This window comes from Lutra lutra, chromosome 15 (genome assembly GCF_902655055.1).
Source record: "Lutra lutra chromosome 15, mLutLut1.2, whole genome shotgun sequence".
Classification (NCBI taxonomy): Eukaryota; Metazoa; Chordata; class Mammalia; order Carnivora; family Mustelidae; genus Lutra; species Lutra lutra.
The window spans coordinates 36941853-37086031 of record NC_062292.1 but is presented as its reverse complement, the minus strand read 5'-3'; the positions used below and the strand labels follow the sequence as shown (position 1 = coordinate 37086031).

Genomic DNA, 144179 nt, shown 5'->3' with positions numbered 1-144179 from the left:
TTCATCTGGTTTTAGAATCAAGGTAGTGCTAACCTCATAGAAGGAGTTTGGAAGTTTTCCTTCTATTTCTATTTTTTGGAATAGTTTGAGAAGAATAGGTATTAACTCTTCTTTAAAAGTTTGGTAGAGGGGCGCCTGGGTGGCTCAGTGGGTTAAAGCCTCTGCTTTCAGCTCAGGTCATGATCTCAGGGTCCTGGGATTGAGCCCCGCATCAGGCTCTCTGCTCAGCAGGGAGCCTGCTTCCCTCTCTCTCTCTCTGCCTATCTCTCTGCCTACTTGTGATCTCTGTCTATCAAATAAATAAATAAAATATTTTAAAAAAATAAAATAAAATAAAATAAAAGTTTGGTAGAATTCCCCTGGGAAACCATCCAGCCCTGGACTGGTTACTGATTCAGTTTCTTTGCTAGGTTATCAGTTTGCTTAAGTTTTTTTTTTCCTTCCTGCTTCAGTTTTGCTAGTTTATATGTTCCTAGAAATTTATCCATTCTTCCAAATTGCCTAATTTGTTGGCATACCATTTTTCTCAGTAACTAATTGTTTGTACTTCTTTGGTGGTGGTTGTAATCTCTACTCTTTCATTCATGATTTTATTTATTTGGGTCTTTTTTCTTTTGAATAAGTCTGGCTAGGGATTTATAAATTTTATTAATTCTTTAAAAAAAAATAACAGCTCCTGGTTTTGCCGATCTGTTCTAGTGTTTTTTTGTTTGTTTGCCTCTCCATCATTCATTTCTGCTCTATTCTTTATTATTTCCCTTCTTCTGCTGGCTTTAGGCTTCATTTCTTGTTCTTTTTCTAGATCCTTTGGGTGTAAGGTTAGGTTGCATATTTGAGACTTTTCTTGCTTTTTGAGATAGGCCTGTATTGCTATGTATTTCCCTCTTATGATGACTTTTGCTTCCTTCCAAATATTTCAGACTATCGTGTTTTCATTTTCATTTGCTTCCATGTATTTTTTCTTCTTTCTTTAATTTCCTGGTTAACTCATTCATTCTTTAGTAGGATGTTTTTAACCGTCACGTATTTGTGGTCTGTCCAAATTTTTTCTTGTGGTTGACTTCAAGTTTCATAGTGTGTGGTTGGAAAATATGCATGGTATGATCTCAATCTTCTTGAATTTGTTGGGGCCTGATTTATGACCCAGTACATGATCTATTCTGGAAAATGTGCACTCGAAAAGAATGTGTATTTTGCTTTAGCATGAAATGTTCTGAATAGATCTTTTAAGTCCCATCTGTTTCAGGGTGTCATTCAAAGCCGTTGTTTCCTTGCTGATTTTCTACTTAGATGATCTGACCATTGCTGTGAGTAGGGTGTTAAAGTCCTCTAGTATTATTGTGCTATTATCAATGCGTTCCTTTATGTTTGTTATTAATTGTTTTATATATTTGGGTGCTCCCAACTTGGGGACATATTTACAAATGTTAGATCTTCTTGCAGGATATACCCCTTTATTATGTATAGTGTCCTTCTTCAGCTCTTGTTACAGTCTTTGGTTTAAAATCCAGTGTGTCTGATATAAGTATGGCTGGCCCAGCTTTTTTTTGACATCTGTTAGCATGACAAATCGTTCTCATTCTCTCACTTTCAATCTGCAGGTGTCTTTAGATCTAAAATGAGTCTCCTATGGGAAGCATATAGATGGGTCTTATTTTTTTATCCATTCTGATGCCCTATGTCTTTTGATTGGAGCATTTAGTCCATTTGGATTCAGAGTAATTATTGATAATATGAATTTAGTGCCATGTTATTACTTGTTTTGTCATTGTTTCTGGAGATTTTCTTTGTTTCTTACTAGTCATTGTTGCTTTTCATCTTTCTTTCCTAAATATTGCTTCCACTTCATTTTTTTGTAATAGTTTGAGAAGTGTAAGTACTACTCCTAATTAGATATTTAGTATAATTCACCTATGAAGCCATTTGGTCCTGAAATTTTGTTTGTGGGTAATTTTTTTATTTCTGGTTGAATTTCATTAATAGTAATCAGTCTGTTCAGATTTTCTCTCTTTTAAAGATTTTATTAATTTAGTTGACACACAGAGAGAGGGAGAGCATGCACACACAAGCAGGGTTATCAGCAGGCAGGGTCTCAGCTGAGGAGGGAGCCCAATGTGGGGCTCCATCCCAGGACCCTGGGATCATGACCTGAGCCAAAGGCAGCCACTTAACTGAATAAGTGGTGCCCAGGTGCCCCCCTGTTCAGATTTTCTTTTTCTTTCTCCACTTTGGAAGATTGTATGTTTCTAGGAATTATCTATTTTTTCTAGGCTGTTCCATTTGTTGACATATAATTATAATCTCTTTGTATATCTGTGGTATTGTTGTAACTTCTTTTCTTTCATTTCTGATTTTGTTTGGGCATGCTTTCTTTTTTTCTTGATAAGTCTTGCTAGAGGTTTCTCAATTTTGTTTTCTTTTCGAAGAACTAGCTCTTAGTTCCATTGATTTTTGTTGTCTGAGTGTGTGTGTTTTAAGTCTTCATTTCATTTATTTCTGCTCTGATCTTTCATATCTCCTTCCTTCTACTAACTTTGGATTTTGTTGTTCTTTTTCTAGCTCCCTTAGGGGTAAGTTTACATTGTGTGTTTGAGATTTTTGTTTCCTGAAGTAGGTCTAGATTGCTATAAATTCCCCTCTTAGCACTGGTTTTGCTACATCCCATAGATTTTGGAACATAGTATTCTCATTTTCATTTGTCTCTAAGATATTTTTTTATTTCCCCTTTGATTTCTTTGTTGACTTACTGGTCATTTACCAATATATTGCTTAGCCTTCATGTGTTCGTGGGTTTATTTTCAATTTTTTTCTTTAAAAAAAGGGTTTTGTTTTTGTTTTTAGTACGATTTTATTTATTGGGGCACCTGGGTGGCTCAGTGGTTCAGCGTCTGCCTTTGGCTCAGTCATGATCACAGGGTCCTGGGATGGAGCCCCACATTGGGCTCCCTGCTCAGAGGAAACCTGCTTCTCCCTCTCCCACCACCCCCTGCTTGTGTTCCTTCTCTCGATATCTCTCTCTCTCTGTCAAATAAAGAAATAAAATCTTCAAAAATAAATAATTAAGATTTTATTTCTTTATTTGAGAGGGAGAGAGCACAGAGAGAGTGAGAGGGAGAGGCAGGTTCCCTGCTGAGCAGAGAGCCTAATGTGGGGCTCAGTCCCAGGACCCTGAGATCATGACCTGAGCCAAAGGCACACGCTTAACCGACTGAACCACTCAGGTGCCCCTTCAAGTTTTTTTCTTGTAATTGATTTCTAGTTTCATACTTTGGGTTGGAAAAGATGCTTGGCATGATTTCAGTCTTCTTAGACTTATTCAGTCTTGATTTGTGAGTTAATACGGGATCCATCCTGGAGAATGTTGCATATGCACTTGAGAAGAATGTGTATTCTGCCGCTGTTGGATGGAATATTCTTTATATGTCTGTTAATTTCATCTGGTCTACTATAGAATTTAAGTTTAATGTTTCCCTGATGAACACAGATATAAAAATTCTCAACAACATATTGAAAAACCAAATTCAATAATACATTGAGAGGGTCATACATCATGATCAAGTGGGATGTATTCCAGGAATTCCAAGGTCATTGAACATCTGCAAATCAGTAAATGTGATACACCATATTAACAAAAGGTTAAAATCATATGATTACCTAATAAATGAAGAAAAGTGCTTGACAAAATTTGATATCTGTTCCTGAAAACCTCTCAACAAACTGGCTATATAGGGAATGTACCTCAACAGAAAAAGGCAACCCCACATCTAACATAACAAGCCCACAGCTAACATAGTTAATGTAGAAAACTGAAGATTTTCCTTTCAGACTAGGAATAAAACAAAGATGTTCCACTCTTGCCACTTTTTTTTTTTAATGTATTTGACAGGTAGAGATCACAAGTAGGCAGAGAGAGAGAGGTAGAAGCAGGCTCCCTGCTGAGCAGAGAACCCGATGCGGGGCTCGATCCCCGACCCTGGGATCATGACCTGAGCTGAAAGCAGAGGCTTTAACCCACTGAGCCACCCAGGTGCCCCCTCTTGCCACTTTTTTATTGGAAAATTCGGCCAGAGTAATGAAGCAAGTAAAAGAACTAAATGCATCCAAATCAGAAAGAAAGAAGCAAAATTGTCTTTATTTGCAGATGATATGATACTATATAGAGAAAATCTTAGAGCTTCCACCAAAAAGCTATTATTAGAACTGATAAACTAATTCAGTAATTGTAGGAGACAAAATCAACACCAAAAATCAGTTGCTCTTCTATACACCAACAACACATTACCCAAAGGAAGAAGAAATTATAGGGGTTCCTGGGAGGCTCAATTGGTTAGACATCTGCCTTTGACTCAGGACATGATCTCGGGGTCCTGGGATTGATCCCATGTTGGGTTCCCTGCTCAGCCGGCAGCCTGGTTCTCCCGCTCCCTCTGCCCCTCCCCCCAACTCATGCTCTTTCTCTCTCTCTCAAATAAATAAGTAAAGCCTTTTAAAAAAAAAAGAAGAAGAAATCATAAAAACACTTTGATTTATAATAGCATCAAAAGAATAAAAAACTTAAACATAAATTTAGCCAAGGAGGTGAAAGATCTGTGCATGGCACATTGTAAGACTTTGATGAAAAAAGTAAAGCATACACAAATGGAAAGATATTCTGTATCTTAATTAATATTAATTAAAATTAATATTGTTGAAGTGTTCATACTGTTCAAAGCAGTCTACAGATTCAGTGCATCCTATCAGCATTCCAAAAGCATTTTCCACAGAAATTTTTTTTTAAGTCGTAAAATTTGTATGGAGCCACAAGTAGCCAAAGCAATCTTGAGAAGACACAGAGCTGGAGGCATCACGCTTACTGATTTCAAGCTATGTTACAAAGCTATACCTATCAAAACAGTAGAGTATTGCATAAAAACAGCCACATGAATAAATGGAGCAGAAAAAGGAACGCAGAAATAAACCCATGTATATATAGTCAGTATTTTTTTTTTAACAAAGGAGCCAAGAATATACAATGGGGAAGGAATTGTCCCTTTGATAATGGTTTTGGGAAAACTGGACAACCACATGAAAAGAATGAAACTGGACGCTGATTTTTACACAACACACAAAAAAATCAATTCAAAATGGATTAAGGACTTGAATAGTAAGACCTGAAGCCATAAAATTTCTAGAAGAAAATATAGAAGGTAATCTTTTTGATGTTAGTCATAGTAATGATTTTTTGCATCAGACAATGAAAACCAAAATTAACAGGTGGGACTATATCAAACTGAAAAGCTCCTATACAGCAAATGAAACATTCAGCAAAATGAGAAGGCAACCTTCAGAGGGAGAAGTATTCACAAACCACATAACCAATAAGGGGTCAATATCTAAAATATTCAAGGAACTAATACAACTCCCTAGCAAAAAACCAACCCAATTTAAAAATGGACAAAGGGCCTAAATAGACATACAAATGGCCAGTGAGTACAAGAAAAGGTGCTCAACACCACTAACCCTCAGAGAAATGAAAATCAAAATCATGAGATACTGCCCATACCTGTTAGGATGTTTATTATCAAAAAGACAAGAGATAAATGCTGCTAAGAATGTGGAGAAAAGAAACACTTGCAAAGTGGTGGTGAAAATGTAAACAGGTATATCCACTGCAGTATGGAGGTTCCTTAAGAAATTCACAAAAGAACTACCATATAATCAAGCAGCCTCAATTCTGGGAATATAGCCAAAGGAAATACAACCATTGTCTTGAAGAAACATATGCGCTCCCACGTTTATTATAGCATTATTCACAATAGCCAAGGTTTGAAAACAACTTGAAGCATGTAGACAAAAGAATGGATAAAGAATATTATATATATATGTATTATATTATATATATGTGAATATAATTCACCCTAAAAAATAGGAAGTCCTGCCCTTTGCAACAACATGGAGGGCATTATGCTAAATGAAATAAGCCAAAAAAAGAAATACTGAATGCTGTCACCCACATGTGATATCTAAAACAAAGAAATAAAAGAACAAAACCCTTGAGGTTATAGAAACAGAGAGTAGAAACTTGGTTGGCAGGGGCTCAAAAGTTAGGGGAAATAGGGAGAGATTAGTAAAGGGTACAGATTTTCAGTTATTAGATGAATATGGTCTGAGAATTGGATGTATAGCATGGTGACTAAATTGGTAAGACTGTATCGAATAATTGAAATTCGCTAAAAGGGTAGGACTTAAATATCCTCACATAAAAAAAGGAAATACATGAGGTGATGGATGTGTCCATTAACTCGATGGTTGGAATCCTTCCCCAATGTACATGTATATCAAATCATCATGTTGTACACTTTCTTTATTTTTAAAGATTTCACTTATTTATTTGAGACAGAGAAAGGGAGAGACAGAGGGAGGGGTAGAGGGAGAAGGAGAAGCAGAAACCCACTGACCAGGGGGCCCAGTATGGGGCTTGATCCCAGGACCCTGGGGTCATGAGCTGAGCCAAAAGGCAGATGCTTAACCAACTGAGCCACCCAGGTACCCCTATGTTGTACACTTTAAATCTTATAATTTATCAATTATACCTCAATAAATTTGGAAGCAAAATTTTCCCCGTTATTTAGCAGAGAACTCCCTAAGACTATGTGAAGTTTTTAGAGTCATGATGTTTTCATGATAGGATGGGGGAAAACCCCCAAAACCTTTCTTATTCCTTGCCCAACATATGTGACAAAGCTCTGACTTTGGAGTCTGAAGTCTGTATGAGACCACAAGTACTATGACATTATCTGACACTTATTCTTTATGGTATATATTTTTTTAATTATAAAAACACATGTTTTTGGGGCACCTGGGTGGCTCAGTAGGTTAAGCCGCTGCCTTCGGCTCAGGTCATGATCTCAGAGTCCTGGGATCGAGTCCCGCATCGGGCTCTCTGCTCAGCAGGGAGCCTGCTTCCTCCTGTCTCTCTGCCTGCCTCTCTGCCTGCTTGTGATCTCTCTCTGTCAAATAAATAAATAAAATCTTTAAAAAAAAAACAACACATGTTTTCCATAGAAGAGTTGAAACGGTTTTTTGTTTTTGTTTTTTTAATTAAAGAATAGAAAATCTGAGACACCTGGGTGGCTTAGTCAGTTAAGTATCCAATTTTGATATGGGCACAGGTCATGATCTCAGGGTCATGGAGCCTAGCCCGTGGTCAGTCTCCAAGATCCGTGGAGAGTCGCTTGAAATTCTCTCCCTCTCCTTCTGCTCCTCCGCCCACTCTTTCTCTCTCTCTCTCAAATAAATAAATAAATCTTAAGAGAGAGGAAGGAAGGAAAGGAGGGAGGGAGGGAGGGAAGGTCAATCTTACATCACCCCACCACTCAGAGAAGATTTCTATTCATATTTTGATGCAAATGTCTTCCAGTCTTCATTCAGTATAATTCTTTTCTAAACATGTGACCATACCATACAAACAAAAAGTACTCTTTTTTACACATAAAATTGATTACATACTATTACAATTACAAAAACAAATATACCATTTTTATTGAGGTATAATTTGTATACCATATGGTTTATCATTTTAAAGTGTACATTCAATAAATCTCAGGATATTTGCAAAGTTGTACAACTGTTACCACAATCTAGTTTTAGAAGAGTTTCATGACCCCAAAAAGAAACCTGTACCCGTTAACAGTTATTCTCCATTGCCCCCTTCCTAGCCTTTAACAACTACTAATCTTTGTCTTTGTGAACTGCCCTGTATATTTCATATAAATAGAACCATAGAATCATGTAAACAGAATCACTTCTTTCATGTAGCATAATTTTTCAAAGTTCATCCATCTTATAGGATAGATCAATAGTTTATTTCTTTTTATGACAGAATAATATTTAATGTAAAACTATACCACATTGTGTTTATCCATTTTTGAGCTAATAGACATTGGGTTTTTACCACTTTGGGGTCACTATAAATAATGTAGCTATGAATATTCATGCACAAGTTTTTGTGTGAACATGAGTTTTCAGTTTTCCTATGAGTGGAACTGCTGAGTCATATGTTAACTTTATGTTTAACATTTTGAGGAACTGACATTTGAGAATGTTTTCCAAAGTGGGTGCCCCATTGTATGTTTCCATCAGCAATGTATGAGTGTTCCAACTTCACATCCTTGCCAATGCCTGTTGTTATCAGTCTTTTTAATTAAGGGCATCTAGTGGGTGTGAAGTGGTAAGTACCTAATTGTAATTTTGATTTACATTTCCATAAAGGCTATGATGTTGATCATCTTTTCATATATTTCTTGGCTTTTACCTTCTTTACAGAAGTGTCTATTCAAATCCAATGCTCATTTTTAAAGCTGCATTACTGTACTTTGTTTTTGATTTATAAGTTTTACAAAATATATTCTTTATACCAGATCCTTAAATATACAAATATTTTCTCCTATTCTGGGTTCCTCTTTTAACTTTCTTGATAGTGTCTTTTCTTTTTGGTACTTTTACAAGATGGAGGTCTTGAATGTCACTTTCCAACTATGTTTTTCTTGTTTCCTCTAAATCTTCACTATTATTCTCTACTGATTGAGACTAAAGGGAGCCAGCCTGCAAAGCTGAGTTCTAGCCCCACATCACAATGCAGAGTATTGAAGGGTGGACTTGAAGTCAATAAACAACAGCTTAATAAGTGGCACACGGAAAGTAATTCTTCTAATGGGTTTGTCAATTATATGTGGTTTTGGTTTTTTACCAGAAGAAAATTTTTTTTTCATTGAGCTTGTCTGTTAAATGGTTGTTTTCCATTTTATTGATATCAGTTCTTTGTTATTTCCAGCCTTGTAATCTCTCTGAAATTTTTTTTTTTGGTAATTTCTTGAAATGTATAGATCAATATTTTCAGGTTTTTTTCATCTCTAGTATATGCATTTAAATTTAATATTGCAAAAGAAAGTTAAAATTGCCCTCTAAATATGATTTTAGCTGTATCTCACTTGTTTTGATTTTTTTTTTAAAGATTTTATTTATTTATTTGAGAGAGGGAGAGAGATCACAAGTAGGCAGAGAGGCAGGCAGAGAGAGGGGGAAGCAGGCTCCCTGGTGAGCAGAGAGCCTGATGCAGGGCTTGATCCCAGAACCCTGAGATCATGACCTGAGCCAAAGGCAGAGGCTTAACCCACTGAGCCAGCCAAGTGCCCCTTGATACGTATTTTAAACTGATAAGAGCAGATACTACACTTGATCTTAGCCAAAAGGCCAAGAGGTGATTGATACATATTTTTAAATTATTATTCAGTTCAAAATATTTCCCAATTTTCATTGTGATTATTTTCTTTTATCTATGAGCTATTTCCTCATGGGCTATGCATGTATTAATGCATTTCCAAATATTTGGGGTTTTTAAGTTACATTTTGCCATTAATAAGTATATAATGATGTTATATATAATAATTAATGTACAAAATATTATAGTATTCTTATCTTTTTATATCAGGATGTAAAATATTAATTATATATATATACACACACACATATGGATAGATAAATAGAAATGTATAAATATATGAAATATATAGATAATTTCATATGGGCATACGTATTTGAAATTGCTGTATTTTCTTCATAGATTACAAATTGTATTATTATGAAATGTCCTATCACAAGTAACTCATCTTCTGTTAAATTTTACTTTGTCTGATATTAAAATAGGTACATCAGTCTATCTTGGTTAGTACTTATATAGTGCATCATTTTCCAAATATTTACTTTTAACTTTTCTTTAAATTTATATATGTTTGTCTATAGTAATCATCATGTAGCAAATGTTGGTGTTTATTAATCCAGTCTGTCAATTATTGTCTTTTTTTTTTTTTAAGATTTTATTTATTTATTTGACACACAAGGGATCACAAGTAGGCAGAGAGACAGGCAGAGAGAGGGAGGGGAAAGCAGGCTCCCCGCTGAGCAGAGAGCCGATACAGGCCTTGATCCCAGGACCCTGAGATCATGACCTGAGCCGAAGGCAGAAGCTTAACCCATTGAGCCACCCAGGTGCCCCAATTATTGTCTTTTTAAATGAATAATTTGGTCAATTTACATTTAAATAGTTATCATATTTGGTTTTAAATCTACCATCTTACTATATTTCTCTATTTTTTCACCTGCTTTGCTTATTTTTCTCTCTTTCCTTCTTCTGGATTCTTTTTTCAATGTTCAATTTCCCTCCTCTATTAGCTTTTAATAGTGATTTTAGTAGTTACCCAGAGATCATAACATCTTTGAGTTATGTAAGTTATATATGAATTAGAACTTTTTAGCATATGCTGGACAGCACAGGATTTGAGAATCTCTTAATTCCATTCAGTATATCTTGCCTTTTATGTTATTATTTTGTTAATCCCAAATTATTATTATTACTGTTTTCAGAGTCAATATTTATTTACATGTACTCATGTTGTTCTTTATTCTTTTTTTTATTACTTTAGTTCCTCTATGATCATTTTTTTTCTTTGCCTCAAAGTCTCCATTCAGTATCTCTGTAACTATGAGTCTGTAGCTAATGAATTCTCTCAAGATTGGTTTACTCCAAACAGTTTTTATTTCCCTTCTTATGTGAAGGGTTTGTTCACGAGGTATATAATTCTAGCTTGCCAATTATTTTATTTTAGCATCATTAATATATGAAGCTGTCTTTTGGATTCTAAGTTTGCCATTGAGAAGTCAGCTTTTGGTCTAATTTTGCTCTGATAATGCCAATACCTTTTTTGTAGTTGTTGTTCTGGATTCTTTTGAGATTTCTCTTTTTCCTTATCTGATTTTCAGCACTTTCAATATGACATGTCCAATTTTCTTTTTTCTTTTTTTCTTTTTTACTTATCCTGCATGAGTTCCTAGTGTTTCTTGAATGTCTCACTTGATCTTTTTCATTAGTGGGAATTTCTCACCCACTATCTTTTAAAATATTGACTCCTCGGGGCACCTGGGTGGCTCAGTGGGTTAAAGCCTCTGCCTTCTGCTCAGGTCATGATCCCAGGGTCCTGGAATGGAGCCCTGCATTAGGCTTTCTGCTCAGCAGGGACCCTGCTTCCCTTCCTCTCTCTCTGGCTGCCTCTCTGCCTACCTGTGATCTCTGTCTGTCAAATAAATAAATAAGATCTCTTTAAAAAAAAAATATTGACTCCTCTTCATTCTCATTTTCCTCTCATTCTGTGGTTCTGTTAAGATTTACGTTAGGTCTATTCATGTTTCACTTTTATGTTCTCTTTTCTGTATTATCCATTCTTGGTCTCTGTGTTTTATTTTGGAGATTTCTTCTGATTTATCTTTAGCTCAATGGTTTCTCTTTAGCTCTTTTTACTCTCAAGTTAAATTCATTAATTGTTTTTAATTTCATCATTTGTCTTTTCCTATTCTAGAATTTCTATTTAATTTCCATTTCTTAGTTGGAATCTTCAATATTGTCTGTCAATTTCTTGAACATATTATTCACAGTTTCTTTGTTGTTGTTGTCTTGGTCCAATAAGTTCATTTTCTTGATTTCCTGTGGAACTGTCTTGTCTACTTGTCTGTTTTGTCCCTTCCTTTCTTGGAAATATCCTTTTCTGTCTATGTGTTTGATTTGATGCTGGATATTGTATATTAAAAATTAACAAGTTAAGAGTGTAGAAGATGTCATTTTAATTGAAATAGGATTTAGTTTTGCTTCTGGTCAACAGCTAAGCTGAGAGAAGAAACAATTCCAGATTGCTTTTCTCAAATAAGGAACAAAAATATTAAGGACTTTAGTCTTGTGATTTTGACTATTTCAGGTACATTTTTTACTCACGGGTCAGGTTTTTTAGGGTTCCAGCTGAAAACAAGAGATGTTTATTAAGGTCCTTCATTTTTTTGTGATCCTTAAATTTCAGTTTTTATCTCCTTGCTTCATGAGTCAAACTTCTCTCATCTTATCAGCTTTTCGGTTGTTTTTCAATAAGTGACTGATTTGAGGGAGAAGTTCCCCCATGTGACAGGATCTAGAGATGATCTAGGCTTCTTTTTCTTGCTGATCATGACGTCATAGTTCCCTACACACAACGTCAGTAGCTATCCCATGCATTCAAAACAGAAACTTTGGTTAAAACAGCATTTTGAGCCAAACTGTGGAAGGAGCTGAGATGCCCTTCAACAGATGAATGGATAAAGAAGATGTGGTCCATATATACAATTGAATATTACTCAGCCATCAGAAAGGATAGATACCCACTGTTTGCATCAACATGGATGCAACTGGATTGAACTGGAGGGGATTATGCTAAGTGAAGTAAGTCAAACAGAGAAAGACAATTATCATATGGTTTCATTCATATGTGGAACATAAGCAATAGCACGAGTACCAAAGGAGAAGAGAGGGAAAACTGAAGGGGGAGAAACTGGAGAGGGAGAGGAACCATAAGAGACTACGGATGCCAGGAAACAAACTGAGGATTTCAGAGGAGAGGGGGAAGAAAGGAGAGGGTAACAAGGTGATGGGTATTAAGGAGGTCACGTTGTGATGAGCCCTGAGTGTTTCACGTAAGTAATGAATCACTGAACACTACATTAAAAACTAATGCTGTATTATGCAGCAGTTAACCAAACATAATTAAAAAAAAGAAAGAAAGAAAACCCCCAACATTTTGACCTAGCAGTTCACAGCAGGAGAACTGGTTTGAGCTACTTAATATATCATTACTAATACTAGAACAACTCCTGCAAATTTTAAGTTTATGTGGCTAATTTAATAATTTTATCCCTTAATTGCTTCTGAATTCTGATTCATGTTTAGAGTGACCCTTCCCATTTTGCATTTATTAGAAGTTTGTGTTTTGTTATAGTACTTTTACGGTTTCAGTCTTCACCTTGAAAATTTTGATCTATTTGGAATTTATTTCGATCTGCTGATCAAAATATATGTACAACTTTTATTTTTGATGCCCACCTCTTTATCTATTCTCATTTACTTGACAGTCTATCTTTTTTCATAGACTTGAAATTGTACTTTTTTATGTACTAAATTCATCTGTGAATCTGAACCTGTGGGCTTTCTGTTTTTCTATTGCTTATTTGTATATCTCTATTCATGTGTCTGACATTCCTTGTTTTTTGAATAACTTTATTTATGATTAATTATCATGCAATACTCTGCATGCCTGTAAAGTGTATATTTTGGTCTGTATAACACTAGTGAAACCATCACTACAATCAAAATAATGAACAAAATTTTTCTTTTTGTCCTATTTTAATCTAGCACAAACTGACCCCATTTGCTGTAACCAAGCAACAAAGTGATTGGCTTTCTGTCTTTATAATTTACAGTTCCTAGAATTTTGAAAAATGGAATTCTACAGACTGTATTCATTTTGTCTTTTATTCAGTGTAGTTATTTTCAGACTCATCTATGTTAACTTTATCATAAGTTTGTTCTTTTTTATTATAAAGTAATAGTATTCTATATTTTGAATATTCAACTTGTTTATGAAGTCACCTATTGTTGGACATTTGGGTTAATTCCAGTTTTTGTTAAATTTTGATTCCACTGAATGTTGACATACAGTGTTATATTAGTTTCAGGTGTACAATACAGTGATTCAATAATTATATATATTTCTCAGTGCTCATCATGGTAAGTGTACTATTAATCCCCTTCATGTAATTCACCCATCCTTTCACTCACCTCCGTTCTGGTAACCATCAGTTTATTCTTTGTAGTTAAGCGTCTGTCTCTTTTTTCTTTGTACATTTTTTTTGTTTCTTAAATTCCACATAAGTGAAATCATACTACATTTGTCTTTTTTCTGACTGACTGACTTCACTTAGCATTATACTCTCTAGATCCATTCATGTTGTTGCAGATAGCAAGATCTCCTTCTTTTTTATGACTGAGTGAAGTTCCATTGTATTTACATACTACTACTTTATCCATTCATCAGTGGACACTTGGGCTGTTTTCATAATTTGGCAATTGTAAATAATGCTGTAACAAATATAGGTGTGCATATACATTTTTGAATTAATGTTTCAATTTTCTTGGGGTAAACAATCTGTAGTAAATTTTACTGGATCATATGGTAGTTCTATTTTTAATTTTTTGAGGAACCTCCATACTGTGTTCCACAGTGGCTGCAGCAGTTTGAATTCTACCAACAGTGCATGAGGGTTCTTTTTTTTTCCACATCCTCACCAACACTTCCTTTTTCTTGTGTTTTTGAAATTAGCCATTCTGACAGGCAGGTGTGAGGTGATATTTCATTGTGGTTTTGATTTGTATTTCCTTGAGGATGACTGATGTTGAACATTTTTTCATGTGTCTATTGACCTTCTGGATGGCTTTGAAGAAATGTTTAGTCATGCCGTCAGCCCACTTTTTAATTGGATTATTTATTTGTTGTCTTTTTTTTTTTTTTGGTGTTCAGTTATATAACTTCTTTATATATTTTGCATACTAACCCTTTATCATATATGTTGTTTGCAAATATCTTCTCCCGTTCAGTAGATTCTCTTTTAGTTTTGTATTGTTTCTTTTGTTGTACAGAAGCTTTTTATTTTGATGTAGTCTCAATATTTTACTTTTGCTTCTGTTTCCCTTGCTCAGGAGACATCTCTAGAAAAATGTTTCTGTGGCAGTGTCAGAGACCTTACTGCCTGTGCTCTCTATTAGGAGTTTCATGGTTTCAGGTCTCAGTTTTAGGTCTTTAATCCATTTTGAGTTTAATTTTGTGTATGATATAATAAAGAGGTCCAGTTTCATTCTTTTGCGTGTAGCTATCCAGTTTTTCCAGCACCATTTGTTTGAAGAGATTGTCTTTTTCCCATTGTATATTCTTGTGTCCTTTGTTAAAGAATTATTGACCATAAAAGTGAGGGTTTATTTCTGGGAGCTCTTTTCTGTTTTATTGATATATTTGTCTATTTTTGTGCCAGTATCAGACTGTTTTGATTACTACAACTTTGTAGTATGTCTTGATATCTGGGATTGTGACACCTCTTGTTTTGTTCTTTCTCAAGATTACTTTGGCTCTTTTAGGTCTTTTTGGTACCACACAAATTTTAGGATTATTTGTTTTGATTCTGTGAAAATTGCTGTTTGTGTGTTTTTTAAAAGATTTTATTTATTCATTTGAGAGAGAGAGAGAGAGAGAGAGAGACAGAGCACAAGCAAGGGGAGACGCAGAGGCAGAGGGAAAAGCAGACTCCACACTGAGCTGGGAGCCTGACATGGGACTCAATCCCAGGACCTGGAGATCATGACCTGAGGGGAAGGCAGAGCTTGACTATCTGAGCCACCCAGATGCCCCTTGTTGTTGGTATTTTGATAGAGATTGCATTAAGTCTGTAGATGGTTTTGGTTAGTATGCACATACTAACAATATTTGTTCTTTCAATTGATGAGCATGGAGTGGCTTTCTTTTTCTTTGTGTTTTCTTCATTTTCTTTCATCAATGTTTTTTTATAGTTTTCAGAGTACAAATCTTTTACCTCTTTGGTTAACTTTATTCCTACATATTTCATTATTTTTGATATAATTGTAATTGAGATTATTTTCTTAATTTCTCATTCTGCTACCTCATTATTTATGTATAGAAATGTAACAGATTTCTGTGTATTGATTTTGTATCCTGTGACCTTACTGAATTTGTTTATCAATGCTAGTAGTTCTCTGGTAGAAACTTTAGGGTTTTCTGTGTAGTATCATGTCAACTGCAAATAGTGAAGAGTTTACTTCTTCCTTACCATTTGGATGCCTTTAGTTCTTTTTCTTGTCTGATTGCTATGGCCAGGACTTAAAGTACTATGTTGAAGAAAAGTGGGGAAACTGGATATCCTTGTCTTATGATCTTTGGGGGAAAACTCTCAATTTTTCACCATTGAGGACAATGTTAACTGTGGGTTTTTGTTATATAGCCTTGATTATGTTAAGATATGTGTCCTCTAAACTTACTTTGTTAAGAGTTTTTAATCATGAATGGACATTATACTGTGTCCATTGCTTTTTCTGCATCTATTGAAATGATCACATGGGATTTATGCTTTTCCTTTTTGATGTGATATATCTCATTGATTGATTTGCAAATATTGAACCCACCCTTGCATCTTGGGACTAAATCCCTCTTGATTGGGGTCAATGTGTTTTTTTAATGCATTGTTGTATAATTCCCATTTTTCACTACTACAACTAGAGTTGCTATGAACTTTTATATATAAGACTTTATAGATAGAATGCTTTTGTTTTTCTCAGATAAAGATGGAATAGCCAGCTTGTGTGGTTTGTGTAGGTTTAACATTGCTCAACTATTTCCAAAGAAAATGTTTTTATTTTCTTTAAATCTTACATTCCAATGAGAAGCGTATGGGATTTCTGGTTGATCCACATCATTACCAACACTTGGTACCATCAGTCTTTACAAGGTTAGTTATTCTAATGGATATATAGTGGTATCTCACTGTGATTTTAATTAGCATCCTCTCTAAGATGCAGTGTAAAGATAAAAATAATCTTTCATGTGCTTATCTTCTTTCATGAAGTGTTTGTTCAAAGATTTTGTTCATTTGCTCATTTTATGTGTATTTCCCCTTCTCATTAGTTGCAAACGTTTTTTTTTTTTTAAATTTTGGATATAAGTCCTTAATCAGGTATGTTTTTTAATATCTTCTAATTTGTGAATTGCCTTTTTATTTCCTTGTCTTTTGGGGGGAAAAAGCATTTAATATTGATGAAATCCAATTTAATGATGTCTTTAAATCTACACACAAATTTGTGGACAATTGACATCTTCACAATATTTATTCTTCCAATCTATGAATATGGCCTCTTTCTTCAATTATTAGGTTTTCTTTAATTTTTCTGAGGTATGTTTTAGGGGAAGGCTCAGAAAACAATGGCCAATAGGTCAAATTCAGCTCATGGCTTGTTTCTGTATGGTCCATGAGATAAGATTAAATTTTACATTTTAAAGAGTTGTCAAGAAAATAAGGAATAAAATGGGATAGAGATTATCTGTAGCTTATAAGCCTAAGATATTTAATACATGGCCCTATACAGAAGAAAATTTGTCAGCCATGTTGTAGAGAATTGTGTATAATGGTCTTGAACATAACTCACTAGATTAATTCCCAGGTATTTTATATTTTTAATGCTGTTGAAAAACATCTTTTTATCATTAAGTTTCCTTAAAATGTTACATTCTTGGTACACATTAGTCCAATGGCTATTCAATGAATAAATGAACAAAAACATTTTCACTTTCTCACATAAACTTGTGAAACAGTCTGTTAAAGGATATTGATTTAAGACTATGACAGATGAGCAAAAGGAAAATACAGGAAGAGATTCTGGAGGGTGTAGGTTTCATTTCTTTTGTGGTTTTCTACTTTTGCTCTTTCCTCATGGGCTCTTTTCCCAAAATCTACTTCCTCTGAACTTCTGACACCTTGGAGAAATGGCAGTTGGTGCTATATATTTGAGGAAATTTAAAAGGCATTATTTTTAAATTTTTTATTTCTTTATTATTCACTGCTGGTATATTGGTCAGGGTTCTCCAGAGAAATAGAAGCAATAAGATAAATGTTTTAAGAAATTGGCTTATGGAAACAAAACAGAGGATTATAGGGGAAGAGAGGGAAAAATAAAATAAGATGAAATCAGAAAGGGAGAAAAACCATAAGAGACTCTTAATCATAGGAAACAATGTGGAGGGAGGCAGGACATTAATTAATGATGGACATTAAAAGGGCATGTGATAAAATGAGTACTGGGTATTATGTAACACTGATGAATCACTGACCTCTACCTCTCAAACCAGTAATATATATTAATTAATTGAATTTAAATTTAAAAACAAAGTAATTGGCTTCATGTTTGATTGTGGGTTTTGTTAAGTTTGAAACCCACAGGGCAGGCCTGTGGACTAGGAGTTCAGGTAAGAGTTGATGTTCCACTTGAGTCCAAATACCTCAGGGCAATAGGCTGGAAAGTTGAGCAGAGTTTCTACATTGAAATCTCAGGGAAAATTGCTTCCTTTGGGAAAGCTCAGTCTTTGCTCACAAAGCCTTCAACTGATTAGATCAGGTCTAACAAAGATTCTTTCTTTGACCGGACTTTAATGAGGCTCCTCTAAGCTGTCCCTCAACCAGGACCTAACTTTTGAGCTTCTGAGTTGATTTCCTCATTGTTCAATTTAAGCAAGAACCCACTAACTCAGCTTAGCCAAAATCCCTCACTTTTACTGTCCACTATCTTTCTCATCCTCCATCACATCCCAAGTGATGACTGAACATGATGGCTTGCATTCAGCAAGATCCTGTCAGGTCTGTTTAGCCAAAATCCCCCCCACTTAACTCTGAGGTTTCCTCCTAATAATTTTCCATCCACTGACATGCCATCTCCCTTAGCCTATACATTCCCGCTATTCTTTGTATGTGAAATTAAGGCCAATATCTGTTTCCCACCACAAAGCCCCATGGAGGTAGACCTCCTAAATAAAGTCTGCATTACTGTTCTTTAACAAGTATCAGTAATAATATCTCTTTAACAGGCTCATCCACGTTATGGAGGATATTTACTTTAAGTCTACTGAAATGAACATTAGTAACGTTTAAAAAATACCTGCACAACATCTAGAGGAGTATTTGACCAATTGGACTACACTGACAGATACGATCATCTCATATAGTATAATCTCTATACTCATCTCATACTCATATAGTATAATACTATTTTATTTTCATATTAACTTTTGTTGTATAATTTTTTGTATTAATTAATAATGTATCCATAGTTTTTTCCCTAAATGTTTAATCATGTCTTCAGTAAATAATAATTTTATTTTTCCATTCCAAGCCTTATATCTTTTATTTCTTATCCATGGTTATTTCTTCTGAGTAAAATCTCCATTAACATGTCAGATTAGGGACACCAGGGTGGCTCAGTCATTAAGCATCTGCCTTCAGCTCAGGTCACGATTTTAGGGTCCTGAGATTGAGCCCCGCATAGAGCTCCCTGCTAAGCCGGAGGCCTGTTTCTCCGTCTCCCACTCTGTCGCTGTGTCTCTGTCAAATAAATAAATAAAATCTTTTTTTTTTTTAAGGTCAAAGTGAAGACAAAAGGCAATCTTCGTGCATTCTCAATCTCTGTGAAAATCTTGACTTTTTTCTTTTGGTCAAGGGTATTTGCTGACTTTCCACTTATCGTACTGAGAAGATATTTTTATTCTGAGATTTTTTTTTAAGTCAGGACTACATGTTTAATTTATTAAATATTTTTCTGCATCTGTTGAGTTGGTTTTTCTTTTATTCAGTTTATAAGAATTACATTAGTTCATTTCCAAATTTAAACAATTCGTGCATTCCTGTATTAAATCCATTTTTAAAAAAAGATTTTATTTATTTACTTGACAGACAGATCACAAGCAGGCAGAGTGGCAGGCAGAGAGAGGGAGGGGGAAGCAGCACTGAGCAGAGAGCCCGATGTGGGTCTTGATCCCAAGACCCTGAGATCATGACCTGAGCTGAAGGTAGAGGCTCAACCCACTGAGCCACCCAGGTGCCCCCTAAATCCAATTTACTTGCATTGTAACCCTTTTTCCCTCCCTCTCACTCCCACTCCCCATACATATACACACAACACACATATAGAACACTTGGATTTGATTTTGTTTAAGATTTTGACCCTAAATTTTGAGTGAGTTTCACTTGTAATTTTTACTTCCTGCAATGTCCTTCTCAGATTTTGATATTATGATTATGCTGGCCTCATAATGTAAGGTATATATTGCTCCCTTCCTCTTTTTAAACACATTTTTTGGAAGAGTTGTATAAAATTGGTAATATTTCTTCTGTAAGTGATAGAATTTATTTTATTTATTTATTTATTTATTTTTAAAGATTTTATTTAGTTATTTGACAGACAGAGATCACAAGTAGGCAGAGAGGCAGGCAAAGAGAGAGAGGAGGAAGCAGGCTCTCTGCTGAGCAGAGAGTCCGATGCGGGGCTCGATCCCAGGACCCTGAGGATCATGACCTGAGCCGAAGGCAGAGGCTTAACCCACTCAGCCACCCAGGCGCCCCATTGTGATAGAATTTATTATCTGGAGGACTTTTTATAATGAATTTACTAAAAAATAAGACAGTTAAACTTTTATTTGATTCAATTTTGATAACTTGTTTTCCTAGAAATTTGTCTATTTTATATAAATTTTGAAATTTGTTGTTGTAATTTGCTTATAGTACCTTCTTGTTATGTTTTTAATGTGACTAGAATCTGTAATAATACCCTTTTTTATACCTCATGTTGTTTGTTCCTTCTTTTGGTGTTGACTATTCTTTCTGGTAAATATATATCAATTATATAAAGTTGAGTTTTAGTTTCTGAATAATTTGTCCATTTTATATTATTGAATTTATTGGAATAACATGCTTATTAACTTTTAATAATTATAGGATGTATAATGTCTTCCTCCTTTCTTTTTCTGGGGGAGGGGCATAGGGAGAGGGAGACAAACAGTATCCTAGCTGTGCAGGAAGGCTGATGCAGGGCTTGATCCCAAGACCCTGAGATCATGACCTGAGCCGAAATCAAGAGTCCAGTGCTCAGCTGACTGAGCCACCCAGGTGTCCCTCTCCTCCTCCTTTCTGATAAAGGTATACGTGTATACACACACATACACACACACACACATGCATGCGGTCTGTTTATAGATTTTTTTTTCCTGAAAGAACTAACATTTGGCTTTGCTGATCTGTAATAATGCTTCCTTTCTTTTTCATTAATTCCTGTCTTATCCTTTTTCTTGCTTTTCTTTGAAATATGTTGATAATTCCTTTATGGCTTAATACCTGATTTTTTTTTTTACCTGATTGGTTTATATAAGTGCTCCATATGTATACTGTAACTGTTAGATGCACTATTTCATGTGGGTCATTTAGGTCAATTTTGTTAATAATTTTTAAAAAATGGTATAGCTCTTAGTAATTTTTATCTTCTGATCTAATTAGTTACTCTAAGTTAGTATATTAATCTAGATTTGCCTTTCTCATTTCAGTTCTGTCCATTTTTAAAGTATAGGTTGATATTTTGTTAGAGGATTACATCCATCATTTTAATTACTATTGCATTCAGTTATATTCTCTTTACGTTTCTAGGATTTGTCGATCCATCAAATAGATTTACAGCTCATTCAGTTAAGCATGCAGGGAATAACAGGTTAAAGACTAGCAAATTACATCAGAACAGCTAAACTCTTTTACATATTTAGACATTATTAATAATGGAATGTTTGAAATTTTTAAGGTAAATTCTAAAGAACTCATCTAAATGTCACTTTGTTAACAGTGATGGTATGTGCATTCCACACAATTTACAAAACTATTAAAGAAAATAAACTCTTGGGTTTATATTTGTATTTTCTCTTTCTTTAATAACCATATCTTCCCAGAAATGTCTCAACTTTTCAAGTATTCTAATAGTCAGATTTTTGTTCTGTTGCTTCTCTTTCTTACATTTCAGTAAGGTTTTCTTTTTTCATTTCTTTGGCTATATTCATTTTCTACTTTGTTTTAACCTTTCTTCTGTTTTAATGTAAGAATTCATAATTATACATTTCTATCTATGTTCTAAGTACTAGTATAATGATAGCTTTCATATCTAAGTTATTTTCTTAATCTGCTTGGTTATTTTTAATAATTTTTTGTTCATTTTCCTTTCACTTTTTTTTATTTTTAAAAATATTTTAAATACACTTATTTTGTTTTCTGTTTTTGAAAAATACAGTATCTTCAGGCTTTGTATATCCGAAACCTGTGGACATTGTTTTTATAGTTCTTTTACTCTCTTATTTTTTATTTACTCACTTACTCTCATTTTAGACGGCTGGTTTTTGTGGGAATGAGTCACCCAGGTGATAGGCTTCCGTGTCTGGAATTCGTGAGTGCTTTTGCTAGGAATTTTCATTAAAAGTTTTAACTATTTTCAAATCAAAGAAAATTTGAGTCAGTCAAGTTTCCTCAAGTTTCCGTTTTCGTAGGAGAAATTTTCCACCCCCACAAGGGGTGGGGTGGCTCTCTTCCACTGAGAGCGGTGGCCCTTCTAGATTCCCAGTTATACCTGTCGGGGAGAGGGGTGATGGCTGGAGTGGGTAACCAGTTTGGTTACCTATTCTATCTGGCCTCAGTCTCTTAATTGTCTTGCATCTGTAAAGTCACCTGATCCAGGACCTTGCTACTAAAAATGTGGTGCTTAGAGCAGCAATTATGTTAGAAATGCAAAATCTTAGGTACCGGCTTCAAAAGTTGTTCTTGTGGATTTTTCTTTCTTTTTGTTTTGGCTGCCCTTCCTGTCCTAACACGTACATTTTCCAATGTCTTCTGTGTACATTAAGAAGTTAAAAAATAATTTTAGGAGCAACCGCGTTAGCCATTTAACGTAGAAAAAAAAAAAAAACAACGAAAGGACATCGACATCTGTTCTTTACACGCAGTGTGTTTGCTAAGACGGGCTTATGTCCGTTGGTGCGTGATCGATCACATGCTATTAAATAGATCAGCGAGGATGAAATCCATTCGTGCTTTCGTGCCTCTGCCAGGTTCTACTAAACTCATAGGTCTCCCCACCCTATCCCCCGCCATTCCCCGGCGAGGTTTCCTGCAAAGGTTCCTCTAGTTCAATCACAGTAGGCCACCAAACCACCGCGAAAACCCGGAGTAACGGATTTGGGGCGTAGCTAGGATCCCCTAGGGAGCAAGGAGAACTTACAGAGCATGCGCAAAGACGGATGCGCACACATGCGCAGTGGTCCGCGTAGGGCCGCGCGCCGGTCTCTCCGGGAGGCTTGGAGCCTGCGCGCGGTTGACGTGTTCCGTGGCTGTGGAGGCGGCGAGGCTCTGGGAGGGGAAGGAGCAGAGGGAGGGAGGGTGAGGTGGAGGGCTGAACCCGGAAGTGGGTAGGCGCTGGAGCGAGCGCGCCGAGAGTGGAGCTCAGCGGCTGGGAGCCAGCGGGGGAGCCCTGGGTTCCCGGTAATGGATCTGTGGGGCGTTTGCCCAGGGAAACTGGGGTGGGAAGGGTAGCGGGTTCGCGTCGGCGAGTGCAGTCTTCGCTTGGGCAGGGCCCGGGAAGGCTCTTCTGCTTGCTTTCGTCGTCCCTGTGGTTGACCCTACTCCTCCTGCTCAGCGCCCCTCCTGGGGCCGTCTCCTGCGGGGTGGTTTTGGCCGTGGGACGCTCTCGGTCCCTGAGGAGGTGTGCCTTGCCCGCCCTGGGAAAAGGCATGTTAATGGAGAGACGTGGATTTCGCGGCCGCGACGGCCTTATTGTCACCAACCCAGCGCCCCTGAAATGAATGTAGCGCGCCTCAACCTGCACCCTCAGCGATCTTGGAGGGGGTCCTTCCCTTTTTTGCCCTCCTTTTCCCCACCCCGTTCGTGAATCAGGCCTGAAAGGTGTGCCCCGGCTTCCTTTAAAATTATTCTTTTGTTGGCTGTCTTTTATAACCCGGCCCTCCTTGTTCTCCACCCTAAAATCTTAGCCACGAATGAGTAGAACGTGTGACTTTATCCTAATTTAGTTCTAATTTAGAAAGGGTTAGACGAATGCCGCGAATAATTTAGGATTTCTTTGCCATGGAGGTTTTTTTTACGTGGTTGTTACTCTTTTGCAGACCATGAAATCCTCGGGCACGCCCCTCCAGAAGCTGTTAACCAAGACAATCTAGTTTTTTTTTTTTTTTTTTTTAATAAATCCTTTAAGACACTTATGAAGTTTCTTGTTCTGAAATTGTTGTACTGCAATGAAGAAAAGGAGAAAGGTTACTTCAAATCTTGACGAGAAGATCCATCTAGGCTATCGCAAAGATTCTTCAGAAGGCAATGTTGCAGTGGAGTGTGACGAAGTAACCTATACTCATTCCACAGAGAGACCAACTCCTGAAGCTCTTCACTGTTACCAGGAACTTCCTCCCTCTCCAGATCAGAGAAAACTTTTGAGTTCTTTGCAGTATAACAAGAATTTGCTGAAGTATTTAAATGATGACAGGCAGAAGCAACCATCTTTCTGTGACTTACTTATCATAGTAGAAGGAAAGGAATTCAGTGCCCATAAAGTTGTTGTTGCTGTTGGCAGTAGTTATTTCCATGCCTGTTTGAGCAAAAATCCAAGCACTGATGTCGTCACCCTGGATCACGTAACACACTCAGTTTTTCAGCATTTGCTTGAATTTCTTTACACATCAGAATTTTTTGTGTACAAATATGAAATACCCCTTGTTTTAGAGGCAGCAAAATTTCTGGACATTATAGATGCAGTTAAGTTGCTAAATAATGAAAATGTTGCCACTTTTCAGTCTGAGCTGGCTGAAAAGTCATCACCAGAAGAAACACTAAGTGAATTAGCTGGAAGACTATCAAATAATCATCAGTGTAAATTCTGTAGTAGACATTTTTGTTATAAAAAGTCTTTAGAGAATCATTTAGCTAAAACTCATAGGTCCCTTTTATTAGGGAAAAAACATGGGTTAAAAATGCTGGAGAGAAGTTTTTCCACAAGAAGATCGAAAAGGAATCGCAAGTGTCCTATTAAGTTTGATGACACCAGTGATGATGAACAAGAAAGTGGTGATGGGTCAGACAATTTGAATCAAGAAAATTTTGATAAGGAAAAGTCAGACAGAAATGATTCCGAGGACCCTGGAAGTGAATATAATGCTGAAGAAGATGAACTAGAGGAGGAAATGTCAGATGAATACTCTGACATTGAAGAACAAAGTGAAAAAGATCATAATGATGCAGAAGAAGAACCTGAAGCTGGTGATTCTGTAGGAAATATTCATGAGGGGTTAACTCCTGTAGTCATTCAGAACAGTAACAAAAAGATATTGCAATGTCCTAAATGTGATAAAACATTTGACCGCATAGGTAAGAAAAGAAAGCTTGTTTTCTGTCTCTGATATCTTTTCCTGATAGTTTAAAGGTGATAATGAAAAACTAAACTTTGAGGGTAACTTTTGAAAGGAATGCTTAACTAGGGTAGGTATTTGATAGTCAATACATATTATATCCTGTTCTTTTAAAATTGTTTCGATTCAGGAATTTATTTTTTATTAGCTTTTATTTTCTCTACCCCATGTCCCATTAAAAGGTGACAGATCATTAGTTCAGGTATTTGGTATGAAAAAACTCCAGACTTAATAATTATGAATGTAATGTTTTGATTTATATGTTGATTTAATTTCATAGATAAGTGCTATTTTTGAGTGATAGAAAATTGAATTCGATTATATTACTCAGTTTAATAATTTGTGTACTATTTCCCCTTGAACCTGGCTATATTTGAATTAGAAACACAGTCACTTCTCTACAATCTAGTACTATATAGAATTGGAATGTTTCAGTTTAGCCTTGTAGTTAAGAATAAAACTGAATTGAATATAATTCTGTAGGTAGAGACTAGGAAATGTCTTGACTAGTAGTCATTGGTTATTATAATAACTAATAAATCGACTTTTCCTTTATTAGAAAAGTATATGCAGGCAATGTGGTCTATAACCTTAAGTTAAAAATATGTCAGTGAACATAGAATTTCAAGAGGTCTAATATTTGCTAGTAAAATAATTTTTAGAGCTGTTTTATATGAGGAGTTCTAATGTGAACTTTTAAATTGTAGCAATTAAGCTGTTTCTATATAAATCAAAGTTATGAAATTATGAAATATATTTCACCACATATAATGTTAAAAGGAACATTTAACCGCAGTTTGACCTTGTAACATTATTATGCAGTTTAATATATCCCCGTGTATTTTGCAATGTTGAATTACTTATGTTACTTGGTTTAGGTAGAAATTGATTTAATAAGATACTGGTAATCATTTGCTCTCAAAATATAGGACAGTACACACTACAGCATAAGTGATAACCACTTTTTGCTTTTTATTATGCCTTGGAATCTCCAAATTAGAATTTTTGACAGTCCAATTTAATAATTACTTATCACTGTTTTTACTGTGTTTGAGACTCAAACATGAATCAAATAACTTTTTATGAGTAATTCAATTGGAAGAGCATAGGAATACAAGGAACTTGCTAAACTCAGACTGGATAAATACTTTATCTCTCATAGAGCTGAAACAAGTACTGTGAGAAGAGAATATTTTTGGATTCAGATACCTGAGAGCACATTATCTTTTCAATAGGTTCTGCTTCTTCGACTTTATATTCCTAGTACATGCCTCCTCTGTTCTGCCTTAACTTGGCCTAATTTGACTTGAGATGAATGAATGGGTCAGGGCACAAATGGCATTGTAGCCCCAATACTTAGATTTCTGAACTGTCCTGTTGAACACTAGGGCTGTGAGATACTTTAAGAGAGGATTTCTTGTTCAAGTAAGATTGGAAAAAATTGTATACTACAATTCATAGTCTGTAATAACTGTCAAATTCTCTAGTAAAGAAACTTGGTAATTTCATTTAGTCTGGCATTTCCTCAAATAATTTTATCATAAGACCCTTCTGTGGTACTTCTTTAATGTCCAAAAAACCACTACAGTTCTTTGCACACAATTTAGAAAAACACTGCGCAAGATTAAGTTCCTGATATACTAAGAGGAAGGTGTTTTGCAGTATCTTTAACCAAGATTGTGAGAATCAATAGGTCACATTGTAGACTTACCTGCAGCCTACCTTTCTGAATGCATTGGACGTTATACCCCTCTTTTATCCACCCCCTCTTTTGCTTCAGTCTCACACAGGGCTGCTTGCATTTCAAAACCCAGGACTGAAGAGAAAGTGAGGGGAAGATTGAAAGTGAGATTATATCATACTGGCTAAAAAAACATGAGCTATAGTGATTTCAGACCATCTGCATTTTTTAATCCAGGTTTTGGGCAGGTTACTTAAACTGTCTGTATTTTTGTTTTCCTCATAGGTAGAGTGGGATGATGCTAATGTAATGCTAATAGTACCATCTCATGGAGGTTGTTATGAGAATTAAATGGGATAGTCTTGTGAATCACTCAAAATACTGTGTGAAATTTAGGTGTTAAAGGAATATTAGCTGCTCTTATTGTTAATTAATTGAATATAGTTATTGAGTTGCTCTAATACCAATAAATAGATGGGAAGTTATATTTTCTGTGTTCTCAAGAATGTTCAAGTTAAATGAGTACATGCAAAAACACAATCATATTGCAGTGAAGGTAATCTTACCAGGAAAAGTACAAAGGACTAAAGGAATCAGTAAAGATTTCATAGAGCAGGTAGCATTAGAGCTTAGAAATAAAGAATAGGGAAGAATTTATATGGCAAAAGGACCAACATGTGCAAAGACATCATCAAGGTATGTTGTGTTCTGGAAATTGCTGAGGGGTGATTTCAAGATGCATAAGGAGGTAAAATGAAAATGATAGATGAAGATTGGCACCTAAGCAGAGGTCAAATTTTGCATGTTTTTTATGCTGTATAGAATGTTTAGATTCTATCCAGTGAGTGATAGAAAAAACTTGGACAAAGGAAATGGCAGCCTATTGAAGTTTTAAGAAGGTCATGCTGGCTTCAGCACAGAGAATGAAATTGCAAAGGACCAGAAGGATATTGTAGGCTTGGACTAGTTAGATGAGTAGCGCTGAGAATGGGCTGTGGGACGAGGGTAGATCAGAGAGTTGCACTGAATATAGACTAAGTGGACTGGGTGATGGATAGAATGTAAATGTGGAAGGAGAAGATCTGTGTTTCTTAAATGTCCTCCTTTCTCATCTCCATCAGAAGTCCGTTTATTCTTTAAAAAACAAACAAAAAACCAAAAAACAGTTCAAGGACCATTTTCCAGTAAGCCTTATAGCATCCATATTCCTGTCATATGATTTAAAAATGCCTACCTAGATTTTTGGTTATTTATTTCTCATTAGATTTTAAGCCTGAAAATTTTGTGTCTTCTGGTTACTGTCCTTTGTTGATACTCCAGGTCATTTCACATAGTAAGTTTTCATTCAGCAAGCTCCTGTTCAAGTGAACAAAATTGAAAGGTTGGTATCTGATTTAACTTTGGACTTTTAAGAAGCCAGTTGGGCTTCTTTATGAGCTTCTAACTTTGGTATCTTGGAGTAGGTTATGAGAATTAATGAATAAGCTGTGAGAGTTGCTGGAACCATTAGCTCCACAATTTGTAGTCGACTAATTTGATTCCGTTACTTTGGATCTTTTATCCTTTCTGATGTTTTTAATAGTTGCTTGGAGTGGGACTCCAGATCTAGTTATATTTTTCCTGAGGCTACCAGCTGTCTTCCTCTCTGTGTATTCTCATGCAAAAAAAGTCCTTTGACCTTTCCCCTTAAGGTTAAAGTGGGTGAAAAAACCTAGTGGGTGAAAAGGCAAAATTAGGGAAAAGATGACAGATGGGGTGAGAGAGAAAATTTGGATAATTTATCTTTTTTATTGTTCCTGCTGGGAACTAAAATCTTTCCTTGGAGTAAATTTATAATCTCTTCTAGAGGTAGAAAATGCTTTATAGCTTTTTTAAAATTGTGACTCTCTAGACCAACCTGACAGAGATTCCACTTTGTTCTTAATAGAGAAGAGTTATAGCAGTGACACAATTCTTTAAGGTTAAGTATTTTAGTTAAGTATTCTTTAGAGTATGCCATATGAATAAATTCAAGGAATAATAGAAGATTTAGCAATATCAAATAAATAACAAGCTAATTTGACAATGTTTCTCTTTGTAAAAACTGCTCATGAAATCTGACAATGGTAATTTTGCATAACCCACAGTGGGAGGCGGATAATAAATTTTTAAGCACAAGGTCAAGTGTTTTCATGTGAAAATTTCTTTATTTTGGGATGCAATTCATATTGGGATTCATCTCAGAAAAATTCTGTGGATGAAATTTGTTAGTATTATGCATTTTCTTTTGGTGATCAAGAATGGTTGGATATAGTATATTCTCTGAAGGAATACTATTTTTTATTGAAAGTTTATTTGAAAATGCACATTTTGCCTTATTGTTGAATCCACCTGCACCCCATAAAAAAAAGAAGAAACAGATTTAGATGTTGACTGTATTTATGCTGAGTACCTCCCACACTGCTACCAATTTTTTTAAACATGAAATTTCTTTAGAGATTACAATTCTTCCCCACTGGCCCCAGGAGATCTACCTGACTCTTACGGGTTCAGTGTTTCCACAGAAGTTGTGTCTCTTCTGTTGTTAAGAAAATCAAATCCATATAGATAACTGGCCTTGCAATGCTTATGTGCATAAAACTGAATTAATAAAAGAGTTTTTTCACCTTAGAGATTTTTTTTTTTTTTAAAGATTTTATTTATTTGTCAGAGAGAGAGGGAGAGAGAGCAAGCACAGGCAGACAGAATGGCAGGCAGAGGCAGAGGGAGAAGCAGGCTCCTGCTGAGCAAGGAGCCCGATGCGGGACTCGATCCCGGGACGCTGGAATCATGACCTGAGCCAAAGGCAGCTGCTTAACCAACTGAGCCACCCAGGCGTCCCTCACCTTAGAGATTCTTAATGTCATAATCAGTCATTCAGTTTTATGTTATTTTCATTCATCTGTTTGGACTCTGCTGAATTTATTGAATTTTTAAAAAATTTTGTCTCCTGATTAAAATTGTTTTTCTTGGTTGAATCTTAAGTCTGTTTGTCTGTAGGAGAATAGAAGTTGAATAATTAAAATTGCTTTTGACTTTTAATTTAACTGTCATTTTGATGGTTTTACTATTCAGCTACATGTATCTTAATTTGTATTTGCAACCAAGAAAGAATTTATTTAATTAAAGGGAAAATGTTACTAATGCTTAACATCTTTTCAGCAAAGACATTTTCATAAAAATTACAAAATTTGGTGAAATATTTTTCTTATTTTTCTTATACTTTAAGATTTTATTAGGCTGCTATTTTTGTTCACTTGGGTATAAAAATGAGATTTAAGCATTAGATGGTTGGTTTTCTTTTAACTAAACGTGCACAGTTAATGCCCAGTTAAGAGTGGGCCTAGTCTAAAAAAAAAAACTTCAAGTTAATCACTTAAAATCACACTATATATATATATATATATATACATATATATATATATACTCTTGATTTGTTTATACTTTTTTTAACCACAAATATGTGTCACTTGCATAATTGGAAATTTAATAAAAATGAAATGTGAAAACTTTCACAATCAAGGAAAACTTTTTAATTGCATGCAAAGACCTCAATCTTTTTGAAATTAAAATTGGGATTTTAATACATATTGATAATGTTTAAATTCTATACTTTGTATTTAATTGATTTGTAATAAAGGTTAAGGAATCTAACATATACATACCATATTATAATAATAGAAAATGAATAAAGTCAACTCCCAAAGAAATATTTTCCCAAAGAAAATATTTTCACTTGAGAAAGATTATTATAACAATAATGGTCTGGTTATACCCTGCAAAAAGTAATATAAATCAGTGTTTTGGATAGTTCAAGGTCAGAGATGCATATTTTATTATGTAACATACATATTTACACATGTGCTCATACATAAATTGAAGCAAAAAACTGCACAAAATTAATGTGAATACAGGCTCCCTGCTGAGCAGAGAGCCCGATGCGGGACTCCATCTCAGGACCCTGAGATCATGACCTGAGCAGAAGGCAGAGGCTTAACCCACTGAGCCACCCAGGAGCCCCGAAAAGTGAAGTTCTTACAGCGTTCTCAGAGAGCTGAAATTCCACTTTGATCTATTACAACGTATATTCATTAATCAATTTTATCCATGTTTATATTTGAAGTATACCTACATGTCTGCACTGTGACTAGTAACCACATAATAATAGTACTAAATGACTAATATTTCTTAGCACTTACTACGTGCTGGAGTGTCTTAAGCATTGTATGTATAATAACTCATGTACTTCTCACAACCCCATGCAGTATTACTAAATTCAGAGAAGTTAAATTGTTAGCTTAATTAAGATCACACAGCTAATTTAACAAGTGACCAAACATTGAGTTTTTTGACTATATGTATGTAAATAATGCATCAACCATCATCTCTGTGGTCTATACATAAATACCTAATGGATTTTTCATCATACTTCTGTTTTTCTTTGCCTATAATTGTCAGCCTTCCCCCCTCCCTTGAGGAAAATACTTTGTTTCCCTTTCTTGCCTATTCTTTATGTAAGTGTAGTGGAATTAATTTTTAGGTAATATACTATGTGTTTATTAAATTTAATCATACATAGATATATGTAATAGATTGGTGAACTCATTTATTTTACTAAGTAGAAAAATAATTGTGATTATCTTTTTTTCTTCAGTGGTCTGGAATATTTTGTTTTTTTCCTAATTTCCATGCTATATATAGAATTTTTTCTAAGTGTATGAAATGCTGCTACACTTTTTACATTAGCTTTGGCCTGAAGAAAAACTTATACATTTATTTTGCAGAGCATAGCTAAGCTTTTAATTGAAAACTACTGTTCTTACCGATAATATTTTTTTCTTATTTTTATTGCTTTTCGCTCAGAAGAATCCTTCATTGAAATTTCTACTTTAAACTGCTAGATGTGCACATTCACAGCTTTGAATACAGAGTAATAATAGCAAACATTAAGTGATAGTTTATAATGTGTCAGACACTGTTAGAAGTGTTTTTGGTTTTTTTTTTAGAAGTGTTTTAATGTGTATTGATTCATTTATTCCTATGACAGTCCTATGAAGTACATATTTTCATTTCATATTTTCACTTGAGATAAAGATTTTAGGCTACGGAAAGGTTATTTTCCCAGGGTCCCACAGCCTGTTATTTTAAGTGCTAATATTTATATCTAGGTGCATGGACCCAGGGTCTGTGCCCTTACTTATTCCCATTCTAAATAATGATGTGAAAAAATTTTAGTCTAAATAAGAAAATAAATAAAAATTAAGTCAATTTTTACTTAATTTTTTATTGTAACATTTTTCGCTGGAAAGTCCATGTTAAAATTTCTTTATTTTTTTTCCCCCTTGCTGGAGAAACCTGTAACATTTGTATAGGATTTAGATATGTATTCAGATTATAATACAAATATCACATTAATATAACTCTGGGTGTCTATGCATTATACCACTTCATCTTTTCCTTTTCCTGCTTTCTTCGATACTGCCCTTATATGTTGGATTTAGCAGTGTAATGTTAAGCATGCACCAAGTACAGGTGACTTACTTGTTTCCTAATATCTTATAAGTTGGAGAGATTTTATTTTATTTTATTTTTTTTTAAAGATTTTATTTATTTATTTGACAGAGAGAGATCACAAGTAGACGGAGAGGAAGGCAGAGAGAGAGAGAGAGAGGGAAGCAGGCTTCTTGCTGAGCAGAGAGCCCGATGTGGGACTCGATCCCAGGACCCTGAGATCATGACCTGAGCCGAAGGCAGCGGCCTAACCCACTGAGCCACCCAGGCGCCCCAGTTGGAGAGATTTTATATGAATATGCTGTAGTGAAGTATAGGTTTTGTTGAGTATTCTAGATGTGTGGTACCATTTCCAGATTACTTTCTTTGGGAAGATAGATAAAACATACATATAATATACATAAGTATATTATTTTGCCTTCTTAAGGTATTTTTGGAAGGACTGTCAAATCTGAAAATTTCTTTCAATTCATGCATATACATAGTAAAAGTGAAGTATAAAAATAGTAAGTCTTAAGTGATGAGTAGAACTTTTAGTGAAGGTTAATTTTAAATTAAAAAGTATATATATTTTAAAGTTCTATTTACATTTGGAGAATTTGCCGACAGAATTTTAAGCAAATTTATCCAAAGTCTTGATTTTTAAAATGTGTAAACATGAATAATTGGATTTTTTTAATGCCCCAAGTTTTCAAGGAAAGCAGTGAGATCAAAATAATAAGTCTTGAGGTTTATCAGAGATATATATTTAGATAAACTTTTTTCTACTTTTGTGTGTAGGTGGGTGTGTGTATTAAATATGTTATTAATCATGAGATTTTATTCCACTGTCAAATTTCAGTCACTGTGTACTAAATGTACTGAATTTAATTTTATCTCTTTTTATAGGGAAATATGAGAGCCACACACGTGTTCACACAGGTGAGAAGCCCTTTGAGTGTGATATTTGTCACCAGCGCTATTCGACAAAGTCTAACCTAACTGTTCACAGAAAGAAGCACAGTAATGAAACAGAATTTCATAAGAAGGAGCACAAATGCCCTTACTGTAATAAACTTCATGCAAGCAAGAAGACTTTAGCCAAGCATGTTAAGAGGCAAGTATTATCTTGCTTCCATAATATACTTTATTGTGCCTTCCAATTTAAATATGGAGTAAGCTAAAAACATCTAAGGAGTGCTTGTCTCCAGTTCTTTCTTTGCTTAATATTTTGCAAACAATTTTGATTGCAAATATATTTCATCAAGAATTTATTAAGAACAGCAAATGTTATTTTTTTTTAATGCTATTGAGATGGAGGATTTTTTATGCTGAAATGAGAATTATAGAAGTTTAAGGCAGCATTTTGGTTATCCTTTTTTATTTGGGGTTTTGATAAGTATATTTTCAGAGTACATGGTTTTAGAATCCTAGGACCCTTATTCCTCATGCTCAACTTTGTCTTTAGTGTATAAAAATTTGTGAAAGAAAGCATGTTTAGTACAGTATTGCATGTTTAATTTTAAGAAAGGAAGTTTTTTGAAATGTGGGCCAAAAAAAAAAAAATCAAGTGATTATCTGTGAATAGCTAGGTTCCTGAATGTATGACTGAATTCCTGAATTTCTTTGACTATTTCTGCGTAAATTTAGACATAAACATTTTTAAGTGTTAACAATACCTGTATTCTTAAGGTATTTACATGTGCCTGTCTCTTTATGAAAGAAATCAGCACCTGATTCTTATAAGGTTGACAGATCGTATGGAATATGGACTTAACTAATACATTCTTTTCCTAATATTCTTTTTTTTTTCTTGTAGATTTCATCCTGAAAATGCTCAAGAATTTATTTCCATTAAGAAGACCAAGAGTGAAAGTTGGAAATGTGATGTAAGAGCTTTTGATTTGTAGTAGAAAACCAAAATAAATGTAATGTTACCTTTGGGGAAGGTAATTAGATTTTAGAGTAATACAAAACCTAGCTTATCTCACTTTTTTAGAATCTTTCTTTTATACAAGGTTATCCTAATTTTTGTAAATTAAGCCCCATAGAGGTTAGTTTTCAGATGGTGGACCTGATGGAAATCTCAATTTTTATTTTTAATATAAGTACCCTACTATGTGCTTATAGTTATATATATATAAACTGACATTACCGTATAAGTAGGAGTTAAAATTTATGTTAGCACACCCGCGCCCCCCCCCCCCCCCTGCTTCTGGTTATCTATCTCAAAACTTAGTGGTCTTTAACAACCATTTTATTATATCCCACCATTTTATGGGTCAGTAATCTAAATTTGGAGCACAGCTTTGCTGGGTAATTCTGTTCCACATGGTGTCAGCTGAAATCACTCCGTTGTTTTCAGCTGATACAGGTGGTTTGGTTTGGTGTGGAGCCACCTCCAAGTGGCTCATTCACATGGCTGGAACTTGGCGTTGGCTGACAACAAGGAGCTCGGCAAGGACAGTTGGCTAGGGACCTTGATTCTTCTCTACAAGTAGTCTACTCAAGAGGCTACTTAATCTTCTTTCTGTAGGGGCGCCTGGGTGGCTCAGTGGGTTAAGCCGCTGCCTTCGGCTCGGGTCATGGTCTCAGGGTCCTGGGATCGAGCCCCGAATCGGGCTCTCTGCTCAGCAGGGAGCCTGCTTCCTCCTCTCTCTCTGCCTGCCTCTCTGCCTGCTGTGATCTCTCTCTGTCAAATAAATAAATAAAATCTTTAAAAAAAAAAAAAAAATCTTTCTGTCATGGTAGTTAAGCTCCAAGAAGCATAAGTAAAAACTATCAGACTTAAAAAAAAAAAAAGATTTATTTATTTTTAGAATGAGAACACATGCCAGTAGAGGGGGAAAGAGCAGAGGGGGGAGGGAGAGAATCTCAAGCAGTCTCCCCACCAAGCATGGAGCCTGATGTGGGGCTCAGTCCCACGACACAATAACCTGAGCCGAAATCAAGAGTCAGATGCTTAACCGGTTGAGGCACCGAAGCACCCCAAAACTATCAGATTTTTTTATGGCCTAGCTTCACTTTCAGCCCATTCTGTTGTTCAGACAAGTCACTATAGCCAGGTCAGATTTAAGGGGATGGGGATTAGTTTCTGTTTTTCCAGTAGTAGCAAAGAATTTTTAGATAATCTACCACACCCCCTAAAGTACTTTTTATAGGTACTAGTGTTTGAATATAGGTAAATATATAGGTATATAGGTAAATACTGTTTGAGGGAGTCACAAGCTCTCACTTGTCTTCCTTATTTTCAGGCTTCAGTTTATATATACAGCAAAATTACCACCATTTCTCTGATTCAGCTTCTAGGGATTAAAGTTGATTATTAACTATTTGGATCTACATAAGTTGCTTTCTTCTCCTTGCTAAGCTTCCTCATCCTCAGCTGTAAAATGATGATAATAATTATATCTACCTCATAGGATTATTGTGAGAATTAAGTAAAATAAACCATGAATTATTTAGCATGGAGCCTGGTGTATAGTACATGCTCTATTACTGTTTTGTTGTTGCTGTCATTGTCATCCTAGCAGCCCCCTCTCCTCTCCCCCTTTTAATAAAAAAAAAATTAAGACTTTATTTTTTTAGAATATTAAGAGTTTTATAGCATATTTTTTGAGGAAAGTATAATGATTTTCCATATGCCCCTTGCCTCCACAAATGCATAGCCGCCACCCCCATTATCAGCATTCTCCCATCAGTATATCTGTTACAATGATGAACCTGCATTGACCTCCTCCTTTTTAAATCTCATGTCTGCCAGATTTCTTTAAAAAGCTGTATCTCTTACTTTTGACTACTTTAAGAGATAAATTCTAAAATTATTTTTATGTGGTTTCTTATTCCTATTGCGAATTAAATATATGGCAACAATAAAATAAATCATTTTATTCATGACATATAAGTGATTTAAAATATAAATTTAATGGATTTTAAGAAACATTGACTAGAATTAAGATACTGAGATTACTGTGTAATCCTAGAAATTAGCCTGTTAGAAATGTAAGGAGTTGAAATTCAGCTTCCTTTAGTACAAATTTAAAATAACCCCATACTATAATTCCTCCAAGGCAATTTTTTCTGCACAATGAGAATTTGCTTATACATTTGGTAACTTTTCTGTTGGAAGCAATTTCTCTTTAATACTTGAATTTATATGTTTATTTTATATCATGAGTGTGGTATTTTAATTTTTAATCCATGTTCCCTTACATTTTGTGTACATTTTATTTTAGATTTGTAAGAAATCTTTTACTCGAAGACCACACTTGGAGGAACATATGATTCTACATTCTCAAGATAAGCCTTTTAAGTGTACCTATTGCGAAGAACATTTCAAATCACGATTTGCAAGGTTAAAGCATCAAGAAAAGTTCCATCTGGGTAATATGCAAATTACTTTTCCTAAGAACAGTCATGGCAATTATTTTTTTTAATTTTAAGATTTTATTTATTTTGGGGGAGGGAGAGGCAGAGGGCGAAGCTGGACAATCTCAAGCAGACTCTGCACTGAGGGCAGAGCCTGACATGCGGCTCGATTTCATAAACCTGAGATCATGACCTGAGCCGAAATCAAGAGTCAAGATCAAGATCAACCGACTAAGCCACCCAGGCACCCCAGTCATAGTAATTATTGATTATCACATAATGCTAGAGGAGCCTGCTGCTGTTGAACCACTTAGGAAAAGGAAGTCAGATAAATTAGGAGGAACACTGGTCTTATTGCTGTTCCTGCAGACAACTAAATATGTTTAATTTCTGTTTTGGTGGCAGATGTGCCTGTGGTCATAAACTATTTTTATTCACAGTTGATTGTTGGGTAGGTCTGTGAGTGCTTGAATAAGGCATTTTTGTTTTGGAAAAAATTCATTTCTCAGGGAATAAAATGAACCTAGTATATGCGGAATTCCGTATTGTGTTTGATGAAACCTCTGTCTAATGCTTATGGCCACAGTGGAAACTTGTGTGCTAGATGGTAGTACAGTTAGGTACATTTATGACAGTTAAGACTGATAAGGAATTACTCTAGTCCGAAGTAGAGGCTGTTTGCTCCGCAGCATTTGGTGGTATAGGGGTAAGCATAGCTGCCTTCCAAGCAGAAGGCAGCCTTTTGCCTGTCCTAGTCAATGTTCTTTATTGACAACTTAGATAAAAATATATACTTTGTGCTTATGAAAAATTTGTGGATGACATAAAGCTGGCAGGGGTAGTTGATATGGCAGGAAATAAAAATGTAAAAAAAAAATCTTTGTGCTATAGAAAAGGTTAAAATAAATTAAGTTAAAATTAATTAAGAGTAAATACAAAGTCATAAACATGGGAATTATCTGACTTTTAGTCATTGAGGTTTGCAGAACTATAAAATGGTACAGAAGTTGAACTCCTGTATTTATAGATGGGCTTAAAAGCAGAAGCTTTTTAGGCACAATCTGAACCGAGAAAATTGCTGACAAAAACCACTATAGTTTTAAACTATATTAATAAAAATCTGTTGTTCAAAATCAGGGAGGTAATTATCTCACTGATTTTAATTTCATCTGGAATATTGCATTCATTTCTGAATACCACATTCAAGATTGATATTGAGAAGTACATTCTCAAGAGGTGGGTAATTATGGTGACGTAGGGTCTTAAACTTATTTGAAAGAACCTTGCAATAATTTATCTGGGAAAGGAAGAACAATTGTGCTATAAGGAACCTTTAGTCTTTGCAATTTTATTATATAAGACATGTATGCTGGAAGATTATTTTCTTAGTACTTTTTGAATGGCCTTTAGTAAGTTGTTCTATCAGAGTATTTCATCTTAGCATTTCTAAGAAGCCATCATATGAAGCAGTTTTTATACTAACTAGAACTGTACTTAGCGACATATTCATGATTGCATGTTCCATGTGAGAAATTTCTTTATACATTAGTACAAGGAAAAAGAATTTCTTTTGGGTAATTGGGGGCTTCTTCCTTTTTGAGATGAAACCATAGGTAATCTTTTTGTCTCTTGTTATAGAAACATGCAAAATATAGTAATTTTTATGGTTAACATAGTTGCTTCCACTTCCTTTTTCTGTTCCTGATTTTCTACTTCAACATTTGTTAAATGTCTCATTTAGTAAATACATAGACATTATAAGACTATCAAGTGAATATCCTAAGGTATAAGTTTAGTTTCAATTTAAGAAATTTTATAAAGTATTGGAACTTATAAATTGAAGTAACTTGTCTTGCACAATAGTTATTTTCCTATCAGTAAAATTATACAAGCAGATCCTTGAACTGATAACAGTTAGAATTACTGAAGAAAGCATTCCTGAAAAGGTGGTTGAACTAGAACTATGTGCATATGTTTTATATATGTATGCTATTTGTACATATATATATAAAATATGTAGTATATACATTTTATGTATACATACATCACACCTCTATGCTTCTGTTTACTTGAATCACTGTATATTAGGTGAGTGGTTCAAGTCTGAGGGGGCCCAAGAATCTGCATTTCTAACACATTTGCAAGTGATGCTGATGCTGATGGTCGTGTATATTACTGTGTATTACAGACAGTGTAATTACTGCTGTGTGTATTACTGCTTTAGGTTATTCAAGGACATACATTCGGATTATATATTCTATAAATCAGAGGGAGAGATTTCTAAGAAATACAGTCTGAACAGTTAGGGTAGAAGAATATTTAATATATTTCTGTGTATAAGTATAAAAATCATAGTTGGCTTTAAAGTCAAATCTTCTAATTTTATCCTATTTAGAGGACATGAAAACTGTTTTAGTAATTTCTGAGCATAGCTTCATAAATACAAGTTCAAGGAGGTTTAACTGCATGCAAAACTGGGTATTTAATATAGGGGAAAGAACATCGGTATTTCCTTTGATGAACTGGTAGATAACTGAACATGAAAGAGAATGCTCCTTTCTTTCTTCACCCAGCTGGAGCCTTCAGGAATACATATAATTATTTCACTGTTTGCCTAACATACACTTGCCATAATATGCTCATCTCACTTTTATTTGCTTAATCTATTTATCTTTTAACTGTGCAAATACAGAATCTCTTTTTTTCCACCTTCTTGGAATTTTTTCTGGGGTGGGAGAGGGATGGAAGAGGAGGTAGAAGGATTATCCGTAGCACTCACTACTTTACTTAACCCAGTGCTAGATATGAATTAAGAATCAATAAATACTTGTTGAATTAGTTAATAATGAATAAAAGGCTCAGACTTCATGGAAGATGAAATATTAGAGATTTTAAATGAGAATATGTTAAAGATACTTAATATATTTTGAGGTCATCTCTCAAAAATAACGTTGAAACTCCCCTAAAACTACTGCGGCTACTGAACAATTCTGCTTATAGACATGCTTCTGAATTTCAGTGTCCAAATGCCATTTTCTTCCCGTTTTTCTGTTATGATTAATTTCTCATTAAAGTTCACAGTAGAGTCTACAATATTTTCAGTCTAGGCAACATCATTAAAAATTTGTGTTTTTGAGGAACAGCAGTTCATTTCCAGTTTATGAGCTCTCTAAAGTCCTTTGTTTATTCTTCCAAAGTTTCTCAGTACCTTCTTTTCCCAGAAAACTGGTATGTAACGTTTTTTACTTTGTTCCAGTCTGATTTCAAACTGGGAATTGGCCATTTCAGGTTATTGACCGATTAGATTATACAGCATTTATTATTTTAGATGCCACACCCTAAACTCAGCTCTAGGCATACAGGGATGATTGTAACTTGGCTTCTAGGAATAAACAATCTAGAAGAGAAGAGAAAACTGTTAAGTGAATAACTGCATGTGTTATAATAGATGCATTTACAGTGGTAGATAAACATTCATAATATACCTATTAAATTTAATTTAGTACCTATTCTTTAAACTTTAAATATACATGCTTCTTTCCTTTTTAGGTCCTTTTCCATGTGATATATGTGGTCGCCAGTTTAATGACACTGGAAATTTGAAACGCCATATAGAATGTACCCACGGTGGAAAGAGAAAATGGACTTGCTTTATCTGTGGAAAATCAGTACGAGAAAGGTGAGGAATTATCTACACACCCAGAAAAATCCTGGCACCCGTTATATAGAAATAATTAATATAGTTTATAAGATTAGGGTAATGCCAAATATACTTAAATTATACTTTAATTTGGAATTTAAGGACACAAGAAGAAATAACATAAAATGCTATAGAAGTTGGTATGAAAGGATATGCAGGTTTAGATGGTAAATTTTTTCTTTTTTTAAAGATTTTATTAATTTATTTGACAGAGCGAGATCACAGTTAGGCAGAGAGGCAGGCAGAGACAGGGAAGCAGGTTCCTTGCTGAGCAGAGAGCCCGATGCAGGGCTCAATTCCAGGACCCTGAGATCATGACCTGAGTCAAAGGCAGAGGCTTAACCAACTGAGCCACCTAGGTGCCCCTAGGTGATAGATTTCACATAGATACCACTTTGTCTCTTTCTGAAACCCCACTAAAACTATGTTAAAGGTTATTGACTGGTAGACTCACTTAAAAGACAGTAAGCTATGAAGACAGGGAGAACAGAAGTGTGACAAGAGTAACACAGATTGGAAGCTAGAAAGCAGATTGATAAGTGGAAACTGACTTAGCAGATCTAAGAAAATAAATCCTAAGGTGGCAATGGAGAAATCAAGAACATGGTTTACATCATAGAATCCACAAAAGGTAGAGGAGTGGGCAATATCAGGTACATCTGGAACTAGGGCAAAGGAGAGGCAGAATACGGAACACTAGAGTCAAAACTTCTTAGAAGTTAGATTATTTGGATTTTCTTCTGCTACCCATACAGGTCATTGCTGCTGGGCACCTACCCCTATCCCAACTTAAAAGATACCTGGACTGAAGTATACAGTGTTGTTATATGATGAATGTATTCTGAATGCTGAAAGCAGTGAGTCCCAGGCCTTATCCCTGCTGAGATTTTGGATTTTAGATTTTAGCCCCCAGGCAGTAGATTAGAGAACAATTCCCTGAAAATCTGAAAAACCAAGGGGCAAATATATTCCCTAACAAATAGTATACTCAGGTCACCTACTTTGAAGCCTAGTCATTAGGGCCTACTCCTGCATGCTCTTTGATTGTGCCATCTGCATTTTAGTCTATCACACATAGACAGAAGAATAAAACACAGAAGGAAAACATTTAACATGGAAGCTAGGTTCTAACATAGTCAGGAAGAAGAAGAAAAAAAAAACCTTGAAGGAAACAGATTATTCAGAAAGAAGAAAACTTGCAAGAAAATAAGTAAACAACTGGGCGCTTCATGAGAAAAATATTCATATTATGAATAGCCTCAGTGAAGATCTAGAATCCGTTCGACAAGAACAGGATGCTGTAACAGATCAGAGCTCTCAGAAATTCAAGGCATAATAGACAAAGTGAAGACCTTAATGGATTGAAGAACAAAGGATTAAAGAACAAAGTTGAGGGAATCTCCCAAAAGATAAAGAGCAAAAAGTTACACAAGTGTAAAATAAGGATTAGAACATTAGAGAACAGTCAAGAGGTCCAGAAAGAAAGAACAAACAATGAAAATAGCAAGGGAAAAATCATCACTGAATAATTCAAGATAATTTCCCAAAACTGAAGGACATGTGTTGCCAGACTAAAATTATCCATCAAATGCTTAGGACATCAGATGAAAATAAACCTACTCCCAGATACATCACTGTGATATTTCAGAACTCTGGGGAAAAAGTGAAGCTTCTATATGCTTCTAATTGTTCAGGGAAAAAAGTTACATACACCGAGTTATGAATTAGAATTACTTGGACATCTCTCCGAACAGCAACACTAGAGATAAGATGATACAGTGGTACTTTGAAGATTTTTTTTTTTAAAGATTTTATTTATTTATTTGACAGAGAGAGATCACAGTAGACAGAGGCAGGCAGAGAGAGAGAGAGGGAAGCAGGCTCCCCAAGGAGCAGAGAGCCCGATGCGGGACTCGATCCCAGGACCCTGAGATCATGACCCGAGCCAAAGGCAGTGGCTTAACCCACTGAGCCACCCAGGTGCCCCTGAAGATTTTTTTTTTTTTTTTAAGATTTTATTTATTTATTTGTCAGAGAGAGATCACAAGCAGGCAGAGAGGCAGGTAGAGAGAGAGGAGGAAGCAGGCTCCCTGCTGAGCAGAGAGCCCGAAGCCGGGCTCGATCCCAGGACCCTGAGATCATGACCTGAGCCGAAGGCAGCAGCTTAACCCACTGAGCCACCCAGGTGCCCCAAGATTTTTTTTTTTAAGATTTTATTTATTTATTTGGTAGAGAGAGATCACAGGTAGGCAGAGAGGCAGGCAGAGAGAGAAGGGGAAGCAGGCTTCCCACTGAGCAGAGATTTGGATGCGGGGCCTGATCCCAGGATCCTGGGATCATGACCTGAGCCAAAGGCAGAGGCTTTAACCCACTGAACCACCCAGGCGCCCCAACTTTGAAGATTCTTTTTTTTTTTTTTTAAGATTTTATTTATTTATTTGACAGAGAGATGACAAGTAGGCAGAGAGGCAGACAGAGAAAGAGGGGGAAGCAGGCTCCCAGCTGAGCAGAGAGCCTAGTGTGGGGCTCGATCCCAGGACCTTGGGATCATGACATGAGCTGAAGGCAGAGGCTTTAACCCGCTGAGCCACTCAGGCGCCCCGACTTTGAAGATTCTTTTTTTTTTTTTTTTTTAAGATTTTATTTATTTATTTAACAGAGATCACAAGTAGGCAGAGAGGCAGGGGGAGAGAGGGTAGGGGGTAGGGAGCAGGCTCCATGCTGAGCAGAGAGCCCGATGCGATGCGGGACTCGATCCCAGGACCCTGAGATCCTGACCTGAGCTGAAGGCAGAGGCTTTAACCCATGAGCCACCGAGGCACCCCCCGAATTTGAAGATTCTTAAAGAAGCTTATTTCCCGCTAGAATTCTGTTCTTAGTCAAACTGACAGTCAGGTCTGAGGATGATTAAGACATTTTTTGTGACATCAAAAAGTGGCCTTTGATGTATTCTTTCTCATGAAGCAGCTGAATTCTCATTCACCAGAATGAGAACATAAACCAATGAAGAGGAAGACAAGGGCTACAGGAGATAGAAATTCTAATCCTGGAAAGAGGCAAAGGGAATTCCTAGGAGGATGGTGCATGAAGTTTCCAAGTTGTCAGATGTGCAACATGTGTAACAGTGGGTGTCACTACTACTAGTAGTAGTCACTACTACTAGTCCACACTAGTAGTAGTAATGCTATGGGACAGATTGAAGTTGTCATTGCTAAGATCCCTGCTGGCATGTTTCCTCTTTTAAATAGGGGACAAAATGCAAGAGTAAGTCTGATCCCAAAATTTATTTTTTATTTTCTGTGGTAAGAACATTTGACATGAGATCTACCCTCTTAACAAATGTTTAAGTGTACAATACAGTATTGTTATTAAGTTATAATATAGTATTAAGTTACTAATACAGTATTATTATTGTGTTATGGCACAATGTTGTACAGCAGGCTTCTAGAATTTACCCATCTTGCACAACTGAAAATACCCAATGAATAGCAGTTCCCCATTTCCTTCTCCCTGATTCAAATGTTATCTGTACTCTGCCACTGTATAGTACGTGCATGCTAGTGAGGTTCCTACTATTGTATTTATTCCTTGCTACTTGATTTAACCATACTTGTTTCATTTCACAGAAATGTTCTTTTTCGATCTGTCTCTGAAAATTAGAGGTAGTTCATAGTAAGCTTAGAAGCAAAATATATACAGCAGCCTATTTACGTTGGCTGTATTTCTGTCAGACTTCTAGTACCTGATCCACTCTAGATTGTCAGATGCTCTAATTGTGATGTACCCTCTTTTCCAGTATTCATGTTTGACCTTACCTGCTGACATGTTGGAAAGGGCTCTTGCCAATGCTCAGGCAAGCTACAGCCAGACTTTGATACAGAGACACTGTTCATACTATTTTTGTAGGCTCTTTACCTAATAGTAGCAATATTGTTAGATTTGTGCTTGCTATTGTTTTTCAAAAATACGTAGTATATATATACTGCTAAGTAGTAAAACAAAGAAGAAAGGGAATGTTTAACATAAATGGTTATCCTAAGAAATCAAGGAGGAACATGTAGAGGCATTCTAAGGTATAACAATGTTCTAGGTCTCATCCTGCATTGAAGTGTAATAATAGAATTCTTTTAAAAATATGTATACATTTTATAGCCTTCATTATATAAAAGTTCCATAATTTTAAAACATTAGAAGTGCCACGATCTTAAAATATCAAATTGATATGATGGTAAAATAGGAAAATCAGTATGCTATATTTACATGAAAACTTACAGATGGATATAGTTCATTTTATGCATTATACATTCTTTTTTCTTAAAAGTTTTTCTATAAAAACAAAAAGCAAACCAAAAACTAAAACAATCTATCTTTTCACTTTTAATTACCTAATAGGTAGGGGTCTGGAATAGTTCTAGGGATAATTTCTACGAAGCAGAGTATACCTGCGGATGCACCTGTCAAGTGTTGATGGGCCTTGTAGAAGAGCACCATCTACTGGCATAGATCTGCCTTCATTTCAGGTTCAGCCTTAATACTCACTAGATGTGGGATTAAAATAAATACAAGTAGTAGAAACAGTAAAAAGCCTGCCAAAGTCAGACACATTGCCTTTTACTGTCTTTCCTCCCAAAATAACTTTGCTGTCCTTACTCAGCACTTTACATATGTAGGAAATTTCTGAGTGTTAGAACTATAGGAAATGCTAGCTGTGTGTTTGGAGCAGCAATGGTTGTACAATACCCTGTTCAGAAGTAACAGAAGTAAAACCAATGCATCACCAAAGTAGTAATTAGAAAAGCTTATTGTGCATCTATAAAAAGAGAGTTTGCAAACCAGGAACACTCAAACCAAAACACAGAATGAGACTCAGGTATGTTGTTATATGCAGCTTATACAATGAGAAAGCAGTGACTGATTATTCTTTACAGTGGTTGGTTGTGACATTACGATTTTCTTAAGTGATAGGGAATTGGTTAATGGTTACCTCACATCAACCTTGGGAAAGGGTTTAGGTTTTGCCTATGGTTTTCAGAGGCATAAACAAATGACCCAGCACAAGTTATCCTTGCAAAATAAGCTACGTTAGGCTTTGTTTGTGGGACTTGTCTGCTCGGGGAATTTTTAAGGCTAATCTCTGTTTTTTATTTTAACAAGTCCATCCCAGGTTAGTAGGGCTGGAGGATTTAGGAATGACGGTAATTGTATTCTTTATATGGTTTTCCTTTTTCACATTGGCATCTGGAAGTTACAAAGACCTGTAAAGCTTTCTTTGCCCTAAAACATTCTTCTCACAGATTACTGAGCACATATTTGAAAGGAATGGTACTGATAAATTGGATTGTTTATATATTATTAAATTCTCTCTGCTAAAATTCACATCATCTTTACCTAATGCAGTAGTACAATTGAGCATTTTTTATTGTACTTTTTTTTTAATGATTTTATTCATTTATTTGACAGAGAGATCACAAGCAGGCAGAGAGGCAGGCAGAGAGAGAGGGGGAATCAGGCTCCCCGCAGAGCAGAGAGCCCGATGCGGGGCTCGATGCCAGGACCCTGGGATCACGACCTGAGCCGAAGACAGAGGCTTAACCCACCGAGCCACCTAGGCGCCCCTTTTGTTGTACTTCTTGATAGCTGTTTAAGTTGGTGGCAAAGGGAGCCAAAGTTAATTTTGTGTATGTGTATGTGTTTTTAAAAGAGAGAGACAAAACAGGCATGATTATGCACTGGTGAGACTAACCCAATAAAAAGCGAAAATACTGTAGGAGAAAGGGAAAATTGTCGTAAGATCTGTTAGCTTGAATACCTTTCTAGTAAGCTTTCTGAAAATCGTGCCCGAGAGAGAGAGAATGCAAGCAGGGGTAGGGGCAGAGAAAGGAGGAGAGAGAGAGAATCTTTTTTTTTTTTTTTTTTAAAGATTTTATTTTATTTATTTATTTGAGAGAGAGACAGTGAGAGAGTGCATGAGTGAGGAGAAGGTCAGAGGGAGAAGCAGACTCCCCATGGAGCTGGGAGCCCGATGTGGGACTCGATCCTGGAACCCCAGGATCATGACCTGAGCCGAAGACAGTCGTCCAACCAACTGAGCCACCCAGGTGTCCCGAGAAAGAGAATCTTTTTTTTTTTTTTTAAAGATTTTATTTATTTATTTGACAGAGAGATCATAAGTAGGCAGAGAGACAGGCAGAGAGAGAGAGGAGGAAGCAGGCTGCTTGCCAAGCAGAGAGCCCGATGTGGGGCTTGATCCCCGGATCCTGAGATCACGACCCGATCCGAAGGCAGCGGCTTAACCCACTGAGCCACCCAGGTGCCCCCGAGAGAGAGAATCTTAAGGAAGCTCCACACTCAGCATGGAGCCAATGTAGGACTTGATCTCACAACCCTGAGATCATGACTTGAGCTGAAATCAGGAGTCCGATGCTTAACTGACTGAGCCACCCAGGCACCCCTGAAAACCTCCTTAATATAAATATTGACAATAGAAGTCTTTAGATAAATGTATATTTTTTTTAACACAGGACTACTTTGAAAGAACATTTGAGAATCCACAGTGGAGAAAAACCTCATCTTTGTAGTATCTGTGGGCAAAGTTTCCGTCATGGAAGTTCATATAGGTAAGTCAAGCCATTTTCCCCCTATATTAGGTAAGATAAATTATTTTAATTCCATTTTATCATTGCATTAGTTGTTTGTTGAATTGAAACATTTCTTAGCACTTAAATAAAGTTATGCAAAAAAACTTTACTTACAGACTTTCCCCAACGTTACAACTTTTAATAGTCTTTATTCTATAGTGCAAAATATTAAATATTTCATCACCAAGTTTGCTAAATGCTTTACTGTCCAAGTAACTGTCATTTAAATGTTTATTGCATTACTTTTCTTTGAATCAAAGCTCATTAAAACTCTGATATTCTAACCTTAGTATATTTCATTATTCTTGATCATCTGAAAATATTTCAGTATGAAATATGGCAAAATTGAAAACTCTAGGACTCTAAATGTTGGAAAGTCTTCTGTGTATTAGTTGTAACCTAACTGTTTTTAATAGCTGAATACCAGACCACATTTCCAGTCTATGAAAAGTTGGCTTTTTCCTGAATAAATAATAAGTGACTACCTTCTGTGAAATGTGTACATTTTACATGTTTACTAATGCTCTTGGGGCTTTTAATCTTAAGGCTTTAATGTTTGCACTTTCACTTATTATTTACCTCTTTTTAAAAAAAATTTTAAACTGAATGTCACCTTTTTAGATGTAGTTCAGTCATTTACTGGCTTTTGTTGTGGAATCAATATCTGTTTTGGCAACTTGAATGGGAAAGCTATTCATTTCACTGGGATATATATAGGTGGAGGATTATGGTGCTAAAAATAACTCAAGTTAATTGAATTTTAATAATTTAAACCTTTTATAATCTGTCTTTGGGTGACTATAAAATGAACTACACATTGGTTAGTGTGAAAAAAGTAACAAAATGTAATTGTCAGAAAGTTGATTATTTATAAAATTTACTAAATTCTCATGTGTTGATTTGTAAGTGGTATCAGTTGTACAGAGAAGGGTTAATTCTTAATTATTTGCTATATCATGAGTGTAAGTCACTTACCCCATTTGTCTGATTCTGTTTCCTCCTGGCTCATTCCTACTTTTGCTATCTCTGAAACTCCACCAGTCAGATAGTGTCCCTAGACATTTAGTATGTTCAGTGAAGTAGATTTAGGATCTAGGTCAGGAAGGAAGGTCTTGGAGACATAGTGTATGTGCAAATGTTGAGGTGTTTCTTTTTTTGAAAGAGATGAGTAGGAACCCCGGAGTTAGGTAGTAAGAGAGTGGGGAAAGATGAAAGTTATAGAAGTGGAGCAAATAACGTATGAAGGTGGGTGAGTAAACAACCCAGTTTCCCTTACTTAGAGTTAATCAAGATTTTTCCTTTGGTGTCACCAGTTTTTATGGTCTTCAACTTTTTTTCTTTATAGACTTCACTTACGAGTACATCACGATGATAAAAGATACGAATGTGATGAATGTGGGAAAACGTTTATTCGTCATGACCATCTTACAAAGCACAAAAAAATACATTCAGGTACTTTGTAATGATGTTTACAAAATCCTTGAAAAAGCACCTACTAGAGGACATACTACATCATGTTTATGTTGGCTATAATTTTAATAATTTGGCATTGATAATGCTGATTCTGAAAACTTTTTTTAAATATCTGAAAGGAACATAATTTTGTGACATGTTTTTGTTCACTGTAATTTTAATCATTTGGTTACCTGTTATGACTACAGACTATATTTTGATGTTTATTTTAATCAAATTCTCAAAATTTGCATTTTACATATTATGTGATGTCTGCAATAATTGGTTAGCAAAACGTATTTGAAGAGAAATGATTATGATTGGGTTTTAAAGTTTATGTAATAGGAATTTTTAAAACCCTGTTTTTGAAGAAGAGTACCTTAATAGTCCTGATCAGTTTCAGATCTTTATACCATATTTACAATTTTTATATTCTGGGCTTTCTTTCAATATTTTCCTCTTGGATTGATGTTCAGGAAGTGCTTAGAGAGTCAACTATATGAGCACAATAATGGGAAGGAGCCATCTATGAGCACAGTAGAACAGGTGATTATTATTATTGTAAACATAAATATAAATATAAAGTATGCAAATTATATATATAAAGTATGCAAATTATTTTTATTATTTATTATTATTATTTTAATTATTTTCTTAAATGATCTCAGTGAGGTTGCAGGGTGCAGTTGTTATCAATACTTTTAAGAGATGCTAACAGTCTGGTGACATTTTCACTGAAATTACACATTTTCATTCTCAGGAGGAGAATTCTAAATTCCTAATTCTAGAGATCACATACTTTAATTGCATACTGGATTAAGTTGAGACAGTGGTTTTTAAAGGCAAGCCTTTGTAACTGGATATAAGAATAGAGATGAGAAATGGGACTCATCTAGAATTTTACATCGTATTTGTATTTTGGCTCATTACAAATAAATGTGTGACATCTCCACAGATGAAAAATACTTTAAAAATAAAGTACAAAGAGGGGTGCCAGAGTGGCTCAGTTGGTTAAGTGTCTACGTTCAGCTTAGGTCGTGATCCCGGGGTCCTGGGATCGAGCCCCTCGTCAGTCTCCCTGTTCAATGGGGAGTCTGCTTCTCTCTCTCCTCCTACTCAGTACTCCATCCTGCTTGTGCCCTCTTGTTCACTGTCTCTCTCAAATAAATAAATGAAATCCTTAAAAATACAGCAAAGATCTGAAAATGTTCAGGTCCTTTTTATCAACAGTAAAACAGCCTCTTCTTGATTCACTATATTTTCATTTGAAGTGTTTGACATCTAGATCTACTCTACTCCCCGAAAGTTACTGAGGTTTGAAGTAATTTCATTTATTTTGCTGTGTTATGTTGAAAGGTAAGATTTGAAATCTACAGCAAGAATCCAAGTGGTTTCTTTTCCAAGTGAGGGAAAAGGGCTCACATCCATGAAAATAACCATAGATTCACTGAAGAAAGATACTTGATTAAGGAATATAAAGCAAATAGCCCAGAATAAAGGGTGGCTTTACTTTTCTGGTATATTTCCCACTATGTTATCTTACTGTTTGATAATATTTCTGGAGGTAAAAGTGAAGTGCATATTATAATCAAAATATTTGGGTCTTTAAGGTGAGAAGGCTCATCAGTGTGAAGAATGTGGAAAATGTTTTGGTCGTAGGGATCATCTCACTGTTCATTACAAAAGTGTACACCTGGGAGAGAAGGTGTGGCAAAAGTAAGTGAAAAAGCAGTTTGATTACTACATTGGATAAGTGTAAGTTAGAGGAAAGTTATAACTTGCCTCATAGTTTATTTTGTTTAGCTGGGGATAAGTTAACTAGCTCTGTTTTTCTGGCTTCTGTTCCTTCTCTGCTGACCTAAAGGAACTGAATGAAACATTTTTGTTTTACTTGTTTTCATTTGACTTAAGGCTAAAGGTGGTAGACGTTGAAGTTAATGATTAATATAAAATCTTGAAATTCTTTGGGCATTTCATTTATCTTTGGTTGCTGTGGCTCTTACCTAAAATATAAGTGTGCTGACTATATATTGTATTTAATAAGAGCAATTATTGGGACACTTTCTAGTCAGAATTTAATTTCTTTTTAAGCACACTGATAATTTAAAATGGTATTTTATTTGAAGGAGGCATGTGCTGTCCTAAACACCAACTTTTTTTGTAATTCCAATATACTTAACATACAATATTATATTAGTTTCAGATATACAATCTAGTGATTCAACAATTCTATACATTATTCAGTGATCATCATGATAAATGTACTTCTAAGTCCTCAGCCTATTTCATTTATTCCCTCTGCCCATCTCTCTCTGATAACTACCAGTTTATTCTCTAAAAGTCTGTTTTTTTGGTCTCTCTTTTTATTTTGAACACCAAATTTTTAATAAAGTTTAGTTGAAGTTTAACTGAGATGAGTTGTTGAGTGTACAATGTACAGAGAATCCATGTTCTTGGACTAGATGTTGGAACAAACGCTAAGTAATAGACATGGTCCAGGGTGCCAAGAAGCTTAGGTTAATATGCTGAGCATGATCAATGAACTATACATAATATCTTTAAATGTAATGTGTGATAGACCATTTTGAAGGAGAGTAGGAAAGTGCTGATTTGTATCTGTTTTTTATATTTCCATATACTGGTTTATACTTTCTTTCACTGATTTTTATTCAGTGATTCACTCATTGAATCAGTGTATTCATTGTAGTCTTGAATTCTTGTATTCATGCGATAATAGGAATCCTACTAAGTGCTAGGATAGAAAGATACATATGATGCTGTATCGAAAAGGAAATAAGGGGGCACCTGGGTGGCTCAGTCAGTTAAGCATCCAACTCTTGATTTTGGCTCAGGTCGTGATCTCGGGGTCATGGGATCAAGCCCAACGTCAGGTCCCTTGCTCAGTGCAGTCTGCTTGTTCCTCTTCCTCTGTTTCTCCTGTGGATCGGGTGCACTCTCTCAAATAAATAAATAAATAAATAAATAAAATCTTTGTTTTTTTTTTTTAAAGGAAATAAGAAATTCTACATATTGTATGAATGGGTGGAAAATAGACTGAACTGCAGACTCACTTGCTCCTGAGATTCTGTAACTTTTTCTCAACCCCTTTATACTTTTAAAAATTGTTCAGTATCTCAGGATCTCTTATTATATAAATTACAATATGAAAATTACATCATTTAAGTTATGTAAATGTATTAGAAATTCAGTTGAGAAAAAATTAAGTACTTATTTATTAATTCACTTAAAAATAGTAATATGCCCATATGTAATATGCCATATAGTAATATGCCCATATGTAAATCTGTCTAATGGCTTAATAGAAGACAGTTGGATTACTATATTTACTGCCATGCATTATTTTATTTGAAGTAAATGAAGAAAATCCAGCCTCTCTCTATACATAGTTGGTAAAAGGTAGAGTATTATGATAGCAGTCTTAGATAATTGTGGCTAATAGTCTTTGCTACTACACCAAAACTGTTTAAGTGCTAGTTTCTTCAAGGTAGTTGCAAGGTGCAAACTGAAACAAGATTAATGATATTGCATACTCTGTTACAGTGTATTGGTCTTTTACTTGAATGAATTTTTTAACCTATGCATAAGTTGTAATATGCATTTGTCATTTGGAAAATATGTGTTCAGTAAGTTATGCCAGATGTCTAAATGTTAGTACATTTCCCAGTAGCAGATCAACAAATCACGTTTGTTAATGTCGCCTCCAGTCTCTCAGAAAGGTGTATTGGGAAGCTGTCAATGTGACAAGGGTAGCCACAAGTTCTCCAAAATCTTTATACTAGCTCGAAAGCTCAAACTTTATCATTGATGACAATATTGAAGTAACAGGTTTACTTCTTTTAATTTTCAAGGAAGTGTCTGCCAAATACTCAAGTCTGTAACCATGGCTTGTCTTTTATTCTTTCAAGCAAAATGGTATTTCATAAAGAAAGTGGTTCCTTCAGCTCATCCCTCAGACGCATGTACTTCAGTGTGTAGAAGGGCTTCTTGTGTCCTTGCACCTTCATGACTGAGAACAGTACAAAGGCCACAGTCTGAAAGGTTGAAACTTAGTAAAATTAGTAATTTAACTCCTTTACCACATTTTTCTTTTCTTTTTGTGAGTGCCTGACAGTGAGGAGCATAATGATCATTACTACATTTTGGTTCTACTGCCTTGTTTAGAGCTCAGATGCCAGCACCTTTACCTGCCATGTTTTTTTTGTATATGTCATTAGTGTAAATGCCAACACAATGAGAAAGGCAAATAATGTTACAGTATTATTTTGAAAAAAACTTTGATCTGGAAACCTTATGAAAGAATTTTGGAATTCCCTCACTGCTACAGGAGCCTGTGGGTCTATCTCCTGGCCTAGATAATTTTGGAACCAGAACCTGTAGGTTCCACTTCCTACAAGGGCTGGCTAATGGTGGATCTAAAATGTGAAGCCTTGCATATCATTTTATGGAACCAATACTTATTCCTGTGTGATACAAAGCCATTGAAGATTTTAAACAAGAGGGTGACACAGTTGGATTTCTTTTGGGGTAGATCACTCTTATTGGTGTAGGGAGGCTGGGTTTGTGGTAGATAAATTGAGGGAAATAAATCAACCAGTTAGAAAGTTGTTAGAATTTTGGAAAAAGGTAGTGGGCGCCTAACTAGGGAGTAGCATTAGTAATAAATAGTAGAAGGTGCTTATTTGAAAAATACTTAATTTTTTGAGAGAATGGGAGTAGTCATGGATAATTCCTGTTCTCAAGGAATTCCTCTTTTCATATGGATGGTTGATAAATGAGCCACTGAGACAGAGAATACAGAAGATGGACTAAGTTTACAGAGGGAGATGATGAATTATTTGGTGTGTATTGACTTTGAGATGCTTAATAGAAACTCAAACATAAAATGTGATAGGTAAATCTAAGTCTGAATCTCAGGAGTGAAGTCTGACCTGTGGATAAAGATTTATACATGAATACATAAAAGCCCATTTTCCAGGAAAAGAATGTGGAGTGATGAAGGTTAGCACCCCTCCTCCTACCCATTATTTTCTACATTTCTTCTTCCCTTTTAAACATTTAAAAATGGTGTCTCTATTTCAGTATCCATATCTACTTCTCCACTTTCCATTCAGTGTAACAAGCTGTTGTGATGTGATCTCTGACTTTACTATACCTCTTAAATTGCTGCCAGCATAAGTTCCTTATTTCTAACTCAATAGACATTTTTTAAAAATAATTTTATTTATTTGAGAAAGAGGGAGAGAGCACAGGTTAGGTAGGGGAGGGCACAGGGAGAAGGAGAAGCAGGCTCCCCTTGAGCAGGGAGCCCAATGCAGGGCTCGATCCCAGGACCCAGAGATCATGACTTGAGCCGAAGGCAGACACTTCACCAACTGAGCCACCCATTTTTAAGTCCTTTTCACAATGGGCATCTCAACTTCATTTGGAACTTTTTATCACTCCTGTCCTGAAAATGTATACTCTAGCATCCATATGAGAAAGAAGAGTCCCAGGTACATGCATAGGGCCTGACCCATTGAGGTCTTTGTAGATTTTATCTTTATCCTATGTTCACTGTGAGGCACTTAAAGTGTTTTGAGCTTATGTATGTTTAAAACGTCACTCCGTTCATAGTATAGACCAAGATTTCTTAGTTACAGCAAAGACATTTTGGGCCAGCTAATTCTTTGTTGGGGAGTTGGCCAGTGCACTTTAGGTTTATTTATTGGTATTCCTGACTTCTGTCCACCAGATGGCAGTAGCACCTACCTAGCCCCAGTTATGAAAACCAAAAATGTCTTCAGGCATTGCTAAATGTCCTATGCAGGGCAAAAAAGACCCCTGTGTCTTTCTATGTGTGCCCCTGTTTGCATCTCTATTTGTACTTACTGTGGATGAACAGAATAAGACAAAACAAATATACTAGTTACAAGTCTTCTGCTAAGTTCATCATGACACTCCCAAGTCACTAAATCTAGATTATCTTTTTAAATGTTTCCTCAAGTAGAAGTAAGTTTCTGAAAGACAGGACCTTGCATGGAGTTTTTGTAGCCGCTTTGTAAATGTTGAGTTGAATGGCTTGAAAAGTACGAGTGGCATTTGAAACCTTAGGCGTACTATTGCTGTTGAATATTGGTAACGATATGCTAAACATTCCAGTAAGACTCAGTAGATAGGTTAAAAGCAAACTGTCTTACAGAACATTATAGTAACCTGTGTTTGAGTTAGTTTGGCATGTGCTCATCAGATATGAATTACTTCCAAGGTGAGATGATAGGTTTCCTAATAACCACCACTTAAATGCTAATCATTTTACAATGTCTTAATCCTCACAATGAAATTGGAGTCTAGGATTGTTAAAATCACAAACACATATTCTTAGGTACTGCACTTTACTGCCTGTTAAGGTAGATTTGAGTACCTTGTAGCTTCTTATGTCTATTAATCTGTGATAAAAATAAAGGTCTGGTATTGTGTTCTTTTAAAATTTAAGTATAAAATTTAACTTCAAGTTTGTAATATTTATTGTTTGTGTTATTAAGAGAACCAGTTGGAGCAGCGTCACCTTTTTAATGAAGGCACTTTTTTTTTTTTTAATTTGATAGACAGAGGTCACAAGTAGTCAGAGAGGCAGACAGGAGGGAGAAGAGGAAGCAGGTTCCCCGCTAAGCAGAGAGCCCGATACAGAGAAATTCCTTGTTTGTAGTGTATAGTTCTGCAGGTTTTGACAGATGCATGTAGTCATAGAACCATTACCATAGTCAAGATACAGAATAGTCCATCACCCCTAAATTTCCACCAGACCTCTTTGTTCAACTCCTTTTTTCTTCCTTGAACCCATAATTGGTTTGTTTCTGTCCCTATAATTTTCCCTTTGATATTTTTAATAGCAAATAATAATACAGGAGTCCAGTGATTTAAATCTTAAAATTAAGTGGTTTAAAGTCTAAGGCGTCTTTTTATAGATTTGCTTATTAAATGTAACTGGAGGAGGAAAAGCCAGAGGTAAGTTTGGTACTTTAAAATATTTCTACATTCCTTTGGAGTTCTGTGCTGTATTAATGTGAGAATTATATGTAAACTTTTTAAGTGTTATAACCTATTTTCATTGTATTATCAAAGTTATATTGAAAACTCAACCCTTTTTATGTTTCTTAGATACAAAGCAACCTTTCATCAATGCGATGTTTGTAAGAAAATTTTTAAAGGCAAATCAAGTCTGGAAATGCATTTTCGGACGCATTCAGGTAAAAGTTAATGGGTATTTTATTTATATCTTTGTGTAATTATTCAGGAGTAAAATATGGACTTTTAAACTTGGTTGTTTTTTGTTTAATTTTTTTGTCTTTTCCCCATATGATTTTTACCTACTTTATTAAAATTGAGGTCATGGATGAGTAATATTCTGCCCTTCAGTTCTCTATAAGCTCCAATATTTTTGAATATTATTTTGTAAAATTCGGGCAAATTTTTCTCCATGGGGAATTTACTCACCTTTTAGCTCTAATACTCTCCCTTTTCTGGATGTTTATGTTTGTGCTATATCTGTGTAACTCTCTGAAGACATTCCTTTTTTTCCCTCTTTTGAAAGAATAAATCAGATAGGATTTGATTCTTACCAGGTTACTCTTTTTTTTTTAATTATTTTTATTAACATATAGTATATTATTTGCCTCTGGGGTACAGGTCTGTGAATCATCAGGCTTACACATTTCACAGCACTCACCATAGCACATACCCTCCCCAATGTCCATAACCCAACCACCCTCTCCACCTCCCCTCCCCCCAGCAATCCTCAGTCTGTTTTGTGAGATTAGGAGTCTCTTATGGTTTGTCTCCCTCCTGATCCCATCTTGTTTCATTTTTCCCTTCCCTACCCCCCAAGCCCCAACTCTGCCTCTCAATTTCTCATTATCAGTGAGATCATATGATAATCGTCTTTTACTGATCAACTTATTTCGCTAAGCATGATACCCTCTAGTTCCATCCATGTCGTTGCAAATGGCAAGATTTCATCTCTTTTGATGGCTGCATAGTATTCCATTGTATATATATACAACATCTTCTTTATCCATTCATCTGTTGATGGACATCTAGGTACTTCCCATAGTTTGGCTGCTGTGGACATTGCTGCTATAAATATTTGGGTGCATGTGCCCCTTTGAATCACTGCATTTGTATCTTTAGGGTAAATACCCAGTAGTTTGATTGCTAGGTCATAGGGTAGCTCTATTTTCAACTTTTTGAGGAGCCTCCATGCTGTTTTCCAGAGTGGCTGCACCATCTTGCATTCCTGCCAACACTGTAGGAGGGTTCCCCTTTCTTCACATTCTCTCCAACATCTTTCGTTTCCTGACTTATTAATTTTAGCCATTCTGACTAGAGTGAGGTGGTATCTCAGTGTGGTTTTGATTTTTATTTCCCTTACCAGGTTACTTTTGTATACTTTCCTTTTCACATAGTGAGTTGTGATTTGTAGGTAGTTTATAATAGAATGATGTGTTTCAGCTGCTTTCCAGAAGATACCATTTTCTAAACCCTTCTTTGTTCCCCCTTGGTAATGCTACCATATTTTGAAATACACACTGTGTTGGATTCTTTCTTAGATGTTGTCATAGTCCTTGTTTGACTTCCCATAGAAATTAAGAATTCTTTTTTTTCTCTTCGTTTTTTTTAATTAATTTCTTTTCAGCATAATAGAATTCATTGTTTATGCACCACACCCAGTGCTCCATGCCATATGTGCCCTCCATAATACTCACTACCTGGCTCCCCCCTCCTCTAACCCTCCGCCCCTTCAAAACCCTCAGATTATTTTTCAGAATCTATAGTCTCTCACGGTTCATCTCCCCTTCCAATTTCCCTCATCTCCCTTCTTTTTTTTTTTTAATTTTTAAATTTATTTATTTATTTATTTATTTTAAGATTTTATTTATTTATTTGACAGACAGAGATTACAAGTAGGCAGAGAGGCAGGCAGAGAGAGAGGAGGAAGCAGGCTCCCTGCTGAGCAGAGAGCACGATGTGGGGCTCAATCCAAGGACTCTGAGATCATGACCTGAGCCGAAGGCAGAGGTTTTAACCCACTAAGCCACCCAGGTGCCCCATTCCCTCAACTTCCTTCTTAAATCTAACCTACCTTTCTTTAAAAAAAAAATTATTTGTGCATTTATGGCTGTTTTGTTTTATATTTACTTGGACTTTCTCAAGCCACTGTTCTAGAAGAGAAAAATAATTTCATAAATATCATGGATTTGGGCAATTTCATTTATTACTTGTACAGTGCTGCTATTAAAAATAAAATACATCCCCCCCAAGGAAAAACTCATAATTTGGGGGTACATATAGGAATATAAAATGAGGAAACCATATTAATGCTATCTTCCATATTATTTATGAATAATAAGCTTAATAAACTTATGGTTTGAAAGAGATGAACTTACAGGAAGTTAATTCAAGACCATTAATGATTTAAGAATTGTAAAACTGCAGGAATTATTTAAGAGGAGAAACTTAATAAGGGCTGGCTTCATGATTATATTAAGTTTTTGAAAACATTGACTTATAGCAATTAGTCAGTGACCAGTGACAATGGAATTTCCATCTCTGAATGTCTAAATTGGTATTAGGGACAAGTCACTCTGCCCATTGAAAACTGCAGAAATGAACGCAGTTATGGAATAAGATAAAGTTTATGGCAGTTAAGAAACGAGAGGGAGAAATCACCTAAAGCAGAGGTCAGTGAACTTTTTTGGTAAAGAACTAGATAATAAATGTTTAAGACTGTGGGGCACCTGGGTGGCTCAGTGGGTTAAAGCCTCTGCCTTCGGCTTGGGTCATGATCTCAGGGTCCTGGGATGAGCCCCGCATCGGGCTCTCTGCTCAGCAGGGAGCCTGCTTCCCCCCCCGCCAACCCCGCCCCCGTACTCTCTGCCTGCCTTTCTGCCTACTTGTGATCTCTGTCTATCAAATAAAATCTTTAAAAAAAAATTTTTTTTTTAATTTAAAAAATGTTTAAGACTTTGTGGCCCAGACAGTCTCTATCACTCAACTGTGCTTCTGTAGCATGAAAGCAACTGTGGATAATGTGTAATCAAATAAACATGGCTGTATTCGAATAAAACTTCATTTAGAGAAACAGGCAAGAGGCTGTATTTGGCTTTCAGGCTATAGTTTGCCAACTCCTAATCTTAATTTAATCATCAGGCTACCCAGACAGTGTGGCCCTTCCAAAAACTGATTGCCATATTCCCAAGTCCATTCCTGAGATTTAACTCACTTTTATATCTGTACACTGAGAGTTACAAATACTCTTAGGAGTCTTCATAATAACCACTGGAAATAGATTCACGAGAATGTCAGCTTATTATTCACTTTCTAGAGAATGAATAGTGTACTAGCCAAGGTATCCTTTTTCTCGAATCAAGGAAGCAGAGTTGCTAAATTTATTAACTAGAAAAATTGCTAAATATAGTTATAGAGTAAAATTAAGTAGTAATTTTATGGAATAGTTTATCAAGGAAATGGTAAAGGATACTGAATCATCTTTAGTTTTGTAAAGCTAAACTTAGTACCTCTCTTGTGACCAGAATAATTTTGGTCCCCAGATTCCTTTTGCCTAGCCAGGATACCCTTAGCACATTATCTGTACTGCTTTTTTTCAAGAAACAGATTCAGGTTTTTTTGGAATCCCCTTAACTAGATTCCATACAGACCTTTTCTTTTCTGTTAATGTATTCTTTCTCTAGGCGAGCTGTAACTAATGGGTTGGTTTCAGTTTTGGCCAGGTCAGTGTACTTAATGGTTCAGATGAGTAGATATGATCAGTGCCTAACCCAGGACTTGCAAATAGTAGGTGCTTAATAGTATTTGTTGAATGAATGAATTTATCATATTTACCTATCACTAACCTCTAATCTATCTGATGTTTTCAAACCGCACAGTTAGGGAAATAAGTTGGAATACAGATGACTTACTCTCATCTGTTACGCGTTTTGCTTGTTGTAGTTCTCAGAATAGTGATTAGACCTATTCTCAGCAGTAGTTTTGTTGAAATGTAGTGCATTTATTTAAAACAGGCATTAAAGCTGATAAATTGAGGGCCTGACTTTAGACTTGGTAGAATTTTTTAAGCTGTATGTAAAGTACCTAAATCTTAATGAACAGTTCAATGAATTTTTATAAATGAATACATCTACGTAAATACCACTTAGATTAATATAAAGTATTAATATATTACTAGTACCAGAATTGCAGAAGGTATCCTCTCTGGTCCCTCCCAGTTAATAACCTCCTTGCAAAATAATCATTATTATGACTTCTATCACCACTAATTAGTTTTGCCTGTTTGAACTTCATATAAACGGAATCATACAGTATGTACTTTTTTTTTTTTTTTTTTGGTCTGGTTTACTTCACTCAGTATGATGTCTGTGATATTCATCCATGGAAATGGTTTATTTCTTTTAATTTTCCTAATAATATACCACAGTTTATTTATCCATTGTACTTTGATGGACACTTGGTTTGTAATTACCTGGATGTATTATGAATAAAGCTGCTCTGAAAATTCTTGTTCATGATTTTTCATTATGCATACACATTTATTTCTTTTGTGTATATGCCTTGCCAGGATTATTGGCTAATAAGATATGCATATATGTTCTACTTTAGTAGACATGACTGGACAGTTTTCTAAGGTAATTATGCCAGTTTGTGTTTTTACCAGTGAGTATATGGTTTATGAGAATTCCAGTTGCTCCCTATTTTCACCAACAGTTGATATTACCTTTTTTCTACGCTATTCTGATGGATATGTAGCACTGTCTCAAAGTGGCTTTAATTTGCATCTCTGTGAAAGTAATGATACTGAGCACCTTCCTATATACTCATTTGAATATCCTCTTTCTTGGAATACCTGATTCATTCTTCTGTTGATTTTCTTAAACTGGATTGTTTGTCTTTTTCTAATTGACCTCTAGGAGTTAGGTCTGTATTCTGGATGAGTCCATTGTTGGATATCTAAATTGCAGATTCATTCTACTCTGTGGCTTCCCTCTTCACTCTAGTAATGGTATCTTTCAGTGAATGAAGTTTTAGAATTTTATAGAAATCATGTATCAGGGTTTTTTTGCTAGTTAGTTTTTTACTGTATCCTCTTTAAGAAATTTTTGCCTATTCCAAGGTTGTTAATATATTTTTCTGTTACCTTCTAGAAGATCTGTTTTAACTTACATATTTAGATTATGAACCTTCTGTAATTTACTTTTGTGTTCATTATTAGATAAAGATCAAATTTCCTTTTTTACTTCTTTCTTTTTGCATGTAGCTCTCTAGTTACCCTAGCACCATTTATCAGAAAGACCATCCTTTCCTTACAGCATTTCATTGGCATATTTGTTTTAAATTAAGTGATGATATATGTGTGGTTTCTTTTTGGGCTTTGCTCAGTTCTTTTGTATTATTTGTATATCCTTGCACCATTGCTATATATGTAAATTACTATGACTTGATATCTGGTACTATAAATTATCCAACTTTTTTTTTGGTGTCTTTATTATTCTTGTTCCTTTATGTTTTTAGACAAATTTTGAAATATCTTATTAATTTCCAAACACAGACACCTGCTGGAATTTTATTAGAATGTCCTTGAATATTATATTATAATATTACATTATAATTATACTGTAATATAGGTAATATAATATATAATAATTATATAACAATTATATATAATCATATAAATAAATATATAATAATATATTGTTATATATTTTATAATATATTTAATATATACTGATTATATAACATTATATCAATATTCTATTCAATTTTCAATTATATAGTCAATTTTCCCTTAATTGATTATCTTTATAATATTGAATCATCCAATCCATGAACAGTCTGTACATTAACTTAAGTTCTTTTAAATGTTTTGGGGAGTACCTGGTTCATTTGGTGGAGCATGTGACTCTCAGGGTCATGAGTTCAAGTTTGCCCTTGGACATGGAGCCTACTTAAAAAAGAAGTTACAACTTTTTAGTGCAGATATCTCGCACATTTTCATTAGATTTATGCCTAGATATTTGATGTTTTTATACAAAATTGAAAACTGTGTTTTTATTTGTATTTGTTTCTGATGTATAAAAATGCAGTTGAGTTTGTATATTGACTTTCTATTCAATGACTTTCTATAAGTTATTTTTATAGTTTAGCTCTTTTTTGGATTTTTTAGGCATACAAACTGGCCATCTGTGAATAGTGACAATTTAATTTATCCCTTTCTAAATCCTTTTCTCTCCCTCTTGGCCTTACTACTTTGGTTGACATCACTAGTGGTATATGATTAGAAATACTGAGTAGTGGACATCCTTGTCTTATTCTGAATCTTCAGGGAATAGCTTTCAGTATTTCATAATTAAGTAAGATGTGTTCTGGGGCTCTTGGGTGGCTCAGTCAGTTAAGCTCCTGCCTTTGACTCAGGTCATAATCCTGGGTCCTGGGATTCAGCCCTTCCATCAGGCTCTCTGCTCAGCGGGGAGTCTGCTTATCCCTCTGCCCTTCTCCCCTGCTCATGCTCTCTTTCTTCTCTCAAATAAATAAAATCTTAAAAAAGTGTGATGTTTTCTATATACTGTTTATCAGATAAATTACCATCCATTCCTCATTTAGAGTGTTATGAATAGGTGTTGAATTTTATCAGATTTTTTCCCTGCATTTATTGAGGTGATCATATCTTTTTCCCTTATTAATAAGATAAATGACATTGATTTTTTAACGTGAGATCTTGCATTCCTGATTGGTCTTTTTTTTTGGCTTATGTTGATTAGACATTCTCCTTTTTTTCCCCTCTTGTAATGTCCCTGACAGGTTTTGTTACTATGACTCTGCTGGCCTCAAAAATTATTTGGGAAATAATACATCTTTTTAAAAGAAATGGAGGAGTTTATGTAAAGTTGGCATTATTTCCTTATTAATATTTGGAGGAATGCACTGATAAATCCTTCTGAACTTATTTTCTTTAGAGAAAGACTTCAGTGAAATATTATTTAATATAGAGCTGTCAGATTTTTTATTTTTAAAGGACTCCATGAAATCTGTTCAGAATTAAAGTTACCATATTATGTATCTTTTCAGTGACTGTAGGAATTTGTTGATTTTTCCCTTCTTTATGCATGTTTTTTTATTTCATTTCTGCTTTTTCTTCTTTTAATTTTGCTTGGGTTTAATTTTTGTTTTTCCCTAGCTTTTTATATCCATGCCTAATTTACTGAATTTTAGCATTTCTTTTTATTTTTTTCTTGTATGTATTTTAAAGTTATAAGTTGCCCTCTAAACACTGCTTTAGTGAGATTCCACCCTTTGTTTTATGGTTCCTGTTTTCATCATAGTTCAGTTACAGTATTTTCTAATGTCTGTTCTGATTTATTCTCTTAACGGTTTATTTTTAATTGTAATGCTTAATTCCTAAATATTTGGGGCGTTTTCTAAGTATTTTTATGTTACTGATATCAGTGGTATATTTTTTCTGTCTTTACTTTCAGTTCTTCTGTGGGCCTCTATTTAAGATGTCTTTGGAGCATCGTTTTATTATCCATTATAATCTCTCTTAATTGGGATGTGTTTAGTCATTAAAATTTTACATGATATTTATTTGGGTTTAAATCTGTCATCATACTCTTGGTCCCACGTGTTCCTTGATGCTTTCTCTCTCTTGTCCTCACTTCCCTATAATCATGAAAAATTTTTATTACACATTTTCCCTTCAGTTAGCTTGTCAGTTGAATGTTCTTGCATTGTTCTTTAGTACTCACCCTAAAGATTGCTATCTTGTTAGATAGCACCCTAAAGAGTCTATCTTGTTAGTTCTTTACCAGTTCCTAGACAATGCAAAGACCTTATAATACCTTTATCCTGACCTTTTATGCAGAATGTATTTTCATTCTACATATACTTTAAAACACAAAGACATTATTTTTTGGTTTAAGTAACCTATATTATTTATTTTTAACCATATATTTGCCCTTTACTGTTTATTATTTCCTGCATTTGCATTCTTCCACCTGGGATTTTTTCCTTTTGCATGAAGAACTCCTTTGGTGAATATCTGCAGGATAGGCACCAATTTCTCTTAGGTTTTGATTAGCTGAAAATGTTGTTGTTTTTTTTTTTTTTAATGGAGAATATTTTTCCTGACTATAGAATTTACATTAGAATTTTTTTTTTTAATTTTTATTTTTTCAGCATAACAATATTCATTATTTTTGCACCACACCCAGTGCTCTATGCAATCCATGCCCTCTACAATACCCACCACCTGGTGCCCCCAACCTCCCACCCCCCACCCCTTCAAAATTCTTTTACATTAGAATTTAATTTTCTTTCAACATTGTAAATATGTCATTTTTTTCCTCATTGAACTTACTTTGTTTTTGTTGAAAAGTATACTGTTGTTATTGTTGCTCATTTAAAGGAAATGTCTCTTTTTAATCGGTTGCTCTTTAAGATTTTTCTAGCTTTGATTTTTAGTAGTTTTATTATAGTGTGCTCAGATGTACTTTTTGGCTTTAGGGTTGTTGTTTTTGTTTTGTTTTGTTTTTTTTAATTTTGTGAGGTTTGTAGAACTTACTGCATCTGTGACTTGAGATGTCTTTCTATTGTTTAGTAAGATTCTCAGCCATTTTTTCTTTCAAATATTGCCTTTCCTCTGTACTCTCTCCTTTTTCTGGGATTCCAATTTATGTATGTTAGATCTTTTACTTTGTTTTTTATAGCTATGTCTCATGCTCTTTCTGTTTTTTTTGTTTTGTTTACAGAGAGAGAAAGAACGTATGTGCTGGTTGGGAGGGGCAGAGGGAGATGGAAAGAGAGAATCTCAGGCAGGCTCCATGCCCAGCCCTGAGCCCAGCACAGGGCTTGATCTCACAACCCTGAGATCATGACTTGAGTTGAAATCAAGAATAAAATGCTTAACCAACTGAGTCACCCAGGCATATTTCTGTATTTTCTATCCTATTTTTCTGTGTGCTTCCATATGGATAATTCCTATTGATCCATTTTTCAGTATACTGATTATTCTTCTGTAGTGTCTAATTTGCTACCACATCTATCTACTGAATTGCTCAGTTTTTTTTTACCTGTTCCAGAATTTCCTTTTTTCCCATAGATTCCAATTCTTGAACATGTTACTCATATTCATTTTAATATTCTAGTCTTAATATAGTTTTTCTTCACCTTTAGGTATATCTGTCATCTTTTTTTACCCTCCCTCTTTTGGCATTTGGTCATTTGATTCTGTTCTTGATAGGTCTGACAGCTTTGAATTGAACTTTAGATTTTGTGAATGAAAAATTATAGAAGCTCTTGAAGTTGTATTTTTTCCCAGATATATTTAATTTTCTCACAAGCAGATAGACTGAGATGGCATTGCTCTCTTCTGGTCTGTTTCTACTCTACTTTTCTTCTAGTTCATCATCATTCTGGGGTCTCAACTGAAGTATGATGTTTATACCAAGTCTCCCCACTTTGATGAGACTTAAACTCTCATCTTTGTCTCCCTAGTACCCTTGGAATTGCTGCAGTATCTGTTCAAACATTCAGTATCCCAGCTTCTGGTTTTTAGCTATCTCATCCAGCAAATGGTCATCTTGGGAGTTGGAAAATACAGGTATTTTGTTCATTTCTTTGTTCTTTTTTCTAGGCTCTTGACCCCTTAAATCCTTGCTAGTTCCAAACTCCAGCTTTTACCTTCCAGCTGCCACTTGCCCTCTGTTTCCCCATACATTAAATCCGAAAGTGCGCTGAGGAAAGAAGACACCTCCATATCTTCTTGTGTCTCCAGAATCTTGGCTTCTCACGTCCTGTGTGCCTTGTTTGTACTTCAGTCCCTTAAAGAGTAGATTGAGTTTTTTAAAATTTTGTGTCTTTTCCCCTTCAGCAGCAAGAGACATAGTGTGACATGAATTACTCCATTAAGTCTGAATGGAAGTTCTAAGTTATATTTTCATATACTAATTTCTTTTAATTTATTTATTTGATAGGGAGAGATCACAAGTAGACACAGAGGCAGGCAGGGCGAGAAGGGGAAGCAGGCTCCCTGCTGAGCAGAGAGCCCAGTGCAGGGCTCGATCCCAGGACCCTGAGATCATGACCTGAGCCAAAGGCAGAGGCTTAAGCCACTGGGCCACTCAGGTGTCCCTCATATACTAATTTTTAATATCAAATATAAGAGATCCACTGGAAGACTGTTTTTAGTTCTAAAGATTTTATTTTTTTTATTTAGAGAGAGCATGAGTGGGGGAGGGGCAAAGGGTGAGAGGAAGAGAGCATCTCAAGCAGACTCTGTGCTGAGCATGGAGCCTGATATGGGGCTTGATTTCATGACTAAGATAATGACCTAAGCCGAAATCAAGAATCTTAACTGACTGAGTTACCTAGGTGCCCCAACAGTTTTTAATTCTAAAAACTCATAAATTTCTGTGGTTTTAGCTGAGAAATAGATTAGATTTCTTTGAGCGTTATTTTATCTACTTCTACTCTTAAAAAATAAACTTCTTTCTATATATCTTGTAAGACACCTTTCCTTTGTTTCCTTAGGTCTCTGATTTATGATCTTGAGATGCATCCAACTTGAATTAATTATTGTCAAATAGGTAATTTTGCTACAGAAAGACTTGCTGTAGAAAGTATGTTTCTTTGATATGTATTCTTCTTTTCATTAAATTCATAATTGTTGACCCTTTTCACTATGTTTCTTTAAGCACTCTAGATTTGCTTTTTAAGTATGATAATATCAACATTTCCTTTGTGGATCTTTATCTTTTTACAAACCTAAATTGATTTTTCTGTTGGAAAATGATATTTGTTTAAAATGATCGTAAAAACTTCTCAAAGAACTTCTCAATATGCCTGTTTGGGTCCCAGTTTCTTAAAAGTATTTGTGGGACACTGGAACTGATTGACTATGACTTTATTAAATCCTTTAAGAAGGCTTTTTAAGGAATGTGCTTAAGAAACTATCATGGCTAGTGCTGTGCCAAAGGAGAACACTTAAAACCAATACTTTTATCTTTAAAAATAAATTCTATGCATGGTGGTGGTGTTAATAATGCTGTGCTAGGGTTTTTATTTTTTAAAAAGCTCATAAAAGCTCCTGGTGTGACTGGTTTTGATGCCAGGAATTACAGAAAGAACTTTGTAGTTCTTCTTGCATTTTGGAAGTATAATTTTGTTTTTCAGAACACTCTTTTATAACCTTTTTCAAATTGTCCCCGATTCTGGGTATTGCAGGCAAGATCACACGTTGGATACAGTGTTTTCTATACACAGTTGCAAATAGTATCTCTTTAGGAATTTTAACCCTTTGTATAATGTGTTACTTTAGGTCTTATTTCTTCTTTAGTGACATCAGTAATGATACCAGTCCAGAAATGAGTAGGAATCTAACAGTCTGTATAAATTTTCTTCCCTGGGATTTGAAAGTTCTAATGGTCTACAAATTAACAATTAAGCAATAATATTTAACAAATAATTGTTCGATATTAGTGGCTCAACTTGAAGATGCAGTTCTCTTAATTTTCTTAGAATTGGCCTTGTTTTAATGGAAGGATGAAGAAAATGGTGCTATCAATAAACCCATCTAACAATATAAAATCTTTTCATTTAGCTTTAAAAATATGTGCCTTTATGTCTGTTGTACAGTTGTATGTCTGGATTTATTTGTTTTGTATTGCTGCTGTAACAAACTACTACAACCTTAGTGGCTTAAACAATACAATGTGTATGATCTTACAGATCTTTTGGTAAGAAATCTGACAGAGGCTGAAATCTGTATTTGGGTAGGGCTTCATTTCTTTGTGGCAGCTCTAGGGAAGAATCGGGTTCCTTCTCAATTGTCTTATTGGTAGAACTGATTCTTTGAGCTGTAGGACCAAGACCCAGGTTCTAGTTTTATTACTTACTATAAACTGAGAGTTTTTCCTAGCTTCTGAAGGCCACCACATTTCTTGGTTCCTGGACCCTTTTTCCCTGTTCAAAGCCAGCGATGCAGGGGTTGAATTCTTTTTTTTTTTTTTTTTTTTTAAGATTTTATTTATTTATTTGACAGACAGAGATCACAAGCAGAGAGACAGGCAGAGAGAGAGGAGGAAGCAGGCTCCCTGCTGAGCAGAGAGCCTGATGTGGGGCTCGATCCCAGGACCCTGAGATCATGACCTGAGCCGAAGGCAGCGGCTTAACCCACTGAGCCACCCAGGCGCCCCAAGGGTTGAATTCTTCTTACTGCATCTCTCTGACCCATTCTTCATCGTTTGCCACTTTTGAAGACTTGTATGTTTAAACTGGGCCCACCTGGATAATCCAGTTAATCTCCCCATTTCAAGATCTTTACTCTTAATCAGATCTGCACAGTCCCTATTGCCAATGGAAATCGCATATTTATAGCTCCCTAGAACGTGTATGTCTTTGAGAGGCTGTTATTCTTGCCTACACTTGGCTAACCTAGAATTTATAAATGTTTCATATTAAAAAAACAAACAAACCTAAAACTACAACGTGGAAACCTGACTCAGGGAGAAGTGAAAACCACTCCAGCTTCATGTTCTTTACCCTGATCAACTCTCCTTCTGTTGACCGCAGGCTGGACATCAATATCACTACTTCTTAGTATGATTCTAAGAACCTGGTTAATTGGAGTTGCTGTTTTACTTTCTACCTTTCTTGTGTGGGAGAAAATCAGATGTTTTGGTTTTACAACTCTTTTAGGGGTTGTAGTAGGAATAAAAGAAAGCAGTATAATAGTCTGAGTCCATTAAGTACTTATGCCAGGTACAGATCTAAGCACTACTCATTTTCTTATTCATTCCATTTACCAATTCTGAGGTAGGCACAATCATTATTCCATATTACTGGCAAAGAAGCAATGCTTAGAAACTATTTTGCGGGGCTCCTGGGTGGCTAAAGCCTCTGCCTTTGGCTCAGGTCATTATCCCAGGGTCTTGGGATGGATCCCTGCATTGGGCTCTCTGCTCAGCGGGTAGCCTGCTTCCTCCTCTCTCTGCCTGCCTCTCTGCCTACTTGTGATCTCTGTCTGTTAAATAAATAAAATCTTAAAAAAAAAAAAAAAAACTATCTTGCTCCAGGTTTGGCTGGTAAGTGGTACAGATAGAATTCAAGCCTGGATCTTTTTAATGTTTGAACCTGTTTTCTTTATTGTGATAACATATAATATCACTGCTTTTATTAAGTTCTTATGAGTATTCATGCAGATAATTTATTACTTTAAATCATTGTCTTACCGAGCGAGTGCATTTTACACTTAATTTCATTTTTGTTCATACAGGTGAAAAACCATACAAGTGTCAAATTTGCAATCAATCTTTCAGAATTAAGAAAACTTTAACAAAACACTTGGTTATTCATTCTGATGCCCGGCCTTTCAACTGTCAGCACTGTAATGCAACATTTAAGCGGAAAGACAAGCTGAAATACCACATTGACCATGTTCATGGCATAAAATCTCCTGACGATCCTCTCAATACTTCTGAGGAAAAACTTGTATCTTTGCCAGTAGAATACTCATCTGATGATAAAATCTTTCAAACAGAAACAAAACAATATATGGACCAGCCCAAAGTTTATCAGTCAGAAGCCAAGACTATGTTACAGAATGTGTCTGCTGAAGTGTGTGTTCCAGTAACACTGGTTCCAGTTCAGATGCCTGACACTCAGAGTGATCTGGTGCGTCATACAACCACACTCCCACCATCTTCTCATGAGATCTTATCGCCACAGCCACAAGCAACTGATTATCCCCGAGCAGCTGATTTAGCTTTTCTGGAAAAGTATACTCTCACTCCTCAACCTGCAAATATAGTTCATCCAGTACGACCTGAACAAATGCTAGATCCTAGAGAACAGTCTTATCTTGGAACATTGCTAGGCCTTGATAATGCTACTGCTGTACAAAGTATTTCTAATAATGAGCATCATTCATGAGTAAATCTAAACATTCCACAGACTTTTTTGATGGTTTTGTGCTAATGGTAGCCTAGACTGATGGCTTTTAAGTTAGTAAGGCTGCTATTTTTCATTTTCTCTAGTTTTTCTCCAGTCCTCAGAACCATTTCAAATCAAGAAAAATATATGTATCTCTGTTTACTGAACATAATATTGGGACACATTTTGAGGTATAATATTTGAAATGAACATTTTTATGATTTTTAAAGATAACTTAGTGCTAACTTTTAATGGTTTCTCAAACTTTTCAAAATTATTAGCTGTTGACTTTGTGGTTTTGTTTTTGGGTTTGTTCTTAATTATCCATGGAAATTTTCATTCTTTAGTTTTAGTCTGTTTTTCTCCCTTGACCGTCTTCTAAACAAGATTAAGGACTGACCATGTAGCCTTTAAAAAAGAATATAAGAGTACACTGATAATTGCAACTCTTCCTTATTAAGATTCATTATTATTATTCATTATTATCATCATTATTATTTCTTCCACATTTTAAAAAGCTGAAGTTAGGAATTTAAATTTATAGGGAACTCTTGGCTATTTCCGTGGTTGGTTTTTTGTTTTTGTTTTTTTTTTTAATGTGGCCCTAATTTCAGGTTATTATTAATCCTTTGGTCTTTTCACAAAGTCAAAGCGAGGAAGCTAACTTAATGTAAGAATAGTTTGTTAAATGAAACCTAGAAATGAAATAATTATCCAAATAATTGGTTTTTGCCTATGCTTCAATTATTATGAATAAGAAATGCAAATTTTTAATGTATAGGCATTAAATTATACAAGTTGAAAATGTATTAAAGGCAAATTATGACAGTTTTAACTAGACAGCTTTAAAGGTGAGTTCATCTTTTAAATTTTATCATTTAAGAGACATCAGCAATACATCATAGCATGTATCTTCATCTCACTAAAAGAGGGGCAATTATAACTAATCAATGAAATTTAATTAACAAGCTACTTTTGGTCTCATTTACTTTGGCTAATAAAATTGTGGGAAATAGAACCTAGATATTTCATATATAATCATAAGGGAAGGTGCCAAAGTATAAAATTCATGTCTAACTAAACTTAATGTTTACTTTAATTAAGGGAACCACTACTTGTATACAGATTTACATGTAATCTAGACTTTTGTTTTGCTTTTCACGTAAGCCCAATATCTGTAATTATCCTTGATTTTTTATTTTTGTAGGAGATAAAAGTTGAGGACTTGGTGAAAAGAAATAGCAGTTAGAGCAAAAACCACACTGATAAAAATTAGTCGAGGAAAAAAGTCAGTTAAAATTATAAAATACCTTTAAAGATGTGCACTTTCCATATTTTCAAGTCAATTTAAACTTAAACTAGGATAATGTTTCCTAGTAGAGCTGCTTGAAGGATTAGAATAGGCAGGGTTGATTTATTATTAGCATGTCATTTGTATGTAAACTACTGGAAAAGAGCAATTTTAAGAGTTTTCTAGTTCAGTTTTGTTTACACTCCTAATTGCTTTAAGCACTTTTTTTTGTGTAAACTGTAAAGTCTGGCCCAGCCCTTGTGAAAAAAATCACAAATAAAATAATGAAGTTTTAATGAATAAAATTTAACCACTTAATAATGGGGAAACTTGTTTGCTGAAGCACTTAAGAAATGAAGGTACTTGACAGGAACATTCACCATACTAGTGGAAATAAAAGAAAAAAAAATGTTGAGATTGAGGCAGTTAACCAAAGTAGCTCATATAAGTAACAAAACCAACCTGAGTTTTGCCTCAGTTATCAAGGTTTGGTTGTAATTAATCTAGGACCAGTAGATATAATTAATGTATTCTTCTTTTTAAAAGGTTCTTACTTTTGTGTGGAAATGTTATATCTGGGGTACTTACATGATTGAACTTGACTATATGAGGTACTATTAGTCTGTTAGTCTTTCAAATTGACTTTTAAAAATGCAGATCTTTATGATTTTTATCATAAAGACCAGCAAGACTTTTAATTTAAAAACTTACTATAATGAGATGTAATAATACCTAAAAGTATACCCTGCCTTACATATAAACCATCGTAGAAAAGTTTGGACTTACAAAAAGGCAGATGGTATGTATGTGTCTGTGTATGGTATATTATATGCTTGGTAGCAAGAAAGAAAGAGGGTGTTGCATTTTCACATTGAAAAGAATACTTTGCTTTTTGAAGGTATTTACTTTAGGATTCTTTTAATAATAATTTCCTAATGCTTTAAATATGTAATTTGATTGTAGGAATTGGTTTACAGTATAAAACTTTTCTGGAACACATTTCTTATATAAAGTGAAATAGAATGATATTTAGTTATTGTTGTAGATAAACTTGAATACTGGTTTAGTCTTTCATAAAATGCTTTCAGTTATCTCGTTTAACCTCATAACCAGTTCTAAAAGAGAAAGGACATGTTATATTCCCATTTTAGAGATGAAGAATCTGAGGTTAAGATTAAGGACTCAGTTAAGCTCACATCATTAATAAATGTCAGAGCTACTAATGGAGAAAGAAAGCTAGCATTAATAAATGCTTACTGTGTGCCAGGCACTACATTTTCTCATGTGATCGTAAACAGTCCGGGAATTAGATAGTATAATTCTTATGAAGAAATTACTCAGCGGGTGGACAAACACACACAAATCTGCTGCCTCTAATTTCCAAAATTAGAATATAGGAAATTTTTAAATTGTGAAAACCTCATGGATTTGGGCAAACTGAATGTATATAAGTTGTTGAAGTTGGCACAAAAAATATGTAATGAGGCCTACTCTTTTCAGTTAACCTTTTATAATATTTAATTTGGAGTATTTGGACAAATGTTCCATTAACTCTAAAATCCATTAATTTTGTAACTATACTTAAAATGTTGAATCTTGCAACTAAGTTTAGCCTCATTCAGAATTTTTATTTTATGAACATAATTTATTGTTTTAAATTAATTTTTTAGCTGATAGCAGTTAGCACTTAATATGTAAATTGAATAATTTATCAAGTGTAGAAATTTGTTAACCTAATCAGTTTTTACTTAAATGCACCAAAGATTTTTAGTAGGTACTAAAATAGCTTAAGAGAATTAAAATTCTTTGTTGTTTGAATAAATATTTGTCCAAAGAAGCACAGTTGAAGTCCTAGGATTATGGATTTAAAAAAAAAAATCATTAGTTTGAATACTAATATTAAGTGTTTGTGTTTATATGTATAAAAATAAAAACAGAAGAAAATACTCTGGGAATAGTCATACTGACAAACCAGTTACAAGTAAGAATACTCAGTTTTCCTCAGTTTAATTAATTGAATGTTATCTTTAAGTGGACACTATTAAATGCTAAATAATAAGCTTATTTTTTACACTACACTATTAAAATAATTTTGCCTTAGAATTTTTTTTTAAGACAAGTCAAAGTTATTTTTATAAGAAACCCCACCTATTTTTTGCAGCCTGTAATACCATTTAAGATTAGCATTTGTTCTTCATGCCAGCAAGATTTAACCAACAACTGTAAAGGTAATTATCTTTGCATACTTTTAAGTAATTTAGTCATTTATTGCTGGAGAAAAGGAGTAGAATAAATAGGGTTTTAAACTGGTGCTTTATTAAGTGACTTCCTTTTAAGTGATTGTAGGTCATGAAATAGGTACACTAATAATATTCTGTCAACTTTAAAAGTGTCAAGACATCTTTGCAGAGTGACTATAAACTGTTAAGGGCTAATAAGTAATTAAATATCATTCATTGCTTTTCACTCTTTAATTGCAAACAAAAACATAATTAAACTGGTATATTTGTAAGTTTGAGTTCTCTTCCTGCCAGATCATTTTAACATATCATTGATGAAAAGTCAGATTTAGAGCATTAGCTCTTTGACAGTGTCCTTTTTATACCCACTCTTTTCTGAATTGAATGCTTTGTGCCTTTTCACTGTGTTGTAGTTGCTTCAAATTGATTCTGCTGGCTAGATTGTACTGGTTAATAAATGATTTTGATTTTGTTGTTGTTGTTATGGGTTTTATGTTTGTGCTACCTGCTGGTCAGGCAGCACTTTTTTTAGATTACTTTATGATTATTTAGGAAAATGGCACTAAGTACTAGTGTGAACATTTGTTTTTTTTTTTTTTTAATCTCTTTTGTGGCCTTTATAGTTACTGTGAAGCCACTCCAGGGCCTGTCTCTAGATGCTTACTAGAGGAATCTGACAAATAAAATAAAATGAGTAGTGTGTCTGCCTCTCTGTCTTCTCCTCCCACTCACCCTCCTATTCCTTTTTAAAAATAATCAGTTCCCATAACTACACAGCTCTACATCGAATGGCTTCTCATTTCAGTTTGCCTAAAGCTGAACTAGAGGTGATGGCTTGAGATGAGTTTCTCATTAGGAGCAGCAACATCCCAACCAACATGCAATTTGAGTTGATGAACTCAGGAAAAATCAGGACTTTTAAAGTCCTATTTGGATTATTCTAAGATTCAGTGCCAAATTTGAAGCGACTAAAAATGTATTCTTTAATAAGGAACAAGTAGCATTTCTAAGACTTTAAATAGTATTATGATAAATGTTACTTGTGATTGGGGTAAATAATGGATAATGTGAGAATAATTTTCTAAATGATTTCTAGGAACTATAGGCAATTCTTCCTTAGAGCCTCCCCCTTTCTTTTGCACATTCCTCTCTTGGTAAAGTCTGTAGTGTTCTTTTGGGGGACTTACCCCCTTGTTTCCTCTAATGTTATTTCAACTTAAAGATACTTTTATCCTAGAATATTAGCATGCTTTCTGCCCTTCTCTTTGGAAGTAGCATTAATAAGATAGAAGTAATAGGATTAGCTTGTGTGGAAGATGAGAGAAAGAAGGTCTTGGTAGAGAGAGTGACTATGTTTTGTTTACTCCTCATGTTTCATTCAACTTGCTATGTATTGATCTTAAATCTATGACTATTGAAGAATCCCAAGACAATTTAAATTTAGCCTCTGCAGCCATTTATACAAAGAGAAAATAAGAATTATATTCAGAGAATAGAGGTTATACAAAGATGGATGTATCTTTTATTAAAGCTTAAGTAAAAAAGTAATTTCAGTGCTTGCATTATTGTTGGAGGTTCTAAAACATTTCTTGAATGAAGAGCATGTATACTTCTCATTGTTACTTTGCCTCTTTGCTTGGTATTCCTGCTTGTGTTAAAGTTGGACAGTGTACTGTGATGTAATTACAAAATTTTTATTCCAACAATTGGACTTTTCTTATCCCTATAGATACAACTGTATTACAATAGATTGAGTGTGGCTGCCAAAAAGAATGAGTACAGAGGTGGGCATTCGCTGCTCCATGTTGTGTAGTTAAGTGTTATAATTTAGGGGATTTATGATGTACATTAAAGTGGAAAATGCTTTTGAACTTAGCCTTCAGTCTCAAATCATAAGTTTTTAATCATTAAAAGACACTTAAAAGCAGTTACAAAGAAAAATCTAAAATATCAAAATTCATTATTTTGTCAACTGTGTGTGAAGTATCTTGTGAGTTACATAGATATTTTAGCTGTCTCATGTTTCATAAGTACAAATGTCTTTATAGAAAAATTCAGTTCTCTGTGAAGACTAGGAAGTGTATTGTATATTGAACTAGTTCTTTGTGTTATTTTGATATTTAAAATAAATATAAAATTCTTTGGTCCTAATAAAGTATTAGGTTTTATTGAACACCTTTTAACTGCATGGGAATGCAGAACATGCTCTGCATGTCTCCTTAAAAATTGAATGCAAAGACCATAAGCAAATGTAAAATCTGGTTTTCCGTACAGTTCCATCCATAAACCAGGCTTTTCCTTCCTTTACGAAATGGTCAAAAGGAAATACCCAATTTTCCAGAGGTGTAGATTGAAAGAGAGGCTGCAAAATACAGTTGACTCTTGAATAATGTGGGTGTTGGGGGAACTGACCCCTGATGTAGTTGAAAATCTGTGGATAACTTTTGACTCCTCAAAAAGTTAACTACTAATAGCTTATTATTGACCAAAAGTCTTACCTATGACATAACACATTTTGCATGTTATATGTGCTATATACTATATTCCTAACAATATAGTAAGCTAGAGAAAATAAAATGTTATTAAGGAAATCATAAGAAAAACATTGACAGTACTGTAAAAAGTCATGTAGATGGGCCAGTGCAGTTCAAAGCCATGTTTTTCTAAGGTCAACTGCATTTGCAAAGATGTGACTGGGATGTAGGGAAACAAGCAATAATGCAATACCCTGGAACTATTAACAACTATGTTATTCCCTCCCTCATATCCAAAGGGTTGAGGGGAAAGACCCATGTGGAGAGGGCACCTGTTCAGCTGTGTGTCGCTTTTAATGTTGAGATGTAGTCAGCCCAAGGTGGTAGAGGGGAGGAAGTAAGGTACCCTCACCTCCCTCTTCTCCCTCAGTGACCTCCTTCTTTGAAGCAAAACAGAAGCCACAGAGTAAAACTATTAATGTAACATATACAGAATACAGATCAGAATCCCACAGCAAAGAACAGTCTGGAAAATAGCGGGGAGTGGAAGTGGAGGTGCAAATAAAATCTATCCAGCACAGTTCATTGTGCTTCTTAAACAAAAAACAAAAAAAAAAAATTGAGTTAATAGCATTTCTTAATGAAAAACTATGAAGGGAAACAAGCAAAATGTGCTATCACCATGTTAAAAGAGTTGAACTAAAGTATTTCAGTGACTTAAGCTTTAAGAGGGTTTATATTTGCAATGTTAACTTGAGGAATAACATTAACAATATGAAATAAATGTACCTGAAAGTCATAATAATTCATATTAACATTTTTTGCTTAAAAAAAAAAAAACGGTAGTGTTCTTATTTTGCATCAATCCTAAAGGCTTCCCCTGCCCCAGAAAACAAACAAAACCTAAATAAACAGTTTTGTTTAAAAATTGTTAAGAGATTCAACTTCAGGTTATGTTGGGTGTCCGTGATTATAATTTAATATCTCCCCTTTCTCATTCTTCTACTCAGACTTTGCTTTCCATATAGTTGTTGTACCCGTACACACATCCATACATTGTATTTTAGTTTCTTAACTACCTTTAGAGGCAGTATAGTATAGTAACAGCAAGACTACAAACTGCCTGGGTACCTATCCTAGCTTTGCAACTTGCTGTCTGGTATGCCCTGTATTGTTCATCTGTAAAATGCAAATAATAGTAGTTATTTCACAGAGTTCAAGTGAAAGTTGAGGTAAATGTATAAAGGACTTTAAACAATCCCTGGAATATAGTAATATGCAAGCCATAATCGTTATTATTAGACACTACAGTTAAAAACCAAGAAGTTGTCGAGGGCACTGGCTGTCAAAACCATTACTTACGAATTCATGGGAATCTCGGTTTTCTCCGTCTACTTTTTCTCCCAGAATCCCAAGGTAAGAACCCGCACGTAAAATTACTGAGCACTTGCAGGGTCAGTCACTGAAATAAGCACGTTCACACAACTAGGAATTTAATTTTCTTCATTGTTTTCTCCCAACTCTCCACAGGAAACCGCAAAAGGAGAGAGAATTAATATAATTCTGGGTGGGGTATATTAGTTTTGCCTACCTAACGGTTTTACCTAGGGTTGTCTCGGGCACCCGCAATGATTGCTACATTTACTGTGGCAATGCTGTTACTCTCGCCCCTTTAAGCCAACCTGTTTACACATAAAAAAGCTAATTGCGAATCTAAACCACGGGTTTCGGGGTGTCGCCAAGATTCCCCCAAGGTTTTCGCCCCCTTCACGCAGCGAGCGGCGGCCCACGGAGTCGTTTAAATAAGGCGCTGTCGTCTCATTGGCCGGAGGCTGCTGCGCGCTGATTGGCCTTCTGAGGAAGCGGCGGCGCCCCGGCGCGCCCATTGGTGGAGGCGAGAAGTTTAAACCGAGGTTAGGGCCACACTTGTTTTGCTCCCTTTTGGAGTTTGCGAATCTGTGGCGTTTGTTTCTTTTTTTCTGGCGTGTCGGCGACTGGAAACGGACGGGGGGCGAATTCGCTGTCCGACCTCCACGGCCGCCTCCCAGGGGCCGCGGCCGGGGTCCCCGCTCCGCGGCAACCTTGTGGAAGTTGAGCCAGAACCTCCGGGCGGCGTCTCGAAGCTGCCATGGCGACCCGGCGTGTGGGGCGAAGCTGGGAGGTGAGCCCCACCGAGCGGAGGCCGCCAGCCGGGCTCCGGGGCCCCGGGGCAGAGGATGCGGCAGCTTCCCCGCCGGTCCTGTCTCTCAGCCACTTCTGCAGGTCGCCTTTCCTCTGCTTCGGAGATGTGCGCTTGGGAGCCTCGCGGACGCTGCCTCTGGTCCTGGACAACCCTAACGAAGAGGTCACCGAAGTGAAGATCTCCCACCTCCCGGCCGCCGAGCAGGGCTTTAGCGTCTCTCAACGCTGGTTCCAGCTGCAGGTAGGTGGTGGGCGGGGCGTGCCCGCGCCCCCGCCCGGGTTCCAGGCTCTCCTGTGCCCCCTGTGGTGGGGGCTTGCGGGTAGGACGACTTGGAAAAGAAACCCACAAACGAAGGGCCCCTTAGCTCCTCCTCACTGACTCTGGGCTAGTCCTTGTCCCACATGCTCTGTAGATGGGTAGGTAGGCGCTGATTTGGGCGGTGACAGCAATCACCGCGCGTGCACCGTGCATCTTTAGAAGAATTTCAATATATCTATCTATTTATTTATTTTGAGGATTGCTAGGAGTAACCTCGAGCAGCGTTTAAAAGATCATTGCTTTCTATCAGTCATCTTAATATGCATTTTAGTTTCCATATGTATCGGGGAACCTGACTCCACGTAGAGTCAGGTAACTACTTTTGCGGGTGAAATAGTGAGCTTTGTTTTGGCTGAATATGTCTACAGCAAAAAAACAAAAACAAAAACAAACAACCAAGCATGGGCGGTGCATATGCTTTAATATCTTAATCTCCTCCCCCCCTTTGCTACAGTGTAGTTTTAATGGTGAATCAAATTTAATTTTACAACTGTTGCTTCAAGAACAACCTGGCTAGCTTTTCTGCGTTGCATTGGCCATAGTAATGTTCCCATCCCTCTTACCAAAAGCTAGAGAATTTCTGTTCTTATTTTGACTGCTGTGGCCTTCCCATTGAGAACTCTGACAGTATGAAAATAATCCATTAGCTGAAAGAGTCTAATTGTCTGTACAACTGCTTCATAAGGTAGTGAGAAGAGGCTCTAATCTGAGGTCCACGTAGCTTGTGTGCCAGCTGTGGTCCAGTTACGCTTAAGAAGCGGTCTCTCCCCTCTTCTTCATGAATGCCTGCTTTTCCTTCTATGAGAAGATAGAATTTTTTCCATCTGTGTAATACTTTTTATTTTTGTTATGTGGCCTAGAGTTGTTTTATGGTTTTTCAATTTATTTTGTTAGAATTTACTGTTTTATAGAGTAAAAGTTCACTTTTTAAAAATGTTATCTTTTAAAAGCTAGCCGTTTATGATGTTTTAGGGGTTCTACTTTAAAACAAAACTTGTCTTTTTTCCCCTGAAAAACAGTGGATACAGAGTTTGTTTTGTCATTGTCAGGGTTTTGTATTTGACAAATTCCTGCCAGGCTGTGGGGTGTAGATGCAATTAAGAGTTCATTATAATTTTGGGGCACCTGGGTGGCTCAGTGGGTTAAAGCCTCTGCCTTCGGCTCGGGTCATGATCCCAGGGTTCTGGGATGGAGCCCCGTGTCGGGCTCTCTGCTTGGTGGGGAGCCTGCTTCCTCCTCTCTCTCTGCCTGCTTCTCTGCCTACTTGTGATTTCTCCCTGTCAAATAAGTAAATAAAATCTTTAAAAAAAAAAAAAAGAGTTCATTATAATTTTTATTTTCTTGTTGAACCTTATTATTAGTGGTTTTTTTCCTTATAATGAAATTAGATAGGGTAGGAAAATATATTCGACTTGTTAAATGTTAATTAGGGTGTAGAGCGTTGGTGACTAATAATTAGTAATCATCTACTGTATTCTAAACTGTATATTATGTTTTGATTATTATGCATCACTACTTTTATATTCATTCAAAATGTGTGCTTTGATTATAGCCTAAAGAAAAAATTGTTATTTCTGTTAACTGGACACCATTAAAAGAAGGCCGAGTAAGAGAGATTGTGATATTTCTTGTAAATGATGTTCTGAAACACCAAGCTATATTACTAGGAAATGCAGAAGAGCAGAAAAAGAAAAAGGTAATAAGTTTTAATCATTCTGTGATTTACTCTAAGACAGTAAGAACGTGTAAAAATTTTGAGAAGTCTTTTTTGTTTTATTTTTTTGTTTCAGATTTTTATTTGAATTCTAGTTAGTTAACATATAGTGTAATATTGGCTTCAGGAGTAGAATTTAATGATTCATCATTTACATATAATACCCAGTGCTCATCACAAGTACCCTCCGTAATACCCATCACCCATTTCGCCCATCCCTTACCCACCTTCTCTTCAGCAACCCTCAATTTGTTCTGTTTAGTTAAGAGTCTCTTAAGGTTTGTCTCCCTCTTTTTTCCCCCTTCCCCTATGTTCATCTGTTTGTTTTTTAAATTCCACATATGAGTGATACCATAATTTTTATCTTTTTGTCACTGACTTATTTCCCTTAGCATAATACCCTCTAGCTCCATCCACCTCATTGCAAATGGCAAGATATTCTTTTTGATGATGGAGTAATAGTCCATTGTGTACATATGCCCATCTTCTTTATCCCTTCATCGGTCTAAGGACATTTGAGCTCTTCCCATAATTTGGCTATTGTTGATAACGCTGCTGTAAGCTTTGAGGTGCATGTGCCCCTTTGAATCAGTATTTTTGTATCCTTTGGGTAAATACCCAGTGGTACAATTGCTGGGTCAGAGGGAAGTTCTATTTTTAACTTTTTGGGTAACTTCTATACTGTTTTCCAGAGTGTTTGTACCAGTTTGCATTCCTACCAACAGTGTAACAAAGTTCCCCTTTGTCTGCACCCTTGCCATCATCTGTTGTTTCCTGTGCTAATTTTATCCATTCTGACAGGTGTGAGGTGCTGTCTCCTTGTGGTTTGGACTTGTATTTCCCTGGTTATGAGTGATGTTGGGCATCTTTTCATGTGTCTGTTAGTCATCTAGATGTCTTCTTTGGAGAAATATCTGTTACGTCCGTTCTTGTCTTCTGCCCATCTCCTGGTTTGTTATTTGTTCTTTGGGTGTTGAGTTTGATAACCTTTTTATAGATTTTGGATACTAACCCTCTGTCAGATAAGTTATTTGCAAATATCTTCTTACATTCCTTAGGTTACCTTTTTACTTTTGTTGATTGTTTCCTTCACTGTGCAGAAGACTTTTATCTTGATGAAGTCCCAGTAGTTCCTTTTTGCTTTTTTTTCTCTTGCCTTCAGAGACCTGTCTACTTAGAAGTTGCTACAGCTGGGGCGCCTGGGTGGCTCAATGGATTAAGCCTCTGCCTTTGGCTCAGGTCATGATCTCAGGGTCCTGGGATCAAGCCCCACATCAGGCTCTCTGCTCAGCCGGGAGCCTGCATCTCCCTCTCTGCCTGCCTCTCTGCTTACTTGTGATTTCTCTCTCTGTCAAATAAATAAAATAAGATCTTAAAAAAAAAAAAAAAAAAAAAAAAGAAGTTTCTACAGCTGATGCCAAAGAGGTTTTTGCCTTTTTTAGGATTTTGATGGTTTCCTGTCTCACATTTCGATCTTTCATCCATTTTGAGTTCATTTTTGTGTATGGTATAAGAGAGTGCTCTAGTTTCCTTTTTCTGCACGTTCCTGTCCAATTTTCCCAATACCATTTGTTGAAGAGACTTTTTTCCATTGGATATTCTTTCCTTCTTTGTTGAAGATTTGTTGACCATATAGTTGTGAGTCCATTTCTAGGTTTTCTGTTCTGTTCTACTGATCTATGTGTCTGTTTTTGTGCCAGTACCATGCTATCTTGATGGCTGCAGCTTTGTAATATAACTTAAAATCTGGAATTGTGATGCTTCCAGCTTTGCTTTTCTTTTTCAAGATTGCTTTGGCTATTCAGGTTTTTTTGAGGTTCCATACAAATATTAGGATTGTTTGTTTTAGCTCTGAAAAATGCTGGTGGTATTTTGATAAGGATTGCTTTAAATGTGTAGATTGCTTTGGGTAGTATAGCCATTTTAACAAAATTTGTTCTCCTAACCCGTGAGCATGGACTATTTTTCCATTTTTTGGTGTCCTCTTCAATTTCTTTCCTAAGTGTTCTGTAGTTTTCAGAGTACAGATCTTTTACCTCTTTGATTAGGTTTATTTCTAGATATCTTATGGGTTTGGGTGCAATTGTAAATGGGATCGATTCCTTAATTTCTCCTTCAGCTCTTTCTTTATCAGTATATAGAAATGCAATCGATTTCTGTACATTGACTTTATATCCTGCACCTTTACTGAATCTATGGTTCTAGCAACTTTTTGGTGAAGTCTTTCAGGTTTTCTACGTAGAGTATCATAGCATCTGCGCATAGTGAAAGACTTCTTCCTTGCTGGCTTGAATGCCTTTTATTTCTCTTTGTCATCTGACTGCTGAGGCTAGGATTTCTAGTACTATGTTAAATAACAATGATGAGAGTGGATATCCCTGTCTTGGGTCGGCAGAGGAAAAGCTCTCAGTTTTTCTCCTTTGAGGATGATATTAGATGTGGGTCTTTTGTATATGGCCTTTATGATATTTAGATGTGTTCTTTCTATACCTACTTTGTTGAGGGTTTTATCAGAAATGGATGCTGTACTTTGTCAGATGCTTTCCCTGAATCTATGGAGAGGATCATATCATTCTGATCCTTTTATTAATGTGGTATATTACATTGATTGATTTGTGAATACTGAACCACCACCTGCTCCCCTCCACAGCACTTGTGATTGTTTTCTCCCCCAAATCACATGTCCGCACCTCCTACCTTCCACTGTGTGACCTCTTTTATCCCTCCAGTTGTGCATTTTGTTTCTCAGTCTTCAGATCAGTTTCTAGGGTGTTCAGAATGATTGTTTATCTAGCTGTGCTTGAGGGACAAGGCAAGCATAGGTTCCCCCTACTTCTCCATCATCTTAACTCCTCTGCAAGATTATTTTGGTAAGTCTTAAGGTAACATACATAATGTTGCTAATTTAAAGGTAATATTCAGTAGTTATCAACTTAACCTGTATGTTTTGCTTATTTTTTGCAGAGGAGTCTTTGGGATACAATCAATAAGAAGAAAATGTCAGCCTCTTCAAGTAATAAGAGGATTTCCTGTATTCAAAATGTTAACAAAACATTTTGTGTTTCACAAAAAGCTGACAGAGTTAGAAACCCACTACAAGCTTGTGAAAATTTGGCTATGAATGAAGGCCATTCCCCAACAGAAAACAATTCTTTAATCCTTGAAGAAAATAAAATACCGATATCACCTATTAGTCCCATTTTCAACGAATGCCATGGTGAGACTTCCTTGCCTCTTTCTGTACGTCGATCTACAACATACACATCTCTTCATGCATGTGAAAATGGGGAACTGTTGAAAGCAGAAGGTGCCAGCATTTTGGAAGATTTTAATTTTAGTGAGAAAGTTGCAAATGAAACTTCCTTTAACTCCACAAATAATATTAATGGCCAAACTGAAGAGAATAGTAAACTTACTCTTACCCCAACTTGTTCTTCCACTTTGAACATTACACAAAGCCAAGGAAATTTTCTAAGTCCAGATTCCTTTGTAAATAACAGCCGTGCAGCTAATAATGAACTAGAGGTAATGACATGTCTTTCATCAGATATGTTTATGAAAGATAATTCAAGGCCTGTGTATTTGGAATCAAAAACTGTACATGAAAATTGCCGGACAATCTTAAGTCCTGATTCTTTCATAAATGATAATTATGGACTAAATCAGGATCTAGAATCAGAGTCAATTAATCCAATTCTATCCCCAAATCAATTTGTAAAAGATAATATGGCATATATATGTATATCTCAGCAAACATGTAAATTATCACCATCATCAAATAAAAATTCTCAATTCTCACAGTCTCCTCAAGATCAGAGAACAAATGGAGTTTTACCTCTTATTCCTGAAGGTCAGGGTTCACAATCTCCCAAAGCTATTTTTGAAGAACCCAAAGCTTTAGAAATGAAGTCAAATCGTTACAATTCTACAAAAGATCGACCTAACAATTCTACAAAAGATCGACCTAAATTTTCTACAAGTCAGGATGTTTCTAGTTACAGCCATGATAAGCTTATAAGACGTCCAATACTTTCTGCTACTGTTACTAAACAGAAACCCAATTATACCAGAGAGAACCAAAAGGAGACTAATAAACCAAAGGCAAAAAGATGTCTCAACAGTGTAGCAGGTGACTTTGAAAAAGTAACAGATAATCAAAAAGAGAAAGATGATTTTCAGTCTTGTCTTCCAGTTATAGATCCAGTATTCAATAAATCTAAGAGTTATAAAAATGTCATAACTCCTCCCTCAAAGACCACTTTTGTTGCCCGTAAAAGAAAGAGTGAGGGAGATAGGGATGATGCAAATGTTAGAATTACAGAACATACAGAGGTACAAGAAATCAAAAGAATCCATATTTCTCCTGTGGAATCTAAAACATCAACTGTTAAAAAATCGAAAAAAGTGATAATACCCATCTCAAAACATATGAACAGAGAGAAATTAAACCTGAAGAAGAAAACAGGTGAGTCTTGTTTATAAAATCTTTAATGAAAGTATATCTACAGGGTGTGTACTTGCCATTTTTTTAGGTTTAGTAAATTTCCTATTGATAAGCTTGAATTAAGTTGCACTTTTCATTTGCCAGTTTGCTTAGTAGATGGGGCCAAATTCTAAACTAGTTTTGATTTGTTCTTATTGCAACTTTGACATTTTGTTCATTATCTTTTTGCACTAATTTCAATTTAAAAAACTGCATTAAAATATTTATCTTGATTAGAGAGTTATTTGGCACATCCTCAAGTTTTATTTCTAGGGAAAGTACTTTACTTGCCTCATCTTAGTCCAGGCCCTGACTGGAACATCCAGTGATGTGCCTGGCCCCCATCATACCATATGAGAAAATGCAGAAGAGGCTTTGCATACCCTGTGCACCTCCTGACATTATTCTCCCTCAGCCTTTACTTAGCTCTTAATTAAGACTAAAGATAGGGCCCTAGATTTCGTCATACCTCGGGGAAAAACATTGTTCCTGTTACTCACAGCCTTACTGTCAAGGCTGCGTCAAAAACAGGACTAATTCCATCATGCCCTTTTAACCCAAATTACCTCATGACAGTCAAGGTCCAGGCAGGAGAACGAATCACACTCCTTATTTAGCAGATGATTTGAAAGAATCCTGTAACTCCCAGAAAGTATCACACATCTCATTTCTTTCATTTATTATCTCATTTCTCTTTGAACGTCCCCTAATTTGAAACATTTTCTCTATCTCTCCAGCTCTTTAAAGTATCTAAGCCCTCTGAACTCAGTCCTTCGTTAGCATTGTCTTTTATAAACATTCCCTCTTTCTGTTACCTTGCTGAAACCTGGCTTTCCCCTGAAAACCTCTGTGTTCACTGCAACCCTCTCAAGTTGTATCTGTTTTTCTTTCCTATTCCTTTAACTGTGGGCCTTTTGTTTTTGTTTTTGGGGTTTTTTTTTTTTTTTTTTTTTTTTTTTTAGATTTTTGTTTATTTATTTGACAGAGAGAGAGAGCGATCACAAGTAGGCAGAGAGAATGGAAGGGAAGCAGGCTCCCCGCCTAGCAGAGAGCCCGATGTGGGGCTCGATCCCAGGACCCTGGGATCATGACCTGAGCCGAAGGCAGAGGCTTTAACCCACTGAGCCACCCAGGTGCCCCAACTGTGGGCTTTTTGATGGGATAGTGGTCCACCTTCCTTCTCACATCTACTTCTAGACTGTTTTTTCTTCTTTTTCCTTGAAAACAAACAAAAAGAAACCAAACAGCAACAGAACAGCTGGAAGTTCATTTTTCATTCTCTTTCACCTATATTCCTCCTTGTTATAATGAAAGATTCCTCTCAAGATTTTTACATTTGGCTCATTTGTCTTCTCCAAAACTACCATCATTATTTTTTACCATTTAAAAATCCTTATAGGATCTTTCCAATATCCTGACCTTTTAGTTCCAACATACTTAGTCCTAAAAATATCTCCATCTCTAATCACCATCTATGATTTTAGCGTTTTCTCTACAAACCCAACTCCCAACATTTTTTCTCCCCTTTCTATATATATAATCCTTTAATCCTTCATGGTTTCAGCAGCCTTCACTCTGACATGTCCTTACTTTCCTACTTATACAGCTTGGATTCCATAACTCACATGATCGTTCCATTCATCTCTCTTCCCCTCATTGTATTTGTCTAGCAAATTCCAATCCTAATCCAACTCTACCTGCTCTCTGCCTGAATCTTGCTGGTTGGTCTTTAAATTAATGACCACAAATCTCTAGTAAGTCCTTAACTCTTTGGCTGTACTTTGGGATTTATTAACTTTTATCACTTTGCCACAGACTCTCTTCCCTCCCATCTTTTCTCCTGAAACCTCTAGCACTCTTCTTTCCTCCTCTCTGATGATTGAGAATGGTAGGTAATATTTACTGAACATGTCTTCTGTCAGATCCAGTTGTAAGTGCTTTACTCTTACCCCCTCTAATACTCATGACAATCACACAAGATAATTGTTATCAATACAACATTTTCAAAATGAGGAAACCAGTGCATCCAGAAATTAAATAATTTGCCTAAGATTGCAGAGGTAGTAAATGATAAAGCTAGGGTTCTACCCCAGGCACTTAGGTTCCAGATATTGTCCTCTGAAACTTGTCTTAGCTGATGATCTGCTTCCTACTTCATTGAGTCAGTAAGAGTATCGAAGAAAACCTTAACACACTCAACATTTACCTCCCTTACTTGTGTTTAGTCCACTACTTTCTTCCCACCTACTAAAGCATGAAGTGTCTATGCACTCGATGTAGCTAGACTCTTCACTGGTACAACAGATCCTATGTCCTTCTACCCAGTGATTGTCTTCTCTCTCCCATGTCTTCCTACTGAGTCATTTCTGATACAAATATGCTGTTATTCCATCTTTTAAAAATACAAAATCGTATTAATACCATTTATACCTCCTTCAGCCCCTGCTCCATTTTTCTGCTTTCTTTTGAGCAAGACTCCTTTGAAGAACCTAAGTCTTTACTTTGTCATTGTTCACTGAGCTATATATACTTTTATGTGTAAACATGATACTTGAATTAAAAGGTGCTTTTTAATGTAAAAAACTCATTTAGAAAGTTGCTTGAATTAGCTGTTCTACTCTGTCTCTTATTTTTTTGAACCCACTTCAATCAGATTTTGACTACTGAAATTTTCTTGTCAAGGTTATTAATACCTCCACACTATTAAATCTGATAAATATTTGTCAATCTTCATCTTGAACTATTAGCAAACTGTTTGATACTTTGAACCTCTGTCTTCCTGGAATACCTGATTCTACCACCCCCACTTTCTCCTAGTTCTTTTCCTACTTTACTGGTTGCTTCTCAGTTTTCCTTGCGGAGTGCTCTTTATCACCCAACTTCTAAATCTTGGAGTAAGTGAAAGCTTAGTCACGGACTCTTTTTCATATTTTTCCTTATTTGTTTTTTAAGATTTTTATTTATTTGTCAGCACAAGCAGGGGGAGCAGCAGGCAGAGGGAAAAGCAGGTTGCCTACTGAGCAAGGAGCCCTACGCGGGATTTGATTCCAGAACCCTGGGTTCATGACCTGAGCTGAAATCAGCCACTTAACTGACTAAGCCACCCAGGCATCCCCCTTTATCATATTCGTACCCTTACTCATTCCCTTAGTGATCTCATTCCATTTCTTAGTTTGCAGTGCTACCCCTACATGGAGACCTCCCAATTTTATATTTTAGGAAGGACCTCTAATTTATAGACTGATTTCTTCACTGTCTAATGAACATCTTTATTTAATTTGTCCAAAGTCAAACCTTTGCTGTCCCTTCTCCCATGATATACCTACCTGGTATGTCATTCCCATCACAGTCCTTCCTGTTGGGACCTTTCATCTCAGGTCCAAACCTTGTAAATGTCCTTAAGTATATTTCTCTCCGACCTTTTCTTTGTAAGTTTAGTCTGTCTGATTCCAAATTCAGTCCATCAACAAATCCTATCTTCTCTTTCCTCCAAGTACAGCATCTGATCACTTCTCACCATTTCCAGTGGCACTTGATTTAGTCTGTGTCATTGTAGAGCCTACTAATAGATCTTACTTTCACCTTTGGCTTCTATATAGTCTATTTTCCACATAGCAACCAGGGTAGTACTTTAGAAATTAGTTGGATTCTGACATTATCCAGTTTTGTACCCTGTAATGGCTTCCCATTTCACTGAAAGCCAAACTTTTTACAATGATGTACAAGGCCCTGTAAGATCTGTATTACCACCCATCTCCACCCCCCCCACACCCCTAACACTTATCTCTCTCCCCTTTGATCACTCTGTTCCTACCACCCTGGTTTCCTTGTTATCCTTGAATCCTCAAACATGCTCTGTCCTCAGGGTATTTCAAGTTTATTGTCCATCTATATAGAATGACTTCCTTCTCTAACTCCTTTATATCAGATTCAAAAAGGCCAATAATTTGCCCAAGGTCACAGAAGCCACTAAAATAGAGTTGTAATTTAAACTTAGGTCTCCCTAACTACAAAGTAAATATTCTTTCTACCATATTTTATTATACTGTTATAGTTTATGAGAAGGAACAGGTAAATATAAGGGTTTTATTTTGGGCATCGACCAATGATAGTGATTGGGATCCACCTGGCCTCAAATTTCTGATGTGCCAAAATAGGTGAGAGGCAATGAGTGGTATCCAATATCTGGATTTCCCACTCCCTTGCTCAGGAATCTTAAGTTGCTCTCTGCTGTTATCAGATTATTTACAGTCTTGTTATTCTACCATTTAAGGTTGTCTTCTTGTGACCTCTATGTAGCCAACCTGCTAGCTTATATTCTACAACTTTCTTTGCCATGCTAGTCCTGTCATTCCATCCATTTATCTTTTTTTTTTTTTTTTTGCTGTTGTTAACCTCATACATAGTTATACAATTTTTTTCTTGTGATGAGGACTTTTAAGATTTACTTTCTTAACAACTTTCAAATAGGCAGTACAGTAGTATTAACTAATCATCATGCTGTTTATTACATCCCCATGACTTATTTATTTAATAACTGGAAGTTTATACTTTGACCCCTCTCACCCCCACCACTCCCTACCTTAGGCAATCACAAATCTGTGCTCTGTATTTATGAGCTTGGTTTTTGTTTTTGTTTTAGATTTCACATATAAGTGAGATCATATGGTATTTCTCTTTCTCTGTTTGATTATTTCACTTTGCATAATCCCCTCAAGGTCTTTCCATGTTGTCACAAGTGGCAAGATTCATCTGTTTTTATCGTTGAATAATATTCCATATATATATATATATATATATATATATATATATATATATATATAATTTTCTTTATCCATTCACCCATTGAAGGGACTCTTAGCTTGTTTCCATATCTTTGTTATTGTAAGTAATACTGCAGTGAACATGGGAGTGCATGTGCCTTTTTGAGTTTGTGTTTCTGTTTTCTTCATAAAAATATCCAGAAGTGGAATTGCTGATATGGTAGTTCTAGTTGTAATTTTTTTTTAAAGATTTTATTTATTTATTTGCCAGACAGAGATCACAAGTAGGCAGAAAGGCAGGCACAGAGAGAGAGAGAGGAGGAAGCAGGCTCCCTGCTGAGCAGAGAGCCTAATGCGGGGCTTGATCCCAGGACCGTGGGATCATGACCTGAGCCAAAGGCAGAGGCTTTAACCCACTGAGCCACTTAGGCGCCTCTCTAGTTGTAATTTTTTTAGAAATTCCATACTGTTTTCCATTGGCTGTACCAATTTACATTCCTACCAACATTGCACCAGGGTTCCCTTTTCTCCTCATCCTCGCCAACACTATTTCTTGTCTTTTTGATTATAAACATTCTAACAGGTGTGAGATGATAACTTATTGTGGTTTTGATTTGCATGTGCCTAGTGATGATGAGTGATGTTGAGCATATTTTCATATGTCTGATGGCCATCTGTATGACTTCTTTGGAGAAATGTCTATTCAGATCTTTTGCCCACTTTTTATTTGGATTATTTAGGGAATTTTTTTGTTATGAGTTGTTTGAGTACTTTTTCTATATTTTGAATATTAACCCCCATCGGAGTTTTCTCCCATTCAGTATGTTACCTTTGATTGGGTTGATGATTTTCTTTGCTGTGCAGAAGCTTGTGGTTTGATGTAGTCTTACTTGTTTGTTTTTGCTTTTGTTGCCTTTCCTTTTGGTGTCAATCGAAAAACTCATCACCTAGTCAAGAGCTTACTGCCTGTGTTTCTTTCTAGGAGTTTTATGGGTTTTGACCTTACATTCTTTAGTCCATTTTGTGTTGATTTTTGTGCATAATATAACATAGTAGTAGAGTTTCATTATTTTGCATGTGGCTGTTCAGTTTTCCCAACATCATTTATTGAAGAGACTATATATTGTATATTCTTCCCTCCTTTGAATGTAAAACAATTGACCATGTATGTGTAGATTTATTTCTGGGCTCTCTATTCTGGTCCACTGATCTGTGTGCCTGTTTTTATGTCAATACCATACTGTTTTATTTACTATAGCTTTGTAATACAGTTTGAAATCAGGAAGTATGATGCCTCTAGCTTTGTTCTTCTTTCTCAAGATTGCTTTCCCTATTTGGGGGCTTTTGTGGTTCCACAGAAATCTTAAGACAATTTGTTCTATTCCTTTAAAAAAAAGCCATAGAAAATTTATTAGGGATTTCATTGAACCTATAGATTGCTTTGGGTAGTATGGACATTTTAACAACATTAATTCTTTAAATCCATGAGTCTGGAATATCTTTCCAATTATATGTGTCTTTCTTCAATGTCTTATAGTTCTGTGTATTTATTTTGTGTCCTGCATCTTTACTGAATTAATTTATTCTAATGGTTTTGTGATGGAGTCTTCAGGGGTTTCTATATATAATATTTCATCTATGAATATGAGTTTTACTTCTTTCTTTCTAATATGGATTTCTTTTATTTCTTCTTCTTGCCCAGTTGCTCTAGTGAGGACTTCCAATACTGTGCTGTATAAAAGTGGCAAGAGTGGGCATCCTTGTCTTATTCCTGACCATGTATCCTTTTGTTAACTTTCTTACCTATTGTTTTCTCACTGATTCAGATCATCCACTTATTTCAGGTACTAAAGTCAACTTTTATTAACTCCCTGATGGCTTTCCCTTGAGGTATGTTCCCTAAGCAAATCTGAATTCAGTATATATAACATCTCCTATGTTAACACTATTTCTTTGCTTGTATTTCTTGTTTCCTATAGATAGTATCTGACCAGATCACAAATTCTTTGAGTATAAGGAACATACCTATACCTGTTTTGAACTCCTACAAGGTGTACAATAAATGATGAATGATGAGTTTGTTTAAGGTGGCCACCTAGTTGAGCTTCTTTGCAAGGGTTTAAAGAAGATTGGACATATTGAGTATCTGACTGATGAGCTTATATGAGAGTTTGGTAACACTCACTAAGAATAACTGACTCTATTCTGGCAAACCCAGGAAAGCAAAGAAAGAAGTCCATTTTCCAAGATATATTTATTCAGTATTGGTAAGGTGCCTACCGTGTGCTATGCATTGTTTGAGATTCTATGGATACAAAGAGAAAAGGTATTGTTCCTATCTTCAGGCTGTTCTCAGTCCTCTGACTGAGCTATGCACAGGGAGGCATGGAAGCACAGAAAGGGACACACTTTACTTGGCCTTTCTGAGTGATGAGGAGCTGTGAGATGGTTCCAGGAAAGGATTCCCACAGAATAAAATGATTCCACACAGAGGTACTAGCTTCTCTGGTGTTTCAGAATGAGGATTTTTTCCTCTTATTTTTATTTTTAAATGTTCAAATACAAAGAAATTATAACCTCATAAATATGTCACAATGTGACTGTGTTCCTTATTTTCACAATTGGTGCAGATTTGTAATTCCTCTAAATCAAAACTAAGCCAACTTTTTCTCTACAGGTTCAGATAATATTTAGGTTTTGTAAGCCAAATGATCTCTATCACAACTACCGAACCTCCACCACTGTAGAAGAAAAAAGAGCCACAGACAATATATAAATCAATAAATGTGACTGTTCCAGTACAATTTTATTTATGGACACTGAAATTTGAATTTTCATGTAATTTTCATGTATCATAAAATACAATCATTTGAATTTTACCCCCAATTATTTACAAATATAAAAACTAGTCTTAGATTATAGACCATATAAAAATAGTCAGTGGGCTGGATTTTGCCTATGGATCATAGTTTGCTCTCTTCTGCCTTTTCTTAGCTTTTTGTTTATATTTAGTAAGTGTATCATGTGGTATGAAACCTGCATTTGAGGGAGTGAACTGCTGTTCTGATATAACCTATATTAACCTATAAAGTATATCACTTTGCCACTGTCACCTTTATTGCAGTTTCCTTTGTAGTTACCACCTACTATCTCCTCCAGTCACCTGGGTTGGATACCTGGAAAGTTGGATACCTCCGAAGTTCTCATTCTTTCCCACTTGCCTAGCCAGTGGTTATTAAGGCTTGTAGGTTCTACTATTAAAATAACTCTTCTTTCTAATTTATCTCCACTGCTTTTGTTTTAATTTAAATTCTCATAATAGCTAAGTTGCGCCACTGTGATAGCTTCCTCTTAGCTTTCTATCTCTAGTCTTGACCCCTTTTATTCCATTGGCCACTGTTTTCTAAAATGTAAATGATAGTGTTACTTCCTGGATTTAGATCTTTCACTAGCATACCAGAGACATCAGACTGATTAATAGTGTCGGCTCTGGGAGTATACTGCCTAGCTCTGCCACTTACTGGCTTGTGTGACACTGACCACGTAGCTCAATTTTTCTAAGCCCCAGTAGCCTAATTATATAAAATATGGATAATAATAGTACATTTCTTAGAGGTTTGCTGGGGTGATCGCCCGAGGTATTCTACATTAAAAGACTGTGATAGTGCCTGCAACAAAGTATTCAAACATTAGCTGCCACTACCTTTATTATGATTCAACTCTTTTCTAATTTTTTCAACCTCTTCTATTGTTCTTCTGATAGGCATTTTTTATTCCAGTCATATTGCAATTCTGTCAAACAGGCCACATTCCTCATGCCTAACTTCCACTTTAATAAGAGTCAGCTCAAGTGTATTTGCATTTAGGAAGGCTGTCCTACCCTTCTAGGTGAAGTTAACTCTCCCTTCTTGTTCTCACAGCTCCTTAAATGTACTTCTCCTTTATGCGGTATATTATAATTTCTTTTAAACTTCTGTACTAGACTGAGAACTTCCCAGGGCTGGGACCATATCTGCAATTCTGCATTCTCTGTATATAACACAGAATCTGCAATATATACATAACAATAAATGGTGGTTTAGCTTCTGCGGACACAAGATAAAGTATAGCTTCTGGTCTGTGACTTCCAGATGTAGGTTTTATTGACCCCCAAGTTCATAGCATAGTACCAGGCACATAATAGTTATTTGCTAAGTGGATGTGATATTGAAGAACTCAAATATAACTTTATTTATTTATTTATTTATCTATTTATTTTTTAAAGATTTTATTTATTTATTTGACAGAGATCACAAGTAGGCAGAGAGGCAGGCGGAGAGAGAGAGGAGGAAGCAGGCTCCCCGCTGAGCAGAGAGCTCGATGCGGGACTCTATCCCAGGACCCTGAGATCACGACCTGAGCTGCAGGCTGAGGCTTTAACCCACTGAGCCACCCAGGCACCCCCAAATATAACTTTAAAAGAGTTCATTCATGGAATTTATTTCATTTTTAATGCTATCATTCTGCTTTCTAATTTATTTTAGATTCATCAGTATACAGAACTCCTAATTCTAAAACAAACAAAAGAACAAAACCCATTGTTGCTGTGGCACAGTCTACTTTGACCTTCATAAAACCATTAAAAACAGGTAAGTGTTCATTATTTTTTAAAGTCACTGAAAAACTGACATGGAGTGAAGCATTAACTGCATTTCAAGTGGAAATGAATTGATACTTTTTGTTGAATTAAAGCCTTGGAGAATTGTAAATATGTGTATTCAAATAACAGGATCTTTTCTCAGACTTTGGTGAAATTAACTCATGGTGACTTGGGATTTTTAAATAACCAGGAAGTACAGTGGTGCTTTTTCCCTTCAAACTTTGATTACATTTTATACCTAAAATGTTTCCAGTGGTTATCTGCAAGTAGTGGAAAAGCAAATATTGTTCAGTGTTTTAGGTGGTTTTGCTAATAAAAATGGTCTTTTGCTATATATTGCATAATAATTTAAAAGAGAATTTCTCATTTAATAAATCAGCTGTATCCTTAGATATTCCTAGACACCCAATGCCGTTTGCTGCAAAAAACATGTTTTATGATGAACGTTGGAAGGAAAAGCAGGAGCAGGGCTTCACTTGGTGGCTAAATTTTATATTAACTCCTGAGGACTTCACTGTAAAAACAAATATTTCTGAAGGTAAACATTAATGATTAAATTAAATAATACTCTTGTTTTAACAGATAGTTCTTAACATAAGTTGCCATTTTTAAATTATGCATATATATTAGAGTTAATGGCATGGTTCACTAACTCATTGACATCATTGCTAAAGATTGTATAGATAAGAATTTTTAGGGAATTCTTTACTGAAAGTACTAAACTTTGCTTTTTCCTTTTGCTTTCCATTCTTATTCATCAGCCAATGCAATTCCAGCCTTTCAGGGGAATGAGTTTTATTTTAATATAGATTCAGTCTGAGTTAACAGTGAAACATGGCTACTAAGAAATCCAATTCAATATTCACTGCATAAATGAAGTTTACTATTCTGGTGAATAAATCTAACAGTCTTGTATAGCAAACATCTCAGTGCATGTTCTGGAAAAGACTCAAGTGTAGAATAAAATGGAAGCATGCTGTCCTTCAGATGAAGGCTTTTTTCCTGAGAGAAAAGGAAACTTAACTTGTGATGCTCTTGAATAGAAATTATAGGGATCAATTCAACTAAAGATAAGGAAACATCTTTGTAAACATTTAACTTGCCAAGCCATTATATAAGCTGTCTTTAAGATGATAGTTTCTCCATTGTTGCATGTTCAAAGAGAGGCCTGTCTGTATTTGTTAGAGAATAGTGTATAACATATTTACATTAAAATGCCCTTTGGCAAGACAGTCTCTAAAGGGAGCTTTTCTTTTTCCCCAGAAGTAAGCAGAGCCTGATTTTTAGTTTTCTTCTTGAGAGGAAATGTGTTTTATAAAAATTCAAGTTGCATTTCAAAATTTAATTGATTTTTTAAAGTCACATTCTTTAGAGACCTTTTTTAAATTTATTAAAAAGAATGGAAGCAGAGAAACTAGTTGGGAGACTATTTCATAAGCATAGGTTAGAGATGATAGTGTGTGAACTTGGGTAATAATGGTGGAGGTTATGAGAAATGGTTAGACTTGAGATCCATTTTGTAAGTAGAGCCCCAAGTTGCAACGATAGAATGGTCTAAGGTACTGAGTGAACCAGATGACACCCATATTTTGAGAAAAGAAAGAAAAGAACAAGCTTGGAAGGGGCGGAAAAAATACCCTATTTTGGCCATCTTAAATTTGCACTTACTGCTAGATCTAAGGATATATGTATATATTGTTTAACCAGAAACATTCTTCCTTTTCTTTTTGCCCAGTAAATGCTGCTACTCTTCTTTTGGGATTGGAGAGTCAACATAAAATCAGTGTTCCTAGAGCTCCTACAAAAGACGAAATGTCTCTCAGAGCTTATACTGCTCGATGCAGGCTGAATAGATTACGTCGTGCAGCGTGTCGCTTATTTACTTCTGAAAAAATGGTTAAAGCTATTAAGAAGCTTGAAATTGAAATTGAAGCTAGGCGGTTAGTTGTTAGAAAAGATAGACACCTCTGGAAAGATGTTGGTAAGAAGATTATAGAAATCTTTATAAAGATTCTTTAAAGATGTGATTATATTTTTTAAAGATTTATTTTATTTATTCATTTGAGAGAGAGAGAGAGAGAGAGCATGGATATTCATGAGGGGGAGGAGGTTAGGGGAGAGGGGAAGGGTGGAGGAGAGAATCCTCAAGCAGACCCCCCACTGAGTGCAGAGCCTGTGACAGGGCTGATCCCAGGACCCTGAGATCATGACCTGCACCAAAATCAAGAGTCAGATGTTTAACTGACTGAGCCACCCAAACACCACTTGAAATTAATTCCTTAAAAACACTCAACATTTTGTATTTCAGAGTCAAATATGTACATGATTTGACTTTGCTGCCTAAAATCTTGTGTACTTTAATATAGTCATATATATAAGAATGCCATATATTTAAATTAACTGATTTCATATAAGTGATTATCCCTATTTTTTGATGATTTTCCTCCATAAAATTTTATTTATTGTCTCTATTTGAGTAGTGGTCTGAGCTTACTTGCTTTTCACATACATTTCAGGAGAACGGCAGAAAGTCCTGAATTGGCTGTTGTCATATAATCCTTTATGGCTACGAATTGGCTTAGAGGTAAGTATATGCTTCAGTTTTTAAAATTTTATCCCTTTAATTATATACTTTTATTGTATACTTCTTTTGTTATATATACCTTTAGTAGGCTTTTTATTATGTATTTTTAATAAAATATGAGTTCACTTATAAAGTCATTTAGTTAGCTTAATTGATTTTTCAGTATAAAATTTAAGGTCCTGGGGTGCCTGGGTGGCTCAGTGTGTTAAGCCTCTGCCTTCGGCTTGGGTCATGATCCTCAGGGTCCTGGGATCGAGCCCCGCATCAGGCTTTCTGCTCAGCAGGGAGCCTGCTTCCTCCTTTCTCTCTGCCTGCCTCTCTGCCTACGTGTGATCTCTGTCTGTCAAATAAATAAATAAAATCTTAAAAAAATAAATAAATAAATAATAAAATTTAAGGTCCTTTAAAAAATGCTTAGTAGGTAATTAGATCATGCCAGTATATATATTATTGCCATATCATCACATAGCAAGTAATTTTCTTGTTTTCTTAAATATGTATAATTTGGTACTGGATACAATAACAAGTATTGTAAGCTCCTTCTTGAGCTTTTACAAATGATATCCTAGGCTGTTTGAAATATATTATCTAATTTAAACCTCTTCAAATCCCAGTGAGGTATGTCTTGTTTTTTTCACTTCATGACAATACTGAAGCTTAGATTTTAAATGACATGCTATATGCCAATTATTAGTCAGGATTTGAATCTATACTTGTCTGATACCAGAGCCCGAACTTGTAACCATTTTAATGCAACTTTTCTTATAAAAATGTTGTCAAATTTGAGTTTTTCACTTGGTGCATTGCTCAATAATACTTAGAATTTTTTTTTAAGATTTTTAAAATTTTTTTATTTGACAGAGAGAGATCACAAGTAGGCAAAGAGGCAGGCAGAGTGAGAGGGAGAAGCAGGCTCCCCGCCGAGCAGAGAGCCTTATGTGGGGCTCGATCTCAAGACCCTGAGACCAAGACCTGAGCTGAAGGCAGAGGCTTAACCCACTGAGCCACCCATGTGCCCCAATACTTAGAATTTTAAAACTAACTGAATGTGGGAGACCTGGGAGGCTCAGTTGTTAAGCGTCTCCCTTAGGCTCAGGTCATGATCCCAGGGTCCTGGGATAGAGCCCTGCATTGGGCTCCATGCTTTATGGGAAACCTGCTTCTCCCTCTCCCTCTTCCCCGGCTTGTGTTTCCTCTGTAGCTGTCTCTCTCTCTCTCTCTCTCTCTCATAAATAAATAAATAATCTTTAAAAAAAACTAAATGAAAAAGACAGTAATAGTTGACTATTAAAAATATGATTCTATTTTTAAAATGCTCCATGTTTCCAGTTTTCTTTTGTCTTTTACTGGTATACTTTTACATTTTCTTTAGGCTTTTTGCCATTGTCATTTGGGACATTCTATTCTTCAGTTTATTCCAGGTGTTAGAATACAATGGTCTTTGGGACTGAAAGGAATTATTAACAGTATTTGGCTTTTATTTATCAAGAAATTGAGGCCCAAAGAGAACAAATGATAAGCTTTCTGTGGTCACACAGTTTGATAGTATCTTTACTAAGTTTTCTTATTTGAATTTAGTATGCTTTTGTTAATCAGAAAATTACATATCAACTAGCTCCGCTTTTACAGTCAAATAATTCTGGAACCTTAATTGAAGTAGAACCACTCTATTTGGGCCGAGGTAAAAAACAAGAGAGTTAGACAGAAACTTGCAATGCCTTTTAAAACTTCTGCTTAGGAGCACCTGGGTGGTTCAGTTGTTTAAGTGTCTGCCTTTAGCTCAAGTCATGATCTGAAGACCCTGGGATTGAGTCCCGCATCAAGGTCCCTGCTCAGCGGGGAGTCTGCTTCTCCCTCTGCCTCTCCTTCCCTGGCTTGTGCTGTTTCTCTCATTCACTTGCTCTCAAATAAATAAATAAAATCTTTAAAAATAAATAAAAAATAAAACATCTGCTTAGATGTAGTAGGTATCCTTCCATCTGTATTCCACTGGCCAGAGCGCATTATTTGGCCAAACACAAATGAGGTAGGAATATTATCCTCCATGGACACAGCAAGTCCATGTCGGTTGGTGGGAATGTACAATCTTTTTTAGATAGAAAGGAGGTATGAGTACCTGTGAACACCTTAAGGTTCTAGTGGTGGGTATGATCTTTGAGGATTTTAAGAAAACATCAAAGGAAAAAAAGTAGGTAAATATGAAGTTTTTCTATTTTGACATATATTTACCATGCTTTTATCTCTACAATTGGTCAATGTAAGCTTATAAGATATAATCTGATATGGTTTTAGTTTTTTCTAATTGCTTTAAAAATCATTAATAATAAACATGTTGGTGTTAAGTTAATTTCATATGTAAATCAATTATGTTATACACAACTAATGAATCATTGAACACTACATCAAAAACTAATGGACTATACAGTGGCTAACAGGACATAATAAAAAACATTGTTAAAAATCAATTATAAACAGATCTGAACTTTCCAAATTATTATGTTAGATTATTTGCTTGCTGATGGGTTTCCACCTGTTAACTATTAAAAAATTTTGAATATTTAAGTTTCTGTTGCCTTCATGATATACTTAGTAGGATAATTAAAATTGAATTTGAGCAAGATGCCTACATTTGATAGTTCTTTAAAGGAAAAAATTAAATGTAAATATGGTTTGTCAGATGATTTTTAAGAATTTAACTTAGTCCTGAGCTTTTGCCTTTTTTCATTGTACATCATATACACTAAGGAATGCACAAAGCATATACAGTTTTTTTTTAGCAAATATCCATGTTATTTCCATACTACTTAGAAAATAGAACATTGCCAAATCCTTAGAAGATTGTAGTCTGCTTGCCCCCTGTTGTATCCTTTTGCTTCTTGAAAGTCACATAGTCTTTAATTTCTTTTCAGACAATTTTTGGAGAACTCCTATCTTTGGAAGACAATAGTGATGTCATGGGGTTGGCTGTGTTCATTCTGAATCGCTTACTTTGGAATCCTGATATAGCCGCTGAGTACAGACACCCCACTGTTCCTCATCTGTATAGAGATGGTGAGTAGTTCTGCCTCCATTGCATTCTTTCCACGCTATGCATAAATGGCTTCTTCTTATTATTCTTTCTGGTCTCTGTTTAAATTTTACCTTCTTAGAAATGCCAATATAAATAGTTCCTCTCTCCACTATCCTTCCTTTCTTTTCACCCATCATTCCCCATCACTTTCTCCATCACTATAATTATTTTTACCTTTTTGTTGTCTCTACCCACCCTCTCCTCACAAGTAGGCTGTAAGCCCTGTGGAGATCATATTTCTTTTAGCTTGTTAACTATAAATGTGACATCTAGGATGCTGCCTGCATAGAGTAGGTGCTTATTAAAAATTTGTTGCATGAGATAGATTAAATCACTTTTTTAAAGATTTTATTTGTTTATTTGACAGAGAGGGAGATCACAAGTAGGCAGAGAGGCCGGCAGAGAGAGGGGGAAGCAGGCTCCCTGCTGAGCAGAGAGCCCAATGTTGGACTCAAGCCCAGAACCCTGAGATCATGACCTGAGCTGAAAGCAGAGGCTTAACCCACTGAACCACCCCGGCGCCCCAGACTAAATCACTTGATATCTCTGTGCCTCTGCTTCCTCCTCTATGAGCTGGAAATATTGGAAACATAGAGTTTTATGAATATTACATGAATTCATACATTTAAAACACTAAGAAACAAATAATGTTCTATTTGTGCTTACTATTAATTTTCTTTATTAGTACGTTATCATATTTTAAGGTGAAGCTTTTCTTTCACAGATTAACTTGCTATGTTTTTTGTACTTAAGGTCATGAAGAAGCTTTGTCTAAGTTTACATTGAAAAAGTTATTGCTGTTGGTTTGTTTCCTTGATTATGCTAAAATATCCAAACTTATTGATCATGACCCTTGTCTCTTCTGTAAAGATGCTGAATTCAAGGTATAGTTTTCATTTTCTCTTTTAGAGTTCACATTTAAGACTTTTACTTGTTTTTATTGTATATTTTCTCTTTAAAAACTTCTAAGTTTCCCAAAGAAGAGTACTCTGGAGTAGAATAGGATAGGAATACTTATCTAGTCTGTCTTATTAATAGTTCTAACCCTGCCTAACTTATTGGTTGACTTTTTACCAACACAATACCCTATGAAGTTTTGTTGATTTGAGAATTCTGAGGAATTAACTGGGTAGAGGGATTAGGATTTCTTTCCTAATTTAGCGTACTATCAAATGAAGACTAATTTTTGGAGTCTGTTGTTAATTATGAGCAATTTTTTAAAAGGCCTTAAATTGGAAATAGATGTACATTATTACCATATGATATGAAACTGACTTTTTTTATGCTACCATTAATTTGACTTCATTTCTATATGCACAGAATAAGAATTTGTTGTTATTATAAACAAAATTATAATCTTGGGATTTAATACCTGCAACTTGTTTTTCCACAGACTAGTAAAGATATTCTTCTGGCTTTTTCACGAGACTTCCTAAGTGGCGAAGGTGATCTTTCCCGTCACCTTAGCTTATTGGGATTACCTGTTAACCATGTTCAGACACCATTTGATGAATTTGATTTTGCTGTTACAAATCTTGCTGTAGACTTGCAGTGTGGGGTGCGTCTTGTGTAAGTATGAGAAATAAGAATTATTTTACTTAATGGAATAGACTAAAATTTTCTGCTAAACACTTTTTTTTTATTTACATAGTCTTTCTTGCTCTTCCTTTTTTAAAAAATTTATTTATTTTAGAGAGAGAGAGAGAGAGTTGGGGGAGGAGGTAGGGGAGAGGGAGAGAATACTCTTGCAGACTCTGCTGAGCACAGAGCCCAACATGGGGCTCAGTCTCACAACCCTCAGATCATAACCTGAACTGAAATCAAGAGTCAGACACTTAACCAACTGAGCCACTCAGGCGCCCCTCTTTCTTGCTCTTTCATATGATGCAGTAAATTTTTTTTAGGGTAAAAAGTATTGGGACAAGTATGTGCAGCACCTTTGTAAAATAGTGTCAATTTTAGGTCTAGAAACCTTGTCTCCTATGCACATTTTTTTTTTCATGCTGACAGTGACAAAGGTCTGTGAGTAGTAACCAGTGATGCCCTAGAACAGAAGCTGAGACAAGCATGGAACCATTTAAAATATCAAACATTTAAGTAACACGTTATGGTGACAGGGTTTCATAAATACTGTTATTACTTGGGACCAATTCTAGTTGCATTATTAACCTTGTTTTACACAGGAGGAAAAGCTGGCTGGAGAAGTAAAAGAGTGTGCCCAAGTTTTATATCATGATATTGAGACATAAACTCAGGATGTCTGGCTTCAAATCATACGACACTTATCAGTAACAAACCAGCATCGTCAAAATTGGCTTTTGTAGGAGTCCAGTGAATCAGCGGTTCCTGCTTTGGCAGGAGTGATCATGAGCACTGTACTACAGTTGGCCTCTTCGGGATATCTGCATTGTACACATTTGTCTTGTTTCTAGGAAAGTCTCCAATTTACATTACATTTGACATATGTGAGGAAGGGATCTCTGGAACTTTATGAATCCCTAGTTCTTCAAAAACAACATACATGTCACTTGCTTCTTTCTAAATTAAATTCCATGAATATTCTTTTCTGATTATATGTTCTCACGACAAAGTAATGGTCTTTTGAACTTTTCTTTAGTTATCACTTGAGTAATTTCCATATAGTCTAGAGCATTTGCTGAAAATGTTCCACATGTTATTTTTATATTTGTTTAATTTGTTTCATTTCATACATCCAAGCCACTACATGTGTTTTCTGGCCAATAGGAATTCACGTTTTTAGACTTTCTCCACTTTCTAGGAGGGGCACTGACTGGTTTTATGTTCACTGCTATTTTCCACAATGGAAGACATTTTTTAGGTCTTTACGAGAGTTACTAAGGACTTAGCAGTGTTGGATATTGATGCTTTTTTGTTGGTCAGGAATTCTAACTAGTTAAGAGACTTGATTTTGCATACCAGATTCTACTTTCTTAGGTGTCAGCAAAATGATCCTGAATCTTCAAAGTCATTTGAGAATGCTTGAGAGTGGTTAATCTACTGATGTCATAGGTAATGGATTGGCCTAGTGTTGCAGAAATACTTCATATGTTGATTGAGTGGTTAGCCTGGAATGATCTTGAGTAACTTTCTAACCTTTAGAAATTATTGTTATATAAATAGTTCTCCAAATTTCAGTTCTGTAAACAATTCTGCCAAATTTTAGCTATCTGCAATACTCTTTTGGGGTTTGCTTTTCCTGTAGAAATACTGATTATTGTCTAGTAGATAAAATACTAGTGACATAGATGATATTACAGGTTTGAATTTAAGTTGTAGTATATATGTCTTCTTAAGGTAGGCACTCAAATATTTTTACAATAATCTGGCATAGGTATAACGGAATGGCTTCTGAATCTGATAAGACTGAGTTTTAGTTCATATTACTAACTATGTGACTATAGGCAGTTTACTAAATTCCTTTGGGCTTTGGTTTCTTCATCTGAAGAAAAAAAAAACAACAATAATAATGCCTGATTATAGGACTTGCTATGAGGACTAAAATAAGAAAAGAAAGCACTTGCTTGATGTGTAGAATATAGTAGTCCCTCCACAAATATACTTTCTCCCTTCCTTTCCCTTTCTTTTTTTCCTGTAGAACTCTATTATTTTGTTCATGTGTGCATTTGTGTATTATGTCTCATCTTTTTTTCTTACATTCTGTTCATAAACCTCAAACAGCAGGCTTAAAATGAGAAATGACTCTTATTTGCTAATTGTGGAGCAAGAGTTTTCAGTTAGTTTTTGGGGATCTTTCTCACTTAAAATCCTTCAGATTAGGGGGATTTATGTGGGTGGTAGCTGTAATTAAATAAAGTTCATCTTGTATTTTTTGTTTGTTTTTTAAAGGAAAGTTAAGTTTATTTCTTTACATGGTAAGAACAATCATACATTGATTCTTAGTGTCTCAATGTGGGGAGGGTAAAGGCAGGATATTTATGATATTTTGGGGCCTGGTTTGAGCCTCACCTTTTGATGCCGGGAGCTTTTCACATATGTTTTTATATGAGAGTGTCGTCTGAAAATTTCTTTATTGTTAGGCGAATCATGGAACTTCTCACACGAGACTGGAATCTCTCAAAGAAACTCAGGATTCCTGCAATAAGTCGTCTTCAGAAGATGCACAATGTTGATATTGTTCTTCAAATTCTTAGATCACAAGGAATTCAATTAAATGATGAGCATGGTAAAAATTGAGTAAAGATAAAAGTTTTTCTTCTCACCAAAAACTGATATGTACATATATTGTGCTAATAGGCTGTCTTTTCATTTATAGGAAATACAATCCTATCTAAGGATATTGTGGATAGGCACAGAGAAAAAACTCTTGCATTACTTTGGAAAATAGCTTTTGCTTTTCAGGTATTGTACATTTGGTAAATGTTACACTTTTTATCAAATTTTTGTCAAATTTTTATACTTTTTATCAAATTTATCAACCAGTAATATTGGTTTATAAAAGCATTTTCATCAAATAGACTAACAATAACTGTTACTTACTGGGATTATTCTGTCCCAGGAACTGGAATAATTGCAATTTAATCTTCACAACACCCTTGTAAGGTAGGTGTTGTCACTGCTTCATAGATAAGGAAAGTGAAGCTAGATGTTAGAACATTGATAGGAAGAAGCGATGAGATTAAAATCCAGGCTTGTGTGACCCCAGATCTTACACATGACATGCTATACATTAACCACTATGCATTCCATCACTTCTGCATAAATTATGTTTGTGTTTAAAAAAAAAATGAAGATGACAATGACTAACTTCTGTGGGTTAAAATGGTATATGAAAAATATAGAGATATTTATTCCTTTTTGTGTGTGTTTCAGGTGGATATTTCCATTAATTTAGATCAGTTAAAAGAAGAAATTGACTTTTTAAAACACACACAGAGTATGAAGAAAACAATGTCTGCACGATCTTGTCATTCTGATGCTATTATCAATAAGAAAAAAGACAAAAGAAATAGTGGTTCCTTTGAACAATATAGTGAAAGCATAAAGCTGTTGATGGAGTGGGTAAATGCTGTTTGTGCTTTCTATAATAAAAAAGTAAGTTTCTTTGTTTTTGTTTAAGCTCACTGACTTTAAGTACATTTTGGTTAAAGTTAAACTTTATTCATAAAATATTATGTTGCATTTCTTAAATAATGTAGTTTATATATATAAGCAAACTTTTCCTTAAATGAGTGAGGGTGTTTTCGCATACTGTATTTTATCTAATCTAAGATGTCACCAGTTGTATAATGCACAATTTTTTAATGTATTACTAAGAAAGAAAAAATGCCGTAGTCAGCAGTCTCAGTAGGAGACATTTGTCAGATCAGGGGCACCTAAGGATTACACCCCTATTTTAAAGGTAAATGCAAATAAACTCACTATGCTTCTAAAAGTGGATGATAGAGAACCTGACCACTGGCTACAAGGGGGAGGAAAAAAATCTAAGTTGAGTGTTTTGTAATCATTTATTTGATTAATACTGTATTTCTGTACCCTTAATGAAGTATACTCTTAAATGTAAATATGTGAAAATGAATAAAATATCTGGTAAAGAATATGAAGCCAGAAAAATGATAGAGTTCATGTTACTAAATATAGTAAACTGTTATACCTTGAACAGTATGGTTAGTAGAAAATTTGTCAGATACATGGATAATCTACGTTTTAACTAAATACTAGAGAGCTATGGAAGGCTCTAGGGGAGCATGGGTTCCATACCTTTGTCTTAACTTCTCATGTTGCTGGCAATCCTTGGCATTCCTGGGCTTGTGGATCCCTTACTCCAGTTTCTGCCTCTGTCCTCATATAGCATCTTCCTGTATGTTTGTCTCTGTGTGTCTCTCCATATAAGGATACCTTACTTTGGATTTAGAATCTACCCTACTCCACTGTGAAAATTAAACCTGCAGTGGCCCTATATCCAAATAATGTGATATTTTGAGATTCTAGGAAGGACATGAATTTTTTGAGGGACTCTATTTCTCCTAGCACAATAAAATTCTATTTTTAAAAGAGTATTTTATCATTGATAATTTGGCTATAAATAAGGTATTAATTATTCTAGGCACTATTAGCCACTAATGTGATTTTCTTAGCTATTAAAAGGAAATATGCACTACAAAACCATTAATATCTATATTACTATCCAATATAGTTAATCATTTTCCTGCTATTTCCAATCAGGTGGAGAATTTTACAGTATCTTTCTCAGATGGCCGTGTATTATGTTACCTGATCCATCACTACCATCCTTACTATGTGCCTTTTGATGCTATATGTCAGCGGACTACTCAAACTGTAGAATGCACACAGACTGGCTCAGTGGTGTTAAATTCGTCATCTGAATCTGACGGAAGTTCTCTGGACTTGTCTTTTAAAGCATTTGATCATGGTTAGTCCCTTTTGGCTGATTCGCTTTTGAAGTTTTTTCTTTGCCACATCAGATTTTTGACTGGTGCTGTCTAATCTCTTTTTTATTTGCATAGTAGAAAACACTTCAGAACTGTACAAAGAACTTCTAGAAAATGAAAAGAAAAATTTTCAGTTGGTCAGGTCTGCAGTTAGAGACCTTGGTGGAATACCAGCTATGATTAATCACTCGGATATGTCCAATACAATTCCTGACGAAAAGGTAAGTGTTCTTCAACTAGCAAGAGTCTCAGCAGGTGACAGTAAGATGCGTATTCTCTGGCAAACTTCTGTTTCCATCTCTTCTGTTTTCCTTTAGGTGGTTATCACTTATTTGTCATTTCTTTGTGCAAGGCTTTTGGATCTTTGTAAAGAAGCAAGAGCTGCTAGACTTATACAGACAACTTGGAGAAAATACAAACTAAAAACAGATCTAAAACGCCATCAGGTACTCCCCCAAAATGAAAACACTGCAATGTGAATTGTACTTCACAAAATACCAGTTGATTGAGTTTCGTTATGATTTTTACAGTTTACTGATATGTGAAGTTATTGACCTAATTTTAATAATTGTTTGTGTTTTGGGTTAGGGATGGGTATTTCTCCCTAAGCCTTGGTGTTTCTTTCACTGGATGTGTCTTCCAGGCACTGTTCCCTCGCTTGCTCTGGCAGAAGTAGAATAACTTACACCCTTTGTAAATTTACAAAAGTAAACTGAGGATACCTGACTTAGCTCTTTTCTCCTTCATGGAATCTAACCTATCCCTTCCTGGACTCTAAACTCTCTCTGGGAGCAGTTTTCCATGAATTTTTTCATGTGGTGTTCTGGGAATCTTGATCTTGGTGCTGGAGAGTGTCCCTGGAGTCTGGGTGTCTGTCTGATTTTGTAGTGCAGTTGGCCAGCTCATTTTGTTTGTCTGAAACTGTTTTCCAGTGTATCCTTTATTAGTTTGAAAGTGGAGGGACGCCTGGGTGGCGCAGTTGGTTAAGCATCTGCCTTTGGCTCAGGTCATGATCCTAGGGTCCTGGGATCAAACCCCACATCGGGCTCCCTGCTCTGTGGGGGAGCTTGCTTCTCCCTCTCCCTCTGCCTGCCACTCCGCCTGCTTGTGCTCTTTCTCTCTCTGTCAAATAAATAAAATCTTAAAGAAGAAAAATTTTTTAAGTGGAATTTGGTTTCTATTGTTTTATTTATTGTTTGGGATCTGGGCACAGGGATAGTGATGTTATTTGTCATTTCCCTTTTTGACCCCAACAGTACAAAATTTTATGTTAATGTAAGCTTTTTTTTTTTTTAATTCTGAGAAAAATGTAATTTTTAACCAACTATGAAATGGTCTCCTTGATCAAGTTAAACAAACTATTTTAATCCTTTTTTCTCCCTACCCCTTCCACTAATGATCTTATATTCACTTATTTGGAAAATCAAATAAAATAAGCAGCTATGTTTAATAAACTTATCATGTATTTCAGAAATACTTTCCACTTTATACTGCTCCTCAATTTTGAGTTACTGTGCATTTATGGTAGAGTTCTTAATAACTCTATAAAACAGCTACATTTTGGCAACTCTTAAACATACCATGTATTTTGTCTTAGTTTGTCAGACTCGGAAATAACACAGTAATTGAAATAATTTGCTGTTACCCCACTCAAACTCCTAGTAGTAACTTTTGGGAAATAGGCAGTGGCTTATACTCACAACTGGTCTTTTCTGCTACCATATCTATTCTTTGTGCCTTCTTATGCCCCTTATCTTCTTAGAATCTGCCTCCTTGCCCATGTATGTCTTAGAGGATAACTTTGTACTCTGGAAGCTTTTGGAGAATTGCTTTAGGAGAGTTTTCAGCAAAGACTCTTTCCTGGCTGGTCCTCAAATTATTTCACTCATTCTGTTTATATGACATTAAATGAGAGAGTAAAAATCCCATGAAACAGATATTTATCAGAATTGGGGGGACTGGTAAATGAAATCTGCTTTATTTTCTGCTCAAGATGACCTTATACTAATAAGATATAAACTACAAAGATTTCCTAGCTATTTGCTGGTAAGATCCCTTTTCCTGATTTAAGAAGTAGAAAGTTCCCTGTTTTTTAAAGACAACTGCTTCTATCCTTTCTCCAGGTGACCATGCTCCCTCTCTTATACAATTACACTAATATCCAATTACATGTTTTTGTTTGCTATTTGGAACATTAAGCAGTAGGTTCCCTATATATTGTCGTAGAAATATTATAATCTAATAAACATATAAAAATTACCATGGATAGCTAGTTTTTCAGGTACTATATTTTACTTCCATCTCATTGTTATAATTCACATAAGCTATCCATTGAGAAAAGACTGGCTCAAGTTTTTGTAGTGATAAGTGAAAATTGAGTAATGGCCCAATTCCTAATGAATGAGGTAGGATTATCCAAGGGTACCCTGACACATTAGTTCTTCTGTCAAAGAGTAGGCATAAACTGTAAAGCAAAGTGAATCCCTGTATGTGGCCCATACACAAGGTAAAATAAAACAAACTTGTAATAGGTTAGCTTAGCAATAGCATAAGATTAAAAATGATAACATGCCGTCTAATTTAGCAAAGAAGGAGTGACTTAACCAGCATTGGAATTTTTACCATCAGTTTATAAATTTTTCAAACAGTGGCTAGTTTGGATTTATCTATTTTCCATCTGTAGCTTCTCTAATGTCACATAAAATTGTTCCATTTTAGTTTGCTTGAGATTGAGATGATCTACAAATTTACCTTAGCCCACTGTATCTAGGAGTGCCCCTAGCCTTGGAACTTTTGACTCAAATGCAACTTTTGACTTTTTTTTTTAAGCTAATAGGAAATGCTTATTTTTAACCCAGTTTTTGTTTAATTGTGGTAAAGAACACATCATAAAATTTACTATCTTAACTCTTTTTAAAGTGTACAGTTTAGTAGTGTGAAGTATATTTACATCACTATGAAACATATCTCCAGAAATTTTTTAACTTGTAGAACTGAAATTGTGCTCCTTAAATTGTGGCTGGGTGGAGGGATGGTTTTAATTTGGATATCTATAGTCTTTTTTTTTAAAGATTTTATTTATTCATTTGATAGACAGAGATCACAAGTAGGCAGAGAAGCAGGCAGAGAGAGAGGAAGAAGCAAGCTTCCCGCTGAGCAGAGAGCCCAATGCAGGGCTCGATCCCAGTACCGTGGGATCATGACCTGAGCCGAAGGCAGAGGCTTTAACCCACTGAGCCACCCAGGCACCCGACAGATATCCATAGTCTTAAAGGCCATATGCTCTACAGGGGTACAGACAGTGGTTAGATCGCTTAATCAATTTGTTGGACATAATTCTACCCCAATTTTAGAATTGTCTAGTCTTTTTCCACTTAGGAGTGATGTAATATATGACTCTCACCATTTCTTAGTATTTGTTTCAATCCATTAACTACATTTTTCCTTTCTTAGAGTGGCTGTTTGATCCCTTCCATAGTTGAATGTGTTCCCATACTGTGCAGTTTCCACCCATAGATCTCAATGCCTGATTATAATTAATTAATAATTAGAATCTAATGTCTATATAGAGCCCATCCTTGGATAGTGAGCTGTTCCAGATAGCTACATAAAGTTATAAATAACTATAAATTTATAGCTACATGCTATAAATTGTTCTTTCCACCACAAGGAATAATTTATATTCTAGTTTACAATTCAGGTAACTGAAATGATAAATCTGGCCTTGAGGGTGTGGCAAAGTGATTGCTTCGTTTGAATACTGGTTTTCCGCCCAGTAGACTGACAGTCTACTTGACTTCTCTGTCTCAGTTTCCCCATAGTCATAAAAGTGGTACCTGTTCATCTGTTCTTATGGTTGTGTGAGATTTAGATGAAGCATTCATGAAGTGCTTAGAATGGTGCCTGATGCCTAGTAAGTATTTGACCTATGTTGTTTTTGCTAGTACTTCATCATTAGAAATAACAGAAATAAAGGTATATGGGGTATCAGCCTGTGGTGCTCCCAGGGCAGGTAGCTCTTTTTCGGCCACTTAAGCTATCGAGCAGTCCTGCTACCACTTCCCATAACCTGATATTCTGTCATCTTGATTGTCTATGCCTTAAAGCCATAAAGTATTCTGTGCTAAAAGTAAATATTTTGCTGCTTCTCCCTTTTTGTTCGAGTTGTTACAAAGCAAGACTACCTTATATTGTAAGGCATTTTGTTTATTTTAGGACCTCCTTTTTTCTTTTATATTTCCTCCTGTGGTCCACCGCTTTTTTCAAAATCAAACATGAATTCTCTGGGCTGTAATCTGAGAAACATACTTCATTCATTCATTCATTCATTTTAAAAGATTTTATTTCTTTATTTGACACCGAGAGACAGCGAGAGAGAGAACACAACCAGGGGGAGTAGGAGAGGGAAAAGTAGGCTTCCTGTTGATCCCTGGACCCTGGGACCCTGACCTGAGCCGAAGGCAGGCACTTAATGACTGAGCCACCCAGGCACCCTGAAACATACCACATTTAAATAGCCTTTATATTGATTATTGAGATGATATATCAAACATGCCTGTGATCTTTATTTTAGGATTATAGCCTTGGGAATTTTTGTTCCATTATATAAATATATATATGCATTTCTACCTATCAGACCTTTCAACATTCTTGGAAGTATCTATATTCCAAAGATGAGCATATCTTAAGTCGGGGGGATGTTTTATTTTCAGGATCAGTTTGATTAATATTTAATAGATGATTTTCTTACAAACTTAAGTAATTAAGCTTTTTTTTTTTTTTTAAAGATTTTATTTATTTATTTGACAGACAGAGATCACAAGTAGGCAGAGAGGCAGGCAGAGAGAGAGAGGAGGAAGCAGGCTCCCTGCTTGAGCAGAGAGCCTGATGCGGGGCTCAATTCCAGGACCCTGAGATCATGACCTGAGCCGAAGGCAGAGGCTTTAACCCACTGAGCCACCCAGGCGCCCCAGTAAGTAAGCTTCTGGTTCATCTTTGCTTTTTTTTTTTTTTTTTTTTTTTTAGGAGCGAGACAAAGCTGCAAGAATTATTCAATCAGCTGTAATCAATTTCCTAAGTAAACAACGATTGAAGAAGGAGATTAATGCAGCATCGACCATTCAGAAATACTGGCGAAGACTCTTAGCACAGAGAAAATTATTAATGTTAAAAAAGGAAAAACTAGAAAAAGTTCAAAATGAATCAGCATCAGTTATTCAGGTATAGTATCCTGGGTTTTGGAATTTAAAAAGTTTTAATGACTTTTTTTTAAGATTTCATTTATTTATTTGACAGAGAGAGCAAGATCACAAGTAGGCAGAGAGACAGGCAGAGAGAGAGAGGGGGAAGCAGGCTCCCCACTGAGCAGAGAGCCTGATGTGGGGCTCGATTCCAGGACCCTGAGACCGTGATCTGAGCTGAAGGCAGAGGCTTAACCATTGAGCCACTTAGACGCCCCTTTTAGTGACATTTTTAAGGAAGAAAGTAAAATATGATAAAGTTTTCAGTTATATTTTAGGCTTTCAAATTTTTCTGGTACTTGAACAAATATTTAATATCTTCCTACTACCTCTAAAACTCTTTGCTGTATTCAGCATAAGTCTCAAACAAATTGAAATACCTCCTTTTCTCTGAAGTCTAATTCTTTACCTCTTCTGTCTTCTTTGTTTTATAGTAGGGATTTATAGCCTTATGCTCCATGGGACATGCTGACATACTGTATCATTTTACTTTGTGTATCCACACACTCAACCAAGCTCATCGTTTAATCTCCACTGTGGGTTCTGGAACTTATTTTGGGATAAATGTGTGCATGTTTTCCTCTGTAGCCCATTTGGTTGGCATATAACAAAATATCACCTATAATCTATAGAATACCTATATTAGTTTTCTACTTAGTAAAAAAAATTGAACATATCTACATATAAGACAAATTCTTTATATGTTTTTGATATTAGGTTCTATTTTAATAACAGCAGAGGTGTACTATTTAAATTTGTGCTATGTAAGTGTCATTGAAGCTTCACCCCATAATTTTATCTGTTTTATAAATTTAGAAATTTTTGTGTCTGGCTACTACTATTGATAAGTGAAAGATTCTGATTTCTTTTTTTTTTTTTTAACTTTTTTTAATGTAAAATATTACACATGGAAAATGGCACAGAACACAAATGTAAAGCCCAATAGTTTTTCACAAAGTTAATACCCACTTAACCACTACTAGGTCAAGAAATAGAATATTGTCAGCTTCTCAGAAGCCATTTCACAATCCATTAAGTCCCTTACCCCTGCCCATAACCATTATTCTAATATATGCCATTTTTCTAGACATCTTCTCTAAACACTATAATTTTGTCTTGCCTGTTATTTGAATTTTATGTAGGTAGGTTCAAACCATGTAAATTCTTTTATTCTACGTTATTAAATTTGTGAGATTTATCAGCGTTGAGTGTTACTGTGATTTAACTTTCAGTCTATAATATTCTGTAATTTACTTATCTTTTCTATTGTTGATGGACATTTGGCTTTCTGGTTCTGAGTCATTATGAGTAATGAATGCTCCCATGAATGTGCCTTCTGGTGTGAAATGTACTCACTCTGTTTGATATATACATGAGTCCAGTTGTTTGGTTTTTGAGTATATAGATTTCAGTTTTCGTAGATAGTGCCAAAAAGTTTATAAAGCGACTGTAGCACACACCAGCTGTTTAAGAGCGATCATATAACTCCATGCTCAGGTAAATAAATACTTGGAAATTGTCTTTTTAATTTTAGCCATTCTAGTGGTTGTGTAGTCGTATCCTGAAGTAGTTTTAATTTGCATTTTCTTGATAATTAATGATATTGGACACCTTTTTAAACTGGAAATCTTCTCTTGTGAAGCGCTATTTCAAGTCTCTTTTCAGTTTTTCATTTTGATTGTTTGCCTTCTTATGGATTTGTAAGATATGTTGAATATTCTGGTTATTAGAATTTTGTTGGATTTGGGTGTTTAAATACCTTCTCCTTGACTGTGATTTATTGTTTTATGAAATGAAAATTCTTAATTTTCAATGATGGTTAGTGTATTTTTGTGTACCATAACCCAAGGCCTTTTGAAGATACTCTTCTACATTATATTCTAAAAGCTTTAGTGTATTATCTTTCACATTTAGATCTCTCCTCATTTGTGTTACAGAACTTTTTTTTAAATGGATATCCAGTTGTTTCAGTCGTTTTACTGAAACAACCATCCTTGCCTTATTACTGTGCCACCTTCAGCATACATCAAAAATTCTTATTCTGTGCTTCTGTTCCTATCTGTGCTTTTTTCTGTTCTATTGGTTTTTTTTTTTTTTTTTCTTTCTTTGGGCCTTGTATTCTGACTTTATGTGAAATCTGGATATCTAGTAGATAAGTCCTCCTTCATTTTTTTTTAAAGAAGTTTTTAGTTCTTTCTTTTTAAGATTTTATTTATTTACTTATTTGACAGAGACAGACAGCAAGAGAGGGAATACAAGCAAGAGGAATGGGAGAGGGAGAAGCAGGCTTCCCAGTGAGCAGGGAGCAGATGTAGGGCTTGATCCCAGGACCCTGAAATCATGACCTGAGCCGAAGGCAGATGTTTAATGTCTGAGCCACCTGGATGCCCCAAGTTTTTAGTTATTTTAGTTCTCTGCATTTTCATACATATTTAGAATCTGAAGTTCAAAAGTGTTGGAATTTGAGATTTAATAAATACTGAACATGGTATCTATTCCCTATTTTGGTCTTGTTTAAATGTCTCCTAACTTGGTTTTATGATTTGATGCAAGAGGTCTATCTATATGATACATTTTTAAAAATTTAGTTTAAAAAACATTAAAATTTTTTTTTAAATTTTATTTATTCATTTGACAGACAGAGATCACAAGTAGGCAGAGAGACAGGCAGAGAGAGAGGAGGAAGCAGGCTCCCCGCTGAGCAGAGAGCCCGACGTGGGGCTCGATCCCAGGACCCTGGGATCATGACCTGAGCCGAAGGCAGAGGCTTTAACCCACTGAGCCACCCAGGCGCCCCAAAAAACATTAAAATTTTAATTTTTAAATTAGCACTCAGTAAAATAGACCTTTTTTTATGTGCCGTTCCATAAAGTTAAACACATGTACATATTTGTGTAATCACTATCTCAGTCAGGTTACAGAACAGTTCATCACCCAGAAAAACTTTTGGGTGCTGTATGTTGTCATTCCTCCAGCTACACTCAGGTCCAGGTGACCATAACTCTGTTCTCTGTTACCATAGTTTGGCCTTTTTGAGAATGTCACCTAAATGGAGCCATATAGTACGTAACCTTTTGAGATTCACGTTTTTTCACCGAGCGTAATGCCTTTGAGACTCCTTTAAGTTGTTGCATATATGAATAGTTTGTTTTCATTGCTGAGTAGTATTCTGTTGTATGGAGGTACCACAATTTGATTTTTTTTTTTTAAGATTTTATTATTTATTTGACAGAGAGAGAGAGATCACAAGTAGGCAGAGAGGCAGGCCGGCGGGGGGGGGGGGGGGGGGGGGGGGAAGCAGGATTCCTGCCGAGCAGAGAGCCCGATGCAGGGCTTGATCCCAGGACCCTGAAACCATGACCTGAACTGAAGGTAGAGGCTTAACCCACTGAGCCACCCAGGTGCCCCCCACAATTTGATTTTACATTAACCTGTTGAAAGATATTTGTGTTGTTCCCAGTTTTAGGTAATTTCATTTCTTTTTTTTTTTTAAGGCTTTATTTATTTATTTGACACAGAAAGAGAGATCACAAGTAGGCAGAAAGGCAGGCAGAGATAGAAGGGAAAAGCAGGCTCCCTGCTGAGCAGAGAGCCAGATGTGGGCCTTGGTCCCAGGACCCTAAGATCATGACCTGAGCCGAAGGCAGAGGCTTAACCCACTGAGCCACCCAGTGCCCCGTAATTTCATTTCTTGAAGGTAAATATTTATGAGTGGGATTGCTGGGCACTTGGTAAGTGTATGTTTAACTTTATAAGATACTGGCAAACTGGTTTCTAGAGTGGCTCTACCACTTTTCATTTCAACCCTAGTGCATACGAGTTCTCATTGCTCCACATCTTCCAACACTATGATGTCAATGTTTTTTAGCCATTGTTTTAGATGTGTAGTGGTATCTAATCTTGGTTTTATTTTTCATTTCCCTAATCACAAATGACATATATGTTTTCAAGTGCTTGATTGTCTTCAGGATATCTTGTGAAGTGTCTGTTGAAATCTTTTGCTTATTATTGTAATTGAATTGTTTATCTTATTGAGGTTTGAGAATTTTGAGAGTTTTGAGAGTTCTTACCATATTCTGGAGACAAATTCTTTGTCAGTGTTTTGCAACTATTTTCTCCTAATCTTTTACAGGAAGTTTGCTGATCCCTAGTCTTGGTGAATGTTCGCATACTTAAAAAAGAATGTGTATTCTGTTGTTGTTGGGTAAAGTGTTCTGTAAATGTTAAATCTGTTTGTTTGGTGTTATTTAGTTCTTTTATATCCTGACTGATTTTCTGTTTGCTCTCTCAGTAAAAGAATATTGTGTAAATCTCTCAACTGTAATGGAATATGTGTTTCTTCTTTCAGTTCTTTTCATTTTGTCATCATGTATATTGACACTCTGTATTTAGGCACGTGCATATTTGAGATGGTTCTATTTTCTTGGTGAGGTGGGTCTTTTATCATTATGTAATGTTCTTTTTTTATCTCTCATAGTTTTCTTTGCTCTGAAATCTACCTTGCTGGCTGTAATTTAATTACTCCAGCTTGGTTGTGGACTTCACTACCATCTGCAGGATATTTTTTTTCTTTCCTTTTACTTGTTAATTACTTACATGATTATGTATGACATGAAGTCTAGCCAGCATTTCGTTGTTTTTTTTTTTTTTTTCATGTATCTCTGTCATTTGATTGGTGGTTTAGACTATATATTAAGCATTTATTGATATTTGTGAATTTAGGTCTATCCTTTTATTGTTTCTGAATGTTTCCATTCTTTCATTCTTCCCTTTCCCCTTTCCTGGCTTTTCAATTCTCTGAACGCTTGATAGTGTTACACTTTAGTCTATTTTCTTTCTGACTGTTTCCCTTTGGACAGGTTTTTATTGTTTGTTTTGTCTTTTGGTGATTGCTCTAGGGGTTACAGTATATGTAACTTTTAATATACTTAGAATTATATTTTATTACTTTAAGTTGAATATAGAAAGCCTACCACTATCTAAGTCCCTCTGTGCCCTGTCTCCCACTTTATGTTTAGTTATCTTGCTTACTACATCTATATGCAATTAAAATCACATCAGGGAATGTTAATTTTTGCTTAATCATAATAAATATTTTAAACAATACATCAGAGGGGCGCCTAGATAGCTCAGTGGGTTAAGCCTCCACCTTCGGCTCAGGTCATGATCTCAGGGTCCTAGGATCGAGTCCCACATCGGGCTCTCTGCTCAGCAGGGAGCCTGCTTCCCTTCCTCTCTGCCTGCCTCTCTGCTTATTTGTGATCTCTGTCTGCCAAATAAATAAATAAAATCTTTAAAAAAAATAAACAATACATCAGAATAATATTCTATGCTGTTAATGCAGATGTTTATCATTTCTGTTGCTTTGCTTTATTTTTTTGTAGTACATTTTTTACAACTTATAAACCCACAGTGATACATTATTATTAACTAAGGTCCATAGTTCAATTAGGGTTCACTTTTTGTGTGGTGTCGTTACATGTGTTTGATCAAAATCCTGCCCTGAAAATCCTGTGTACTCCACCTAATCATCCCTTACCCCTCCTCACAATTCCTGACAAACCCTGATTTTTTTTTTACTGTCTCCGTAGTTGTTTTTTGTTTTTTTTTTCCCCCCAGAATGTCCTGTAGTTTGCATCCATCAGTATGTAGCCTTTTCAGATTGGTTTCTCTCCCTTAGCAATATACATTTAAGTTGCTTTAATGTGTTTTTTGGGCTTGATAACTTACTTGTTTTTATCATTGAATAACATTCCAATGTTGGATTTACTTCAGGGTTTTTTTTTTTTTTTTAATCCATTTACCTATTGAAGGGTATCTTGGTTGCTTCTGATTTTTGGCAGTTATGAATAAAGGTATTATAAACATCTGTGTACAGATGTTTTTTTCTGTGGACCTGTTTTCAGCCTCTTTGGGTAGGTACCTTGGAGTGGAATTGCCTGATCATATGATAAAACTAAGTTTGTGAGAAAGTATCAAACCGTCTTTCACAGTAGCTGTATCATTTTGCATTCCCACCAGCAATGAATGAGACTTCCTGTTGCTCTCCTTCCTGGCCAGCATTTGGTATGTGGTGTTTTAGATTTTAGCCATTCTAATAGATGTATATTGGCATCATGTTATTCCAGTTTGCAATTCTCTAATGCTGTATGATGTTGAGCATCTTTTCATATGCTTATTTACCATCTGTATATCTTCTTTTATGATGTGTTCAGATCTTTTGCCAATTTTTTAATTCTTACTGTCCATTTTTTATTTTCTTGTGGAGTTTTAAATGTTCTTTGTTTAAAGGATTTGGATACAAATCCTTTATCAGATATGTATTTTGCAAATATTTTCTCCTAGTCTGTGGCTTATCTTTTTGTTCTGTTAACGGTTTTTCACAGAGCAGAATTTTTTAATTTTAATGAAACCGGAGATCAGTTTTTTTTTTCTTTCATGGATTATACTTTTGGCATTATATCTAAAAAGCCATTGCCAAACCCAAAGTCCCTCAGATATTCTGTTGTTATCTTCTAGATATTGTTCTATGATTTTACATTGTACATTTAGATCTATGATTTATTTTGGTTAATTTTTGTGAAAGGTAAAGAGTCAGTGTTGAGATTCATTTTTTTCTTATGTTTGCTTATTCCAGCGTCATTTTTTGAAACCAAACAAAATTATCCTTTGTGTACTCACTTGGGTTGTTCCTTTGCTAAAGATCAATTGACTGTGTTGCATGGGTATACTTCTGGACTCCCTATTCTGTTCTAGTGACCTATTTGTCTATTAATTTGCCAATACCATACTGTCTCAAATAGTATAGTTTTTTTTTAAGATTTTATTTATTTATTTGACAGAGATATAGATCACAAGTATGTAGAGAGGCAGGCAAAGAGAGAGGGAAGCAGGCTCCCTGCTGAGCAGAGAGCCTGATGCGGGGCTGGACCCCAGGACCCTGAGACCATGACCTGAGCTGAAGGCAGAGACTTAACCCACTGAGCCACCCAGGCACCCCTCGAATACTATAGTTTTATATTAAGTTTTGAAGTTGGATAATGTTGGTCCTCCAGCTTTCTTTCCCTTTAATATTATGTTTGCCAGTCTGGGTCTTTTGCCTCTCCAGTTAACTTTAAAATCAGTTTGCTGGTATCCACAGAGTAACTAGGCAAGATTTTGATTGAGATTGCACTGAATTTATAGACTAAGTTGGGAATAACTGTCAGCATTGAGTCTTCTACCAATGAACGTGATCTCTCTCTCTCCATTTAATTAGATCTTCTTTGATTTCTTTCATTAGTTTCATAGTTTTCCTCAGACAAATCCTGTGTATATTAGGTGTATTTTGAAGTGGGTTTTTTGTTTGTTTTTTTGTTTGTTTGTTGCTACTAATACTAATACTAATATGCTACAAATTTGCTCTACTTCTTTGTTAGTTCCAGGAGTTTTTTTGGTCCTTTCTTTGGATTGTCTACATAGATGATCAGGTCACCTGTGGACAAAGAAAGATTTATTATTTTTGTTTTTTGCATACCTTTTATATCCTTTTCTTACTACATTAGCCAGGACTCTAGTAGATGTTGAATAGGAATGGTGTGGGTACCTCCTTTTGTTATTCCAGATCTTAAGGGAAAAGCATCTAGTTTCTCACCATTAAGTTTGATGTTAGCTGTAGGTTTGAATACATGTTCTTTATCATATTGAAAAAGTTCCTCTCTATTTTTAGTTTGTTGAGATATTTCTTTCTTAAATCATTTTTCTTTTTCAAACTAGATTCTTTGTATTGATCTTCAAGTATGTTGATTGTTTTATCATCTTTTTTCTGCTCTTGAGCCATTCCAGTGAGTTTTTTTTATTTTGGTTATTGTGTTTTTCAGTTCTAATATTTTCATTTGGTTCTTATTTGTATCTTTGATGTTTTTGCTGAGACTTTCTATTCTTCCATCAGTTTCAACTTTTGGAACATTTTTACATCTGCTGTTTTAAAGTCTTTGTCAGGTAATTCCAATGTCTAGGTCATCTCCATTGGCATCTATCGATCGTCTTTTCCCATGGAAGTTGACGTTTTCATTCTGTTTTTATGCCAAGTAATTTTTAATTACATCTTGACTATTTTGAATGTTATGTGAATGTTGATATTTTAGTTTTATGAGATGATCTGCCATGCTGGGTTCTGGCCACAACTTCTTATCAGCCTTCTATGGGTACGGCTTCAACATCAGTTCCTTTTTTAAAGCGTTTACAGGGATACTTGTATCAGTCCCATGTGTATGTCATCGAGTGACCAGTTTGGGATCTAGATGGTGATGATCATTACTCAAAGGCTAGTCTGCTTAATGGTACACAGCTTAATGGTGAACCCAGGAATTCATAACATTAAGGGATTGCTTTTCTGAACTACCCCTTCTCTTCAGTCTCCCTGGGACTTTCCAGGTGTTTTTAGGGCTACCCTGTTTTGTTCTCTGGCCAGAAACCTCTGTAGACCTCTGGTTACACTGGTATGCTGTGTTCTTTCTATGACTACCCTAGCCAAGATCAAGCAGAGACTCTGTGTCTTTAGTAAGAGGACAAAGGTTGTGGAGATAGGGAGAGATGAAGAATTGGAGTTTTGAAAGCAATCTACTACAGATACCTACAGTGGAGAAGAAAGAGCACCTTCTTTTATATGAAAAACTAGGCCCTAATATCAACTCTTGGTATTTGGTATGTGACTTTGGGAAGAGTTTTGCATTGTAAGGTTTCTTTGTTTTTGTGAGAATTAAATAAGTAGATTATACATAATGCTCTGTAGTTAAAGCTACTTAGTTGTTTTGTTTTGTTTTGTTTTTAGATTTTTATTTATTTGACAGAGAGATACACACAGAGAGAGGGAACACAGGCAGGGAGAGTGGGAGAGGGAGAAACAGGCTTCCCTCTGAGGAGGGAGTCCAACTCGGGGCTCGATCCCAGGACCCTGGGATCATGACCTGAGCCAAAGGCAGACGCTTAATGACTGAACCACCCAGGCACCCCAAAGCTACTTAGTATTAACAGACAGATGGCAGTGCTGCTCAGTCTCTACAGCGATGAGAGGGGAAGAACTTACCTTCCATGAGCTATATCAACACTGATTACCATTTCAGTAACGGAGACTGGTAACAGTGTTCAGAAGAAATGATTATCAAAGTATAATAAGCTATCCACACTCACTCTTTAATTTTTGAGTCTGAAGGTTTCACAAATGAACATCTAGGGGAAAGAAAAGAAAAAGAATGGCAACTGCAACTCTGAATAATAACTGCTTTACTTTTCCCTACTTTTTTGAGGCGGCTTAATAAAATCCTTCACATTTGCATCAAACTTAGAGTTTTCAATATTTTGCATTAATATGCTTAAATATAGTTGGATAAGTGTTTTAATTACTTATGCATCTTTTCATAGTAATGTGATGTTTCATTATTTCTTATCAGGCTCAAGAGTAGGAACAAAATCACAATTGACACATATTAAAGAATAAGGCAATATCTGTTGGGAAAACATAGAGTGGTCCTAACTCTCCTCTCCCATGGATAGGTGGGCTTGGAACAGGCACAGATGCAAAACAATGTTAGTACTTCTAGGAGACAGAAGTACTTAGCCCCTATACTGTTTAGCTTATATGTAAGGTAAAGTAGGCTACAATAGGTAATTCTCCCCTCAGTGTTGCCCCAATGAAGGAGTTAGGGAATGTGGGTGGTATGGGAAGAAAGCAACGTTGGCTATTCAAGAAACAAATGGTTTTCACTTCTCGTATCTTTTCAGAATTCTACTTTTTGACTGTCCATAATTCCTAAACTTACGAAGAAGTAGTAATTTAATTCTTAATGAAGAAAATGACTAAGAATCATCTAACTCACTTGTTTCTAAGTGTAGGATCCCTCACACAAACAGTTTCCAGTCATTACAAGATGGCTTAGCAGCCTTGAGATTAAGGGGAGGAAACAAAAATCCAAACTATATTCGTAGGAAATGACTTAGAATCAATAGATAGCAGAATATTACTATAGTTTATTTAGACTATTTTTTGGTATGTTATTCTTTTAGAATATGAACTTGCTTTATATTTCTTTTGTCTTTGGAATACAAATGCAATATAAGTACCATTAGGATTGAGACAAGGGTTTCTGAATTGGCTACAGCTCTATCAATATAGACATTAACCTACGAACAAAAGAGACAAGTATTTTCCAAAAATAATATTGTTTTTTAATTTAATATGTTTATTTTTAAGCCAAATGTTAGAAAAATTAATACTTGCAGAGGTTCTAAGTATAGAAAGTTATGTGTTTTACTTTGTTTCCCTTACCTTTTTCAGAGATATTGGAGAAGATATTCCACTAGAAAACAATTTCTGAAATTGAAATATTATTCGGTCATCCTGCAATCTAGGATAAGAATGATAATCGCTGTTACATCTTACAAACAATATCTTTGGGCTGCAGTTACAATTCAGAGACATTGGCGTGCTTATTTAAGAAGAAAACATGATCAGCAGAGATATAAGATGCTAAAGTCATCGTGTCTCATAATCCAGTCTATGTTCAGAAGATGGAAGCAATGTAAAATGCAATTACAGATAAAAGCTGCAATAACACTGCAAAGAGCTTTTAGAGAGTGGCATGTCAGGAAACGAGCTAAAGAAGAAAAATCTGCTGTTGTCATACAATCATGGTATAGAATGCACAAAGAATTACGGAAATACATTCACATTAGATCTTGTGTTGTTATCATTCAGACAAGATTCCGATGCCTTCAAGCCCAAAAGTTATATAAAAGAAAAAAAGAGTCTATACTAACCCTTCAGAAGTACTACAAAGCATATCTGAAAGCAAAGACTGAGCGCACCAAGTATTTGCAGAAACGGGCTGCGGCCATTCGACTGCAGGCTGCTTTTAGGAGGATGAGAGCTCGTAATCTACACAGACAAACCAGAGCTGCTCGTGTTTTTCAGTCCTACTGGAGGATGAGACAAGACCGATTTCGATTTCTAAACCTTAAGAAAATTACTACCAAGTTGCAGGCACACGTAAGAAAAAATCAACAATTACAGAAATATAGGAAGATAAAGAAAGCTGCCATTGTAATTCAGACTCATTTTCGAGCTTATGTTTCAGCGAAGCAAGTTCGAGCATCTTACCAGAAAGCACGTTTTGCTGTCATCGTTCTCCAGTCGGCATATAGAGGGATGCAAGCCAGGAGAAAGTTTATTCACATCCTCACAGCCATTATAAAAATTCAGTCATGTTACAGAGCTTATATTTCCAGAAAAAAGTTCCTGAGCCTAAAAAGTGCTGCAGTAAAGTTACAGTCAATTGTCAAGATGAAGCAAAGCCGTAAACAGTATTCACGTTTGAGAGCAGCGACGCTGTTCATCCAGCAGCGGTACCGCTCCACGAAAATGGCCGCACTGCAGAGGCAAGAATACGTGCAGGTGCGGGTGTCCTGTGTCAAACTGCAAGCTTCTGTTAGAGGTCACCTGGTTCGAAAGCAGATGCGGTTGCGAAGACAAGCTGCCGTCTCACTACAGTCTTATTTCAGAATGAGAAAGACGCGGCAGTACTACCTGAAAATTTATAAAGCAACTGTTGTCATTCAGAGTTACTATCGTGCATATAAAGCACAGGTCAATCAGAGGAAGAACTTCCTGCAAGTCAAGAGAGCAGTCACTTGTTTGCAGGCAGCTTATAGAGGTTATAAAGTTCGCCAGCTAATCAAACAACAGTCCATAGCTGCTCTTCAAATTCAGACCGCTTTTAGAGGCTATAGTAAAAGGAAGAGATATCAATATGTGCTTCAGTGTACTATCAAGATTCAGAGATGGTACAGAACATACAGGACTGCCCGTGGTGTTAGAACGCAATTTCTAAAGACCAAGGCAGCTGTGATTTCTCTCCAATCTGCTTATCATGGCTGGAAAGTGCGAAAGCAGATCAAAAGGGAACATCAAGCTGCAGCGCACATTCAGTCTGTTTTTAGAATGGCCAAAGCCCGGAAACAGTTCAGATTGTTCAAAGCAGCAGGATTAGTCATCCAGCGACGCTGGAGAGCACGGACTGCAGGAAAGAAGCAACGCATGGAGTACATTGAACTCCGTAAGGCAGCGCTGATTCTTCAATCTACATGGAAGGGCAGAACAGTGAGAAGGCGGATTCAAAAGCAGCGCGAATGTGCAGTCATCATACAGTCATACTACAGAATGTATGTACAACAAAAGAAGTGGGAAATCATGAAAAAGGCTGCTTGTCTGATTCAAATGTATTATAGGGCTTACAGTGTTGGAAGGAAACAGCGTCAGTTGTACTTGAAAAGCAAAGCAGCTACAGTCATTTTACAGTCAGCTTACCGAAGTACGAGAGTAAGAAAAAAAATAAAGGAGTGCAACAAAGCAGCCGTCACTATACAGTCCACATACAGAGCTTACAAAACCAGAAAAAACTATGCAACCTGCAGAGCTGCGGCTGTCAAAATTCAGAGATGGTATCGAGATATTAAAATTGCAAGCCATCAACGTAAGGAGTATCTTAATTTGAGGAAGACAGCAGTTAAAATTCAAGCAGTTTATAGAGGTATTCGAGCAAGAAGACAAATCCAACACATGCACATCGCAGCCACTATTATTCAAGCCATGTTTAAGATGCATCAGGCAACAGTGAGATACCATAAAATGAGAACAGCAGCTATCATAATTCAGGTAAGATACAGAGCATATTGTCAAGGTAAAATTCAGCGTGCAAAGTACTTGACAATTCTGAAAGCTGTTACTGTTCTTCAGGCAAGTTTTAGAGGAATGAGAGTTAGACAGATTCTCAGAAAGATGCAAAGTGCAGCCACACTTATTCAGTCGTATTATAGAAGACACAGAGAACAAACCTATTTTAGTAAGTTAAAGAAGGTAACAAAAACAGTACAGCAAAGGTACCGCGCAGTGAAGGAAAGAAACATACAATTTCAAAGGTATAACAAATTAAGGCATTCTGTCATATGCATTCAGGCTGGTTTTAGGGGGATGAAAGCTAGACAACATTTAAAAATTAGGCATTTAGCTGCAACTCTTATTCAGAGGAGATTTAGGACTCTCAGGATGAGAAGAAGATTCCTGTCTCTCAGGAAAACTGTTCTTTGGGTTCAGAGAAAATACCGTGCAACTGTTTGTGCAAAGCATTGCTTCCAACAATTCCTGCAGTTACAAAAGGCAGTCATTAAAGTCCAGTCATCATACAGAGGACAGGTGGTCAGGAAAAGGATGCAAGAGATGCACAGGGCGGCTACAGTCATCCAGGCAGCTTTCAGAATGCACAGAGCCAATGTGAGGTATCAGGCCTTGAAACATGCCTCAGTCGTAATCCAGCAGCAATTCCGAGCAAACAGGGCTGCACAGCTACAGAGACAATGGTATCTCCAACAAAGACATTCTGCTCTGATCCTTCAGGCTGCATTTAGGGGGATGAAAGCTAGAGGACGTTTGAAAAATATGCATTCCTCTGCAACCCTTATTCAAAGCCGGTTTAGATCTTCAGTGATGAGGAAAAGATTCATTTCCCTCAAAAAAGCTGCTATTTTTGTTCAGAGGAAATATCGGGCCACTGTTCGCGCCAAGCATCACTTGCACCAATTCTTGAAATTAAAAAGGGCGGTCATTACAATCCAGTTGTCTTACCGAAGGCTGGCGGCAAAGAAGAAGTTACAGGAGATGCACCAGGCTGCAGTCCTCATCCAGGCCACTTACAGAATGCACAGAACTTACGTTGCGTTTCAGGCTTGGAAACATGCCACAGTTCTCATTCAGCAACGTTACCGAACATACAGGGCTGCGAAACTGCAAAGAGAAAATTATGTCCAACAAAGACATGCTGCTTTGGTCATTCAGGCCACATATAAAGGAAGGAAAGCAAGACAGCTTTTAAGGGAAAAACACAGAGCTGCTATCATTATACAAAGCTCATATAGAATGTATAGGCAGTATCTTTTTTACCAAAAGATTCAGTGGGCTGCAAAAGTAATACAAGAAAGATATCGAGCAAATAAAAAGGAAGTCCTTCAACACGATGCCCTCAGGAAAGCAGCAACCTGTACTCAGGCAGATTTCCAGGACACGATCATAAGGAAAGAGATTCAGAAACAGCAGCAGGCTGCCACTATTATTCAGAAGCATTTTAAAGCCTCCAAAATAAGGAAGCGTTTTCTCCACTTGAGAGCCAAAGTAGTTTTTGTTCAAAGACGATACAGAGCACTAACCGCAGCGCGCTCCCAAGCAGGCATTTGTGACCAGTCTTCACACAGAGGTTTTCAAGTGGGAACGAATGTCCCGCAGATGCAGCTGGCTGCCACACTGATACAGTCAGTCTACCGAATGCACAGGGCCAGACTTGATTATCAAGCAAAGAAAACTGCCGTTGTGGTTATACAGAATTACTATAGGTCATATGTCAGAGTAAAAATGGAAAGAAAACGATGTTTAGCAGTTCAGAAATCTCTACTAATTATCCTGGCTATTTTCAGAGGCGTAAAAGTTAGACGGAAGCTGAGAAACCTGTCGGAGGCGAGCACGGCCGCGGTGGCCCAGCTGTCCGCATCCCGCCCGCACAGAACAGAAACTCGGTGTGGGGCTGGGAGCAGCTCGGCCCGTGGGATTCCGAAGTGGCGCAGAGCTTCCCCAGTGGCGTGTTCACAGGAGGCAGAACACCCTCAGAGAGAGGCTGCAGGAACAACTCAAAAAGCTTTTTGTGAAATGGTCACAAGGAAATTGGAAATGCAGATGCGTGCTGCCCTCCGGATTCAGTCCTTCCTCCAGATGGCGGTGCAGCAGAGAAGATTCGTTCAGCAAAAAACAGCCGCTCTGACCCTCCAGCGGTATTTCAGGACGTGGCAAACAAGAAGGCGGTTCTTATCTTATAGGAAGGCAGCAGTGGTTTTACAGAATCACTACAGAGCCCTTTTGTCTGCACAGCATCAAAGACTAGTGTATTTGCAAATTAGGAGCAGCGTCATCATTATTCAAGCTAGAACGAGAGGATTTATACAGAAGCGGAAGTTTCAGAAAATTAAAGGTAGCACCATAAAAATCCAGGTAGTTATATATTTAAATGTAAAGCTTGCATTCTTTCTTTAAACAATATTTGTTAGAATTTGTAAAATTACCTTAAGCAGGTCATAAAGAATAATACTTCATTTATGTGACCATTTCATTTATCTTCTAAAACAGAACTTTTGAGAGCAGAGAAAGGGCAATAATGATAATTCAGCCAATACAACACAGAACTGGGATTCTTCTGAACGTGATCACTCTCTGCATGATGCATTTCAATAGGTGTTAATTTTGAGAATATGGTTTGATAAATGGGAGTTCTCTGCTGAATAAAAACAAATTTTAAGTGAGAAATTTAAGCTAAGGTAAAATGAGATTTGGCAAAATTTAGACCAAAATGTATAACTTTATTCCTCTACCAATCTGTTAATAAGACCACTTAAGCTAGATAGACATGTACTTTATTCAGAGCATTTAGCACTTTTGATTTCCAAAACAATTTTATATAATTTTTCATTATTATTGTTACACATAAATATGTATTCTATATAACGTATAAAAATACATCTGCTCTTCTCACACACATACATATATCCGTGGGAGAGAAGCGTAGAGTATTATTTTTCTTGAAATATGAAGGAACTGCAAAAGGTTAAATAACTTGCTTATGTCACGTAGGGAGAGGCAGATCCAGGAATTGAATCAGGTACTTCAGCAACTTATTTTCTACCTGTTCATACCCTGGGCTTTGCACCTTGGTGTGGTATGTTGGTATCTTGTTGGTTTGCCATTAAACTTAGATACATTGTCTTCATTCAGCAAATAGATGTCTTGTGGTAACAATGTGCTTAAAAAGCTATTGTGTTTGATTGGCATAGACAGATATAATTAGTTGCTGTCCTTAAAGCACTTAATTGAGCAAGGAAGCTTAATTATAAAACAAAATGAGAGGTGTATGTTGCTGGGAACATAAAGAAGGGAAACCTGAATTAGTCCCCGTGCTCAGAAAAAGCTTCCCAGAACAAGTGGCATTTAAGTTGAGATGTTAAGCCAAAGGATGAGTTAAAAATAGCCCAATAAAATGTATCCAATGTATGCAGCTGTAGGAGACAACACAGAGTTCAAAAATGAGAAAGTGTGTGTGGTGCAGTATAGAGAATGATAGGAGACCCTGGCAGTACAGGGAGTGAGGTTGTGCATAGCTTTGTAAGACACAGACAGAAGTTTAGTCTTTTCTACTGGATTAAAAGAAGTTCTAGAAGAATTTAAAAAGGAGAAAAGCAGAATCATTATTTTTAAAATATTTACTCTGGCAGGAATGTGGAAGAGGGATTGGAAGGGGAGAAGGGGGACCAGCCGAGAGACTATTGGCATTAAGTCAGGTAAAAGATAGTTTAGTAAGGTGTAGTGACGACGGGATTGTGAAGATTAGTTTGAGTGGAAGGGGTACTGTTTGCATTATATAGAGCGTAAACAAACATCCAAGACATGAGCATGACTTAAGTAACTCAGATGTTACCGTTAGCTGACACAGGGAGCGAGGAGAGGAGCAAATTGGAAGATGGATGATGAGTTCAGCTTGGGGTACCTGATGAAACTGAAGTACCTAACAGATGTCTCAGTTGAGATGTCTAGCAAGGCAGTTGGCTTGAAGTTTGAAGAGTAGCATGGATTTCAGAATTTGACTTCTACATTATTGGTATCCATGTAATAATTGAAGTCGTGGGAGTGATGGAATCATCCAGGAATAATGTAGAAAATGGGTAAAAGAAGAGATTCAGCCTGGGAGTTCAACCTTGAAGAACATCAACATTTGAGAATAACTGAAAGGAGGGGCACCTGGGTGGCTCAGTGGGTTAAAGCCTCTGCCTTCTGCTCAGGGTCCTGGGATCAAGTCCCACATCAGGCTCTCTGCTCAGCGAGGAGCCTGCTTCCTCCTCTCTCTGCCTGCCTCTCTGCCTACTTGTGATCCCTGTCAAACAAATTTTTTTAATTATTTAATTAATTAATTAATTAATTAATTTTAAAAAGAGAATACTGAAAGGAAAAGCCAAAACATGGTAGTAAGAGCGAACAAGGAAAACTGAAAGATTTATGGTATAAAGAAGCCAAGAATTGAGGGAGGAAGAAAAGAACGCTCAAATTCCCAGCATGAATGCTGCCGAAAAGTTAGTGGTTGAAGTACGTTCATTGGATGTGTTACTTAGGGTGATATTCAACTGAAATGACAGAAAAACCAAAATAACAATCTTAGGAAATTTTGGCTATTTTTCTCATGTATAATTAAATTTAAAAATTGTATTTTGCCCATCTTGTTTTAAACATGTAATCAGTGATCTCAAACTTTAGTGCACATTGGAATCACTTGGAATTTTTAGAAATACTGATGCCTGGCTCCCAGTGTGAATACCAGTATGTTGGTGTTCAGGTTTGTTCACATAAAGACCTCATATAATATACTTCGAATAAGTTAAGGACATCACAAGAGTAATTTTGACATTCATATACTTATTGCTTGTGAGCTAACTTTGAATCCTGATCCCCATGCAAGACGTGGCTGCAGTATTTGTTTTAGGTATTTTGGAGTCCAACAGACTTGGGTTCAGATCTTGACTCTGTTGTCTTCTGGTATAACAGGTCTCTTCTTCCTCAGCATCAATTTCTGTTTTGTTAAATAGAGATCTTAATCATCTCATGAGATATTTGTAAAGAATAAATAAGACACCTTTTCCTCTTATTACTGTTGTATCAACAAGTTACTCAGTTTCTCCTTATTTACTCATCTCTAAATTAGATAATGATATTATCCATGCTTATTGTAAGGACCTACAGTGCTTAGTACAGTGCTAAGGGCTTAATAAGTCGTATTGTCACTTAAACATTTAGTCAGCCTCAAGGTTACAGAAATTGGAAATGCTGATAGTCCTCCGACAGCGAGTTGCTCTCAGGAGTTTGCTGCAGCCTGGACACTAAACCCAGGATATAAGCGAGGTGGGAGGCATTAGGATTCCTTTCCTTCCCAGGAAGTAGAGTAGTCAGTGTTCCTTCTCCTTCTGTTCTTCCAAATGGATTGAGATAGTGAGGACAATGCACATATCTGGCTTTTCAGACACTGTACATATATTACAATTTAGAAAGATTTGTTAGGGTTATATGAGTCTTAACTCCCAACTGGCCCCGGCTTATGTGTGATAAAGTATATAGGAGGTCTTCATCATGGTTAGCCCCACGGTTTTCAAGGGCTCATAGATGTCAGGAGTGAATGAGCCTAAACGAAAAGAGCGTTATTATATGACTATATTTCTGCAGTTGAGTGTTGGCTAACCATTCTTACACTAGCTGTTTGTAATACTGATTTTTTTTTCGATTTATAAGAAAATAGATCTCATATTTGTTATATTTATATGTTTCATAGACTGTGTGGAGGAGCTATAAAGCAAGGAATTATTCACATAAAGTGAAAGCTGCCCTCAAGATTCAAGCGTGGTATAGGTATTGGAAAGCACGGAAGGAGTATCTAGCCGCACTAAAAGCTGTTAAAATCATTCAAGGTTGCTTCTATACCAAACGGGAGAGAACACGGTAATATATGATGTTTGTGTCGGGGGAGGATGTGTGTGTGGTAGCCAAGTCTGTATATAAAATAATATTGCTTACTGATTTTTCTCTTAAATATTTGCTATGCCTAACTTGTATGGTTTGTTTTGTTGGTGTTATCTACTTTAAGGAAACAAAGTATACCTCTAAGACTGTCTTATTTTTCGAGATAGAGCCTTCCTATAATTCAGTAAAAAGTACTTAAAGTTGATTTGGTTTCGTGGAGATGAAAGTAAGGGAAAGTGAATGAAATAATTTAGTAAAATCTTGGTTTCCTTATTAGTGTATTCATCCATTTTGTTTATCAATTTAGCTACTAGCAAATTTGTTTACTCATTCATTTTTTTTTCTTTTTAACTTAGCCCCCACACTCTTTTACCTTGATGATGAAGACCTAATTATCAAATTATTTATGTTCATTGTATTTTCCTATTCCTTGTTCATTTCTTTGAAATACCTTTTCTAGTCTACGGCCATACCACCCTGAACGCGCCCGATCTCGTCTGAAATACCTTTTCTAAAGCTCTTGTCAGTTTATTGATGCTATTTTTTATTTCATAGCGTAAGAATTTTTCTTCAGTTACCAGAATTGATGAATTATCGTATCAGTCATAGTTTTAGATTGTTTTAGGAGAACACTAGTGTTAGAAGAGTTTCTTGATAAATTGCATGGGTAGAAGCCCAGGGCTTACCACATAAAGATATGTTTCTGCTATCAGCTGTTAAGGACCATTATCTAAGTTTCTTGATCCAAAAAGCTGAATTTTTCTCATTAACATTCAGCTTTGTTTTCTAAGAAATGTGACAACATGATATAAGTTAAATCCATTCTTAATTTTTATGAATTACACCATGTTGATGCCTAAAGTTTAATATCTGACCCTCACTTTCTAAGTTTTTCTCCAGTTTTACTTACAGAATATTTCTTTTTGGATCTTTGCATGATTCCTAGCTTTCCTTTCAAATAAGTGTCCATGCATCATTTGCCTGACGCTATTCTAATCTCCCAAGTTCTCTTTGTGACCTCTTCCTGTCTGATTAATGAATCAATTGCAATATGGACTCGGACTTTATACTCTGCCATTATTTCTACCAGCACCCGCTTTATCTAGGCTTTGTCTAGGTCTGGGTAATTGTACTTTCTTTTGATCCTGTTCAGAATTCTTTCTCATTCTAGAAAGTCATATTTTTTTTTTAAGATTTTATTTATTTATTTGACAGAGAGAGATCACAAGCAGGCAGAGAGGCAGGCAGAGAGAGAGGAGGAAGCAGGCTCCCTGCTGAGCAGAGAGCCCGACGTGGGGCTCGATCCCAGGACCCTGAGATCATGACCTGAGCCGAAGGCAGCGGCTTAACCCACTGAGCCACCCAGGCGCCCCAGAAAGTCATATTTTTTATCACTGGAATATTGCTAATTGCAGAACTTCTTTTTCATTGTGTCAGTTCAGGGTGTGTTTATGTATATGTATAGAATTCTGATTGCTACAATTTAAATATAAATTATACTTTTCCACTTTCTTTTATTCTCATTATCTTTCTTATATTTTCTTTCTCTAGTATTTGAGGGGGGGGGATGTACATAAATTCTTATTGAGTAATTAAAGACATTTGTAATTGCTTTCCACTAACTACTTTTTAGGTTTCTGAATGTGAGAGCATCAACAATTATCATTCAGAGAAAATGGAGAGCTACGCTTGCTGGAAGAATGGCTCGTGAACACTTAATGATGAAAGTAGGTGCAGAAAGAAAAGAAGAGCTCATTTGCAAAGAACTATTTTATGAAACAAAACAAAAATTGTTTTTTGTTTTTTTTAAAGATTGTATTTATTTATTTGACAGACAGAGATCACAAGTAGGCAGAGAGGCAGACAGAGAGAGAGAGAGGAGGAAGCAGGCTCCCTGCTGAGCAGAGAGCCAGATGTGGGGCTCAATCCCAGGACCCTGGGATCATGATCTGAGCTGAAAGCAGAGGCTTTAACCCACTGAGCCACCTAGGCGCACCTTTAATAATATATTCTTTAAGCTCTAATTGGTGATCTATTAACAATATTTAACATCAAAGTCTAGAATAGCTGCAGTACCTATAGCCTTTTTATTAAAGAAATCAAAACTAAAATTCTGCTTATAAATTTTAATATTCATATAATATTCACTATTATCGTATAGCCATTATTATTATACCCACTAGTGTATATTTGCTGAATGGATCCTCATAATCACCCTCTGAAGTAGTTATTATTAGCATACCTATTTTACAAACAAGTCTAGAGAGGTAAAGTGACTTGCCCAAGATCATTCAGCCAGTTGATGAGGGTATCTATGTTTTAAGGCAAACCTCGTTCCCATTTTAATTTATATACTTCTTCAGGTGCCTTAGAATTTGGTTGTCAAGATGTTATTTATTGAAAAAACTAAGATATGCTGGTTCTAAGATGTACTTTATGGTTCTTGAAGGAACAGCTTCCCTGATAGCTGTTTACAATGCCCATTCTCTTCTTTACATTGCTAGCATTTTTATTAAGTGTATTTGTCCTGTGGTGATATTATTCCTTTTCTCCCTCACAATGAGAGGTATCAAGAAGATAAGAGGGAAACAGAACCAGATAACTATTGACCTTGGCTTGCACATTCATAAAAATTTAATGTTTAGCTGTAGACCTATATAGGTTTAGAAATTATACACCATCACCTTTCTTGTATATGAAGTATGACATTCCTAAGCTAAAAATGTAAAGAAAAATCACCATTATACCATCTCATTTTACACTGAGAAATTAAAAAGCCTCCAGTGGGTTGAAATTATTAAACCTTTCTATTAATGCCACTTGCACATTTTTCCTTATAGAGACATCGAGCTGCTTGTTTGATCCAAGCAAATTTTAGAAGATATAAAGGAAGGCAGGTCTTCCTTCGGCAAAAGTCTGCCGCTTTGACCATCCAGAGATATATACGAGCCAGGAGGGCTGGGGAGTATGAAAGGATAAAATACCTTGAATTAAAAAAATCTACAGTTGTTCTGCAAGCACTAGTGCGTGGTTGGTTAGTAAGAAAAAGAGTAAGTATTTTCAAGTGGAATATCTCAGTCATGTGAAATGAAAGTATTTGGTGTTAAATTGTGTCCAGAAATTTTAGATTTTGGACAATAATTTCAGAGCTAATATAACCAATAACTTGACTTTATTCAGCTTCTGCAGAGCCATGTGTAACAAGATCACTGGTTGCTATCAATTTTTGTTCTATGAGCCTGTTTTTCATAGATGCTCACCAAAAAGGCACACTAACTTTTCTCTTGTAATGAATCTTAGCAAAGGAACTGAAAGAGTGAGGGAAGAGCTCCACACATGAAGGAGGTTGTAATTCAGATAGCCCTATGCTACCACCAAGCAACTCTGAGGTGCTGTGAGCTACCATTCCTGTCATAACTGCCACATCATCAGCAAGAGAGAAAATCCCTCTGAGAGAGTTCATGACATTTTTGGCATCCAATATATGAAGCACTGGCAAAGACAAAAATAATTAAATTTGAAATGAAAAAGAAAATCTTTTATGTTGTGTCCATTAAATATAAGTTGGAAGCCTAAAGGCCACTATGGAGAGGTTCTACTACAGGAGTCTTGTGCTAGATTTGTGCAAGACTGCCTACTAACTGGAGAAATCAGTTCAGATAATTTTGTCTGACTTACTGTGACCAACTTCAGCAGTTCTGCTTAGAATACTGTAATTTGAAAAAAAAGAATACTATAATTTGTTTTGAGTTTAGTATTCATATACTTCTCTCATTATAGTTAGTACATTCAAAGCTTTAATTAGCCTCTTTGTTTTCTTGACTGTTTCCTTTGCTGTGCAGAAGCTTTTGATTTTGATGAAGTCCCAAAAGTTTATTTTTGCTTTTGTTTCCTTTGCCTTTGGAGACATATCTTGAAAGAAGTTGCTGTGGCTGATGTCGAAGAGATTACTGCCTATATTCTCCTCTAGGATTCTGATGGATTCTTGTCTCACGTTGAGGTCTTTTATCCATTTTGAGTTTATTTTTGTTCACGGTGTTAAGAGAATGGTCGAGTTTCATTCTTCTACATATAGCTGTCCAGTTTTCCCAGCACCATTTATTGAAGAGACTGTCTTTTTTCCACTGTATATTTTTTCCTGTTTTGTCGAAGATTATTTGACCATAGAGTTGAGGGTCCATATCTGGGCTCTCTACTCTGTTCCACTGGTCTATGTGTCTGTTTTTATGCCAGTACCATGCTGTCTTGGTGATCACAGCTTTGTATAAAGCTTGAAATCAGGTAATGTGATGCCCCCAGTTTTATTTTTGTTTTTTAACATTTCCTTAGCGAATCGGGGTCTCTTCTGGTTCCATACAAATTTCTGGATTATTTGCTCCAGCTCTTTGAAAAATACCAGTGGAATTTTGATTGGAATGGCATTAAAAGTATAGATTTCTCTAGGCAGTATAGACATTTTAACAATGTTTATTCTTCCGATCCAAGAGCATGGAATGGTCTTCCATCTTTTTGTGTCTTCTTCAGTTTCTTTCATGAGTGTTCTGTAGTTCCCCGAGTACAGATCCTTTACCTCTTTGGTTAGGTTTATTCCCAGGTATCTTATGGTTCTTGGTGCTATAGTAAATGGAATCCATTCTCTAATTTCGGTTTCTGTATTTTCATTGTTAGTGTATAAGAAAGCCACTGATTTCTCTACATTGACTTTGTATCCTGCCACATTACTGAATTGCTGTATGAGTTCTAGTAGTTTGGGGGTGGAGTCTTTTGGGTTTTCCATATAAAGAATCATGTCATCTGGGAAGAGAGAGAGTTTGACTTCTTCATTGCCAATTTCAATACCTTTTATTTCTCTTTGTTGTCTGATTGCTGTTGCTAGGACTTCTAATACTATGTTGAACAAGAGTGGTGAGAGTGGGCATCCTTGTCGTGTTCCTGATCTCAACGGGAAGGCTGCAAGCTTTTTCCCATTGAGGGTGATATTTAATTAGCTGTTTTTGTGTAGTCAGGTTAAACACTGTTCTTTAGTAAAGTGCCCAAAAAGAGTTTTGCTTCTTATAGCCCAAGTTAGGAGTTACACATGTAGAAATATTGTATAGTAAAGGATTATAATCACTTTGAGTTACAATGTAAATAATCTTAACAATTTAAAGTTAATTTATGGCTAATTTATATAATTTGGTATTGAGGATATACAAAAATAAACATTGATCAAGTTGTCTTAAGAGTCTAATATTTGGTTAATTTTTTATTTCTCTGTTAGATTTTAGAACAGAAAATGAAAACTAGGCTTCTTCACTTCACAGCGGCCGCATATTATCACCTGTCTGCTCTTAGAATTCAAAGAGCATATAAATTTCACGTGGCTTTGAAGAATGCTAACAAGCAGGTTAATTCAGTCGTCTGTATTCAGGTTAGCCTTTCCTTTGCCATAAAACTGTGTGGTATAATTTTTGTTAGAAATTTTCTATTTTAATAAATAATTTTCAAATACCTTATGCTAAAGTCATATAACATTAGCCTTTTGCTTATAAGATGATATATTTAGGATGGCTTGATGGGTGAGAAATAGGTTGGTATTTTAAGGAACAGGAAGAAAGCTATAAATTATTTTCTGAAATAATTGTATTCATTTATACTCATCTCAAAGTCTGAGGGTGCCTGTTTCTCCACACTCTTGCCAACACATACCATTAAAGACTGATTTTTGCTATTTTGATGAATGGCAAATAGCATCTCATTTTTGCTTTGAATTTCCTTTGATTGCTAGCAGTTCTAAAAAGTGTTTCTGTTGGCTATTCAAATTATTTGTATATTGTGTGCTTTTTCTTAATGTAGGCATGTATGGGTTTTTTTTTTTTTCCATATACTCTGCCCTTTTCTCTTTTGGGTGTTCTTTTTTCTTATGATTTATAGGCATTCTTTATGTATTTTGGATAAGAACTTTGCTTTATATACATTAACATATACTTATATGTAAAATATTGAGTGAGAAAACAAATTGCAGAATGACACAGGAGACTTGATAATATTTGTTTAAGTTGTGAAACGAAGGCTATGTTGTATAGGGTTAGATTTACATACACACACACACACACCCAGTTTTCCTCACTGGTGTGTGCACCAAGTGGAATAGCTGGGGAAGGTTGAAAGATATTCCATATATGTCGTTTATTTCATTTATGTATGTATGTGTATATATGTATTTATTTGTTTTTAAAACCTGAAGTAAAGAAAATCTCTATGTTTTAAACAGAGATGGTTTCGAGCAAAATTACAGCAAAAGAGGTTTGCTCAGAAATATCATAGCATCATCAACAGTCAGCATCAAGTTCAAGAATGTATGAGTCAGCAAAATAGGGCTGCATCAGTAATACAGAAGGCAGTACGCCGTTTTCTCCTCCATAAAAAACAGAAAAAATTTAATAATGGAATCAGTAAAATTCAGGTAACTGGAAATATTGTGAAGTTGCTTCCAGATTTTGATTTATAATTCACTTACATGCTATCTAACATTTTAAAAACACAGTAACATACATTTTAAAAAGCTGAGGTTCACCAGTTGAATAACTCATAAATACTGTATCATTATTTAGCCTTCATTTTCAAATTTCCTTAGAGACATTTAGAATTGAGATGAAAAAGTATTTTAGCATTTTGTATAGATTTAGACATCTTTGGTCAATGAATTCAGGTTATATATAGGAATATTATATATATTTCTTTTCAGAATAATTGCTTTAGCTATTTATTAGAACATGAATTGAGGTTTTATTTGCAAAGTGCTTATATCCTATAAATTTACTGAAAATACTTATTTTGTAGAAATGGATGTAGATATAAGTTCAAAACATCATGGCTTGTAATCTTAAAATTACTGTGTTTTGTCTCTTTAAGGCATTATGGAGAGGATACTCTTGGAGGAAGAAAAATGATTGTACAAAAATTAAAGCTATACGACTAAGTCTTCAACTTGTTAACAGGGAGATTCGAGAAGAAAACAAACTCTACAAAAGAACTGCACTTGCACTTCATTATCTTTTGACCTACAAACACCTTTCTGCTATTCTTGAGGCTTTAAAGCACCTAGGTTAGTTTGGCTTAATGATATCTTGTATAAGGTTAGAAATGCATGTTTACCTTTGACTGTACAAAGAATGTTATAATACAGTATTAGCTAAAACTTCATTTTGTTACTGTGAATTTATCTCTCTCTTTTCCCTCTTTTCAGAGGTGGTTACTAGATTGTCTCCACTTTGTTGTGAGAACATGGCCCAGAGTGGAGCAGTTTCTAAAATATTGTTTGATCCGAAGTGTAACCGCAGCGTTCCTGTATGGAAGTCATCAGATATGCTGTACAAGTCTTGCTTAATGTGGCTAAGGTAGTTTTCCCTTTTAATAAGGAATTGTTCGTTGGTCATGAAATATGACCCAACAAATTAAGTTCATGCTTGCTCACCACTAGAACTTACTAGATCACCCAGTTAGAATTCATTTATATGCAAGAATCTTAGTGGGAAAAACGTTTACTCTGATAACATAATTGTACATAGAAACACTAATTGTTTATGATTTTATTTTTTCTGTCTTTGTGATATTAATAATAATTACTAACATTTATTGAGTATCTCCTACATGCTAGTGTTTTTCATGCATCATTTAATTTTTCTTAAAATAATAGTCTCAAGCAGTCCATGATATTATTCCAATTTTATAGAGAAGAAATAATAATTCTTACAGAAATTAAGTCTCCTGGCCTAAACCCTTGAGTGTGTAAGTGGTAGGGCTGAATTCAGATCCTTCGTCCACCTCTAGAGCTGATGTTCTTATCTACTGCATTGTATCAAAACAATAGGACCTCTTATAATCATGTCTGGCAAAACATGATTAAGATATTGCTATCACTTGGTTACCCTGTATTTAAGACTCTATATAAGGATTAGCATTTAAGTTTTTTGGCTTTGGACTGGTAGCAGATATCTGTACTAAACCATAATGCATGCAGCCAAAAGTACTGAGATAACAAATTTATCTTCCCCACCCAACCCCTGAGCCACAACTCTTTACCTGATATTTTCTTACTGAGAAGTGGTGGTTAAGAACACAGGCGGCAGCGGCTGACAAACTGCTGGGGTTTGAATCACTGCTCTGCGGCTTATTACAGGTTACTTAGCCTCAATGTGCTTTACTTTCTTTAACTGTAAATGGGTCCTCACATTGTTATTGTGAGAACGAAGTGAGTGAACGTACATATCATGTGCTTCATACGTAAAAGTGCCAAATAAATGTTAACTGTTAATATTATTTTGTTATTTTTAGCTTAGTATCATTAGCATTATTTGTTTCCACGCAAATTCCATATGAATCTAGTGATACAGTTAGGTATGTGAGCAGGAAAAATGTATCCTAATCTTAGTCTTTATCACTATTTTACCCTGTGGTTAACTACCACAGATAAGTTATCTTTTTCCTGTGAGGTTCTCAGTAAAATTGCCTTGTCTTTAAGCTTTTTATTTACTCCAGGGTGTTCATGTTCAAAGATTTTAGATTTGATTCCTATTTTGTGGAACTTTCAATTAAATGCAGATATGCGTATAAAATGGATCAAAAAATGTTAGTAGTATCAAGAAATCATTTCACGAATTCCTTTGCACTTGCTGTAGATAGTCCAAAAAGTTGGTCCTCAGCTTTCTTTTTGCTGGGGCTGTTTCTAAGGCTACGTGTGTGTTGTAACAGTTGCTTTCCTTCTGTCCTCTTCAAGTATGAGAAAACTACTGCCGCAGTTTATGATGTAGAAAATTGCATAGATACTCTGCTGGACCTTTTGCAAATGTACCGAGAAAAGCCAGGAGAAAAGTGGCAGACAAGGGTGGAAGCATTTTTACGAAAACCTGTTGTTTGTTGGCGGTTTTATTAAAAACAACAAATCGGGCCTCGGTAAGTATTCGTGATCGTCCTTTGAGGTTCTCTTCCAGGTTGTTAGGTTTAAGACTTTTACACTTTTCCTTCAGTAGTTATCACAATTTAAAGAGAGTTTTGTGTATTTTTCAGACCTGCCTTTTGTGTGGATAAAGGAGGTGTTTGTGTGTTGTGTTGTGTGCTGGGTGTGTTGTGTTGATAGTGGTTTCCTAATGTAGTAAACTGAATTTTAAAAAGAAAGCTTATTGCAGCTGTGTAAGTAGCCATTTCCCATTTGCTTGAGGAAAGTAACAAATTATTGAACAAGGTAGACTGCAACATAGATGTGACTCCTCCTCCTCCTCTTGTAACCATAAATACATTTCAAGCTTTTGCATGGTGAGAACTCTGTAGGTGTTACTTACAGTCAACATGGGGGGACCACAGGCTATGATGGGATTCTGGCCCTCATCCTGAGAACAAAACCACTAAACGATTATATACAAGGGAGTGTGTTTAAGTTCTAACTTGAACTTAAGTTCTAACATGAATTTGGCTCCTGAATGAAGAATGGTTTTGGGAAAGCATGTGTGGATGTAGGTAGAACATTCAGGAAGGAGGGAAGCATAGATACGGTGGTGGTCTATGCAAAAGACTGTACTTGACCTAGGGTTGTGAGAGATACGTAGATAACTTTGGAAACTTAGAGAAAATTCATAGCACTTGGAAACTGGATATAATAGGCATATTGACTATAATATTTACCTGTATTCAGTATGGAGTAGGGTATACAGTCTTTAAATATTTACGTTTTTGTAATTGTCTTACAAATTAGTTTATAGCTAAAACCTGTCTAACTACTCAACTTGGAAAGCATGGCTTTTAGATTTTGTTAAAGACTCATAAGTTTACTGTATGGTGTTGTTATGGTTGATTTTACTACCATATAAGGCATACAAAATTTGTTTTAGTCCTAATAATTTGTACATTTTCTTTTTTAGGATGTTCGAAGTAGATCCAAAGTTGTTGACCGTATTTATAGTCTCTACAAGCTTACAGCTCGTAAACATAAAATGAATACTGAAAGACTGCTTTATAAACAAAAGATGAATTCTTCTATAAGTACTCCCTTTATTCCAGAAACACCTGTAAGAACCAGAATAGTTTCAAGGTAAGCAGTAAATGTACTCTATAGTTTTAAGTCACTGTTCATTCATTCATTTAGCAAACATTCATGGAGGACCTACTATAAGCAAGATAATGTGCTTGACAATGGAGAAACAACATATGAGTAAAAATAGAATCTTTGGCAAATCTAAAGTAGACAGTCTCAGTAAAGAATAAAGTAATAACACTGTGGCTATGGGTATTAATAGTTATTTGATAAATTCCTTGTATTAAATAGTTAAGTGCTAAGTCTAACAGTTAACTTTTTATAAGCTTTGCTGTATAAACTTTCTTTTCTAGCATGAAGAACAAGCTACCCTGTTGAAAAGCTGCCAAAAGTCCCCTCCTGGCTACAGTGTCAACTTCCATCTCTTCTAATCATCCTGACACTTGAAATTTCTCCTTCTAAAGAAGTCCTTTATGAGACCTTGTACTACTTTCCCTAGAGCTGCTGTAACAAATTACCACAAACTTGGTGGCCTTAAATGACAGTAACATTCTCTGAGAGTTCTTGAAACCAGAAGTTCAAAATCAGGGTGTCAGCAAGGCCTCACTTTCTCTGAGGGCTCTGGAGCAGAATCCCTCCTTGACTCTTCCAGTTTCTGGTGACTGTAGTGCTCCCTTTGCTTGTGGCTGTCTAACTCCATTCACTGCCTCTGTCTTCACGGGTGTCTCTTCTCCTCCTCCCTCTTCCTCAAAAGGATGTGTGTTGGATTTAGGGCCAGTTCAGATAATATGGGATGATCTGATCTCAAGATACTTTGGTTAAATATATCTATGGAGACCACTTTTTCAAAATAAGGTAATATTACAGGTTCTGAGGATTAGGATGTGGATATATCCTAACATATCCCCACCATATCCTTTTGATGGGGGGTGGCAGAAATTCACTCAACAGCAAACCTATAGTGATAATAGTAGTTTAACTAGTTTAAGACATGTAACTTTAGAAATTTTTTAAAAATGAGTATTAGCTTATCTGGTTAAGCAAGTAGACACCTGCATCAGTGTGAGAACAAGCATAGTATGCAGCTTTACGGTGTGAGCTTTGTGATTATGGCGCAGCATGGAGCCACATAGTTCGGGAGAATGACCATAAGCTACGCAAGTAAGTGAAGAGAGTAATAAAGATTTTGGTAACTGCTAGGATAGAGAATAACTTAGAGGACCATGCTCAAATAATGTGGCTGGGAAACTGTCTCTGGGATGTAGTTACAAGAAGTCAAAGTCAGAAAGGATAGAGTATGATACAGCGGGAAGGGGCATTGAATCATGGGTTTTGTTTTGGAAAACCTGAGGTTTCTGTGACAAATTAGAGGAAGAGACAAACAAGCTATTAATCAGGGCTGTGGTTCTAGGCAAAAGTATCAGTCTAGAGGTTTAAATTCAATAATTCTTAGATTAAGGAATCATTAGATCACATTTATGGCTATGGTAATAGATACGGTCACCCCAGGGGAAGAGAATACCTAGAAAAGAAATTCTCAAACCAGACCTCAAGGTAGCCCCAATTTCTCCAGAAAGAACCAGCCAACAGCTCTGAAAAGGAATTGGTAATTGGTTAGAAGATAATCCACAGGGTGTCCCATCAGCTGTGTGGAATGCTGCTGAGAGGTTGTGAGACAGGATAAGAAAATGGCCCATTGGACTTGGCAAGATGGAGGTTAGTGGTTAAAGTAGTGACGGGATAGATTATAGAGGACTGAAAACAGATGGGCCAGATCATATGAAAAATTTCATCAGCTTATGCTGATGACTAAGGGGAAAAAAAATCATTGGTTACCCTTGAAGGATGCTAGAAAACAACTCACTGATGCTACTATGGGTAGAAGGAAAAAAAAGTCAAGCATGTGGCCCATGTTTCTGATATATAGTGTATCTTAGGTAACCCAATGGTTGATATAGGAGTTTTCTATTAAAAAAATTGACTTAATAAATGCAGAAAGAATAGAACTATCATTATTTTACTCCTAATAAAATAATAGGTCTATTCTAAGCCATGATCCGTGCAAGCCTGCTTCTCCCTCTCTCTCTACCCCTCACCTTGCTCCAGTTCTGCCTCTCTCTTTCTCTCTCAATTAAATAAATAAATTTTTATAAAACTATGATTAACATGAGTTAATAGCTTCCCTTTTTTTCAACTGGTACAAAATATTTCTGTCACACCAAAGTTCCCTGGTGCCCCTTTGCAATTAGTTATCTCCTTTTAACCCCTGGATTCTGGCAACTGCTGATCTTATTTCAATACTTTTGCTTTGTCTTTTTTTTTTACATTATTACACAAATGGATTCATACAGTATATAGCTTTTTGTGACTGGAGTCTTTTTTTTAGCTTGATTTTTGAGATTTATTTGCATTGATGTATGAATTAGATTTCATTCCCTTTTATCACAGAGTACTAGTCCATTATATGGCCTATACCACACTTTGACCATTTACCAACCAATAGATATTTGGGTTTTTAACCAAATGGAGAGAATAAGGAGATGGAAATGCAACATAGTAGGGAGTTATATGAGAAAGATATATGAGCTCCCCTCTGATGGATGTTATTTTCTTAAAGAAGATGAGATTATAAGCATCAGCTCAAAAGCAGACCAGGGAGGGTATGGTGAGGACATTTGAAAAGAAGAAAGGAATAAAATAAAATGGGGATAGAGGAAGGGAGCATACAAGGCAATTTCAAGCACCCATTTCGTTTGTAATTATTGACACAAAATCAGTCAGCCTGATTCCTGCAGTCTTTCTTTTCTTTCTGTTCAGCTGTACAGGAATGGAGAAGGTAGATATTGGATTCAGTTTGGAATCCAATAGAACTTTACATTTGAATTAATAGGAGAGAGCAACAATAGCATTGATGAAATTGCCAGGAGATTTTATGATGGAGCTAAGCTGGACAAGGAGGGAGAGTGGAGGTCAACATTCTGATGGATGATGGGTCAGTGTTGAGGTCAGTGAATTAGAGATCTCAGTGGGGTGGAAGACTATGTGCAGTAGATGTATTAAATCGAAAGACATGGGTGAATCAGAGTGGGGGGGAATGGCAGTCTCAAATTGAGATGTCAGTGGCGGGGTACTTTCTGTAATGATAAAGACTATTATGTGATCATGTAAGGAGTGGTTGAAGTAGAACAGAAGAAAGGAAGGGAGGCAGAACTGACAGAGGAGATTGTAGGATTTTTTGCTAGCTACATGGATGTTGAAGTTACTGAGAATGGTGGCAGGAGTTGAGAGAAGACCAAGAACCAAGGTTACAAAGAACAAAATATCCGGAGTTTGAAAGATGACTGGAAGGCAGTGGTGAGCTAAATAGCATAAGCCTCAAAGGAGGAAGGATGGTGAGGAATAGCCCAACAGTGGTAAATGGCAATCATATGAAACCCTCACCTGTTTGAGAGGGTTGTAGGGAAGTGATGTGTTCAGGAGGAGCCCATTTTGTTAAGACAAAACAGAGAAGGTAGCTCTTTTAAGAGAAGAACTTCATTAATCCAAGGTTTTCATTCTTTTCACAGACTTAAACCAGACTGGGTTTTGAGAAGAGATAAAATGGAAGAAATCACAAATCCCCTACAAGCTATTCAAATGGTGATGGACACACTTGGCATTCCTTACTAGTAAACATTTTTCAGTATGTACAGTAAAAAGAAATATTAAGTTAATCATGAATGTGTAAAGTGTTTTTGGCTTTCTTTTGTATAACTTCTAAAATCTGATTTTGTATTAAAATTTTAAAAATGTGTAATAACAACTGAACTGTTTTCATATTCTTTATTGTTTCTTTTACTATTTTATGGGTTTATGCATGTAAGAAAATACTATGTCATAAAACAATTCTATTCTTCATGTCTTTATCTTAAAATAATAGTCTAAATAGAATCATATTCCAAAAGGAAAAGAATAGCTTATCACTCTCATTTTATAGATAAATTGAAGCATTTTTCCAAAACAAATTTGGAAATGTAAGATTCTGCCAACACACTTAGAAGTGACAAAAGGATAAAATAATCTCACAAATGCTAGAAACTCTCTGACTGGACCATCCAGATAGGCAAGTGAACTCCTCTAGGGAAATTAAATTCAGCCAGCCCATTATATACTAAGAACCCTTAACTTTGAACTGATTAGAGTTATAATTTGACCTGAAAAGAGCATGCTGTTACTTATAAGAGAAACTTGTCGCTTAGTCACATACATAAACCTGATAAAGATTAGGTGTTGAAATCTTTAAACAGCTTTGGGTCACTATTACCAGTACTAAAACAGTGTGGTTTCAGGACTATAGAAGCGTGATTCCAGTGGCTGTTTGAAATTGGATAGCATCCCAAAGTCTGTTCATTTATGGGAGCCATAAAAGTTTTTAACTGTTTTAAATGATTTGATAGTAGCTAAAAATGCAGAGATCATTTAACTACTTAGTTCACTAATTTGTCAGATTAAGGATTAAACCTAATTAGTCTGAAATTGGCTGAGATTTGGTTAGGATAGCTCTAAAGACCATTTTTGGTGTATTAGAATATGGTGAAATTAACTGTAGAATTTTTAGTATTTCTTTGCCATTTTTTTCTTCCAAAAAGTGTTTTATGAATTCTCAGCACCTCATATTTTCAAACATGATTTTTGTTGACTTTCCCAAGTGTTTTGCTTTTCTCTTTCATTTAAGAAAATCTTAGTATGGGGGGAGGAGTCAAGATGGCGGAGAAAGTAGGAGGCTGAGACTACTTCAGGTAGCAGGAGATCAGCTAGAAGCTTATCTAAAGATTGCAAACACCTACAAATCCAACGGGAG

General features: G+C 35.8%; 2 protein-coding genes and 1 non-coding gene across 6 annotated transcripts; 2 read left to right on the top strand and 1 right to left on the bottom strand.

Annotated features, from left to right (window-relative positions):
- Positions 1 to 9055: 9055 nt before the first annotated feature.
- Positions 9056 to 9243, bottom strand: LOC125086491 (U2 spliceosomal RNA). Its single transcript, XR_007123226.1, has one exon. It is a non-coding gene; the product is annotated as a U2 spliceosomal RNA (small nuclear RNA).
- Positions 9244 to 22874: 13631 nt separating this feature from the next.
- On the top strand, positions 22875 to 74955 carry ZBTB41 (zinc finger and BTB domain containing 41). Of its 4 annotated transcripts, XM_047703969.1 has the most exons (12): positions 22875 to 23001; positions 23640 to 24891; positions 33031 to 33238; positions 33941 to 34010; positions 36357 to 36504; positions 40039 to 40168; positions 46711 to 46806; positions 48173 to 48279; positions 49890 to 49995; positions 55438 to 55526; positions 64840 to 64945; positions 68618 to 68749. In XM_047703969.1, the coding sequence occupies exons 2-12, from the start codon at positions 23769 to 23771 to the stop codon at positions 68619 to 68621; spliced, it is 2187 nt and encodes a 728-aa protein (XP_047559925.1). In that variant the 5' UTR covers positions 22875 to 23001; positions 23640 to 23768; the 3' UTR covers positions 68622 to 68749. The 4 variants fall into 4 exon arrangements, with proteins under 4 accessions (XP_047559925.1, XP_047559924.1, XP_047559923.1 ...); XM_047703968.1 differs by lacking the exon at positions 49890 to 49995 and having other exon boundaries at positions 68618 to 74955; XM_047703967.1 differs by lacking the exon at positions 64840 to 64945 and having other exon boundaries at positions 68618 to 74955.
- Positions 74956 to 77230: 2275 nt separating this feature from the next.
- On the top strand, positions 77231 to 143146 carry ASPM (assembly factor for spindle microtubules). Its single transcript, XM_047703966.1, is given in 30 exon segments — positions 77231 to 77700; positions 79331 to 79474; positions 82457 to 83957; positions 93262 to 93366; positions 93769 to 93915; positions 95113 to 95358; positions 95894 to 95961; positions 98871 to 99012; positions 99785 to 99915; positions 100425 to 100600; positions 103090 to 103235; positions 103326 to 103411; positions 103883 to 104104; positions 105236 to 105443; positions 105541 to 105683; positions 105780 to 105908; positions 110488 to 110682; positions 121018 to 125769; positions 129143 to 129309; positions 130964 to 131057; positions 132171 to 132380; positions 134591 to 134740; positions 135584 to 135775; positions 136225 to 136417; positions 136559 to 136654; positions 136657 to 136709; positions 138089 to 138176; positions 138179 to 138264; positions 139227 to 139396; positions 142906 to 143146. Coding segments are annotated over 30 exon segments (10437 nt in total). The 5' UTR covers positions 77231 to 77406; the 3' UTR covers positions 143009 to 143146.
- The last annotated feature ends 1033 nt before the right edge of the window (positions 143147 to 144179 follow it).

Excerpts from the sequence above, each read along its gene's own strand:
- ZBTB41 (XM_047703968.1), top strand. The coding sequence starts at position 23,769 with ATGAAGAAAAGGAGAAAGGTTACTTCAAATCTTGACGAGAAGATCCAT. Across the intron at positions 46,807-48,172 it reads CGTCATGGAAGTTCATATAG|ACTTCACTTACGAGTACATC; the intron begins GTAAGTCAAGCC and ends TTTTCTTTATAG. Across the intron at positions 64,946-68,617 it reads TTGGGAGTTGGAAAATACAG|GTGAAAAACCATACAAGTGT; the intron begins GTATTTTGTTCA and ends TTGTTCATACAG.